Raw genomic sequence first — 133,146 nt, 5'->3', positions numbered from 1 at the left:
ACACTAGAATGAAAATGTTAAAGCCTCCTGTTAGTGCTTCATCTACACGTTATAGCCCTGAATTTTCCAATGCCTATCTCTTTGCAAAAGAGAGATATCGGCAAGGAAAAGCTGTATTGTACCTTTGCATGTTTCTCCCAAACGAAGGACACTAGAATGAAAATTTTAAAGCCTCCTATTAGTGCTTCATCTACACGTTGTAGCCCTGAATATTCCAATGCCTATCTCTTTGCAAAAGAGAGATATCGGCAAGGAAAAGCTGTATTGTACCTTTGCATTTTTCTCCCAAACGAAGGACACTAGAATGAAAATTTTAAAGCCTTCTGTTAGTGCTTCATCTACACGTTATAGCCCTGAATTTTCAAATGCCTATCTCTTTGCAAAAGAGAGATATCGGCAAGGAAAAGCTGTATTGTACCTTTGCATTTTTCTCCCAAACGAAAGACACTAGAATGAAAATTTTAAAGCCTCCTGTTAGTGCTTCATCTACACGTTATAGCCCTGAATTTTCCAATGCCTATCTCTTTGCAAAAGAGAGATATCGGCAAGGAAAAACTGTATTGTACCTTTGCATTTTTCTCCCAAACGAAAGACACTAGAATGAAAATTTTAAAGCCTCCTGTTAGTGCTTCATCTACACGTTATAGCCCTGCATTTTCCAATGCCTATCTCTTTGCAAAAGAGAGATATCGGCAAGGAAAAGCTGCATTGTACTTTTACATTTTTCTCCCAAACGAAAGACACTAGAATGAAAATTTTAAAGCCTCCTTTTAGTGCTTCATCTACACGTAATAGCCCTGAATTTTCCAATGCCTATCTCTTTGCAAAAGAGAGATATCGGCAAGGAAATGCTGTATTGTACCTTTGCATTTTTCTCCCAAACGAAAGACACTAGAATGAAAATTTTAAAGCCTCCTGTTAGTGCTTCATCTACACGTTATAGCCCTGAATTTTCCAATGCCTAGCTCTTTGCAAAAGAGAGATATTGGCAAGGAAAAGCTGTATTGTACCTTTGCATTTTTCTCCCAAACGAAGGACACTAGAATGAAAATTTTAAAGCCTCCTGTTAGTGCTTCATCTACACGTTATAGCCCTGAATTTTCCAATGCCTAGCTCTTTGCAAAAGAGAGATATCGGCAAGGAAAAGCTGTATTGTACCTTTGCATTTTTCTCCCAAACGAAAGACACTAGAATGAAAATGTTAAAGCCTCCTGTTAGTGCTTCATCTACACGTTATAGCCCTGAATTTTCCAATGCCTATCTCTTTGCAAAAGAGAGATATCGGCAAGGAAAAGCTGTATTGTACCTTTGCATGTTTCTCCCAAACGAAGGACACTAGAATGAAAATTTTAAAGCCTCCTATTAGTGCTTCATCTACACGTTATAGCCCTGAATTTTCCAATGCCTATCTCTTTGCAAAAGAGAGATATCGGCAAGGAAAAGCTGTATTGTACCTTTGCATTTTTCTCCCAAACGAAGGACACTAGAATGAAAATTTTAAAGCCTTCTGTTAGTGCTTCATCTACACGTTATAGCCCTGAATTTTCAAATGCCTATCTCTTTGCAAAAGAGAGATATCGGCAAGGAAAAGCTGTATTGTACCTTTGCATTTTTCTCCCAAACGAAAGACACTAGAATGAAAATTTTAAAGCCTCCTGTTAGTGCTTCATCTACACGTTATAGCCCTGAATTTTCCAATGCCTATCTCTTTGCAAAAGAGAGATATCGGCAAGGAAATACTGTATTGTACCTTTGCATTTTTCTCCCAAACGAAAGACACTAGAATGAAAATTTTAAAGCCTCCTGTTAGTGCTTCATCTACACGTTATAGCCCTGAATTTTCCAATGCCTAGCTCTTTGCAAAAGAGAGATATTGGCAAGGAAAAGCTGTATTGTACCTTTGCATTTTTCTCCCAAACGAAGGACACTAGAATGAAAATTTTAAAGCCTCCTGTTAGTGCTTCATCTACACGTTATAGCCCTGAATTTTCCAATGCCTATCTCTTTGCAAAAGAGAGATATCGGCAAGGAAAAGCAGCATTGTACTTTTGCATTTTTCTCCCAAACGAAAGACACTAGAATGAAAATTTTAAAGCCTCCTATTAGTGCTTCATCTACACGTTATAGCCCTGAATTTTCCAATGCCTAGCTCTTTGCAAAAGAGAGATATCGGCAAGGAAAAGCTGTATTGTACCTTTGCATTTTTCTCCCAAACGAAAGACACTAGAATGAAAATGTTAAAGCCTCCTGTTAGTGCTTCATCTACACGTTATAGCCCTGAATTTTCCAATGCCTATCTCTTTGCAAAAGAGAGATATCGGCAAGGAAAAGCTGTATTGTACCTTTGCATGTTTCTCCCAAACGAAGGACACTAGAATGAAAATTTTAAAGCCTCCTATTAGTGCTTCATCTACACGTTGTAGCCCTGAATATTCCAATGCCTATCTCTTTGCAAAAGAGAGATATCGGCAAGGAAAAGCTGTATTGTACCTTTGCATTTTTCTCCCAAACGAAGGACACTAGAATGAAAATTTTAAAGCCTTCTGTTAGTGCTTCATCTACACGTTATAGCCCTGAATTTTCAAATGCCTATCTCTTTGCAAAAGAGAGATATCGGCAAGGAAAAGCTGTATTGTACCTTTGCATTTTTCTCCCAAACGAAAGACACTAGAATGAAAATTTTAAAGCCTCCTGTTAGTGCTTCATCTACACGTTATAGCCCTGAATTTTCCAATGCCTATCTCTTTGCAAAAGAGAGATATCGGCAAGGAAAAACTGTATTGTACCTTTGCATTTTTCTCCCAAACGAAAGACACTAGAATGAAAATTTTAAAGCCTCCTGTTAGTGCTTCATCTACACGTTATAGCCCTGAATTATCCAATGCCTAGCTCTTTGCAAAAGAGAGATATTGGCAAGGAAAAGCTGTATTGTACCTTTGCATTTTTCTCCCAAACGAAAGACACTAGAATGAAAATTTTAAAGTCTACTGTTAGTGCTTCATCTACACGTTATAGCCCTGAATTTTCCAATGCCTAGCTCTTTGCAAAAGAGAGATATCGGCAAGGAAAAGCTGTATTGTACCTTTGCATTTTTCTCCCAAACGAAAGACACTAGAATGAAAATTTTAAAGCCTCCTGTTAGTGCTTCATCTACACGTTATAGCCCTGAATTTTCCAATGCCTATCTCTTTGCAAAAGAGAGATATCGGCAAGGAAAAACTGTATTGTACCTTTGCATTTTTCTCCCAAACGAAGGACACTAGAATGAAAATTTTAAAGCCTCCTGTTAGTGCTTCATCTACACGTTATAGCCCTGAATTTTCCAATGCCTATCTCTTTGCAAAAGAGAGATATCGGCAAGGAAAAGCTGTATTGTACCTTTGCATTTTTCTCCCAAACGAAGGACACTAGAATGAAAATTTTAAAGCCTCGTTTTAGTGCTTCATCTACACGTTATAGCCCTGAATTTTCCAATGCCTATCTCTTAGCAAAAGAGAGATATCGGCAAGGAAAAGCTGTATTGTACCTTTGCATTTTTCTCCCAAACGAAATACACTAGAATGAAAATTTTAAAGCCTCCTGTTAGTGCTTCATATACACGTTATAGCCCTGAATTTTCCAATGCCTATCTCTTTGCAAAAGAGAGATATCGGCAAGGAAAAGCTGCATTGTACTTTTACATTTTTCTCCCAAACGAAAGACACTAGAATGAAAATTTTAAAGCCTCCTGTTAGTGCTTCATCTACACGTTATAGCCCTGAATTTTCCAATGCCTATCTCTTTGCAAAAGAGAGATATCGGCAAGGAAAAGCTGCATTGTACTTTTACATTTTTCTCCCAAACGAAAGACACTAGAATGAAAATTTTAAAGCCTCCTTTTAGTGCTTCATCTACACGTAATAGCCCTGAATTTTCCAATGCCTATCTCTTTGCAAAAGAGAGATATCGGCAAGGAAATGCTGTATTGTACCTTTGCATTTTTCTCCCAAACGAAAGACACTAGAATGAAAATTTTAAAGCCTCCTGTTAGTGCTTCATCTACACGTTATAGCCCTGAATTTTCCAATGCCTAGCTCTTTGCAAAAGAGAGATATTGGCAAGGAAAAGCTGTATTGTACCTTTGCATTTTTCTCCCAAACGAAGGACACTAGAATGAAAATTTTAAAGCCTCCTGTTAGTGCTTCATCTACACGTTATAGCCCTGAATTTTCCAATGCCTATCTCTTTGCAAAAGAGAGATATCGGCAAGGAAAAGCTGTATTGTACCTTTGCATTTTTCTCCCAAACGAAGGACACTAGAATGAAAATTTTAAAGCCTCCTTTTAGTGCTTCATCTACACGTTATAGCCCTGAATTTTCCAATGCCTATCTCTTAGCAAAAGAGAGATATCGGCAAGGAAAAGCTGTATTGTACCTTTGCATTTTTCTCCCAAACGAAAGACACTAGAATGAAAATTTTAAAGTCTACTGTTAGTGCTTCATCTACACGTTATAGCCCTGAATTTTCAAATGCCTAGCTCTTTGCAAAAGAGAGATATCGGCAAGGAAAAGCTGTATTGTACCTTTGCATTTTTCTCCCAAACGAAAGACACTAGAATGAAAATTTTAAAGCCTCCTGTTAGTGCTTCATCTACACGTTATAGCCCTGAATTTTCCAATGCCTATCTCTTTGCAAAAGAGAGATATCGGCAAGGAAAAGCTGTATTGTACCTTTGCATTTTTCTCCCAAACGAAAGACACTAGAATGAAAATTTTAAAGCCTCCTGTTAGTGCTTCATATACACGTTATAGCCCTGAATTTTCCAATGCCTATCTCTTTGCAAAAGAGAGATATCGGCAAGGAAAAGCTGCATTGTACTTTTACATTTTTCTCCCAAACGAAAGACACTAGAATGAAAATTTTAAAGCCTCCTGTTAGTGCTTCATCTACACGTTATAGCCCTGAATTTTCCAATGCCTATCTCTTTGCAAAAGAGAGATATCGGCAAGGAAAAGCTGCATTGTACTTTTACATTTTTCTCCCAAACGAAAGACACTAGAATGAAAATTTTAAAGCCTCCTGTTAGTGCTTCATCTACACGTTATAGCCCTGAATTTTCCAATGCCTATCTCTTTGCAAAAGAGAGATATCGGCAAGGAAAAGCTGTATTGTACCTTTGCATTTTTCTCCCAAACGAAAGACACTAGAATGAAAATTTTAAAGCCTCCTGTTAGTGCTTCATATACACGTTATAGCCCTGAATTTTCCAATGCCTATCTCTTTGCAAAAGAGAGATATCGGCAAGGAAAAGCTGCATTGTACTTTTACATTTTTCTCCCAAACGAAAGACACTAGAATGAAAATTTTAAAGCCTCCTGTTAGTGCTTCATCTACACGTTATAGCCCTGAATTTTCCAATGCCTATCTCTTTGCAAAAGAGAGATATTGGCAAGGAAAAGCTGTATTGTACCTTTGCATTTTTCTCCCAAACGAAAGACACTAGAATGAAAATTTTAAAGTCTACTGTTAGTGCTTCATCTACACGTTATAGCCCTGAATTTTCCAATGCCTAGCTCTTTGCAAAAGAGAGATATCGGCAAGGAAAAGCTGTATTGTACCTTTGCATTTTTCTCCCAAACGAAAGACACTAGAATGAAAATTTTAAAGCCTCCTGTTAGTGCTTCATCTACACGTTATAGCCCTGAATTTTCCAATGCCTATCTCTTTGCAAAAGAGAGATATCGGCAAGGAAAAACTGTATTGTACCTTTGCATTTTTCTCCCAAACGAAGGACACTAGAATGAAAATTTTAAAGCCTCCTGTTAGTGCTTCATCTACACGTTATAGCCCTGAATTTTCCAATGCCTATCTCTTTGCAAAAGAGAGATATCGGCAAGGAAAAGCTGTATTGTACCTTTGCATTTTTCTCCCAAACGAAGGACACTAGAATGAAAATTTTAAAGCCTCGTTTTAGTGCTTCATCTACACGTTATAGCCCTGAATTTTCCAATGCCTATCTCTTAGCAAAAGAGAGATATCGGCAAGGAAAAGCTGTATTGTACCTTTGCATTTTTCTCCCAAACGAAATACACTAGAATGAAAATTTTAAAGCCTCCTGTTAGTGCTTCATATACACGTTATAGCCCTGAATTTTCCAATGCCTATCTCTTTGCAAAAGAGAGATATCGGCAAGGAAAAGCTGCATTGTACTTTTACATTTTTCTCCCAAACGAAAGACACTAGAATGAAAATTTTAAAGCCTCCTGTTAGTGCTTCATCTACACGTTATAGCCCTGAATTTTCCAATGCCTATCTCTTTGCAAAAGAGAGATATCGGCAAGGAAAAGCTGCATTGTACTTTTACATTTTTCTCCCAAACGAAAGACACTAGAATGAAAATTTTAAAGCCTCCTTTTAGTGCTTCATCTACACGTAATAGCCCTGAATTTTCCAATGCCTATCTCTTTGCAAAAGAGAGATATCGGCAAGGAAATGCTGTATTGTACCTTTGCATTTTTCTCCCAAACGAAAGACACTAGAATGAAAATTTTAAAGCCTCCTGTTAGTGCTTCATCTACACGTTATAGCCCTGAATTTTCCAATGCCTAGCTCTTTGCAAAAGAGAGATATTGGCAAGGAAAAGCTGTATTGTACCTTTGCATTTTTCTCCCAAACGAAGGACACTAGAATTAAAATTTTAAAGCCTCCTGTTAGTGCTTCATCTACACGTTATAGCCCTGAATTTTCCAATGCCTATCTCTTTGCAAAAGAGAGATATCGGCAAGGAAAAGCTGTATTGTACCTTTGCATTTTTCTCCCAAACGAAGGACACTAGAATGAAAATTTTAAAGCCTCCTTTTAGTGCTTCATCTACACGTTATAGCCCTGTATTTTCCAATGCCTATCTCTTAGCAAAAGAGAGATATCGGCAAGGAAAAGCTGTATTGTACCTTTGCATTTTTCTCCCAAACGAAAGACACTAGAATGAAAATTTTAAAGTCTACTGTTAGTGCTTCATCTACACGTTATAGCCCTGAATTTTCAAATGCCTAGCTCTTTGCAAAAGAGAGATATCGGCAAGGAAAAGCTGTATTGTACCTTTGCATTTTTCTCCCAAACGAAAGACACTAGAATGAAAATTTTAAAGCCTCCTGTTAGTGCTTCATCTACACGTTATAGCCCTGAATTTTCCAATGCCTATCTCTTTGCAAAAGAGAGATATCGGCAAGGAAAAGCTGTATTGTACCTTTGCATTTTTCTCCCAAACGAAAGACACTAGAATGAAAATTTTAAAGCCTCCTGTTAGTGCTTCATATACACGTTATAGCCCTGAATTTTCCAATGCCTATCTCTTTGCAAAAGAGAGATATCGGCAAGGAAAAGCTGCATTGTACTTTTACATTTTTCTCCCAAACGAAAGACACTAGAATGAAAATTTTAAAGCCTCCTGTTAGTGCTTCATCTACACGTTATAGCCCTGAATTTTCCAATGCCTATCTCTTTGCAAAAGAGAGATATCGGCAAGGAAAAGCTGCATTGTACTTTTACATTTTTCTCCCAAACGAAAGACACTAGAATGAAAATTTTAAAGCCTCCTTTTAGTGCTTCATCTACACGTAATACCCCTGAATTTTCCAATGCCTATCTCTTTGCAAAAGAGAGATATCGGCAAGGAAATGCTGTATTGTACCTTTGCATTTTTCTCCCAAACGAAAGACACTAGAATGAAAATTTTAAAGCCTCCTGTTAGTGCTTCATCTACACGTTATAGCCCTGAATTTTCCAATGCCTATCTCTTTGCAAAAGAGAGATATCGGCAAGGAAAAGCTGTATTGTACCTTTGCATTTATCTCCCAAACGAAGGACACTAGAATGAAAATTTTAAAGCCTCCTTTTAGTGCTTCATCTACACGTTATAGCCCTGAATTTTCCAATGCCTATCTCTTAGCAAAAGAGAGATATCGGCAAGGAAAAGCTGTATTGTACCTTTGCATTTTTCTCCCAAACGAAAGACACTAGAATGAAAATTTTAAAGCCTCCTGTTAGTGCTTCATATACACGTTATAGCCCTGAATTTTCCAATGCCTATCTCTTTGCAAAAGAGAGATATCGGCAAGGAAAAGCTGCATTGTACTTTTACATTTTTCTCCCAAACGAAAGACACTAGAATGAAAATTTTAAAGCCTCCTGTTAGAGCTTCATCTACACGTTATAGCCCTGAATTTTCCAATGCCTATCTCTTTGCAAAAGAGAGATATCGGCAAGGAAAAGCTGCATTGTACTTTTACATTTTTCTCCCAAACGAAAGACACTAGAATGAAATTTTTAAAGCCTCCTGTTAGAGCTTCATCTACACGTTATAGCCCTGAATTTTCCAATGCCTATCTCTTTGCAAAAGAGAGATATCGGCAAGGAAAAGCTGCATTGTACTTTTACATTTTTCTCCCAAACGAAAGACACTAGAATGAAAATTTTAAAGCCTCCTTTTAGTGCTTCATCTACACGTAATAGCCCTGAATTTTCCAATGCCTATCTCTTTGCAAAAGAGAGATATCGGCAAGGAAATGCTGTATTGTACCTTTGCATTTTTCTCCCAAACGAAAGACACTAGAATGAAAATTTTAAAGCCTCCTGTTAGTGCTTCATCTACACGTTATAGCCCTGAATTTTCCAATGCCTAGCTCTTTGCAAAAGAGAGATATTGGCAAGGAAAAGCTGTATTGTACCTTTGCATTTTTCTCCCAAACGAAGGACACTAGAATGAAAATTTTAAAGCCTCCTGTTAGTGCTTCATCTACACGTTATAGCCCTGAATTTTCCAATTCCTATCTCTTTGCAAAAGAGAGATATCGGCAAGGAAAAACTGTATTGTACCTTTGCATTTTTCTCCCAAACGAAAGACACTAGAATGAAAATTTTAAAGCCTCCTGTTAGTGCTTCATCTACACGTTATAGCCCTGAATTTTCCAATGCCTAGCTCTTTGCAAAAGAGAGATATCGGCAAGGAAAAGCTGTATTGTACCTTTGCATTTTTCTCCCAAACGAAAGACACTAGAATGAAAATTTTAAAGCCTCCTGTTAGTGCTTCATCTACACGTTATAGCCCTGAATTTTCCAATGCCTATCTCTTTGCAAAAGAGAGATATCGGCAAGGAAAAGCTGTATTGTACCTTTGCATTTTTCTCCCAAACGAAGGACACTAGAATGAAAATTTTAAAGCCTCCTATTAGTGCTTCATCTACACGTTATAGCCCTGAATTTTCCAATGCCTATCTCTTTGCAAAAGAGAGATATCGGCAAGGAAAAGCTGTATTGTACCTTTGCATTTTTCTCCCAAACGAAGGACACTAGAATGAAAATTTTAAAGCCTCCTGTTAGTGCTTCATCTACACGTTATAGCCCTGAATTTTCCAATGCCTATCTCTTAGCAAAAGAGAGATATCGGCAAGGAAAAGCTGTATTGTACCTTTGCATTTTTCTCCCAAACGAAAGACACTAGAATGAAAATTTTAAAGCCTCCTGTTAGTGCTTCATATACACTTTATAGCCCTGAATTTTCTCATGCCTATCTCTTTGCAAAAGAGAGATATCGGCAAGGAAAAGCTGCATTGTACTTTTACATTTTTCTCCCAAACGAAAGACACTAGAATGAAAATTTTAAAGCCTCCTGTTAGTGCTTCATCTACACGTTATAGCCCTGAATTTTCCAATGCCTATCTCTTTGCAAAAGAGAGATATCGGCAAGGAAAAGCTGCATTGTACTTTTACATTTTTCTCCCAAACGAAAGACACTAGAATGAAAATTTTAAAGCCTCCTTTTAGTGCTTCATCTACACGTAATAGCCGTGAATTTTACAATGCCTATCTCTTTGCAAAAGAGAGATATCGGCAAGGAAATGCTGTATTGTACCTTTGCATTTTCTCCCAAACGAAAGACACTAGAATGAAAATTTTAAAGCCTCCTGTTAGTGCTTCATCTACACGTTATAGCCCTGAATTTTCCAATGCCTAGCTCTTTGCAAAAGAGAGATATTGGCAAGGAAAAGCTGTATTGTACCTTTGCATTTTTCTCCCAAACGAAGGACACTAGAATGAAAATTTTAAAGCCTCCTGTTAGTGCTTCATCTACACGTTATAGCCCTGAATTTTCCAATGCCTATCTCTTTGCAAAAGAGAGATATCGGCAAGGAAAAGCAGCATTGTACTTTTGCATTTTTCTCCCAAACGAAAGACACTAGAATGAAAATTTTAAAGCCTCCTATTAGTGCTTCATCTACACGTTATAGCCCTGAATTTTCCAATGCCTAGCTCTTTGCAAAAGAGAGATATCGGCAAGGAAAAGCTGTATTGTACCTTTGCATTTTTCTCCCAAACAAAAGACACTAGAATGAAAATTTTAAAGCCTCCTGTTAGTGCTTCATCTACACGTTATAGCCCTGAATTTTCCAATGCCTATCTCTTTGCAAAAGAGAGATATCGGCAAGGAAAAGCTGTATTGTACCTTTGCATGTTTCTCCCAAACGAAGGACACTAGAATGAAAATTTTGAAGCCTCCTATTAGTGCTTCATCTACACGTTATAGCCCTGAATTTTCCAATGCCTATCTCTTTGCAAAAGAGAGATATCGGCAAGGAAAAGCTGTATTGTACCTTTGCATTTTTCTCCCAAACGAAGGACACTAGAATGAAAATTTTAAAGCCTCCTGTTAGTGCTTCATCTACACGTTATAGCCCTGAATTTTCAAATGCCTATCTCTTTGCAAAAGAGAGATATCGGCAAGGAAAAGCTGTATTGTACCTTTGCATTTTTCTCCCAAACGAAAGACACTAGAATGAAAATTTTAAAGCCTCCTGTTAGTGCTTCATCTACACGTTATAGCCCTGAATTTTCCAATGCCTATCTCTTTGCAAAAGAGAGATATCGGCAAGGAAAAACTGTATTGTACCTTTGCATTTTTCTCCCAAACGAAAGACACTAGAATGAAAATTTTAAAGCCTCCTGTTAGTGCTTCATCTACACGTTATAGCCCTGAATTTTCCAATGCCTAGCTCTTTGCAAAAGAGAGATATTGGCAAGGAAAAGCTGTATTGTACCTTTGCATTTTTCTCCCAAACGAAGGACACTAGAATGAAAATTTTAAAGCCTCCTTTTAGTGCTTCATCTACACGTTATAGCCCTGAATTTTCCAATGCCTATCTCTTAGCAAAAGAGAGATATCGGCAAGGAAAAGCTGTATTGTACCTTTGCATTTTTCTCCCAAACGAAAGACACTAGAATGAAAATTTTAAAGCCTCCTGTTAGTGCTTCATATACACGTTATAGCCCTGAATTTTCCAATGCCTATCTCTTTGCAAAAGAGAGATATCGGCAAGGAAAAGCTGCATTGTACTTTTACATTTTTCTCCCAAACGAAAGACACTAGAATGAAAATTTTAAAGCCTCCTGTTAGAGCTTCATCTACACGTTATAGCCCTGAATTTTCCAATGCCTATCTCTTTGCAAAAGAGAGATATCGGCAAGGAAAAGCTGCATTGTACTTTTACATTTTTCTCCCAAACGAAAGACACTAGAATGAAAATTTTAAAGACTCCTGTTAGTGCTTCATCTACACGTTATAGCCCTGAATTTTCCAATGCCTATCTCTTTGCAAAAGAGAGATATCGGCAAGGAAAAGCTGTATTGTACCTTTGCATTTTTCTCCCAAACGAAGGACACTAGAATGAAAATTTTAAAGCCTCCTTTTAGTGCTTCATCTACACGTTATAGCCCTGAATTTTCCAATGCCTATCTCTTAGCAAAAGAGAGATATCGGCAAGGAAAAGCTGTATTGTACCTTTGCATTTTTCTCCCAAACGAAAGACACTAGAATGAAAATTTTAAAGCCTCCTGTTAGTGCTTCATATACACGTTATAGCCCTGAATTTTCCAATGCCTATCTCTTTGCAAAAGAGAGATATCGGCAAGGAAAAGCTGCATTGTACTTTTACATTTTTCTCCCAAACGAAAGACACTAGAATGAAAATTTTAAAACCTCCTGTTAGAGCTTCATCTACACGTTATAGCCCTGAATTTTCCAATGCCTATCTCTTTGCAAAAGAGAGATATCGGCAAGGAAAAGCTGCATTGTACTTTTACATTTTTCTCCCAAACGAAAGACACTAGAATGAAAATTTTAAAGCCTCCTTTTAGTGCTTCATCTACACGTAATAGCCCTGAATTTTCCAATGCCTATCTCTTTGCAAAAGAGAGATATCGGCAAGGAAATGCTGTATTGTACCTTTGCATTTTTCTCCCAAACGAAAGACACTAGAATGAAAATTTTAAAGCCTCCTGTTAGTGCTTCATCTACACGTTATAGCCCTGAATTTTCCAATGCCTAGCTCTTTGCAAAAGAGAGATATTGGCAAGGAAAAGCTGTATTGTACCTTTGCATTTTTCTCCCAAACGAAGGACACTAGAATGAAAATTTTAAAGCCTCCTGTTAGTGCTTCATCTACACGTTATAGCCCTGAATTTTCCAATGCCTATCTCTTTGCAAAAGAGAGATATCGGCAAGGAAAAACTGTATTGTACCTTTGCATTTTTCTCCCAAACGAAAGACACTAGAATGAAAATTTTAAAGCCTCCTGTTAGTGCTTCATCTACACGTTATAGCCCTGAATTTTCCAATGCCTAGCTCTTTGCAAAAGAGAGATATCGGCAAGGAAAAGCTGTATTGTACCTTTGCATTTTTCTCCCAAACGAAAGACACTAGAATGAAAATTTTAAAGCCTCCTGTTAGTGCTTCATCTACACGTTATAGCCCTGAATTTTCCAATGCCTATCTCTTTGCAAAAGAGAGATATCGGCAAGGAAAAGCTGTATTGTACCTTTGCATTTTTCTCCCAAACGAAGGACACTAGAATGAAAATTTTAAAGCCTCCTATTAGTGCTTCATCTACACGTTATAGCCCTGAATTTTCCAATGCCTATCTCTTTGCAAAAGAGAGATATCGGCAAGGAAAAGCTGTATTGTACCTTTGCATTTTTCTCCCAAACGAAGGACACTAGAATGAAAATTTTAAAGCCTCCTGTTAGTGCTTCATCTACACGTTATAGCCCTGAATTTTCCAATGCCTATCTCTTAGCAAAAGAGAGATATCGGCAAGGAAAAGCTGTATTGTACCTTTGCATTTTTCTCCCAAACGAAAGACACTAGAATGAAAATTTTAAAGCCTCCTGTTAGTGCTTCATATACACTTTATAGCCCTGAATTTTCTCATGCCTATCTCTTTGCAAAAGAGAGATATCGGCAAGGAAAAGCTGCATTGTACTTTTACATTTTTCTCCCAAACGAAAGACACTAGAATGAAAATTTTAAAGCCTCCTTTTAGTGCTTCATCTACACGTAATAGCCCTGAATTTTCCAATGCCTATCTCTTTGCAAAAGAGAGATATCGGCAAGGAAATGCTGTATTGTACCTTTGCATTTTCTCCCAAACGAAAGACACTAGAATGAAAATTTTAAAGCCTCCTGTTAGTGCTTCATCTACACGTTATAGCCCTGAATTTTCCAATGCCTAGCTCTTTGCAAAAGAGAGATATTGGCAAGGAAAAGCTGTATTGTACCTTTGCATTTTTCTCCCAAACGAAGGACACTAGAATGAAAATTTTAAAGCCTCCTGTTAGTGCTTCATCTACACGTTATAGCCCTGAATTTTCCAATGCCTATCTCTTTGCAAAAGAGAGATATCGGCAAGGAAAAGCAGCATTGTACTTTTGCATTTTTCTCCCAAACGAAAGACACTAGAATGAAAATTTTAAAGCCTCCTATTAGTGCTTCATCTACGTTATAGCCCTGAATTTTCCAATGCCTAGCTCTTTGCAAAAGAGAGATATCGGCAAGGAAAAGCTGTATTGTACCTTTGCATTTTTCTCCCAAACAAAAGACACTAGAATGAAAATTTTAAAGCCTCCTGTTAGTGCTTCATCTACACGTTATAGCCCTGAATTTTCCAATGCCTATCTCTTTGCAAAAGAGAGATATCGGCAAGGAAAAGCTGTATTGTACCTTTGCATGTTTCTCCCAAACGAAGGACACTAGAATGAAAATTTTGAAGCCTCCTATTAGTGCTTCATCTACACGTTATAGCCCTGAATTTTCCAATGCCTATCTCTTTGCAAAAGAGAGATATCGGCAAGGAAAAGCTGTATTGTACCTTTGTATTTTTCTCCCAAACGAAGGACACTAGAATGAAAATTTTAAAGCCTCCTGTTAGTGCTTCATCTACACGTTATAGCCCTGAATTTTCAAATGCCTATCTCTTTGCAAAAGAGAGATATCGGCAAGGAAAAGCTGTATTGTACCTTTGCATTTTTCTCCCAAACGAAAGACACTAGAATGAAAATTTTAAAGCCTCCTGTTAGTGCTTCATCTACACGTTATAGCCCTGAATTTTCCAATGCCTATCTCTTTGCAAAAGAGAGATATCGGCAAGGAAAAACTGTATTGTACCTTTGCATTTTTCTCCCAAACGAAAGACACTAGAATGAAAATTTTAAAGCCTCCTGTTAGTGCTTCATCTACACGTTATAGCCCTGAATTTTCCAATGCCTAGCTCTTTGCAAAAGAGAGATATTGGCAAGGAAAAGCTGTATTGTACCTTTGCATTTTTCTCCCAAACGAAAGACACTAGAATGAAAATTTTAAAGTCTACTGTTAGTGCTTCATCTACACGTTATAGCCCTGAATTTTCCAATGCCTAGCTCTTTGCAAAAGAGAGATATCGGCAAGGAAAAGCTGTATTGTACCTTTGCATTTTTCTCCCAAACGAAAGACACTAGAATGAAAATTTTAAAGCCTCCTGTTAGTGCTTCATCTACACGTTATAGCCCTGAATTTTCCAATGCCTAGCTCTTTGCAAAAGAGAGATATCGGCAAGGAAAAGCTGTATTGTACCTTTGCATTTTTCTCCCAAACGAAGGACACTAGAATGAAAATTTTAAAGCCTCCTATTAGTGCTTCATCTACACGTTATAGCCCTGAATTTTCCAATGCCTATCTCTTTGCAAAAGAGAGATATCGGCAAGGAAAAGCTGTATTGTACCTTTGCATTTTTCTCCCAAACGAAGGACACTAGAATGAAAATTTTAAAGCCTCCTTTTAGTGCTTCATCTACACGTTATAGCCCTGAATTTTCCAATGCCTATCTCTTAGCAAAAGAGAGATATCGGCAAGGAAAAGCTGTATTGTACCTTTGCATTTTTCTCCCAAACGAAAGACACTAGAATGAAAATTTTAAAGCCTCCTGTTAGTGCTTCATCTACACGTTATAGCCCTGCATTTTCCAATGCCTATCTCTTTGCAAAAGAGAGATATCGGCAAGGAAAAGCTGTATTGTACCTTTGCATTTTTCTCCCAAACGAAAGACACTAGAATGAAAATTTTAAAGCCTACTGTTAGTGCTTCATCTACACGTTATAGCCCTGAATTTTCCAATGCCTAGCTCTTTGCAAAAGAGAGATATCGGCAAGGAAATGCTGTATTGTACCTTTGCATTTTTCTCCCAAACGAAAGACACTAGAATGAAAATGTTAAAGCCTACTGTTAGTGCTTCATCTACACGTTATAGCCCTGAATTTTCCAATGCCTAGCTCTTTGCAAAAGAGAGATATCGGCAAGGAAAAGCTGTATTGTACCTTTGCATTTTTCTCCCAAACGAAAGACACTAGAATGAAAATTTTAAAGCCTCCTGTTAGTGCTTCATCTACACGTTATAGCCCTGAATTTTCCAATGCCTATCTCTTTGCAAAAGAGAGATATCAGCAAGGAAAAGCTGTATTGTACCTTTGCATTTTTCTCCCAAACGAAGGACACTAGAATGAAAATTTTAAAGCCTCCTATTAGTGCTTCATCTACACGTTATAGCCCTGAATTTTCCAATGCCTATCTCTTTGCAAAAGAGAGATATCGGCAAGGAAAAACTGTATTGTACCTTTGCATTTTTCTCCCAAACGAAAGACACTAGAATGAAAATTTTAAAGCCTCCTGTTAGTGCTTCATCTACACGTTATAGCCCTGAATTTTCCAATGCCTATCTCTTTGCAAAAGAGAGATATCGGCAAGGAAAAGTTGTATTGTACCTTTGCATTTTTCTCCCAAACGAAAGATACTAGAATGAAAATTTTAAATCCTACTGTTAGTGCTTCATCTGCACGTTATAGCCCTGAATTTTCCAATGCCTAGCTCTTTGCAAAAGAGAGATATCGGCAAGGAAAAGCTGTATTGTACCTTTGCATTTTTCTCCCAAACGAAAGACACTAGAATGAAAATTTTAAAGCCTACTGTTAGTGCTTCATCTACACGTTATAGCCCTGAATTTTCCAATGCCTAGCTCTTTGCAAAAGAGAGATATCGGCAAGGAAAAGCTGTATTGTACCTTTGCATTTTTCTCCCAAACGAAAGACACTAGAATGAAAATTTTAAAGCCTCCTGTTAGTGCTTCATCTACACGTTATAGCCCTGAATTTTCCAATGCCTATCTCTTTTCAAAAGAGAGATATCGGCAAGGAAAAGATGTATTGTACCTTTGCATTTTTCTCACAAACGAAGGATACTAGAATGAAAATTTTAAAGCATCCTATTAGTGCTTCATCTACACGTTATAGCCCTGAATTTTCCAATGCCTATCTCTTTGCAAAAGAGAGATATCGGCAAGGAAAAGTGTATTGTACTTTTGCATTTTTCTCCCAAACGAAAGACACTAGAATGAAAATTTTAAAGCCTCCTGTTAGTGCTTCATCTACACGTTATAGCCCTGCATTTTCCAATGCCTATCTCTTTGCAAAAGAGAGATATCGGCAAGGAAAAGCTGCATTGTACTTTTGCATTTTTCTCCCAAACGAAAGACACTAGAATGAAAATTTTAAAGCCTCCTGTTAGTGCTTCATCTACACGTTATAGCCCTGAATTTTCCAATGCCTATCTCTTTGCAAAAGAGAGATATCGGCAAGGAAAAGCTGTATTGTGCCTTTGCATTTTTCTCCCAAACGAAAGACACTAGAATGAAAATGTTAAAGCCTACTGTTAGTGCTTCATCTACACGTTATAGCCCTGAATTTTCCAATGCCTAGCTCTTTGCAAAAGAGAGATATCGGCAAGGAAAAGCTGTATTGTACCTTTGCATTTTTCTCCCAAACGAAAGACACTAGAATGAAAATTTTAAAGCCTCCTGTTAGTGCTTCATCTACACGTTATAGCCCTGAATTTTCCAATGCCTATCTCTTTGCAAAAGAGAGATATCGGCAAGGAAAAGCTGTATTGTACCTTTGCATTTTTCTCCCAAACGAAGGACACTAGAATGAAAATTTTAAAGCCTCCTATTAGTGCTTCATCTACACGTTATAGCCCTGAATTTTCCAATGCCTATCTCTTTGCAAAAGAGAGATATCGGCAAGGAAAAACTGTATTGTACCTTTGCATTTTTCTCCCAAACGAAAGACACTAGAATGAAAATTTTAAAGCCTCCTGTTAGTGCTTCATCTACACGTTATAGCCCTGAATTTTCCAATGCCTATCTCTTTGCAAAAGAGAGATATCGGCAAGGAAAAGCTGTATTGTACCTTTGCATTTTTCTCCCAAACGAAAGACACTAGAATGAAAATTTTAAATCCTACTGTTAGTGCTTCATCTACACGTTATAGCCCTGAATTTTCCAATGCCTAGCTCTTTGCAAAAGAGAGATATCGACAAGGAAAAGCTGTATTGTACCTTTGCATTTTTCTCCCAAACGAAAGACACTAGAATGAAAATTTTAAAGCCTCCTGTTAGTGCTTCATATACACGTTATAGCCCTGAATTTTCCAATGCCTATCTCTTTGCAAAAGAGAGATATCGGCAAGGAAAAGCTGTATTGTACCTTTGCATTTTTCTCCCAAACGAAGGACACTAGAATGAAAATTTTAAAGCCTCCTGTTAGTGCTTCATCTACACGTAATAGCCCTGAATTTTCCAATGCCTATCTCTTTGCAAAAGAGAGATATCGGCAAGGAAATGCTGTATTGTACCTTTGCATTTTTCTCCCAAACGAAAGACACTAGAATGAAAATTTTAAAGCCTCCTGTTAGTGCTTCATCTACACGTTATAGCCCTGCATTTTCCAATGCCTATCTCTTTGCAAAAGAGAGATATCGGCAAGGAAAAGTTGCATTGTACTTTTGCATTTTTCTCCCAAACGAAAGACACTAGAATGAAAATTGTAAAGCCTCCTGTTAGTGCTTCATCTACACGTTATAGTCCTGCATTTTCCAATGCCTATCTCTTTGCAAAAGAGAGATATCGGCAAGGAAAAGCTGTATTGTACCTTTGCATTTTTCTCCCAAACGAAAGACACTAGAATGAAAATGTTAAAGCGTACTGTTAGTGCTTCATCTACACGTTATAGCCCTGAATTTTCCAATGCCTATCTCTTTGCAAAAGAGAGATATCGGCAAGGAAAAGCTGTATTGTACCTTTGCATTTTTCTCCCAAACGAAAGACACTAGAATGAAAATTTTAAAGCCTCCTGTTAGTGCTTCATCTACACGTTATAGCCCTGAATTTTCCAATGCCTAGCTCTTTGCAAAAGAGAGATATCGGCAAGGAAAAGCTGTATTGTACCTTTGCATTTTTCTCCCAAACGAAAGACACTAGAATGAAAATTTTAAAGCCTCCTGTTAGTGCTTCATCTACACGTTATAGCCCTGAATTTTCCAATGCCTATCTCTTTGCAAAAGAGAGATATCGGCAAGGAAAAGCTGTATTGTACCTTTGCATTTTTCTCCCAAACGAAGGACACTAGAATGAAAATTTTAAAGCCTCCTATTAGTGCTTCATCTACACGTTATAGCCCTGAATTTTCCAATGCCTATCTCTTTGCAAAAGAGAGATATCGGCAAGGAAAAGCTGTATTGTACCTTTGCATTTTTCTCCCAAACGAAGTACACTAGAATGAAAATGTTAAAGCCTCCTGTTAGTGCTTCATCTACACGTTATAGCCCTGAATTTTCCAATGCCTATCTCTTTGCAAAAGAGAGATATCGGCAAGGAAAAGCTGTATTGTACCTTTGCATTTTTTTCCCAAACGAAAGACACTAGAATGAAAATTTTAAAGCCTCCTGTTAGTGCTTCATCTACACGTTATAGCCCTGAATTTTCCAATGCCTATCTCTTTGCAAAAGAGAGATATCGGCAAGGAAATGCTGTATTGTACCTTTGCATTTTTCTCCCAAACGAAAGACACTAGAATGAAAATTTTAAAGCCTCCTGTTAGTGCTTCATCTACACGTTATAGCCCTGCATTTTCCAATGCCTATCTCTTTGCAAAAGAGAGATATCGGCAAGGAAAAGCTGCATTGTACTTTTGCATTTTTCTCCCAAACGAAGGACACTAGAATGAAAATTTTAAAGCCTCCTGTTAGTGCTTCATCTACACGTTATAGCCCTGAATTTTCCAATGCCTATTTCTTTGCAAAAGAGAGATATCGGCAAGGAAAAGCTGTATTGTACCTTTGCATTTTTCTCCCAAACGAAAGACACTAGAATGAAAATTTTAAAGCCTACTGTTAGTGCTTCATCTACACGTTATAGCCCTGAATTTTCCAATGCTTAGCTCTTTGCAAAAGAGAGATATCGGCAAGGAAAAGCTGTATTGTACCTTTGCATTTTTCTCCCAAACGAAAGACACTAGAATGAAAATTTTAAAGCCTCCTGTTAGTGCTTCATCTACACGTTATAGCCCTGAATTTTCCAATGCCTATCTCTTTGCAAAAGAGAGATATCGGCAAGGAAAAGCTGTATTGTACCTTTGCTTTTTTCTCCCAAACGAAAGACACTAGAATGAAAATTTTAAAGCCTCCTATTAGTGCTTCATCTACACGTTATAGCCCTGAATTTTCCAATGCCTATCTCTTTGCAAAAGAGAGATATCGGCAAGGAAAAGCTGCATTGTACTTTTGCATTTTTCTCCCAAACGAAAGACACTAGAATGAAAATTTTAAAGCCTCCTGTTAGTGCTTCATCTACACGTTATAGCCCTGAATTTTCCAATGCCTAGCTCTTTGCAAAAGAGAGATATTGGCAAGGAAAAGCTGTATTGTACCTTTGCATTTTTCTCCCAAACGAAAGACACTAGAATGAAAATTTAAAAGCCTCCTGTTAGTGCTTCATCTACGCGGTATAGCCCTGAATTTTCCAATGCCTAGCTCTTTGCAAAAGAGAGATATCGGCAAGGAAAAGCTGTATTGTACCTTTGCATTTTTCTCCCAAACGAAAGACACTAGAATGAAAATTTTAAAGCCTCCTGTTAGTGCTTCATCTACACGTTATAGCCCTGAATTTTCCAATGCCTATCTCTTTGCAAAAGAGAGATATCGGCAAGGAAATGCTGTATTGTACCTTTGCATTTTTCTCCCAAACGAAAGACACTAGAATGAAAATTTTAAAGCCTCCTGTTAGTGCTTCATCTACACGTTATAGCCCTGCATTTTCCAATGCCTATCTCTTTGCAAAAGAGAGATATCGGCAAGGAAAAGCTGCATTGTACTTTTGCATTTTTCTCCCAAACGAAAGACACTAGAATGAAAATTTTAAAGCCTCCTGTTAGTGCTTCATCTACACGTTATTGCCCTGAATTTTCCAATGCCTAGCTCTTTGCAAAAGAGAGATATTGGCAAGGAAAAGCTGTATTGTACCTTTGCATTTTTCTCCCAAACAAAAGACACTAGAATGAAAATTTTAAAGCCTCCTGTTAGTGCTTCATCTACACGTTATAGCCCTGAATTTTCCAATGCCTATCTCTTTGCAAAAGAGAGATATCGGCAAGGAAAAACTGTATTGTACCTTTGCATTTTTCTCCCAAACGAAAGACACTAGAATGAAAATTTTAAAGCCTCCTGTTAGTGCTTCATCTACACGTTATAGCCCTGAATTTTCCAATGCCTATCTATTTGCAAAAGAGAGATATCGGCAAGGAAAAGCTGTATTGTACCTTTGCATTTTTCTCCCAAACGAAGGACACTAGAATGAAAATTTTAAAGCCTCCTATTAGTGCTTCATCTACACGTTATAGCCCTGAATTTTCCAATGCCTATCTCTTTGCAAAAGAGAGATATCGGCAAGGAAAAGCTGTATTGTACCTTTGCATTTTTCTCCCAAACGAAGTACACTAGAATGAAAATGTTAAAGCCTCCTGTTAGTGCTTCATCTACACGTTATAGCCCTGAATTTTCCAATGCCTATCTCTTTGCAAAAGAGAGATATCGGCAAGGAAAAGCTGTATTGTACCTTTGCATTTTTCTCCCAAACGAAAGACACTAGAATGAAAATTTTAAAGCCTCCTGTTAGTGCTTCATCTACACGTTATAGCCCTGAATTTTCCAATGCCTATCTCTTTGCAAAAGAGAGATATCGGCAAGGAAATGCTGTATTGTACCTTTGCATTTTTCTCCCAAACGAAAGACACTAGAATGAAAATTTTAAAGCCTCCTGTTAGTGCTTCATCTACACGTTATAGCCCTGCATTTTCCAATGCCTATCTCTTTGCAAAAGAGATATATCGGCAAGGAAAAGCTGCATTGTACTTTTGCATTTTTCTCCCAAACGAAAGACACTAGAATGAAAATTTTAAAGCCTCCTGTTAGTGCTTCATCTACACGTTATAGCCCTGAATTTTCCAATGCCTAGCTCCTTGCAAAAGAGAGATATTGGCAAGGAAAAGCTGTATTGTACCTTTGCATTTTTCTCCCAAACGAAAGACACTAGAATGAAAATTTTAAAGCCTCCTGTTAGTGCTTCATCTACACGATATAGCCCTGAATTTTCCAATGCCTATCTCTTTGCAAAAGAGAGATATCGGCAAGGAAAAGCTGTATTGTACCTTTGCATTTTTCTCCCAAACGAAGGACACTAGAATGAAAATTTTAAAGCCTCCTGTTAGTGCTTCATCTACACGTTATAGCCCTGAATTTTCCAATGCCTATTTCTTTGCAAAAGAGAGATATCGGCAAGGAAAAGCTGTATTGTACCTTTGCATTTTTCTCCCAAACGAAAGACACTAGAATGAAAATTTTAAAGCCTACTGTTAGTGCTTCATCTACACGTTATAGCCCTGAATTTTCCAATGCCTAGCTCTTTGCAAAAGAGAGATATCGGCAAGGAAAAGCTGTATTGTACCTTTGCATTTTTCTCCCAAACGAAAGACACTAGAATGAAAATTTTAAAGCCTCCTGTTAGTGCTTCATCTACACGTTATAGCCCTGAATTTTCCAATGCCTATCTCTTTGCAAAAGAGAGATATCGGCAAGGAAAAGCTGTATTGTACCTTTGCTTTTTTCTCCCAAACGAAAGACACTAGAATGAAAATTTTAAAGCCTCCTATTAGTGCTTCATCTACACGTTATAGCCCTGAATTTTCCAATGCCTATCTCTTTGCAAAAGAGAGATATCGGCAAGGAAAAGCTGCATTGTACTTTTGCATTTTTCTCCCAAACGAAAGACACTAGAATGAAAATTTTAAAGCCTCCTGTTAGTGCTTCATCTACACGTCATAGCCCTGAATTTTCCAATGCCTAGCTCTTTGCAAAAGAGAGATATTGGCAAGGAAAAGCTGTATTGTACCTTTGCATTTTTCTCCCAAACGAAAGACACTAGAATGAAAATTTAAAAGCCTCCTGTTAGTGCTTCATCTACACGGTATAGCCCTGAATTTTCCAATGCCTAGCTCTTTGCAAAAGAGAGATATCGGCAAGGAAAAGCTGTATTGTACCTTTGCATTTTTCTCCCAAACGAAAGACACTAGAATGAAAATTTTAAAGCCTCCTGTTAGTGCTTCATCTACACGTTATAGCCCTGAATTTTCCAATGCCTATCTCTTTGCAAAAGAGAGATATCGGCAAGGAAATGCTGTATTGTACCTTTGCATTTTTCTCCCAAACGAAAGACACTAGAATGAAAATTTTAAAGCCTCCTGTTAGTGCTTCATCTACACGTTATAGCCCTGCATTTTCCAATGCCTATCTCTTTGCAAAAGAGAGATATCGGCAAGGAAAAGCTGCATTGTACTTTTGCATTTTTCTCCCAAACGAAAGACACTAGAATGAAAATTTTAAAGCCTCCTGTTAGTGCTTCATCTACACGTTATTGCCCTGAATTTTCCAATGCCTAGCTCTTTGCAAAAGAGAGATATTGGCAAGGAAAAGCTGTATTGTACCTTTGCATTTTTCTCCCAAACGAAAGACACTAGAATGAAAATTTTAAAGCCTCCTGTTAGTGCTTCATCTACACGTTATAGCCCTGAATTTTCCAATGCCTATCTCTTTGCAAAAGAGAGATATCGGCAAGGAAAAACTGTATTGTACCTTTGCATTTTTCTCCCAAACGAAAGACACTAGAATGAAAATTTTAAAGCCTCCTGTTAGTGCTTCATCTACACGTTATAGCCCTGAATTTTCCAATGCCTATCTCTTTGCAAAAGAGAGATATCGGCAAGGAAAAGCTGTATTGTACCTTTGCATTTTTCTCCCAAACGAAGGACACTAGAATGAAAATTTAAAAGCCTCCTGTTAGTGCTTCATCTACACGGTATAGCCCTGAATTTTCCAATGCCTATCTCTTTGCAAAAGAGAGATATCGGCAAGGAAAAGCTGTATTGTACCTTTGCATTTTTCTCCCAAACGAAATACACTAGAATGAAAATTTTAAAGCCTCCTGTTAGTGCTTCATCTACACGTTATAGCCCTAAATTTTCCAATGCCTAGCTCTTTGCAAAAGAGAGATATTGTGCTTCCTAGCTGTTTTTTATAAAATCACTTAATTAAATCTAACTCTGATTACGTCAGAGAAGGCCAGGTACCCTACACCATAAGAGGGGGTTTGAAATTTTGACTTGTCTACTTAAAGATCACCAAAATCTGATGACAAGGTCAATTACATCCCTGGGTGGGATTGAACCTCCAACCTTTTGGTTAATAGCCCATGTAAGTGCAAGAAATCCTGAAGCACTCACTCATCATGGGAAAGTACCAATGTGTATCTTGATTATTGACTTTTTAAAGTTTTTCTAGGAAACGTTCTAGATGAATGATTATTAGCCTTTGTCAGTATTGACTTTTGCAAGGTGTCTCTGTGGCGCAATCAGTTAGTGTGTAAGGCTATTAACCAAAAGGTTGGTGGTTCAATCCCACCCAGGGACTTAATTGACCTTGTTATCAGATTTTGGTGATCTTTAAGTAGACAAGTCAAAATTTCAAACCCACTGTTATGGTGTAGGGTACCTGGCCTTCTCTGATGTTTAGATTTGATTCAGTGATTTTATAAAAACAGCTAGGAAGCACAATTTAGCAGTGGGTTGCAGAGAAAAAGAAATATGCTGGCAGAAAAATCCAATTGAGTGATTAAACAGCTCTTCATTTTCTGGCTTTATTTTTATACTAACAAATTTGTTCTCTGAAAAGTGTCCACAAAGCCAAGTCTCTGATTAACACCTTTGTAGGGATGGTTTTTCACCTATTACTAAATTAAACTTGCTTCATTGGAAAGGCAGCAAGATGCATCCTCATTTCAATGTCTACTGAAATAATACAGGTTGACACCAGGAAACATTAACGCCACTGCATCCTTGCTGCTTTCGCATGTGGAAGTCTGTTTAATGTGAAAACAAGGTGATATCTAATTAGCACACAGGTAAGGAATTAAGAAAATCTTTATTTAAGGGTGAAGATGTTTCTCACAAAATCGTTGCCCCAATGCATCATTGAAATTCAAGCTGGAAAGATGATTTTAATATATCACTTGTACATTTTGCATTGCTCTTCTGGTGACAATGTAGTTTGTTTTTGTCAATTACCATTTTAATAATCGGGTAAAGAAAATTAATTGGATTTTTGAAAGAAAACAATACTGTCAATATACTATTAAAACAAATTAAAATGGTAAAAGTTATTGTACTTTAAGTAAAAATAAAAGAGCAAAAATATCAATCCCAGTTTTTGATTACTTTAATAAACAAAAAAAAATGCACATAGCAATGGATAGTTTCGATCAATCAACCTCTGGGTTATGGGCCCAGCATGCTTCCATTGCACTACTCTGCTGCTCATGGAAGTGTAAGAGATCCTGAAGACTAAATTGATTAAAGGCCTAAAAGTACTGGACTATAAGGAAAGACTTACTAGGCTGAATATTTATACACTAGAAAAGAGGTGCCTAAGAGGAGATATTATTAATATCTTCAAATATGTAAAGATACATAACAAAGAGTTATCAGAGGAATTATTTATTAAACGAACATGTGGTCACTCGCTGCGACTGGAGGAAAGTTCAGAACGCAATGGAGGAAAGGTTTCTTCACTGTTAGGGCAATCAGGATGTGGAATTCCCTGCCAGGGAAGGTGGTAATGGCGGACTCTGTAATTGGATTTAAAAAAGGAATGGATACATTTCTGAATGAAAAAGCTATCCAAGGTTATAATACTTAAAATATCAACATGGTTAATCCGGGGGTAACATGAGTTATAGTAGCTAACTAGTCATAAAACATTATTCAGCAAGTATGTAGAATCATCACAACTTAAAACAGGTTGAACACGATGGGCAATTTGCCTCTATTCAACCTCAAAAACTATGTTACTATATTACTATGTTATTGTAGTATACAGAACACCACAATGCAATGAGCAGTGATAGTGAGCACTGATGAGGATACTAGAACTGACACTGAGCAGCAAGATGCAGCACTGGACTATTAGTAATGTACTGTAGTATGCTGAGCACCACAATGCAGCACAAGACAATGAGCAGTGATACTGAGCACTGATGAGGATACTACTGAGAACTGACACTGAGCAGGAGAGACACACTACTAGTATTACTGAGCAGCAATAAGTAACCACTGATACTGAGCACTGATATTGAGATTTCCACTGAGAGAACATAGCCACGTCCTCTCCGCTCTCTCTTCAATGCACGAGTAAAAATGGCAGCAACGCGCAGCTCTTTATATGGAATCCGAATCTCGCGAGAATCCGACAGCGGGATGATGACATTTTCCCTTGTTCAGGTTTTCCGAGTCAGGCGGGAACAACCGAGCCTGCCTCGGACCAGTGTAAACAACGTGGAGTTCGTGGGGAATTCGGTTCTCGGAGAACCGAACCCGCTCCTCTCTACCTTATACCCATCAATTTTTTTATTTTCAATCTAAGCCCCTGCAGTTTTCTGTAAGCATCTGCTTCGCTATGATGATCAACAAGTCACAAGGGCAAACACTCAGGGTTTGAGGCGTAGATCTTAGGACCAGCTGCTACAAGCATGGCAGAGGTGTCACTATCACTGGTGACACCCAGAGAGGTGGCGAGGGAGATTGTAATGCAGTGCGCGCAGATAAGCAGCGCAATGGTAAAAAGGAGGCATGGTTTCATAGGTAGGGGCGTGGCCTGGTGGCCTGAATCTACATTTTGTTGCTCCGGGTGTCCCGGGGGTTGGGGGCTGCACCCGGGGACTAGTGTGTGAGCGGTGCTGGCTCCTGCACAGTGACAGGGCATGGCCACCCAGCATGACGCCTCCCTTCTTGACCATGCTGTAATTGCAGTCGCACTGCAGTTCAGCGTGATCATAAAAAATGGTGTAGGCTCCTGCTGGTGCAGACTGTATGTGCGCGCAGGAAGCCGCCACCATTTTTGTGATCACAGCGGCTGAATGTGATGTCATACAGCCGCTGTGACCACGCCCCCTGTGTCTCCTCCGTTGCAGACCCCATTTTGAAGCCTTGCCCCCGCACCGCTCCATCCCTGACTTGGAAATGGAGTGTTGCTGACCCACCTCTCCCCCCCTTCCCCGCCCCGATTGACAGGCAGAGGCGATCACATTCTCTGCGGGGTGCCGCAGAAAATGCAGGCACATGCGTATGCTCTTAGCAATTTTTGCAGTTGGATCGCTTATTGTGATTGCAATCCAACCTGAATCAGGCCCTATTACCTATCACAATGCGCTGCGGGCAGTACAAAATTGGGTTAATATAGGAGAAAAACCCCCAGACCTGTGCTCCTTAACTGTACCTGGTGGCTAGTGGAGCGGCTGCCCAGTAATCAGTGTCCACCGCAGTGCGCACACGGCCCACCCCCTACGGCCTCGCTCCCCTTCATCAGCGGCCTCGTGATCCGGAAGGGTGGTGTGTGTGTGACTGACCTTAGGATGAAACCGGAGCCTCCACTGCAGTGACCCAGCAACCAGGGCACGGGAGTATACAGCGCCGCTGGGAGTGATGAAGCTGCAGTAAAGATGTCTATTAGACCTAGCCTGCTGCAGCCCTTGTAGATTCTCATAAAACAAGTTCTTCTTTTCTTGTCAAAATTAATAGCTAAGAATAGGCTGCCTGAGGCAGGCCCCTGTTAATTGGCCTGCTACTGAAGGCACCAACTACAAACTGAGCTCCCTGTTCATGGAAGCGGGGTTATAGAGGAGAATGCACTGAGCTTCTTGGGAACAGTCAAAAGCTTTGAGCCGGTTGGTGCCTCAGATCAAGATCCTACTCTACACCCCAATGTGAATCCTTGTGGAGTCCAGTGTACCCCACAGAAGAAATTAATGTGTCACACCCATTGGCAGCAACCTTAGAATAGCTGCTGACGGGCACAATTGAGAAAGGAAGGGGGGGGGGGGACATTTGAATCCAGCACATAGATGCAATTCAAATATGTAATTTGTACCTTCCTATTTTAAAATATAATGGATGAACCTCACCCTGTGAGAACAATCTTCATGATCAAGAGATCTAATATGTAAAATAAGTATGAGTTGGGATAGGGCTGGGGAGGGTGGCAGCTCGGGCAGCCCCTCCCCCGTCAAGTTAAGGAGATTCAACTGAGGAAGCACAAGGGAACTCTCGTCTGGGGACAACAACTGCAGGGAGACCACATCTTTTCAGATGAACATGGGAGGGCGGAAGGCTGCCTAATACTGAAGCACCATCAAATATCAAACCATATCCAACAACTAGTACAAGCATTCCTGGGGGAAGGTCTGCAGCAGACGGATTTGCATACGGTGATGTCATCCAAGCAGTGGGCCAAAGTTGGCTGGAACCCTCATCTGCATATAAAAAGAGAAAAGGGGCATGCAGGGCATGGCGGCCTTTTGCAGTGCTTGGATGACCCCTAGTTCGCATTAAACACCCCCACCCTCCTTTGGTGTGGGGCTCATGTTGGCCATGCCCCATCCCCTGAAGCATTCATGCTGATTTCTTGCAGCAGCTGGGCACTGTAACAGCTCCAGAGCTGCTCTGTAAGGCAAGTAAAAGGGTGTGGGCCCTGCAGCACCACCTGTAGTTCGCATTGTGCGTTGGAAGGCACAAAGTAAGCAGACGGGAGGAGAAGTCAGGATAGTACACAAGGGCATCCTTTTCTCTTAGTCCGTAGAGGATGCTGGGGTCACATTAAGAACCATGGGGTATAGACGGGATCCGCAAGAGACATGGGCACTTTAAGACTTTCAAAGGGTGTGAACTGGCTCCTCCCTCTATGCCCCTCCTCCAGACTCCAGTTATAGGAACTGTGCCCAGGGAGACGGACATTTCGAGGAAAGGATTTATTGTTAAACTAAGGTGAGCATCTTACCAGCTCACACCTTAAGCATGCCGCAGAACGTGGCATTCAACAGAACACAAGCCAACGGCATGAACAATTGCAGCAAAAAGCTGACCAGAACCGTAACACAACATGTGTATAACCACAAGTAATAACTGCAGACACAGTATGGACTGGGACGGGTGCCCAGCATCCTCTACGTACTAAGAGAAAAGGATTTACCGGTAGGTATTAAAATCCTATTTTCTCATACGACCTAGAGGATGCTGGGGTCACATTAAGAACCATGGGGTTATACCAAAGCTCTTGAACGGGTGGGAGAGTGCGTACGACTCTGCAGCACCGAATGACCCAACTTGAGGTTATCATCAGCCAAGGTATCAAACTTGTAAAACTTAGCAAAAGTGTTTACTAAATAGCTGCTCGGCAAAGTTGCAATGCCGAGACTCCCCGACCAGCTGCCCAGGATGAACCCACCTTTCTAGTAGAATGGGTCTTCACCTAATTCAGTAACGGCAATCCTGCCGTGGAATGAGCATGCTGAATCTTACCACAGATCCAGCGCATAATGGTCTGCATGGAAGCAGGACACCCAATCATGTTGGGAGCATACAGGACAAACAGAGCCTCTGTTTTCCTAATCTGAACCGTTCTGGTGACATAAATTTTCAAAGTTCTGACCACAGCCAGAGACTTTGACTCAACGAAGGTGTCAGTGGCCAAAGGCACCATGTGGAAAGATGAACCACCTTCGGCAGAAATTGTTGACGTGTCCTCAATTCTGCTCTATCTTCATGAAAGATCAAATAAAGGCTCTTGTGATACTGCATGGTTTGTACTGTTTTCCATGTGCTCCCAGATCTTTCAAGCAAGTAGCATGGTCAAGAAAGTTCTGTTTGAAAAGAAACAAACATTTACTGTCATTGTTATGCAAATAAACTTACATTAAAGCTAACAAGAAAGCACACTCGTTCTGTCTTTTAAACTGATAAAAGAAACCCCAATAATATGGGGCATGCAAAAATTGAGATAAAACTCAGTTTTGCTCCTCTCCACGGAAATCTTTAATAAAAGGCGAAATATTTGTTAGTTCTGAAGAGAAACCAGAGCATGACCAAGATTCCACCTGTCGCCTGAGTGCCATGCCAGCAGTTCTCATTCAGCTCAAAGTGAGCACCCAATTTGAATGAAAGAAAGCAGATTTCTCACCAGGCTTCCCCTTGCTATAAACATGGTTTGTACTCTTTTCCATGTGCTCCCAGATCTTTCAAACAATTAGTGTGGTCAAGAAAGTTCTGTTTGAAAAGAAACAAACATTTACTGTCATTTCTATGCAAATGAGCTTACATTAAAGCACACTCGTTCTATCTTTAAACCAATAAAATAAAACCCCAATAAGATGGGGCATGCAAAAATTGAGATAAAACTCAGTTTTGCTCCTCTCCACGGAAATCTTTAGTAAAAGGCGAAAGATTTGTTCGTTCTGAAGAGAAACCACAGCATGACCAAGATTCTACCTGTCGCCTGAGTGCCATGCCAGCAGTCCTCATTCAGCTCAAAGTGAGCACCCAATTTGAAAGAAAGAAAGCAGATTTCTCACCAGGCTTCCCCTTGCTATAAACATGGTTTGTACTCTTTTCCATGTGCTCCCAGATCTTTCAAGCAATTAGTATAGTCAAGAAAGTTCTGTTTGAAAAGAAACAAACATTTACTGTCATTTCTACGCAAATGAGCTTACATTAAAGCACACTCGTTCTATCTTTAAACTGATAAAAGAAACTCCAATAAGACGGGGCATGCAAAAATTGAGATAAAACTCAGTTTTGCTCCTCTCCATGGAAATCTTTAGTAAAAGGCGAAAGATTTGTTCGTTCTGAAGAGAAACCAGAGCATGACCAAGATTCCACCTGTCGCCTGAGTGCCATGCCAGCAGTCCTCATTCAGCTCAAAGTGAGCACCCAATTTGAAAGAAAGAAAGCAGATTTCTCACCAGGCTTCCCCTTGCTATAAGCATGGTTTGTACTCTTTTCCATGTGCTCCCAGATCTTTCAAGCAATTAGTATGGTCAAGAAAGTTCTGCTTGAAAAGAAACAGACATTTATTGTCATTGTTATGCAAATAAACTTACATTAAAGCTAACAAGAAAGCACACTCGTTCTGTCTTTAATCCGATAAAAGAAACCCCAATAATATGGGGCATGCAAAAATTGAGATAAAACTCGGTTTTGCTCCTCTCCACGGAAATCTTTAGTAAAAGGCGAAAGATTTGTTCGTTCTGAAGAGAAACCAGAGCATGACCAAGATTTTTATCTGAAAATATGTGTTCTCCCTGCAGTTGTTGTCCCCAGATGAGAGTTCCCTTGTGCTGCCTCAGTTGAATCTCCTTTACTTGACAGGGGGATGCTCGAGCAGCGACCCTCCCCAGCTCTAGCCCAACTCCTACTTACCTGCCAGGTGAGATACTATGATCATGAAGGTGCTTCTCCCAGGGCAAGGCTCACCCATTGCACTCTGGGTGTGCTGCTTCTGCGATTTCCCCAAATGTGGGAAACTTGACTGCATAATTTGTGTTTCCCCTGGTCGGCTCTCGTATAATTCAGATCTCTTTGTCTCAGGTCTCTCTCCAGCCTAGTTTGCTGTCTGTTTCTACTTCTCTTTTCTTGAGCCGCTCCCTTCTATGCCCTTGCGCACTATCCTGACTTCTCCCGTCTGCTTACTTCGTGCCTTCCAACGCACAATGCAAACTACAGGTAGTGCTGCAGGACCCACACCCTTTTACTTGCCTTACAGAGCGTCTCTGGAGCAGTTACAGTGCCCAGCTGCTGCAAGAAATCAGCTTGAATGCTTCAGGGGCTGGGGAATAGCCAACATGAGCCCCACACCGAAGGAGGGTGGAGGTGTGTAATGCGAACTAGGGGTCATCCAAGCGCCGCAAAAGGCCGCCATGCCCTGCACGCCCCTTGTCTCTTTTCATATGCAGACGAGGGTTGAAGCCAACTTTGACCCACTGTTTGGATGACATCACCATATGCAAATCCATCTGCTGCAGGCCTTCCCCCAGGAATGCTTGCACTAGTTGTTGCATTTGGTTTGTTGTTTGGGGGTGCTTCAGTATTAGGCAGCCTTCTGCCCTCCCATGTTCATCTGAAAATATGTGTTCTCCCTGCAGTTGTTGTCCCCAGATGAGAGTTCCCTTGTGCTGCCTCAGTTGAATCTCCTTTACTTGACAGAGATGTGCCTGAGCAGCGGCCCTCCCCAGCCCTATCCCAAATCATACTTATTTTGCATAGGCGATACCATGGTCATGAAGATTGTTCTCCCAGGGTGAGGTTCATTCATTGCATTCTGGGTATGCTGACCCCTGTGATTTCCCCAAATGTGGGAAACTCGACTGCATTATTTGTGGTAGTGGGGGACTGTGTTTGTGCTTTCCTCTGGTCAGCTCTGGTAAAAATCAGATTTCTTTATCTCAGATCTTCCTCTAGCCTTGTTCTTCTTTCGAGAGTTCCCTTGTGCTGCCTCAGTTGGATCTCTTTCACTTGACAGGGGGGTGCCCGAGCAGCGACCCTCCCCAGCTCTAGCCCAACTCCTACTTACCTGCCAGGTGAGATACTATGATCATGAAGGTGCTTCTCCAAGGGCAAGGCTCACCCATTGCACTCTGGTTGTGCTGCCCCTGTGATTTCCCCAAATGTGGGAAACTTGACTGCATAATTTGTGTTTCCCTTGGTCGGCTCTCGTATAATTCAGATCTCTTTGTCTCAGGTCTCTCTCCAGCCTAGTTTGCTGTCTGTTTCCACTTCTCTTTTCTTGAGCCGCTCCCTTCTATGCCCTTGCGCACTATCCTGACTTCTCCCGTCTGCTTACTTCGTGCCTTCCAACGCACAATGCAAACTACAGGTAGTGCTGCAGGGCCCACACCCTTTTACTTGCCTTACAGAGCAGCTCTGGAGCAGTTACAGTGCCCAGCTGCTGCAAGAAATCAGCTTGAATGCTTCAGGGGCTGGGGCATAGCCAACATGAGCCCCACACCGAAGGAGGGTGGAGGTGTGTAATGCGAACTAGGGGTCATCCAAGCGCCGCAAAAGGCCGCCATGCCCTGCACGCCCCTTTTCTCTTTTCATATGCAGACGAGGGTTGAAGCCAACTTTGACCCACTGCTTGGATGGCATCACCATATGCAAATCCATCTGCTGCAGGCCTTCCCCCAGGAATGCTTGCACTAGTTGTTGCATTTGGTTTGTTGTTTGGGGGTGCTTCAGTATTAGGCAGCCTTCTGCCCTCCCATGTTCATCTGAAAATATGTGTTCTCCCTGCAGTTGTTGTCCCCAGATGAGAGTTCCCTTGTGCTGCCTCAGTTGAATCTCCTTTACTTGACAGAGATGTGCCTGAGCAGCGGCCCTCCCCAGCCCTATCCCAAATCATACTTATTTTGCATAGGAGAGACCATGGTCTTGAAGATTGTTCTCCCAGGGTGAGGTTCATTCATTGCATTCTGGGTATGCTGACCCCTGTGATTTCCCCAAATGTGGGAAACTCAACTGCATTATTTGTGGTAGTGGGGGACTGTGTTTGTGCTTTCCTCTGGTCAGCTCTAGTAAAAGTCAGATTTCTTTGTTTCAGTTCTTCCTCTAGCCTTGTTCTTCTTTCGAGAGTTCCCTTGTGCTGCCTCAGTGTGTATGGTTATTAATCAAAAGGTTGGTGGTTCAATCCCACTAAGGGACGTAATTGACCTTGTTATCAGATTTTGGTGATATTTAAGTAGACAAGTCAAAATTTCAAACCCCCTGTTATGGTGTAGTATACCTGGCCTTCTCTGATGTAATCAGAGTTAGATTTGATTCAGTGATTTTATAAAAACAGCTAGGAAGCACAATTTAGCAGTGGGTTGCAGAGAAAAAGAAATATGCTGGCAAAAAAATCCAATTGAGTGATTAAACAGCTCTTCATTTTCTGGCTTTATTTTTATGCTAACAAATTTGTTCTCTGAAAAGTGTCCACAAAGCCAAGTCTCTGATTAACACCTTTGTAGGGATGGTTTTTCACCTATTACTAAATTAAACTTGCTTCATTGGAAAGGCAGCAAGATGCATCCTCATTTCAATGTCTACTGAAATAATACAGGTTGACACCAGGAAACATTAACGCCACTGCATCCTTGCTGCTTTCGCATGTGGAAGTCTGTTTAATGTGAAAACAAGGTGATATCTAATTAGCACACAGGTAAGGAATTAAGAAAATCTTTATTTAAGGGTGAAGGTGTTTCTCACAAAATCGTTGCCCCAATGCATCATTGAAATTCAAGCTGGAAAGATGATTTTAATATATCACTTGTACATTTTGTATTGCTCTTCTGGTGACAATGTAGTTTGTTTTTGTCAATTACCATTTTAATAATAGGGTAAAGAAAATTAAGTGGATTTTTGAAAGAAAACAATACTGTCAATATACTATTAAAACAAATTAAAATGGTAAAAGTTAGTGTACTTTAAGTAAAAATAAAAGAGCAAAAATATCAATCCCAGTTTTGGATTACTTTAATTAACAAAAAAAATGCATATAGCAGAGGATAGTTTCAATCTGCCTACCTCTGGGTTATGGGCCCAGCATTTTTCCATTGCAGTACTCTGCTGCACATGTAAGTGCAAGAGATCCTGAAGCACTCACTCATCATGGGAAAGTACCAATGTGTTTCTTCGTTGGTTGATGGAAGAAACATCTTACAAAAACTCTCCAGATTATTGACTTTTTAAAGTTTTTCTAGGAAACGTTCTAGATGAATGCTTATTAGCCTTTGTCAGTATGTACGTTTGTAAAGTGTCTCTGTGGCGCAATCTGTTAGTGTGTTTGGTTATTAATCAAAGGGTTGGTGGTTCAATCCCACCCAGGGATGTAATTGACCTTGTTATCAGATTTTGGTGATCTTTAAGTAGACAAGTCAAAATTTCAAACCCCCTTCTTATGGTGTAGGGTACCTGGCCTACTCTGATGTAATCAGAGTTAGATTTGAATCAGTGATTTTATAAAAAAAAACAGCTAGGAAGCACAATTTAGCAGTGGGTTGCAGAGAAAAAGAAATATGCTGGCAGAAAAATCCAATTGAGTGATTAAACAGCTCTTCATTTTCTGGCTTTATTTTTATGCTAACGAATTTGTTCTCTGAAAAGTGTCCACAAAGCCAAGTCTCTGATTAACACCTTTGTAGGGATGGTTTTTCACCTATTACTAAATTAAACTTGCTTCATTGGAAAGGCAGCAAGATGCATCCTCATTTCAATGTCTACTGAAATAATACAGGTTGACACCAGGAAACATTAACGCCACTGCATCCTTGCTGCTTTCTCATGTGGAAGTCTGTTTAATGTGAAAACAAGGTGATATCTAATTAGCACACAGGTAAGGAATTAAGAAAATCTTTATTTAAGGGTGAAGATGTTTCTCACAAAATCGTTGCCCCAATGCATCATTGAAATTCAAGCTGGAAAGATGATTTTAATATATCACTTGTACATTTTGTATTGCTCTTCTGGTGACAATGTAGTTTGTTTTTGTCAATTACCATTTTAATAATCGGGTAAAGAAAATTAATTGGATTTTTGAAAGAAAACAATACTGTCAATATACTATTAAAACAAATTAAAATGGTAAAAGTTATTGTACTTTAAGTAAAAATAAAAGAGCAAAAATATCAATCCCAGTTTTGGATTACTTTAATTAACAAAAAAAAATGCATATAGCAGAGGATAGTTTCAATCTGCCTACCTCTGGGTTATGGACCCAGCATGCTTCCATTACAGTACTCTGTTGCACATGTAAGTGCAAGAGGTCCTGAAGCACTCACTTATCATGGGAAAGTACCAATGTGTTTCTTCATTGGTTGATGGAAGAAACATCTTACAAAAACTCTCCACATTATTGACTTTTTAAAATGTTTCTAGGAAACGTTCTAGATGAATGCTTATTAGCCTTTGTCAGTATGTACTTTTGCAAAGTGTCGCTGTGGCGCAATCAGTTAGTGTGTATGGTTATTAACCAAAAGGTTGGTGGTTCAATCCCACCCAGGGACGTAATTGACCTTGTTATCAGATTTTGGTGATCTTTAAGAAGACAAGTCAAAATTTCAAACCCCCTGTTATGGTGTAGGGTACCTGGCCTTCTCTGATGTAATCAGAGTTAGATTTGATTCAGTGATTTTATAAAAACAGCTAGGAAGCACAATTTAGCAGTGGGTTGCAGAGAAAAAGAAATATGCTGGCAAAAAAATCCAATTGAGTGATTAAACAGCTCTTCATTTTCTGGCTTTATTTTTATGCTAACAAATTTGTTCTCTGAAAAGTGTCCACAAAGCCAAGTCTCTGATTAACACCTTTGTAGGGATGGTTTTTCACCTATTACTAAATTAAACTTGCTTCATTGGAAAGGCAGCAAGATGCATCCTCATTTCAATGTCTACTGAAATAATACAGGTTGACACCAGGAAACATTAACGCCACTGCATCCTTGCTGCTTTCGCATGTGGAAGTCTGTTTAATGTGAAAACAAGGTGATATCTAATTAGCACACAGGTAAGGAATTAAGAAAATCTTTATTTAAGGGTGAAGGTGTTTCTCACAAAATCGTTGCCCCAATGCATCATTGAAATTCAAGCTGGAAAGATGATTTTAATATATCACTTGTACATTTTGTATTGCTCTTATGGTGACAATGTAGTTTGTTTTTGTCAATTACCATTTTAATAATAGGGTAAAGAAAATTAAGTGGATTTTTGAAAGAAAACAATACTGTCAATATACTATTAAAACAAATTAAAATGGTAAAAGTTATTGTACTTTAAGTAAAAATAAAAGCGAAAATATCAATCCCAGTTTTGGATTACTTTAATGAACAAAAAAAAAAATTCATATAGCAAAGGATAGTTTCAATCTGCCTACCTCTGGGTTATGGGCCCAGCATGCTTCCATTGCAGTACTCTGCTGCACATGTAAGTGCAAGAGATCCTGAAGCACTCACTCATCATGGGAAAGTACCAATGTGTTTCTTCGTTGGTTGATGGAAGAAACATCTTACAAAAACTCTCCAGATTATTGACTTTTTAAAGTTTTTCTAGGAAACGTTCTAGATGAATGCTTATTAGCCTTTGTCAGTATGTACGTTTGTAAAGTGTCTCTGTGGCGCAATCTGTTAGTGTGTTTGGTTATTAATCAAAGGGTTGGTGGTTCAATCCCACCCAGGGATGTAATTGACCTTGTTATCAGATTTTGGTGATCTTTAAGTAGACAAGTCAAAATTTCAAACCCCCTTCTTATGGTGTAGGGTACCTGGCCTACTCTGATGTAATCAGAGTTAGATTTGAATCAGTGATTTTATAAAAAAAACAGCTAGGAAGCACAATTTAGCAGTGGGTTGCAGAGAAAAAGAAATATGCTGGCAGAAAAATCCAATTGAGTGATTAAACAGCTCTTCATTTTCTGGCTTTATTTTTATGCTAACGAATTTGTTCTCTGAAAAGTGTCCACAAAGCCAAGTATCTGATTAACATATTTGTAGGGATGGTTTTTCACCTATTACTAAATTAAACTTGCTTCATTGGAAAGGCAGCAAGATGCATCCTCATTTCAATATCTACTGAAATAATACAGGTTGATACCAGGAAACATTAACGCCACTGCATCCTTGCTGCTTTCTCATGTGGAAGTCTGTTTAATGTGAAAACAAGGTGATATCTAATTAGCACACAGGTAAGGAATTAAGAAAATCTTTATTTAAGGGTGAAGATGTTTCTCACAAAATCGTTGCCCCAATGCATCATTGAAATTCAAGCTGGAAAGATGATTTTAATATATCACTTGTACATTTTGTATTGCTCTTCTGGTGACAATGTAGTTTGTTTTTGTCAATTACCATTTTAATAATCGGGTAAAGAAAATTAATTGGATTTTTGAAAGAAAACAATACTGTCAATATACTATTAAAACAAATTAAAATGGTAAAAGTTATTGTACTTTAAGTAAAAATAAAAGCTAAAATATCAATCCCAGTTTTGGATTACTTTAATGAACAAAAAAAAAATGCATATAGCAAAGGATAGTTTCAATCTGCCTACCTCTGGGTTATGGGCCCACCATGCTTCCATTGCAGTACTCTGCTGCACATGTAAGTGCAAGAGATCCTGAAGCACTCACTCATCATGCGAAAGTAACAATGTGTTTCTTCATTTGTTGCTGGAAGAAACATCTTACAAAAACTCTCCAGATTATTGACTTTTTAAAGTTTTTCTAGGAAACGTTCTAGATGAATGCTTATTAGTCTTTGTCAGTGTGTACTTTTCGCAAAGTGTCTCTGTGGCGCAATCGGTTAGTGTGTTCAGCTATTAATCAAAAGGTTGGTGGTTCAATCCCATCCAGGGACGTAATTGACCTTGTGATCAGATTTTGGTAATATTTAAGTAGACAAGTCAAAATTGCAAACCCTCTCTTATGGTGTAGGGTACCTGGCCTTCTCTGATGTAATCAGAGTTAGATTTGATTAAGTGATTTTATAAAAAAAACAGCTAGGAAGCACAATTTAGCAGTGGGTTGCAGAGAAAAAGAAAAATGCTGGCAGAAAAATCCAATTGAGTGATTAAACAGCTCTTCATTTTCTGGCTTTATTTTTATGATAACAAATTTGTTCTCTGAAAAGTGTCCACAAAGCCAAGTCTCTGATTAACACCTTTGTAGGGATGGTTTTTCACCTATTACTAAATTAAACTTGCTTCATTGGAAAGGCAGCAAGATGCATCCTCATTTCAATATCTACGGAAATAATACAGGTTGACACCAGGAAACATTAACGCCACTGCATCTTTGCTGTTTTCTCATGTGGAAGTCTGTTTAATGTGAAAACAAGGTGATATCTAATTAGCACACAGGTAAGGAATTAAGAACATCTTTATTTAAGGGTGAAGATGTTTCTCACAAAATCGTTGCCCCAATGCATCATTGAAATTCAAGCTGGAAAGATGATTTTAATATATCACTTGTACATTTTGTATTGCTCTTCTGGTGACAATGTAGTTTGTTTTTGTCAATTACCATTTTAATAATCGGGTAAAGAAAATTAATTGGATTTTTGAAAGAAAACAATACTGTCAATATACTATTAAAACAAATTAAAATGGTAAAAGTTATTGTACTTTAAGTAAAAATAAAAGAGCAAAAATATCAATCCCAGTTTTGGATTACTTTAATTAACAAAAAAAAATGCATATAGCAGAGGATAGTTTCAATCTGCCTACCTCTGGGTTATGGACCCAGCATGCTTCCATTACAGTACTCTGCTGCACATGTAAGTGCAAGAGATCCTGAAGCACTCACTCATCATGGGAAAGTACCAATGTGTTTCTTCATTGATGGAAGAAACATCTTACAAAAACTCTCCACATTATTGACTTTTTAAAATGTTTCTAGGAATCGTTCTAGATGAATGCTTATTAGCCTTTGTCAGTATGTACTTTTGCTAAGTGTAGCTGTGGCGCAATCAGTTAGTGTGTAAGGCTATTAACCAAAAGGTTGGTTGTTTAATCCCACCCAGGGATTTAATTGACCTTGTTATCAGATTTTGGTGATCTTTAAGTAGACAAGTCAAAATTTCAAACCCCCTGTTATGGTGTAGGGTACCTGGCCTTCTCTGATGTAATCAGAGTTAGATTTGATTCAGTGATTTTATAAAAACAGCTAGGAAGCACAATTTGGCAGTGGGTTGCAGAGAAAAAGAAATATGCTGGCAGAAAAATCCAATTGAGTGATTAAACAGCTCTTCATTTTCTGGCTTTATTTTTATGCTAACTAATTTGTTCTCTGAAAAGTGTCCACAAAGCCAAGTATCTGATTAACATATTTGTAGGGATGGTTTTTCACCTATTACTAAATTAAACTTGCTTCATTGGAAAGGCAGCAAGATGCATCCTCATTTCAATATCTACTGAAATAATACAGGTTGACACCAGGAAACATTAACGCCACTGCATCCTTGCTGCTTTCTCATGTGGAAGTCTGTTTAATGTGAAAACAAGGTGATATCTAATTAGCACACAGGTAAGGAATTAAGAAAATCTTTATTTAAGGGTGAAGATGTTTCTCACAATATCGTTGCCCCAATGCATCATTGAAATTCAAGCTGGAAAGATGATTTTAATATATCACTTGTACATTTTGTATTGCTCTTCTGGTGACAATGTAGTTTGTTTTTGTCAATTACCATTTTAATAATCGGGTAAAGAAAATTAATTGGATTTTTGAAAGAAAACAATACTGTCAATATACTATTAAAACAAATTAAAATGGTAAAAGTTATTGTACTTTAAGTAAAAATAAAAGCTAAAATATCAATCCCAGTTTTGGATTACTTTAATGAACAAAAAAAAATGCATATAGCAAAGGATAGTTTCAATCTGCCTACCTCTGGGTTATGGGCCCAGCATGCTTCCATTGCAGTACTCTGCTGCACATGTAAGTGCAAGAGATCCTGAAGCACTCACTCATCATGCGAAAGTAACAATGTGTTTCTTCATTTGTTGCTGGAAGAAACATCTTACAAAAACTCTCCAGATTATTGACTTTTTAAAGTTTTTCTAGGAAACGTTCTAGATGAATGCTTATTAGTCTTTGTCAGTGTGTACTTTTCGCAACGTGTCTCTGTGGCGCAATCGGTTAGTGTGTTCAGCTATTAATCAAAAGGTTGGTGGTTCAATCCCATCCAGGGACGTAATTGACCTTGTGATCAGATTTTGGTAATATTTAAGTAGACAAGTCAAAATTGCAAACCCTCTCTTATGGTGTAGGGTACCTGGCCTTCTCTGATGTAATCAGAGTTAGATTTGATTAAGTGATTTTATAAAAAAAACAGCTAGGAAGCACAATTTAGCAGTGGGTTGCAGAGAAAAAGAAAAATGCTGGCAGAAAAATCCAATTGAGTGATTAAACAGCTCTTCATTTTCTGGCTTTATTTTTATGATAACAAATTTGTTCTCTGAAAAGTGTCCACAAAGCCAAGTCTCTGATTAACACCTTTGTAGGGATGGTTTTTCACCTATTACTAAATTAAACTTGCTTCATTGGAAAGGCAGCAAGATGCATCCTCATTTCAATATCTACGGAAATAATACAGGTTGACACCAGGAAACATTAACGCCACTGCATCTTTGCTGTTTTCTCATGTGGAAGTCTGTTTAATGTGAAAACAAGGTGATATCTAATTAGTACACAGGTAAGGAATTAAGAACATCTTTATTTAAGGGTGAAGATGTTTCTCACAAAATCGTTGCCCCAATGCATCATTGAAATTCAAGCTGGAAAGATGATTTTAATATATCACTTGTACATTTTGTATTGCTCTTCTGGTGACAATGTAGTTTGTTTTTGTCAATTACCATTTTAATAATCGGGTAAAGAAAATTAATTGGATTTTTGAAAGAAAACAATACTGTCAATATACTATTAAAACAAATTAAAATGGTAAAAGTTATTGTACTTTAAGTAAAAATAAAAGAGCAAAAATATCAATCCCAGTTTTGGATTACTTTAATTAACAAAAAAAAATGCATATAGCAGAGGATAGTTTCAATCTGCCTACCTCTGGGTTATGGACCCAGCATGCTTCCATTACAGTACTCTGCTGCACATGTAAGTGCAAGAGATCCTGAAGCACTCACTCATCATGGGAAAGTACCAATGTGTTTCTTCATTGGTTGATGGAAGAAACATCTTACAAAAACTCTCCACATTATTGACTTTTTAAAATGTTTCTAGGAATCGTTCTAGATGAATGCTTATTAGCCTTTGTCAGTATGTTCTTTTGCAAAGTGTCGTTTTGGCGCAATCAGTTAGTGTGTAAGGCTATTAACCAAAAGGTTGGTGGTTCAATCCCACCCAGGGACTTAATTGACCTTGTTATCAGATTTTGGTGATCTTTAAGTAGACAAGTCAAAATTTCAAACCCCCTGTTATGGTGTAGGGTACCTGGCCTTCTCTAATGTAATCAGAGTTAGATTTGATTCAGTGATTTTATAAAAACAGCTAGGAAGAACAATTTAGCAGTGGGTTGCAGAGAAAAAGAAATATGCTGGCAGAAAAATCCAATTGAGTGATTAAACAGCTCTTCATTTTCTGGCTTTATTTTTATACTAACAAATTTGTTCTCTGAAAAGTGTCCACAAAGCCAAGTCTCTGATTAACACCTTTGTAGGGATGGTTTTTCACCTATTACTAAATTAAACTTGCTTCATTGGAAAGGCAGCAAGATGCATCTTCATTTCAATGTCTACTGAAATAATACAGGTTGACACCAGGAAACATTAACGCCACTGCATCCTTGCTGCTTTCGCATGTGGAAGTCTGTTTAATGTGAAAACAAGGTGATATCTAATTAGCACACAGGTAAGGAATTAAGAAAATCTTTATTTAAGGGTGAAGATGTTTCTCACAAAATCGTTGCCCCAATGCATCGTTGAAATTCAAGCTGGAAAGATGATTTTAATATATCACTTGTACATTTTGTATTGCTCTTCTGGTGACAATGTAGTTTGTTTTTGTCAATTACCATTTTAATAATCGGGTAAAGAAAATTAAGTGGATTTTTGAAAGAAAACAATACTGTCAATATACTATTAAAACAAATTAAAATGGTAAAAGTTATTGTACTTTAAGTAAAAATAAAAGAGCAAAAATATCAATCCCAGTTTTGGATTACTTTAATTAACAAAAAAAAATGCATATAGCAGAGGATAGTTTCAATCTGCCTACCTCTGGGTTATGGACCCAGCATGCTTCCATTACAGTACTCTGCTGCACATGTAAGTGCAAGAGGTCCTGAAGCACTCACTTATCATGGGAAAGTACCAATGTGTTTCTTCATTGGTTGATGGAAGAAACATCTTACAAAAACTCTCCACATTATTGACTTTTTAAAATGTTTCTAGGAATTGTTCTAGATGAATGCTTATTAGCCTTTGTCAGTATGTACTTTTGCTAAGTGTAGCTGTGGCGCAATCAGTTAGTGTGTAAGGCTATTAACCAAAAGGTTGGTTGTTTAATCCCACCCAGGGATTTAATTGACCTTGTTATCAGATTTTGGTGATCTTTAAGTAGACAAGTCAAAATTTCAAACCCCCTGTTATGGTGTAGGGTACCTGGCCTTCTCTGATGTAATCAGAGTTAGATTTGATTCAGTGATTTTATAAAAACAGCTAGGAAGCACAATTTGGCAGTGGGTTGCAGAGAAAAAGAAATATGCTGGCAGAAAAATCCAATTGAGTGATTAAACAGCTCTTCATTTTCTGGCTTTATTTTTATGCTAACTAATTTGTTCTCTGAAAAGTGTCCACAAAGCCAAGTATCTGATTAACATATTTGTAGGGATGGTTTTTCACCTATTACTAAATTAAACTTGCTTCATTGGAAAGGCAGCAAGATGCATCCTCATTTCAATATCTACTGAAATAATACAGGTTGACACCAGGAAACATTAACGCCACTGCATCCTTGCTGCTTTCTCATGTGGAAGTCTGTTTAATGTGAAAACAAGGTGATATCTAATTAGCACACAGGTAAGGAATTAAGAAAATCTTTATTTAAGGGTGAAGATGTTTCTCACAAAATCGTTGCCCCAATGCATCATTGAAATTCAAGCTGGAAAGATGATTTTAATATATCACTTGTACATTTTGTATTGCTCTTATGGTGACAATGTAGTTTGTTTTTGTCAATTACCATTTTAATAATAGGGTAAAGAAAATTAAGTGGATTTTTGAAAGAAAACAATACTGTCAATATACTATTAAAACAAATTAAAATGGTAAAAGTTATTGTACTTTAAGTAAAAATAAAAGCTAAAATATCAATCCCAGTTTTGGATTACTTTAATGAACAAAAAAAAAAATTCATATAGCAAAGGATAGTTTCAATCTGCCTACCTCTGGGTTATGGGCCCAGCATGCTTCCATTGCAGTACTCTGCTGCACATGTAAGTGCAAGAGATCCTGAAGCACTCACTCATCATGCGAAAGTACTAATGTGTTTCTTCATTGGTTGCTGGAAGAAACATCTTACAAAAACTCTCCAGATTATTGACTTTTTAAAGTTTTTCTAGGAAACGTTCTAGATGAATGCTTATTAGTCTTTGTCAGTATGTGCTTTTTGCAAAGTGTCTCTGTGGCGCAATCGGTTAGTGTGTTCAGCTATTTATCAAAAGGTTGGTGGTTCAATCCCACCCAGGGACGTAATTGACCTTGTGATCACATTTTGGTGATATTTAAGTAGACAAGTCAAAATTGCAAACCCCCTCTTATGGTATAGGGTACCTGGCCTTCTCTGATGTAATCAGAGTTAGATTTGATTAAGTGATTTTATAAAAAAACAGCTAGGAAGCACAATTTAGCAGTGGGTTGCAGAGAAAAAGAAAAATGCTGGCAGAAAAATCCAATTGAGTGATTAAACAGCTCTTCATTTTCTGGCTTTATTTTTATGATTACAAATTTGTTCTCTGAAAAGTGTCCACAAAGCCAAGTATCTGATTAACATCTTTGTAGGGATGGTTTTTCACCTATTACTAAATTAAACTTGCTTCATTGGAAAGGCAGCAAGATGCATCCTCATTTCAATATCTACGGAAATAATACAGGTTGACACCAGGAAACATTAACGCCACTGCATCTTTGCTGTTTTCTCATGTGGAAGTCTGTTTAATGTGAAAACAAGGTGATATCTAATTAGCACACAGGTAAGGAATTAAGAAAATCTTTATTTAAGGGTGAAGATGTTTCTCACAAATTCGTTGCCCCAATGCATCATTGAAATTCAAGCTGGAAAGATGATTTTAATATATCACTTGTACATTTTGTATTGCTCTTCTGGTGACAATGTAGTTTGTTTTTGTCAATTACCATTTTAATAATCGGGTAAAGAAAATTAATTGGATTTTTGAAAGAAAACAATACTGTCAATATACTATTAAAACAAATTAAAATGGTAAAAGTTATTGTACTTTAAGTAAAAATAAAAGAGCAAAAATATCAATCCCAGTTTTGGATTACTTTAATTAACAAAAAAAAATGCATATAGCAGAGGATAGTTTCAATATGCCTACCTCTGGGTTATGGACCCAGCATGCTTCCATTACAGTACTCTGCTGCACATGTAAGTGCAAAAGATCCTGAAGCACTCACTCATCATGGGAATGTACCAATGTGTTTCTTCATTGGTTGATGGAAGAAACATCTTACAAAAACTCTCCACATTATTGACTTTTTAAAATGTTTCTAGGAATCGTTCTAGATGAATGCTTATTAGCCTTTGTCAGTATGTACTTTTGCAAAGTGTCGCTGTGGCGCAATCAGTTAGTGTGTAAGGCTATTAACCAAAAGGTTGGTGGTTCAATCCCACCCAGGGACTTAATTGACCTTGTTATCAGATTTTGGTGATCTTTAAGTAGACAAGTCAAAATTTCAAACCCCCTGTTATGGTGTAGGGTACCAGGCCTTCTCTGATGTAATCAGAGTTAGATTTGATTCAGTGATTTTATAAAAACAGCTAGGAAGCACAATTTAGCAGTGGGTTGCAGAGAAAAAGAAATATGCTGGCAGAAAAATCCAATTGAGTGATTAAACAGCTCTTCATTTTCTGGCTTTATTTTTATGCTAACAAATTTGTGCTCTGAAAAGTGTCCACAAAGCCAAGTATCTGATTAACACCTTTGTAGGGATGGTTTTTCACCTATTATTAAATTAAACTTGCTTCATTGGAAAGGCAGCAAGTGATGTCATCCAAGCATTGGGTCAAAGTTGGCTTCAAACCTCGTCTGCTTATGAAAAGAGAAAAGGGGTATGCAGGGCATGGCGGCCTTTTGCGGTGCTTGGATGACCCCTAGTTCGCATTAAATAATGCAGTCGAGTTTCCCACATTTGGGGAAATCACAGAGGTCAGCATACCCAGAATGCAATGAATGAACCGCACCCTGGGAGAACAGTCTTCATGACCATGGTATCTCCTATGCAAAATAAGTATGATTTGGGATAGGGCTGGGGAGGGCCGCTGCTCAGGCACATCTCTGTCAAGTAAAGGAGATTCAACTGAGGCAGCACAAGGGAACTCTCATCTTGGGACAACAACTGCAGGGAGAACATATATTTTCAGATGAACATGGGAGGGCAGAAGGCTGCCTAATACTGAAGCACCCCCAAACAACAAACCAAATGCAACAACTAGTGCAAGCATTCCTGGGGGAAGGCCTGCCGCAGATGGATTTGCATATGGTGATGTCATCCAAGCAGTGGGTCAAAGTTGGCTTCAACCCTCATCTGCATATGAAAAGACAAAAGGGGCGTGCAGGGCATGGTGGCCTTTTGCGGCGCTTGGCTGACCCCTAGTTTGCATTAAACACCTCCACCCTCCTTTGGTGTGGGGCTCATGTTGGCTATGCCCCAGCCCCTGAAGCATTCAAGCTGATTTCTTGCAGCAGCTGGGCACTGTAACAGCTCCAGAGCTGCTCTGTAAGGCAAGTAAAAGGGTCTGGGCCCTGCAGCACTACCTGTAGATCGCATTGTGCGTTGGAAGGCACAAAGTAAGCAGACAGGAGGAGAAGTCAGGATAGTGCGCAAGGGCATAGAAGGGAGCGGCTCAAGAAAAGAGAAGTGGAAACAGACAGCAAACTAGGCTGGAGAGAGACCTGAGACAAAGAGATCTGAATTATACGAGAGCCGACCAGGGGAAACACAAATTATGCAGTCAAGTTTCCCACATTTGGGGAAATCGCAGGGGCAGCACACCCAGAGTGCAATGGGTGAGCCTTGCCCTGGGAGAAGCACCTTCATGATCATAGTATCTCACCTGGCAGGTAAGTAGGAGTTGGGCTAGAGCTGGGGAGGGTCGCTGTTCGGGCACCCCCCTGTCAAGTGAAAGAGATCCAACTGAGGCAGCACAAGGGAACTCTCGAAAGAAGAACAAGGCTAGAGGAATATCTGAGACAAAGAAATCTGACTTTTTCCAGAGCTGACCAGAGGAAAGCACAAACACAGTCCCCCACTACCACAAATAATGCAGTCGAGTTTCCCACATTTGGGGAAATCACAGGGGGTCAGCATACCCAGAATGCAATGAATGAACCTCACCTTGGGAGAACAATCTTCATGACCATGGTATCGCCTATGCAAAATAAGTATAATTTGGGATAGGGCTGGGGAGGGCCGCTGCTCAGGCACATCTCTGTCAAGTAAAGGAGATTCAACTGAGGCAGCACAAGGGAACTCTCATCTGGGGACAACAACTGCAGGGAGAACACATATTTTCAGATGAACATGTGAGGGCAGAAGGCTGCCTAATACTGAAGCACCCCCAAACAACAAACCAAATGCAACAACTAGTGCAAGCATTCCTGGGGGAAGGCCTGCAGCAGATGGATTTGCATATGGTGATGTCATCCAAGCAGTGGGTCAAAGTTGGCTTCAACCCTCGTCTGCATATGAAAAGAGAAAAGGGGCGTGCAGGGCATGGCGGCCTTTTGCAGCGCTTGGATGACCCCTAGTTCGCATTACACACCTCCACCCTCCTTCGGTGTGGGGCTCATGTTGGCTATGCCCCAGCCCCTGAAGCATTCAAGCTGATTTCTTGCAGCAGCTGGGCACTGTAACTGCTCCAGAGCTACTCTGTAAGGCAAGTAAAAGGGTGTGGGCCCTGCAGCACTACCTGTAGTTCGCATTGTGCGTTGGAAGGCACGAAGTAAGCAGACGGGAGAAGTCAGGATAGTGCGCAAGGGCATAGAAGGGAGCGGCTCAAGAAAAGAGAAGTGGAAACAGACAGCAAACTAGGCTGGAGAGAGACCTGAGACAAAGAGATCTGAATTATACGAGAGCCGACGAGGGGAAACACAAATTATGCAGTCAAGTTTCCCACATTTGGGGAAATCGCAGGAGCAGCACACCCAGAGTGCAATGGTTGAGCCTTGCCCTGGGAGAAGCACCTTCATGATCATAGTATCTCACCTGGCAGGTAAGTAGGAGTTGGGCTAGAGCTGGGGAGGGTCGCTGCTCGGGTTCCCCCCTGTGAAGTGAAGGAGATCCAACTGAGGCAGCACCAGGGAACTCTCGAAAGAAGAACAAGGCTAGAGGAAGATCTGAGACAAAGAAATCTGACTTTTACCAGAGCTGACCAGAGGAAAGCACAAACACAGTCTCCCACTACCACAAATAATGCAGTCAAGTTTCCCACATTTGGGGAAATCACAGGGGTCAGCATACCCAAAATGCAATGAATGAACCTCACCCTGGGAGAAAAATCTTCATGACCATGGTATCTCCTATGCAAAATAAGTATGATTTGGAATAGGGCTGGGGAGGGCCGCTGCTCATGCACATCTCTGTCAAGTAAAGGAGATTCAACTGAGGCAGCACAAGGGAACTCTCATCTTGGGACAACAACTGCAGGGAGAACATATATTTTCAGATGAACATGGGAGGGCAGAAAACTGCCTAATACTGAAGCACCCCCAAACAACAAACCAAATGCAACAACTAGTGCAAGCATTCCTGGGGGAAGGCCTGCCGCAGATGGATTTGCATATGGTGATGTCATCCAAGCAGTGGGTCAAAGTTGGCTTCAACCCTCGTCTGCATATGAAAAGAGAAAAGGGGCGTGCAGGGCATGGTGGCCTTTTGCGGCGCTTGGCTGACCCCTAGTTTGCATTAAACACCTCCACCCTCCTTTGGTGTGGGGCTCATGTTGGCTATGCCCCAGCCCCTGAAGCATTCAAGCTGATTTCTTGCAGCAGCTGGGCACTGTAACAGCTCCAGAGCTGCTCTGTAAGGCAAGTAAAAGGGTGTGGGCCCTGCAGCACTACCTGTAGTTCGCATTGTGCGTTGGAAGGCACAAAGTAAGCAGACAGGAGGAGAAGTCAGGATAGTGCGCAAGGGCATAGAAGGGAGCGGCTCAAGAAAAGAGAAGTGGAAACAGACAGCAAACTAGGCTGGAGAGAGACCTGAGACAAAGAGATCTGAATTATACGAGAGCCGACCAGGGGAAACACAAATTATACAGTCAAGTTTCCCACATTTGGGGAAATCGCAGGAGCAGCACACCCAGAGTGCAATGGGTGAGCCTTGCCCTGGGAGAAGCACCTTCATGATCATAGTATCTCACCTGGCAGGTAAGTAGGAGTTGGGCTAGAGCTGGGGAGGGTCGCTGCTCGGGTACCCCCCTGTAAAGTGAAGGAGATCCAACTAAGGCAGCACAAGGGAACTCTCGAAAGAAGAACAAGGCTAGAGGAAAATCTGAGACAAAGAAATCTGACTTTTACCAGAGCTGACCAGAGGAAAGCACAAACACAGTCCCCCACTACCACAAATAATGCAGTTGAGTTTCCCACATTTGGGGAAATCACAGGGGTCAGCATACCCAAAATGCAATGAATGAACCTCACCCTGGGAGAAAAATCTTCATGACCATGGTATCTCCTATGCAAAATAAGTATGATTTGGAATAGGGATGGGGAGGGCCGCTGCTCATGCACATCTCTGTCAAGTAAAGGAGATTTAACTGAGGCAGCACAAGGGAACTCTCATCTGGGGACAACAACTGCAGGGAGAACACATATTTTCAGATGAACATGGGAGGGCAGAAGGCTGCCTAATACTGAAGCACCCCCAAACAACAAACCAAATGCAACAACTAGTGCAAGCATTCCTGGGGGAAGTTCTGCAGAAGACGGATTTGCATACGGTGATGTCATCCAAGCAGTGGGTCAAAGTTGGCTTCAACCCTCATCTGCATATGAAAAGAGAAAAGGGGCGTGCAGGGCATGGCGGCCTTTTGCGGTGCTTGGATGACCCCTAGTTCGCATTAAACACCTCCACCCTCCTTTGGTGTGGGGCTCATGTTGGCCATGCCCCATCCCCTGAAGCATTCAAGCTGATTTCTTGCAGCAGCTGGGCACTGTAACAGCTCCAGAGCTGCTCTGTAAGGCAAGTAAAAGGGTGTGGGCCCTGCAGCACTACCTGTAGTTTGCATTGTGCATTGGAAGGCACAAAGTAAGCAGACGGGAGGAGAAGTCAGGATAGTGCACAAGGGTATAGAAGGGAGCGGTTGAAGAAAAGAGAAGTGGAAACAGACAGCAAACTAGGCTGGAGAGAGACCTGAGACAAAGAGATCTGAATTATACGAGAGCCGACCAAGGGAAACACAAATTATGCAGTCAAGTTTCCCACATTTGGGGAAATCGCAGGGGCAGCACACCCAGAGTGCAATGGGTGAGCCTTGCCCTGGGAGAAGCACCTTCATGATCATAGTATCTCACCTGGCAGGTAAGTAGGAGTTGGGCTAGAGCTGGGGAGGGTCGCTGTTCGGGCACCCCCCTGTCAAGTGAAAGAGATCCAACTGAGGCAGCACAAGGGAACTCTCGAAAGAAGAACAAGGCTAGAGGAAGATCTGAGACAAAGAAATCTGACTTTTTCCAGAGCTGGCCAGAGGAAAGCACAAACACAGTCCCCCACTACCACAAATAATGCAGTCGAGTTTCCCACATTTGGGGAAATCACAGGGGTCAGCATACCCAGAGTGCAATGAATGAACCTCACCCTGGGAGAACAATCTTCATGACCATGGTATCTTCTATGCAAAATAAGTATGATTTGGGATAGGGCTGGGGAGGGCCGCTGCTCAGGCACATCTCTGTCAAGTAAAGGAGATTCAACTGAGGCAGCACAAGGGAACTCTCATCTGGGGACAACAACTGCAGGGAGAACACATATTTTCAGATGAACATGGGAGGGCAGAAGGCTGCCTAATACTGAAGCACCCCCAAACAACAAACCAAATGCAACTACTAGTGCAAGCATTCCTGGGGGAAGGCCTGCAGCAGACGGATTTGCATATGGTGATGTCATCCAAGCAGTGGGTCAAAGTTGGCTTCAACCCTCGTCTGCATATGAAAATAAAAAAGGGGTGTGCAGGGCATGGCGGCCTTTTGCGGCGCTTGGATGACCCCTAGTTCGCATTAAACACCTCCACCCTCCTTCGGTGTGGGGCTCATGTTTGCTATGCCCCAGCCCCTGAAGCATTCAAGCTGATTTCTTGCAGCAGCTGGTCACTGTAACAGCTCCAGAGCTGCTCTGTAAAGCAAGTAAAAGGGTGTGGGCCCTGCAGCACTACCTGTAGTTTGCATTGTGCGTTGGAAGGCACAAAGTAAGCAGACGGGGAAGTCAGGATAGTGCACAAGGGCATAGAAGGGAGCGGCTCAAGAAAAGAGAAGTGGAAACAGACAGCAAACTAGGCTGGAGAGAGACCTGAGACAAAGAGATCTGAATTATACGAGAGCCGACCAGAGGAAACACAAATTATGTAATCAAGTGTCCCACATTTGGGGAAATCGTAGGAGCAGCACACCCAGAGTGCATTGGGTGAGCCTTGCCCTGGGAGAAGCACCTTCCTGATCATAGTATCTCACCTGGCAGGTAAGTAGGAGTTGGGCTAGAGCTGGGGAGGGTCGCTGCTCGGGTTCCCCCCTGTGAAGTGAAGGAGATCCAACTGAGGCAGCACCAGGGAACTCTTGAAAGAAGAACAAGGCTAGAGGAAGATCTGAGACAAAGAAATCTGACTTTTACCAGAGCTGACCAGAGGAAAGCACAAACACAGTCTCCCACTACCACAAATAATGCAGTCAAGTTTCCCACATTTGGGGAAATCACAGGGGTCAGCATACCCAAAATGCAATGAATGAACCTCACCCTGGGAGAAAAATCTTCATGACCATGGTATCTCCTATGCAAAATAAGTATGATTTGGAATAGGGCTGGGGAGGGCCGCTGCTCATGAACATCTCTGTCAAGTAAAGGAGATTCAACTGAGGCAGCACAAGGGAACTCTCATCTTGGGACAACAACTGCAGGGAGAACATATATTTTCAGATGAACATGGGAGGGCAGAAGACTGCCTAATACTGAAGCACCCCCAAACAACAAACCAAATGCAACAACTAGTGCAAGCATTCCTGGGGGAAGGCCTGCCGCAGATGGATTTGTATATGGTGATGTCATCCAAGCAGTGGGTCAAAGTTGGCTTCAACCCTCGTCTGCATATGAAAAGAGAAAAGGGGCGTGCAGGGCATGGTGGCCTTTTGCGGCGCTTGGCTGACCCCTAGTTTGCATTAAACACCTCCACCCTCCTTTGGTGTGGGGCTCATGTTGGCTATGCCCCAGCCCCTGAAGCATTCAAGCTGATTTCTTGCAGCAGCTGGGCACTGTAACAGCTCCAGAGCTGCTCTGTAAGGCAAGTAAAAGGGTGTGGGCCCTGCAGCACTACCTGTAGTTCGCATTGTGCGTTGGAAGGCACAAAGTAAGCAGACAGGAGGAGAAGTCAGGATAGTGCGCAAGGGCATAGAAGGGAGCGGCTCAAGAAAAGAGAAGTGGAAACAGACAGCAAACTAGGCTGGAGAGAGACCTGAGACAAAGAGATCTGAATTATACGAGAGCCGACCAGGGGAAACACAAATTATACAGTCAAGTTTCCCACATTTGGGGAAATCGCAGGAGCAGCACACCCAGAGTGCAATGGATTAGCCTTGCCCTGGGAGAAGCACCTTCATGATCATAGTATCTCACCTGGCAGGTAAGTAGGAGTTGGGCTAGAGCTGGGGAGGGTCGCTGCTCGGGTACCCCCCTGTAAAGTGAAGGAGATCCAACTAAGGCAGCACAAGGGAACTCTCGAAAGAAGAACAAGGCTAGAGGAAAATCTGAGACAAAGAAATCTGACTTTTACCAGAGCTGACCAGAGGAAAGCACAAACACAGTCCCCCACTACCACAAATAATGCAGCTGAGTTTCCCACATTTGGGGAAATCACAGGGGTCAGCATACCCAAAATGCAATGAATGAACCTCACCCTGGGAGAAAAATCTTCATGACCATGGTATCTCCTATGCAAAATAAGTATGATTTGGAATAGGGCTGGGGAGGGCCGCTGCTCATGCACATCTCTGTCAAGTAAAGGAGATTTAACTGAGGCAGCACAAGGGAACTCTCATCTGGGGACAACAACTGCAGGGAGAACACATATTTTCAGATGAACATGGGAGGGCAGAAGGCTGCCTAATACTGAAGCACCCCCAAACAACAAACCAAATGCAACAACTAGTGCAAGCATTCCTGGGGGAAGTTCTGCAGAAGACGGATTTGCATACGGTGATGTCATCCAAGCAGTGGGTCAAAGTTGGCTTCAACCCTCATCTGCATATGAAAAGAGAAAAGGGGCGTGCAGGGCATGGCGGCCTTTTGCGCTGCTTGGATGACCCCTAGTTCGCATTAAACACCTCCACCCTCCTTTGGTGTGGGGCTCATGTTGGCCATGCCCCATCCCCTGAAGCATTCAAGCTGATTTCTTGCAGCAGCTGGGCACTGTAACAGCTCCAGAGCTGCTCTGTAAGGCAAGTAAAAGGGTGTGGGCCCTGCAGCACTACCTGTAGTTTGCATTGTGCATTGGAAGGCACAAAGTAAGCAGACGGGAGGAGAAGTCAGGATAGTGCACAAGGGTATAGAAGGGAGCGGCTGAAGAAAAGAGAAGTGGAAACAGACAGCAAACTAGGCTGGAGAGAGACCTGAGACAAAGAGATCTGAATTATACGAGAGCCGACCAAGGGAAACACAAATTATGCAGTCAAGTTTCCCACATTTGGGGAAATCGCAGGGGCAGCACACCCAGAGTGCAATGGGTGAGCCTTGCCCTGGGAGAAGCACCTTCATGATCATAGTATCTCACCTGGCAGGTAAGTAGGAGTTGGGCTAGAGCTGGAGAGGGTCGCTGTTCGGGCACCCCCCTGTCAAGTGAAAGAGATCCAACTGAGGCAGCACAAGGGAACTCTCGAAAGAAGAACAAGGCTAGAGGAAGATCTGAGACAAAGAAATCTGACTTTTTCCAGAGCTGGCCAGAGGAAAGCACAAACACAGTCCCCCACTACCACAAATAATGCAGTCGAGTTTCCCACATTTGGGGAAAACACAGGGGTCAGCATACCCAGAATGCAATGAATGAACCTCACCCTGGGAGAACAATCTTCATGACCATGGTATCGCCTATGCAAAATAAGTATGATTTGGGATAGGGCTGGGGAGGGCCGCTGCTCAGGCACATCTCTGTCAAGTAAAGGAGATTCAACTGAGGCAGCACAAGGGAACTCTCATCTGGGGACAACAACTGCAGGGAGAACACATATTTTCAGATGAACATGTGAGGGCAGAAGGCTGCCTAATACTGAAGCACCCCCAAACAACAAACCAAATGCAACAACTAGTGCAAGCATTCCTGGGGGAAGGCCTGCAGCAGATGGATTTGCATATGGTGATGTCATCCAAGCAGTGGGTCAAAGTTGGCTTCAACCCTCGTCTGCATATGAAAAGAGAAAAGGGGCGTGCAGGGCATGGCGGCCTTTTGCAGCGCTTGGATGACCCCTAGTTTGCATTACACGCCTCCTCCCTCCTTCGGTGTGGGGCTCATGTTGGCTATGCCCCAGCCCCTGAAGCATTCAAGCTGATTTCTTGCAGCAGCTGGGCACTGTAACTGCTCCAGAGCTACTCTGTAAGGCAAGTAAAAGGGTGTGGGCCCTGCAGCACTACCTGTAGTTCGCATTGTGCGTTGGAAGGCACGAAGTAAGCAGACGGGAGAAGTCAGGATAGTGCGCAAGGGCATAGAAGGGAGCGGCTCAAGAAAAGAGAAGTGGAAACAGACAGCAAACTAGGCTGGAGAGAGACCTGAGACAAAGAGATCTGAATTATACGAGAGCCGACGAGGGGAAACACAAATTATGCAGTCAAGTTTCCCACATTTGGGGAAATCGCAGGAGCAGCACACCCAGAGTGCAATGGTTGAGCCTTGCCCTGGGAGAAGCACCTTCATGATCATAGTATCTCACCTGGCAGGTAAGTAGGAGTTGGGCTAGAGCTGGGGAGGGTCGCTGCTCGGGTTCCCCCCTGTGAAGTGAAGGAGATCCAACTGAAGCAGCACCAGGGAACTCTCGAAAGAAGAACAAGGCTAGAGGAAGATCTGAGACAAAGAAATCTGACTTTTACCAGAGCTGACCAGAGGAAAGCACAAACACAGTCCCCCACTACCACAAATAATGCAGTCGAGTTTCCCACATTTGGGAAAATCACAGGGGTCAGCATACCCAGAATGCAATGAATGAACCTCACCCTGGGAGAACAATCTTCATGACCATGGTATCTCCTATGCAAAATAAGTATGATTTGGGATAGGGCTGGTGAGGGCCGCTGCTCAGGCACATCTCTGTCAAGTAAAGGAGATTCAACTGAGGCAGCACAAGGGAACTCTCATCTGGGGACAACAACTGCAGGGAGACCACATCTTTTCAGATGAACATGGGAGGGCGGAAGGCAGCCTAATACTGAAGCACCATCAAATATCAAACCATGGCCCTCATTCCGAGTTGATCGCTCGCAAGGCGATTTTAGCAGAGTTACACACGCTAAGCCGCCGCCTACTGGGAGTGAATCTTAGCTTCTTAAAATTGCGACCGATGTATTCGCAATATTGCGATTACAAACTACTTAGCAGTTTCAGAGTAGCTTCAGACTTACTCGGCATCTGCGATCAGTTCAGTGCTTGTCGTTCCTGGTTTGACGTCACAAACACTCCCAGAGTTCGCCCAGACACTCCCCCGTTTCTCCGGCCACTCCTGCGTTTTTTCCGGAAACTGTAGCGTTTTTTCCCACACGCCCATAAAACGGCCTGTTTCCGCCCAGTAACACCCATTTCCTGTCAATCACATTACGATCGCCGGAGCGAAGAAAAAGCCGTGAGTAAAAATACTTTCTTCATTGTAAAATTACTTGGCGCAGTCGCAGTGCGAATATTGCGCATGCGTACTAAGCAGAATTTCACTGCGATGCGATGAAATTTACAGAGCGAACGACTCGGAATGAGGGCCCATATGCAACAACTAGTACAAGCACTCCTGGGGGAAGGTCTGCAGCAGACGGATTTGCATACGGTGATGTAAATCCAAGCAGTGGGCCAAAGTTGACTGGAACCCTCATCTGCATATGAAAAGAGAAAAGGGGCATGCAGGGCATGGCGGCCTTTTGCAGTGCTTGGATGACCCCTAGTTTGCATTAAACACCTCCACCCTCCTTTGGTGTGGGGCTCATGTTGGCCATGCCCCATCCCCTGATGCATTCAAGCTGATTTCTTGCAGCAGCTGGGCACTGTAACAGCTCCAGAGCTGTTCTGTAAGGCAAGTAAAAGGGTGTGGGCCCTGCAGCACCACCTGTTGTTCGCATTGTGCGTTGGAAGGCACAAATTAAGCAGACGGGAGGAGAAGTCAGGATAGTGCGCAAGGGCATTCTTTTCTCTTAGTCCGGGGGCAAGGCTTCAAAATGGGGTCTGCAACGGAGGAGACACAGGGGGCGTGGTCACAGCAGCTTTTCTCTACAGTCTGCACCAGCAGGAGCCTACACCATTTTTTATGATCACGCTGAACTGCAGTGCGACTGCAATTACAGCATGGTCAAGAAGGGAGGCGTCATGCTGGGTGGCCATGCCCTGTCACTGTGCAGGAGCCAGCACCGCTCACACACTAGTCCCCGGGTGCAGCCCCCAACCCCCGGGACACCCGGAGCAACAAAATGTAGATTCAGGCCACCAGGCCACGCCCCTACCTATGAAACCATGCCTCCTTTTTACCATTGCGCTGTTTATCTGCGCGCACTGCATTACAATCTCCCTCGCCACCTCTCTGGGTGTCACCAGTGATAGTGACACCTCTGCCATGCTTGTAGCAGCTGGTCCTAAGATCTACGCCTCAAGCCCTGAGTGTTTGCCCTTGTGACTTGTTGATCATCATAGCGAAGCAGATGCTTACAGAAAACTGCAGGGGCTTAGATTGAAAATAAAAACAATTGATGGGTATAAGGTAGAGAGGAGCGGGTTCGGTTCTCCGAGAACCGAATTCCCGACGAACTCCACGTGGTTTACACTGGTCCGAGGCAGGCTCGGTTGTTCCCGCCTGACTCGGAAAACCTGAACAAGGGAAAATGTCATCATCCCGCTGTCGGATTCTCGCGAGATTCGGATTCCATATAAAGAGCTGCGCGTTGCCGCCATTTTTACTCGTGCATTGAAGAGAGAGCGGAGAGGACGTGGCTATGTTCTCTCAGTGGAAATCTCAATATCAGTGCTCAGTATCAGTGGTTACTTATTGCTGCTCAGTAATACTAGTAGTGTGTCTCTCCTGCTCAGTGTCAGTTCTCAGTAGTATCCTCATCAGTGCTCAGTATCACTGCTCATTGTCTTGTGCTGCATTGTGGTGCTCAGCATACTACAGTACATTACTAATAGTCCAGTGCTGCATCTTGCTGCTCAGTGTCAGTTCTAGTATCCTCATCAGTGCTCACTATCACTGCTCATTACATTGTGGTGTTCTGTATACTACAGTAACATAGTAATATAGTAACATATGGTAACATAGTTTTTGAGGTTGAATAGAGGCAAATTGCCCAACGTGTTCAACCTGTTTTAAGTTGTGATGATTCTACATACTTGCTGAATAATGTTTTATGACTAGTTAGCTACTATAACTCATGTTACCCCCGGATTAACCATGTTGATATTTTAAGTATTATAACCTTGGATAGCTTTTTCATTCAGAAATGTATCCATTCCTTTTTTAAATCCAATTACAGAGTCCGCCATTACCACCTTCCCTGGCAGGGAATTCCACATCCTGATTGCCCTAACAGTGAAGATCATAGTATCTCACCTGGCAGGTAAGTAGGAGTTGGGCTAGAGCTGTGGAGGATTGCTGCTCGGGCACCCCCTGTCAAGTGAAGGAGATCCAACTGAGGCAGCACAAGGGAACTCTCGAAAGAAGAACAAGGCTAGAGGAAGATCTGAGACAAAGAAATCTGACTTTTACCAGAGCTGACCAGAGGAAAGCACAAACACAGTCCCCCACTACCACAAATAATGCAGTCGAGTTTCCCACATTTGGGGAAATCACAGGGGTCAGCATACCCAGAGTGCAATGAATGAACCTCACCCTGGGAGAACAATCTTCATGACCATGGTATCTCCTATGCAAAATAAGTATGATTTGGGATAGGGCTGGGGAGGGCCGCTGCTCAGGCACATCTCTGTCAAGTAAAGGAGATTCAACTGAGGCAGCACAAGGGAACTCTCATCTGGGGACAACAACTGCAGGGAGAACACATATTTTCAGATGAACATGGGAGGGCAGAAGGCTGCCTAATACTGAAGCACCCCCAAACAACAAACCAAATGCAACTACTAGTGCAAGCATTCCTGGGGGAAGGCCTGCAGCAGACGGATTTGCATATGGTGATGTCATCCAAGCAGTGGGTCAAAGTTGGATTCAACCCTCGTCTGCATATGAAAATAAAAAAGGGGTGTGCAGGGCATGGCTGCCTTTTGCGGCGCTTGGATGACCCCTAGTTCGCATTAAACACCTCCACCCTCCTTCGGTGTGGGGCTCATGTTGGCTATGCCCCAGCCCCTGAAGCATTCAAGCTGATTTCTTGCAGCAGCTGGGCACTGTAACAGCTCCAGAGCTGCTCTGTAAAGCAAGTAAAAGGGTGTGGGCCCTGCAGCACTACCTGTAGTTTGCATTGTGCGTTGGAAGGCACAAAGTAAGCAGACGGGGAAGTCAGGATAATGCACAAGGGCATAGAAGGGAGCGGCTCAAGAAAAGAGAAGTGGAAACAGACAGCAAACTAGGCTGGAGAGAGACCTGAGACAAAGAGATCTGAATTATACGAGAACCGACCAGAGGAAACACAAATTATGTAATCAAGTGTCCCACATTTGGGGAAATCGCAGGAGCAGCACACCCAGAGTGCATTGGGTGAGCCTTGCCCTGGGAGAAGCACCTTCCTGATCATAGTATCTCACCTGGCAGGTAAGTAGGAGTTGGGCTAGAGCTGGGGAGGGTTGCTGCTCGGGTACCCCCCTGTCAAGTGAAGGAGATCCAACTGAGGCAGCACAAGGAAACTCTCGAAAAAAGAACAAGGCTAGATGAAGATCTGAGACATAGAAATCTGACTTTTACCAGAGCTGACCAGAGGAAAGCACAAACACAGTCCCCCACTACAACAAATAATGCAGTCGAGTTTCCCACATTTGGGGAAATCACAGGGGTCAGCATACCCAGAATGCAATGAATGAACCTCACCCTGGGAGAACAATCTTCATGATAATGGTATCTCCTATGCAAAATAAGTATGATTTGGGATAGGGCTGGGGAGGGCCGCTGCTCAGGCACATCTCTGTCAAGTAAAGGAGATTCAACTGAGGCAGCACAAGGGAACTCTCATCTGGGGACAACAACTGCAGGGAGAACACATATTTTCAGATGAAAATGGGAGAGCAGAAAGCTGCCTAATACTGAAGCACCCCCAAACAACAAACCAAATGCAACAACTAGTACAAGCATTCCTGGGAAAAGGTCTGCAGAAGACGGATTTGCATACGGTGATGTCATCCAAGCAGTGGGCCAAAGTTGGCTGGAACCCTCATCTGCATATGAAAAGAGAAAAGGGGTATGCAGGGCATGGCAGCCTTTTGCAGTGCTTGGATGACCCTTAGTTTGCATTAAACACCTCCACCCTCCGTCGGTGTGGGGCTCATGTTGGCTATGCCCCAGCCCCTGAAGCATTCAAGCTGATTTCTTGCAGCAGCTGGGCACTGTAACAGCTCCAGAGCTGCTCTGTAAGGCAAGTAAAAGGGTGTGGGCCCTGCAGCACTACCTGTAGTTTGCATTGTGCATTGGAAGGCACAAAGTAAGCAGACAGGAGGAGATGTCAGGATAGTCCACAAGGGTATAGAAGGGAGGGGCTTAAGAAAAAAGAAGTGGAAACAGACAGCAAACTAGGCTGGAGAGAGACCTGAGACAAAGAGATCTGAATTATATGAGTGCCGACCAGGGAAAACACAAATTATGCAGTCAAGTTTCCCACATTTGGGGAAATCGCAGGGGCAGCACACCCAGAGTGCATTGGGTGAGCCTTGCCCTGGGAGAAGCACCTACATGATCATAGTATCTCACCTGGCAGGTAAGTAGGAGTTGGGCTAGAGCTGGGGAGGGTCGCTGCTCGGGCACCCCCCTGTCAAGTGAAGGAGATCCAACTGAGGCAGCACAAGGGAACTCTCGAAAGAAGAACAAGGCTAGAGGAAGATCTGAGACAAAGAAATCTGACTTTTACCAGAGCTGACCAGAGGAAAGCACAAACACAGTCCCCCACTACCACAAATAATGCAGTTGAGTTTCCCACATTTGGGGAAATCACAGGGGTCAGCATACCCAGAATGCAATGAATGAACCTAACCCTGGGAGAACAATCTTCATGACCATGGTATCTCCTATGCAAAATAAGTATGATTTGGGATAGGGCTGGGGAGGGCCGCTGCTCAGGCACATCTCTGTCAAGTAAAGGAGATTCAACTGAGGCAGCACAAGGGAACTCTCATCTGGGGACAACAACTGCAGGGAGAACACATATTTTCAGATGAACATGGGCTGCCTAATACTGAAGCACCCCCAAACAACAAACCAAAAGCAACAACTAGTAAAAGCATTCCTGGGAGAAGGTCTGCAGAAGACGGATTTGCATACGGTGATGTCATCCAAGCAGTGGGCCAAAGTTGGCTGGAACCCTCATCTGCATATGAAAAGAGAATAAGGGTTATGCAGGGAATGGCGGCCTTTTGCGGCGCTTGGATGACCCCTAGTTCGCATTAAACACCTCCATTCTCCTTCGGTGTGGGGCTCATGTTGGCTATGCCCCAGCCCCTGAAGTATTCAAGCTGATTTCTTGCAGCAGCTGGGCACTGTAACAGCTCCAGAGCTGCTCTGTAAGGCAAGTAAAAGGGTGTGGGCCCTGCAGCACTACCTGTAGTTCGCATTGTGCGTTGGAAGGCACAAAGTAAGCAGACGGGAGAAGTCAGGACAGTGCGCAAGGGCATAGAAGGGAGCGGCTCAAGAAAAGAGAAGTGGAAACAGGCAGCAAACTAGGCTGGAGAGAGACCTGAGACAAAGAGATCTAAATTATACGAGAGCCGACCAGGGGAAACACAAATTATGCAGTCAAGTGTCCCACATTTGGGGAAATCGCAGGAGCAGCACACCCAGAGTGCAATGGGTGAGCCTTGCCCTGGGAGAAGCACCTTCATGATCATAGTATCTCACCTGGCAGGTAAGTAGGAGTTGGGCTAGAGCTGGGGAGGGTTGCTGCTCGGGTACCCCCCTGTCAAGTGAAGGAGATCCAACTGAGGCAGCACAAGGGAACTCTCGAAAGAAGAACAAGGCTAGAGGAAAATCTGAGACAAAGAAATCTGACTTTTACCAGAGCTGACCAGAGGAAAGCACAAACACAGTCCCCCACTACCACAAATAATGCAGTCGAGTTTCCCACATTTGGGGAAATCACAGGGGTCAGCATACCCAAAATGCAATGAATGAACCTCACCCTCGGAGAACAATCTTCATGACCATGGTATCTCCTATGCAAAATAAGTATGATTTGGGATAGGGCTGGGGAGGGCCGCTGCTCAGGCACATCTCTGTCAAGTAAAGGAGATTCAACTGAGGCAGCACAAGGGAACTCCCATCTTGGGACAACAACTGCAGGGAGAACACATATTTTCAGATGAACATGGGAGGGCAGAAGGCTGCCTAATACTGAAGCACCCCCAAACAACAAACCAAATGCAACAACTAGTACAAGCATTCCTGGGGGACGTTCTGCAGAAGACGGATTTGCATACGGTGATGTCATCCAAGCAGTGGGCCAAAGTTGGCTGGAACCCTCATCTGCATATGAAAAGAGAAAAGGGGTATGCAGGGCATGGCGGCCTTTTGCGGCGCTTGGATGACCCTTAGTTCGCATTAAACACCCCCACCCTCCTTCGGTGTGGGGCTCATGTTGGCTATGCCCCAGCCCCTGAAGCATTCAAGCTGATTTCTTGCAGCAGCTGGGCACTGTAACAGCTCCAGAGCTGCTCTGTACGGCAAGTAAAAGGGTGTGGGCCCTGCAGCACTACCTGTAGTTTGCATTGTGCATTGGAAGGCACTTAAGAATAGAGAAGTGGAAACAGACAGCAAACTAGGCTGGAGAGAGACCTGAGACAAAGAGATCTGAATTATACGAGAGCCGACCAGGGGAAACACAAATTATGCAGTCAAGTTTCCCACATTTGGGGAAATCGCAGGAGCAGCACACCCAGAGTGCAATGGGTGAGCCTTGCCCTGGGAGAAGCACCTACGTGATCATAGTATCTCACCTGGCAGGTAAGTAGGAGTTGGGCTAGAGCTGGGGAGGGTCGCTGCTCGGGTACCCCCCTGTCAAGTGAAGGAGATCCAACTGAGGCAGCACAAGGGAATTCTCGAAAGAAGAACAAGGCTAGAGGAAGATCTGAGACAAAGAAATCTGACTTTTACCTGAGCTGACCAGAGGAAAACACAAACACAGTCCCCCACTACCACAAATAATGCTGTCGAGTTTCACACATTTGGGGAAATCACAGGGGTCAGCATACCCAGAATGCAATGAATGAACCTCACACTGGGAGAATAATCTTCATGACCATGGTATCTCCTATGCAAAATAAGTATGATTTGGGATAGGGCTGGGGAGGGCCGCTGCTCAGGCACATCTCTGTCAAGTAAAGGAGATTCAACTGAGGCAGCATAAGGGAACTCTCATCTGGGGACAACAACTGCAGGGAGAACACATATTTTCAGATGAACATGGGAGGGCAGAAGGCTGCCTAATACTGAAGCACCCCCAAACAACAGACCAAATGCAACAACTAGTGCAAGCATTCCTGGGGGAAGGCCTGCAGCAGATGGATTTGCATATGGTGATGTCATCCAAGCAGTGGGTCAAAGTTGGCTTCAACCCTCGTCTGCATATGAAAAGAGAAAAGGGGCGTGCAGGGCATGGCGGCCTTTTGCGGCGCTTGGATGACCCCTAGTTCGCATTAAACACCTCCACCCTCCTTTGGTGTGGGGCTCATGTTGGCTATGCCCCAGCCCCTGAAGCATTCAAGCTGATTTCTTGCAGTAGCTGGGCACTGTAACAGCTCCAGAGCTGCTCTGTACGGCAAGTAAAAGGGTGTGGGCCCTGCAGCACTACCTGTAGTTTGCATTGTGCATTGGAAGGCACAAAGTAAGCAGACGGGAGAAGTAAGGATAGTGCGCAAGGCCATAGAATGGAGCGGCTTAAGAAAAGAGAAGTGGAAACAGACAGCAAACTAGGCTGGAGAGAGACCTGAGACAAAGAGATCTGAATTATACGAGAGCCGCCAGGGGAAACACAAATTATGCAGTCAAGTTTCCCACATTTGGGGAAATCGCAGGGGCAGCAAATCCAGAGTGCAATGGGTGAGCCTTGCCCTGGGAGAAGCACCTTCATGATTATAGTATCTCACCTGGCAGGTAAGTAGAAGTTGGGCTAGAGCTGGGGAGGGTCGCTGCTCGGGCACCCCCCTGTCAAGTGAAGGAGATCCAACTGAGGCAGCACAAGGGAACTCTCGAAAGAAGAACAAGGCTAGAGGAAGAACTGAAACAAAGAAATCTGACTTTTACCAGAGCTGACCAGAGGAAAGCACAAACACAGTCCCCCACTACCACAAATAATGCAGTTGAGTTTCCCACATTTGGGGAAATCACAGGGGTCAGCATACCCAGAATGCAATGAATGAACCTCACCCTGGGAGAACAATCTTCAAGACCATGGTCTCTCCTATGCAAAATAAGTATGATTTGGGATAGGGCTGGGGAGGGCCGCTGCTCAGGCACATCTCTGTCAAGTAAAGGAGATTCAACTGAGGCAGCACAAGGGAACTCTCATCTGGGGACAACAACTGCAGGGAGAACACATATTTTCAGATGAACATGGGAGGGCAGAAGGCTGCCTAATACTGAAGCACCCCCAAACAACAAACCAAATGCTACAACTAGTGCAAGCATTCCTGGGGGAAGGCCTGCAGCAGATGGATTTGCATATGGTGATGCCATCCAAGCAGTGGGTCAAAGTTGGCTTCAACCCTCGTCTGCATATGAAAAGAGAAAAGGGGCGTGCAGGGCATGGCGGCCTTTTGCGGCGCTTGGATGACCCCTAGTTAGCATTACACACCTCCACCCTCCTTCGGTGTGGGGCTCATGTTGGCTATGCCCCAGCCCCTGAAGCATTCAAGCTGATTTCTTGCAGCAGCTGGGCACTGTAACTGCTCCAGAGCTGCTCTGTAAGGCAAGTAAAAGGGTGTGGGCCCTGCAGCACTACCTGTAGTTTGCATTGTGCGTTGGAAGGCACGAAGTAAGCAGACGGGAGAAGTCAGGATAGTGCGCAAGGGCATAGAAGGGAGCGGCTCAAGAAAAGAGAAGTGGAAACAGACAGCAAACTAGGCTGGAGATAGACCTGAGACAAAGAGATCTGAATTATACGAGAGCCGACCAAGGGAAACACAAATTATGCAGTCAAGTTTCCCACATTTGGGGAAATCACAGGGGCAGCACAACCAGAGTGCAATGGGTGAGCCTTGCCCTGGGAGAAGCACCTTCATGATCATAGTATCTCACCTGGCAGGTAAGTAGGAGTTGGGCTAGAGCTGGGGAGGGTCGCTGCTCGGGCACCCCCCTGTCAAGTGAAAGAGATCCAACTGAGGCAGCACAAGGGAACTCTCGAAAGAAGAACAAGGCTAGAGGAAGATCTGAGATAAAGAAATCTGATTTTTACCAGAGCTGACCAGAGGAAAGCACAAACACAGTCCCCCACTACCACAAATAATGCAGTCGAGTTTCCCACATTTGGGGAAATCACAGGGGTCAGCATACCCAGAATGCAATGAATGAACCTCACCCTGGGAGAACAATCTTCATGACCATGGTATCGCCTATGCAAAATAAGTATGATTTGGGATAGGGCTGGGGAGGGCCGCTGCTCAGGCACATCTCTGTCAAGTAAAGGAGATTCAACTGAGGCAGCACAAGGGAACTCTCATCTGGGGACAACAACTGCAGGGAGAACATATATTTTCAGATGAACATGGGAGGGCAGAAGGCTGCCTAATACTGAAGCACCCCCAAACAACAAACCAAATGCAACAACTAGTGCAAGCATTCCTGGGGGAAGGCCTGCAGCAGATGGATTTGCATATGGTGATGTCATCCAAACAGTGGGTCAAAGTTGGCTTCAACCCTCGTCTGCATATGAAAAGAGAAAAGGGGCGTGCAGGGCATGGCGGCCTTTTGCGGCGCTTGGATGACCCCTAGTTCGCATTACACACCTCCACCCTCCTTCGGTGTGGGGCTCATGTTGGCTATTCCCCAGCCCCTGAAGCATTCAAGCTGATTTCTTGCAGCAGCTGGGCACTGTAACTGCTCCAGAGACGCTCTGTAAGGCAAGTAAAAGGGTGTGGGTCCTGCAGCACTACCTGTAGTTTGCATTGTGCGTTGGAAGGCACAAAGTAAGCAGACGGGAGAAGTCAGGATAGTGCGCAAGGGCATAGAAGGGAGCGGCTCAAGAAAAGAGAAGTAGAAACAGACAGCAAACTAGGCTGGAGAGAGACCTGAGACAAAGAGATCTGAATTATACGAGAGCCGACCAGGGGAAACACAAATTATGCAGTCAAGTTTCCCACATTTGGGGAAATCGCAGAAGCAGCACACCCAGAGTGCAATGGGTGAGCCTTGCCCTGGGAGAAGCACCTTCATGATCATAGTATCTCACCTGGCAGGTAAGTAGGAGTTGGGCTAGAGCTGGGGAGGGTCGCTGCTCGAGCATCACCCTGTCAAGTAAAGGAGATTCAACTGAGGCAGCACAAGGGAACTCTCATCTGGGGACAACAACTGCAGGGAGAACACATATTTTCAGATAAAAATATTGGTCATGCTCTGGTTTCTCTTCAGAACGAACAAATCTTTCGCCTTTTACTAAAGATTTCCGTGGAGAGGAGCAAAACCGAGTTTTATCTCAATTTTTGCATGCCCCATCTTTTTGGGGTTTCTTTTATCGGTTTAAAGATAGAATGAGTGTGCTTTAATGTAAGCTCATTTGCATAGAAATGACAGTAAATGTTTGTTTCTTTTCAAACAGAACTTTCTTGACCATGCTACTTGCTTGAAAGATCTGGGAGCACATGGAATACAGTACAAACCATGCTTATAGCAAGGAGAAGACAGGTGAGAAATCTGCTTTCTTTCAAATTGGGCGCTCACTTTGATCTGAATGAGGACTGCTGGCACGGCACTCAGGCGACAGGTGGAATCTTGGTCATGCTCTGGTTTCTCTTCAGAACGAACAAATCTTTCGCCTTTTACTAAAGATTTCCGTGGAGAGGAGCAAAACTGAGTTTTATCTCAATTTTTGCATGTCCCATATTATTGGGGTTTCTTTTATCGGATTAAAGACAGAACGAGTGTGCTTTCTTGTTAGCTTTAATGTAAGTATATTTGCATAACAATGACAATAAATGTCTGTTTCTTTTCAAGCAGAACTTTCTTGACCATACTAATTGCTTGAAAGATCTGGGAGCACATGGAAAAGAGTACAAACCATGCTTATAGCAAGGGGAAGCCTGGTGAGAAATCTGCTTTCTTTCTTTCAAATTGGGTGCTCACTTTGAGCTGAATGAGGACTGCTGGCATGGCACTCAGGCGACAGGTGGAATCTTGGTCATGCTCTGGTTTCTCTTCAGAACGAACAAATCTTTCGCCTTTTACTAAAGATTTCCGTGGAGAGGAGCAAAACTGAGTTTTATCTCAATTTTTGCATGCCCCGTCTTATTGGGGTTTCTTTTATCAGTTTAAAGATAGAACGAGTGTGCTTTAATGTAAGCTCATTTGCGTAGAAATGACAGTAAATGTTTGTTTCTTTTCAAACAGAACTTTCTTGACTATACTAATTGCTTGAAAGATCTGGGAGCACATGGAAAAGAGTACAAACCATGTTTATAGCAAGGGGAAGCCTGGTGAGAAATCTGCTTTCTTTCTTTCAAATTGGGTGCTCACTTTGAGCTGAATGAGGACTGCTGGCATGGCACTCAGGCGACAGGTAGAATCTTGGTCATGCTGTGGTTTCTCTTCAGAACGAACAAATCTTTCGCCTTTTACTAAAGATTTCCGTGGAGAGGAGCAAAACTGAGTTTTATCTCAATTTTTGCATGCCCCATCTTATTGGGGTTTTATTTTATTGGTTTAAAGATAGAACGAGTGTGCTTTAATGTAAGCTCATTTGCATAGAAATTACAGTAAATGTTTGTTTCTTTTCAAACAGAACTTTCTTGACCACACTAATTGTTTGAAAGATCTGGGAGCACATGGAAAAGAGTACAAACCATGTTTATAGCAAGGGGAAGCCTGGTGAGAAATCTGCTTTCTTTCATTCAAATTGGGTGCTCACTTTGAGCTGAATGAGAACTGCTGGCATGGCACTCAGGCGACAGGTGGAATCTTGGTCATGCTCTGGTTTCTCTTCAGAACTAACAAATATTTCGCCTTTTATTAAAGATTTCCGTGGAGAGGAGCAAAACTGAGTTTTATCTCAATTTTTGCATGCCCCATATTATTGGGGTATCTTTTATCAGTTTAAAGACAGAACGAGTGTGCTTTCTTGTTAGCTTTAATGTAAGTTTATTTGCATAACAATGACAGTAAATGTTTGTTTCTTTTCAAACAGAACTTTCTTGACCATGCTACTTGCTTGAAAGATCTGGGAGCACATGGAAAACAGTACAAACCATGCAGTATCACAAGAGCCTTTATTTGATCTTTCATGAAGATAGAGCAGAATTGAGGACACGTCAACAATTTCTGCCGAAGGTGGTTCATCTTTCCACATGGTGCCTTTGGCCACTGACACCTTCGTTGAGTCAAAGTCTCTGGCTGTGGTCAGAACTTTGAAAATTTATGTCACCAGAACGGTTCAGATTAGGAAAACAGAGGCTCTGTTTGTCCTGTATGCTCCCAACATGATTGGGTGTCCTGCTTCCATGCAGACCATTATGCGCTGGATCTGTGGTAAGATTCAGCATGCTCATTCGTGGAATTGCCGTTACTGAATTAGGTGAAGACCCATTCTACTAGAAAGGTGGGTTCATCCTGGGCAGCTGGTCGGGGAGTCTCGGCATTGCAACTTTGCCGAGCAGCTATTTAGTAAACACTTTTGCTAAGTTTTACAAGTTTGATACCTTGGCTGATGATAACCTCAAGTTGGGTCATTCGGTGCTGCAGAGTCGTACGCACTCTCCCACCCGTTCAAGAGCTTTGGTATAACCCCATGGTTCTTAATGTGACCCCAGCATCCTCTAGGTCGTATGAGAAAATAGGATTTTAATACCTACCGGTAAATCCTTTTCTCTTAGTACGTAGAGGATGCTGGGCACCCGTCCCAGTCCATACTGTGTCTGCAGTTATTACTTGTGGTTATACACATGTTGTGTTACGGTTCTGGTCAGCTTTTTGCTGCAATTGTTCATGCCGTTGGCTTGTGTTCTGTTGAATGCCACGTTCTGCGGCATGCTTAAGGTGTGAGCTGGTAAGATGCTCACCTTAGTTTAACTATAAATCCTTTCCTCGAAATGTCCGTCTCCCTGGGCACAGTTCCTATAACTGGAGTCTGGAGGAGGGGCATAGAGGGAGGAGCCAGTTCACACCCTTTGAAAGTCTTAAAGTGCCCATGTCTCTTGCGGATCCCGTCTATACCCCATGGTTCTTAATGTGACCCCAGCATCCTCTACGGACTAAGAGAAAAGGATGCCCTTGTGTACTATCCTGACTTCTCCTCCCGTCTGCTTACTTTGTGCCTTCCAACGCACAATGCGAACTACAGGTGGTGCTGCAGGGCCCACACCCTTTTACTTGCCTTACAGAGCAGCTCTGGAGCTGTTACAGTGCCCAGCTGCTGCAAGAAATCAGCTTGAATGCTTCAGGGGATGGGGCATGGCCAACATGAGCCCCACACCAAAGGAGGGTGGGGGTGTTTAATGCGAACAAGGGGTCATCCAAGCACTGCAAAAGGCCGCCATGCCCTGCATGCCCCTTTTCTCTATGGAATCCGAATCTCGCAAGAATCCGACAGCGGGATGATGACATTTTCCCTTGTTCAGGTTTTCCGAGTCAGGCGGGAACAACCGAGCCTGCCTCGGACCAGTGTAAACCACGTGGAGTTCGTGGGGAATTCGGTTCTCGGAGAACCGAACCCGCTCCTCTCTACCTTATACCCATCAATTTTTTTATTTTCAATCTAAGCCCCTGCAGTTTTCTGTAAGCATCTGCTTCGCTATGATGATCAACAAGTCACAAGGGCAAACACTCAGGGTGTGAGGCGTAGATCTTAGGACCAGCTGCTACAAGCATGGCAGAGGTGTCACTATCACTGGTGACACCCAGAGAGGTGGCGAGGGAGATTGTAATGCAGTGCGCGCAGATAAGCAGCGCAATGGTAAAAAGGAGGCATGGTTTCATAGGTAGGGGCGTGGCCTGGTGGCCTGAATCTACATTTTGTTGCTCCGGGTGTCCCGGGGGTTGGGGGCTGCACCCGGGGACTAGTGTGTGAGCGGTGCTGGCTCCTGCACAGTGACAGGGCATGGCCACCCAGCATGACGCCTCCCTTCTTGACCATGCTGTAATTGCAGTCGCACTGCAGTTCAGCGTGATCATAAAAAATGGTGTAGGCTCCTGCTGGTGCAGACTGTATGTGCGCGCAGGAAGCCGCCACCATTTTTGTGATCACAGCGGCTGAATGTGATGTCATACAGCCGCTGTGACCACGCCCCCTGTGTCTCCTCCGTTGCAGACCCCATTTTGAAGCCTTGCCCCCGCACCGCTCCATCCCTGACTTGGAAATGGAGTGTTGCTGACCCACCTCTCCCCCCCTTCCCCGCCCCGATTGACAGGCAGAGGCGATCACATTCTCTGCGGGGTGCCGCAGAAAATGCAGGCACATGCGTATGCTCTTAGCAATTTTTGCAGTTGGATCGCTTATTGTGATTGCAATCCAACCTGAATCAGGCCCTATTACCTATCACAATGCGCTGCGGGCAGTGCAAAATTGGGTTAATATAGGAGAAAAACCCCCAGACCTGTGCTCCTTAACTGTACCTGGTGGCTAGTGGAGCGGCTGCCCAGTAATCAGTGTCCACCGCAGTGCGCACACGGCCCACCCCCTACGGCCTCGCTCCCCTTCATCAGCGGCCTCGTGATCCGGAAGGGTGGTGTGTGTGTGACTGACCTTAGGATGAAACCGGAGCCTCCGCTGCAGTGACCCAGCAACCAGGGCACGGGAGTATACAGCGCCGCTGGGAGTGATGAAGCTGCAGTAAAGATGTCTATTAGACCTAGCCTGCTGCAGCCCTTGTAGATTCTCATAAAACAAGTTCTTCTTTTCTTGTCAAAATTAATAGCTAAGAATAGGCTGCCTGAGGCAGGCCCCTGTTAATTGGCCTGCTACTGAAGGCACCAACTACAAACTGAGCTCCCTGTTCATGGAAGCGGGGTTATAGAGGAGAATGCACTGAGCTTCTTGGGAACAGTCAAAAGCTTTGAGCCGGTTGGTGCCTCAGATCAAGATCCTACTCTACACCCCAATGTGAATCCTTGTGGAGTCCAGTGTACCCCACAGAAGAAATGAATGTGTCACACCCATTGGCAGCAACCTTAGAATAGCTGCTGACGGGCACAATTGAGAAAGGAAGGGGGGGGGGGACATTTGAATCCAGCACATAGATGCAATTCAAATATGTAATTTGTACCTTCCTATTTTAAAATATAATGGATGAACCTCACCCTGTGAGAACAATCTTCATGATCAAGAGATCTAATATGTAAAATAAGTACGAGTTGGGATAGGGCTGGGGAGGGTGGCAGCTCGGGCAGCCCCTCCCCCGTCAAGTTAAGGAGATTCAACTGAGGAAGCACAAGGGAACTCTCGTCTGGGGACAACAACTGCAGGGAGACCACATCTTTTCAGATGAACATGGGAGGGCGGAAGGCTGCCTAATACTGAAGCACCATCAAATATCAAACCATATCCAACAACTAGTACAAGCATTCCTGGGGGAAGGTCTGCAGCAGAAGGATTTGCATACGGTGATGTCATCCAAGCAGTGGGCCAAAGTTGGCTGGAACCCTCATCTGCATATAAAAAGAGAAAAGGGGCATGCAGGGCATGGCGGCCTTTTGCAGTGCTTGGATGACCCCTAGTTCGCATTAAACACCCCCACCCTCCTTTGGTGTGGGGCTCATGTTGGCCATGCCCCATCCCCTGAAGCATTCATGCTGATTCGGATTCCATAGAGAAAAGGGGCATGCAGGGCATGGCGGCCTTTTGCAGTGCTTGGATGACCCCTAGTTTGCATTAAACACCCCCACCCTCCTTTGGTGTGGGGCTCATGTTGGCCATGCCCCATCCCCTGAAGCATTCAAGCTGATTTCTTGCAGCAGCTGGGCACTGTAACATATAAAGAGCTGCGCGTTGCTGCCATTTTTACTCGTGCATTGAAGAGAGAGCGGAGAGGACGTGGCTATGTTCTCTCAGTGGAAATCTCAATATCAGTGCTCAGTATCAGTGGTTACTTATTGCTGCTCAGTAATACTAGTAGTGTGTCTCTCCTGCTCAGTGTCAGTTCTCAGTAGTATCCTCATCAGTGCTCAGTATCACTGCTCATTGTCTTGTGCTGCATTGTGGTGCTCAGCATACTACAGTACATTACTAATAGTCCAGTACCCGAGCAGCGACCCTCCCCAGCTCTAGCCCAACTCCTACTTACCTGCCAGTTGAGATACTATGATCATGAAGGTGCTTCTCCCAGGGCAAGGCTCACCCATTGCACTCTGGGTGTGCTGCTCCTGCGATTTCCCCAAATGTGGGAAACTTGACTGTATAATTTGTGTTTCCCCTGGTCGGCTCTCGTATAATTCAGATCTCTTTGTCTCAGGTCTCTCTCCAGCCTAGTTTGCTGTCTGTTTCCACTTCTCTTTTCTTGAGCCGCTCCCTTCTATGCCCTTGCGCACTATCCTGACTTCTCCTCCTGTCTGCTTACTTTGTGCCTTCCAACGCACAATGCGAACTACAGGTAGTGCTGCAGGGCCCACACCCTTTTACTTGCCTTACAGAGCAGCTCTGGAGCTGTTACAGTGCCCAGCTGCTGCAAGAAATCAGCTTGAATGCTTCAGGGGCTGGGGCATAGCCAACATGAGCCCCACACCAAAGGAGGGTGGAGGTGTTTAATGCAAACTAGGGGTCAGCCAAGCGCCGCAAAAGGCCACCATGCCCTGCACGCCCCTTTTCTCTTTTCATATGCAGACGAGGGTTGAAGCCAACTTTGACCCACTGCTTGGATGACATCACCATATGCAAATCCATCTGCGGCAGGCCTTCCCCCAGGAATGCTTGCACTAGTTGTTGCATTTGGTTTGTTGTTTGGGGGTGCTTCAGTATTAGGCAGTTTTCTGCCCTCCCATGTTCATCTGAAAATATATGTTCTCCCTGCAGTTGTTGTCCCAAGATGAGAGTTCCCTTGTGCTGCCTCAGTTGAATCTCCTTTACTTGACAGAGATGTGCATGAGCAGCGGCCCTCCCCAGCCCTATTCCAAATCATACTTATTTTGCATAGGAGATACCATGGTCATGAAGATTTTTCTCCCAGGGTGAGGTTCATTCATTGCATTTTGGGTATGCTGACCCCTGTGATTTCCCCAAATGTGGGAAACTTGACTGCATTATTTGTGGTAGTGGGAGACTGTGTTTGTGCTTTCCTCTGGTCAGCTCTGGTAAAAGTCAGATTTCTTTGTCTCAGATCTTCCTCTAGCCTTGTTCTTCTTTCGAGAGTTCCCTGGTGCTGCCTCAGTTGGATCTCCTTCACTTCACAGGGGGGAACCCGAGCAGCGACCCTCCCCAGCTCTAGCCCAACTCCTACTTACCTGCCAGGTGAGATACTATGATCATGAAGGTGCTTCTCCCAGGGCAAGGCTCAACCATTGCACTCTGGGTGTGCTGCTCCTGCGATTTCCCCAAATGTGGGAAACTTGACTGCATAATTTGTGTTTCCCCTCGTCGGCTCTCGTATAATTCAGATCTCTTTGTCTCAGGTATCTCTCCAGCCTAGTTTGCTGTCTGTTTCCACTTCTCTTTTCTTGAGCCGCTCCCTTCTATGCCCTTGCGCACTATCCTGACTTCTCCCGTCTGCTTACTTCGTGCCTTCCAACGCACAATGCGAACTACAGGTAGTGCTGCAGGGCCCACACCCTTTTACTTGCCTTACAGAGTAGCTCTGGAGCAGTTACAGTGCCCAGCTGCTGCAAGAAATCAGCTTGAATGCTTCAGGGGCTGGGGCATAGCCAACATGAGCCCCACACCGAAGGAGGGTGGAGGTGTGTAATGCGAACTAGGGGTCATCCAAGCGCTGCAAAAGGCCGCTATGCCCTGCACGCTCCTTTTCTCTTTTCATATGCAGACGAGGGTTGAAGCCAACTTTGACCCACTGCTTGGATGACATCACCATATGCAAATCCATCTGCTGCAGGCCTTCCCCCAGGAATGCTTGCACTAGTTGTTGCATTTGGTTTGTTGTTTGGGGGTGCTTCAGTATTAGGCAGCCTTCTGCCCTCACATGTTCATCTGAAAATATGTGTTCTCCCTGCAGTTGTTGTCCCCAGATGAGAGTTCCCTTGTGCTGCCTCAGTTGAATCTCCTTTACTTGACAGAGATGTGCCTGAGCAGCGGCCCTCCCCAGCCCTATCCCAAATTATACTTATTTTGCATAGGCGATACCATGGTCATGAAGATTGTTCTCCCAAGGTGAGGTTCATTCATTGCATTCTGGGTATGCTGACCCCTGTGATTTCCCCAAATGTGGGAAACTCGACTGCATTATTTGTGGTAGTGGGGGACTGTGTTTGTGCTTTCCTCTGGTCAGCTCTGGAAAAAGTCAGATTTCTTTGTCTCAGATCTTCCTCTAGCCTTGTTCTTCTTTCGAGAGTTCCCTTGTGCTGCCTCAGTTGGATCTCTTTCACTTGACAGGGGGGTGCCCGAACAGCGACCCTCCCCAGCTCTAGCCCAACTCCTACTTACCTGCCAGGTGAGATACTATGATCATGAAGGTGCTTCTCCCAGGGCAAGGCTCACCCATTGCACTCTGGGTGTGCTGCCCCTGCGATTTCCCCAAATGTGGGAAACTTGACTGCATAATTTGTGTTTCCCCTGGTCGGCTCTCGTATAATTCAGATCTCTTTGTCTCAGGTCTCTCTCCAGCCTAGTTTGCTGTCTGTTTCCACTTCTCTTTTCTTCAGCCGCTCCCTTCTATACCCTTGTGCACTATCCTGATTTCTCCTCCCGTCTGCTTACTTTATGCCTTCCAATGCACAATGCAAACTACAGGTAGTGCTGCAGGGCCCACACCCTTTTACTTGCCTTACAGAGCAGCTCTGGAGCTGTTACAGTGCCCAGCTGCTGCAAGAAATCAGCTTGAATGCTTCAGGGGATGGGGCATGGCCAACATGAGCCCCACACCAAAGGAGGGTGGAGGTGTTTAATGCGAACTAGGGGTCATCCAAGCACCGCAAAAGGCCGCCATGCCCTGCACGCCCCTTTTCTCTTTTCATATGCAGATGAGGGTTGAAGCCAACTTTGACCCACTGCTTGGATGACATCACCGTATGCAAATCCGTCTTCTGCAGAACTTCCCCCAGGAATGCTTGCACTAGTTGTTGCATTTGGTTTGTTGTTTGGGGGTGCTTCAGTATTAGGCAGCCTTCTGCCCTCCCATGTTCATCTGAAAATGTGTGTTCTCCCTGCAGTTGTTGTCCCCAGATGAGAGTTTTCTTGTGCTGCCTCAGTTAAATCTCCTTTACTTGACAGAGATGTGCATGAGCAGCGGCCCTCCCCATCCCTATTCCAAATCATACTTATTTTGCATAGGAGATACCATGGTCATGAAGATTTTTCTCCCAGGGTGAGGTTCATTCATTGCATTTTGGGTATGCTGACCCCTGTGATTTCCCCAAATGTGGGAAATTCAACTGCATTATTTGTGGTCGTGGGGGACTGTGTTTGTGCTTTCCTCTGGTCAGCTCTGGTAAAAGTCAGATTTCTTTGTCTCAGATTTTCCTCTAGCCTTGTTCTTCTTTCGAGAGTTCCCTTGTGCTGCCTTAGTTGGATCTCCTTCACTTTACAGGGGGGTACCCGAGCAGCGACCCTCCCCAGCTCTAGCCCAACTCCTACTTACCTGCCAGGTGAGATACTATGATCATGAAGGTGCTTCTCCCAGGGCAAGGCTCACCCATTGCACTCTGGGTGTGCTGCTCCTGCGATTTCCCCAAATGTGGGAAACTTGACTGTATAATTTGTGTTTCCCCTGGTCGGCTCTCGTATAATTCAGATCTCTTTGTCTCAGGTCTCTCTCCAGCCTAGTTTGCTGTCTGTTTCCACTTCTCTTTTCTTGAGCCGCTCCCTTCTATGCCCTTGCGCACTATCCTGACTTCTCCTCCTGTCTGCTTACTTTGTGCCTTCCAACGCACAATGCGATCTACAGGTAGTGCTGCAGGGCCCAGACCCTTTTACTTGCCTTACAGAGCAGCTCTGGAGCTGTTACAGTGCCCAGCTGCTGCAAGAAATCAGCTTGAATGCTTCAGGGGCTGGGGCATAGCCAACATGAGCCCCACACCAAAGGAGGGTGGAGGTGTTTAATGCAAACTAGGGGTCAGCCAAGCGCCGCAAAAGGCCACCATGCCCTGCACGCCCCTTTTCTCTTTTCATATGCAGACGAGGGTTGAAGCCAACTTTGACCCACTGCTTGGATGACATCACCATATGCAAATCCATCTGCGGCAGTCCTTCCCCCAGGAATGCTTGCACTAGTTGTTGCATTTGGTTTGTTGTTTGGGGGTGCTTCAGTATTAGGCAGCCTTCTGCCCTCCCATGTTCATCTGAAAATATATGTTCTCCCTGCAGTTGTTGTCCCAAGATGAGAGTTCCCTTGTGCTGCCTCAGTTGAATCTCCTTTACTTGACAGAGATGTGCATGAGCAGCGGCCCTCCCCAGCCCTATTCCAAATCATACTTATTTTGCATAGGAGATACCATGGTCATGAAGATTTTTCTCCCAGGGTGAGGTTCATTCATTGCATTTTGGGTATGCTGACCCCTGTGATTTCCCCAAATGTGGGAAACTTGACTGCATTATTTGTGGTAGTGGGAGACTGTGTTTGTGCTTTCCTCTGGTCAGCTCTGGTAAAAGTCAGATTTCTTTGTCTCAGATTTTCCTTTAGCCTTGTTCTTCTTTCGAGAGTTCCCTTGTGCTGCCTCAGTTGGATCTCCTTCACTTTACAGGGGGGTACCCGAGCAGCGACCCTCCCCAGCTCTAGCCCAACTCCTACTTACCTGCCAGGTGAGATACTATGATCATGAAGGTGCTTCTCCCAGGGCAAGGCTCACCCATTGTACTCTGGGTGTGCTGCTCCTGCGATTTCCCCAAATGTGGGAAACTTGACTGCATAATTTGTGTTTCCCCTGGTCGGCTCTCGTATAATTCAGATCTCTTTGTCTCAGGTCTCTCTCCAGCCTAGTTTGCTGTCTGTTTCCACTTCTCTTTTCTTCAGCCGCTCCCTTCTATACCCTTGTGCACTATCCAGACTTCTCCTCCCGTCTCCTTACTTTGTGCCTTCCAATGCACAATGCAAACTACAGGTAGTGCTGCAGGGCCCACACCCTTTTACTTGCCTTACAGAGCAGCTCTGGAGCTGTTACAGTGCCAAGCTGCTGCAAGAAATCAGCTTGAATGCTTCAGGGGCTGGGGCATAGCCAACATGAGCCCCACACCGAAGGAGGGTGGAGGTGTTTAATGCAAACTAGGGGTCAGACAAGCGCCGCAAAAGGCCACCATGCCCTGCACGCCCCTTTTCTGTTTTCATATGCAGACGAGGGTTGAAGCCAACTTTGACCCACTGCTTGGATGACATCACCATATGCAAATCCATCTGCGGCAGGCCTTCCCCCAGGAATGTTTGCACTAGTTGTTGCATTTGGTTTGTTGTTTGGGGGTGCTTCAGTATTAGGCAGCCTTCTGCCCTCCCATGTTCATCTGAAAATATGTGTTCTCCCTGCAGTTGTTGTCCCCAGATGAGAGTTCCCTTGTGCTGCCTCAGTTGAATCTCCTTAACTTGACAGAGATGTGCCTGAGCAGCGGCCCTCCCCAGCTCTATACCAAATCATACTTATTTTGCATAGGAGATACCATGGTCATGAAGATTATTCTCCCAGGGTGAGGTTCATTCATTGCATTCTGGGTATGCTGACCCCTGTGATTTCCCCAAATGTGGGAAACTCGACTGCTTTATTTGTGGTAGTGGGGGACTGTGTTTGTGTTTTCCTCTGGTCAGCTCTGGTAAAAGTCAGATTTCTTTGTTTCAGAGCCTTGTTCTTCTTTTGAGAGTTCCCTTGTGCTGCATCAGTTGGATCTCCTTCACTTGACAGGGGGGTGCCCGAGCAGAGACCCTCCCCAGCTCTAGCCCAACTCCTACTTACCTGCCAGGTGAGATACTATGATCTTGAAGGTGCTTCTCCCAGGGCAAGGCTCACCCATTGCACTCTGGGTGTGCTGCCCCTGCGATTTCCCCAAATGTGGGAAACTTGACTGCATAATTTGTGTTTCCCCTGGTCGGCTCTCGTATAATTCAGATCTCTTTGTCTCAGGTCTCTCTCCAGCCTAGTTTGCTGTCTGTTTCCACTTCTCTTTTCTTCAGCTGCTCCCTTCTATACCCTTGTGCACTATCCTGACTTCTCCTCCCGTCTGCTTACTTTGTGCCTTCCAATGCACAATGCAAACTACAGGTAGTGCTGCAGGGCCCACACCCTTTTACTTGCCTTACAGAGCAGCTCTGGAGCTGTTACAGTGCCCAGCTGCTGCAAGAAATCTGCTTGAATGCTTCAGGGGATGGGGCATGGCCAACATGAGCCCCACACCAAAGGAGGGTGGAGGTGTTTAATGCGAACTAGGGGTCATCCAAGCACCGCAAAAGGCCGCCATGCCCTGCACGCCCCTTTTCTCTTTTCATATGCAGATGAGGGTTGAAGCCAACTTTGACCCACTGCTTGGATGACATCACCGTATGCAAATCCGTCTTCTGCAGAACTTCCCCCAGGAATGCTTGCACTAGTTGTTGCATTTGGTTTGTTGTTTGGGGGTGCTTCAGTATTAGGCAGCCTTCTGCCCTCCCATGTTCATCTGAAAATATGTGTTCTCCCTGCAGTTGTTGTCCCCAGATGAGAGTTCCCTTGTGCTGCCTCAGTTGAATCTCCTTTACTTGACAGAGATGTGCATGAGCAGCGGCCCTCCCCAGCCCTATTCCAAATCATACTTATTTTGCATAGAAGATACCATGGTCATGAAGATTGTTCTCCCAGGGTGAGGTTCATTCATTGCATTTTGGGTATGCTGACCCCTGTGATTTCCCCAAATGTGGGAAACTCAACTGCATTATTTGTGGTAGTGGGGGACTGTGTTTGTGCTTTCCTCTGGTCAGCTCTGGTAAAAGTCAGATTTCTTTGTCTCAGATTTTCCTCTTGCCTTGTTCTTCTTTCGAGAGTTCCCTTGTGCTGCCTCAGTTGGATCTCCTTCACTTTACAGGGGGGTACCCGAGCAGCGACCCTCCCCAGCTCTAGCCCAACTCCTACTTACCTGCCAGGTGAGATACTATGATCATGAAGGTGCTTCTCCCAGGGCAAGGCTCACCCATTGCACTCTGGGTGTGCTGCTCCTGCGATTTCCCCAAATGTGGGAAACTTGACTGCATAATTTGTGTTTCCCCTGGTCGGCTCTCGTATAATTCAGATCTCTTTGTCTCAGGTGTCTCTCCAGCCTAGTTTGCTGTCTGTTTCCACTTCTCTTTTCTTCAGCCGCTCCCTTCTATACCCTTGTGCACTATCCTGACTTCTCCTCCCGTCTGCTTACTTTGTGCCTTCCAATGCACAATGCAAACTACAGGTAGTGCTGCAGGGCCCACACCCTTTTACTTGCCTTACAGAGCAGCTCTGGAGCTGTTACAGTGCCCAGCTGCTGCAAGAAATCAGCTTGAATGCTTCAGGGGCTGGGGCATAGCCAACATGAGCCCCACACCGAAGGAGGGTGGAGGTGTTTAATGCAAACTAGGGGTCGGTCAAGCGCCGCAAAAGGCCACCATGCCCTGCACGCCCCTTTTCTGTTTTCATATGCAGACGAGGGTTGAAGCCAACTTTGACCCACTGCTTGGATGACATCACCATATGCAAATCCATCTGCAACAGGCCTTCCCCCAGGAATGCTTGCACTAGTTGTTGCATTTGGTTTGTTGTTTGTGGGTGCTTCAGTATTAGTCAGCCTTCTGCTCCACCCTCCTTTGGTGTGGGGCTCATGTTGGCCATGTCCCATCCCCTGAAGCATTCAAGCAGATTTCTTGCAGCAGCTGGGCACTGTAACAGCTCCAGAGCTGCTCTGTAAGGCAAGTAAAAGGGTGTGGGCCCTGCAGCACTACCTGTAGTTTGCATTGTGCATTGGAAGGCACAAAGTAAGCAGACGGGAGGAGAAGTCAGGATAGTGCACAAGGGTATAGAAGGGAGCGGCTGAAGAAAAGAGAAGTGGAAACAGACAGCAAACTAGGCTGGAGAGAGATCTGAGACAAAGAGATCTGAATTATACGAGAGCCGACCAGGGGAAACACAAATTATGCAGTCAAGTTTCCCACATTTGGGGAAATCGCAGGGGCAGCACACCCAGAGTGCAATGGGTGAGCCTTGCCCTGGGAGAAGCACCTTCATGATCATAGTATCTCACCTGGCAGGTAAGTAGGAGTTGGGCTAGAGCTGGGGAGGGTCTCTGCTTGGGCACCCCCCTGTCAAGTGAAGGAGATCCAACTGAGGCAGCACAAGGGAACTCTCGAAAGAAGAACAAGGCTAGAGGAAGATCTGAAACAAAGAAATCTGACTTTTACCAGAGCTGACCAGAGGAAAACACAAACACAGTCCCCCACTACCACAAATAAAGCAGTCGAGTTTCCCACATTTGGGGAAATCACAGGGGTCAGCATACCCAGAATGCAATGAATGAACCTCACCCTGGGAGAATAATCTTCATGACCATGGTATCTCCTATGCAAAATAAGTATGATTTGGGATAGAGCTGGGGAGGGCCGCTGCTCAGGCACATCTCTGTCAAGTTAAGGAGATTCAACTGAGGCAGCACAAGGGAACTCTCATCTGGGGACAACAACTGCAGGGAGAACACATATTTTCAGATGAACATGGGAGGGCAGAAGGCTGCCTAATACTGAAGCACCCCCAAACAACAAACCAAATGCAACAACTAGTGCAAGCATTCCTGGGGGAAGTTCTGCAGAAGACGGATTTGCATATGGTGATGTCATCCAAGCAGGGGGTCAAAGTTGGCTTCAACCCTCGTCTGCATATGAAAACAGAAAAGGGGCGTGCAGGGCATGGTGGCCTTTTGCGGCGCTTGTCTGACCCCTAGTTTGCATTAAACACCTCCACCCTCCTTCGGTGTGGGGCTCATGTTGGCTATGCCCCAGCCCCTGAAGCATTCAAGCTGATTTCTTGCAGCAGCTGGGCACTGTAACAGCTCCAGGGCTGCTCTGTAAGGCAAGTAAAAGGGTGTGGGCCCTGCAGCACTACCTGTAGTTTGCATTGTGCATTGGAAGGCACAAAGTAAGCAGACGGGAGGAGAAGTCAGGATAGTGCACAAGGGTATAGAAGGGAGCGGCTGAAGAAAAGAGAAGTGGAAACAGACAGCAAACTAGGCTGGAGAGAGACCTGAGACAAAGAGATCTGAATTATACGAGAGCCGACCAGGGGAAACACAAATTATGCAGTCAAGTTTCCCACATTTGGGGAAATCGCAGGAGCAGCACACCCAGAGTACAATGGGTGAGCCTTGCCCTGGGAGAAGCACCTTCATGATCATAGTATCTCACCTGGCAGGTAAGTAGGAGTTGGGCTAGAGCTGGGGAGGGTCGCTGCTCGGGTACCCCCCTGTCAAGTGAAGGAGATCCAACTGAGGCAGCACAAGGGAACTCTCGAAAGAAGAACAAGGCTAAAGGAAAATCTGAGACAAAGAAATCTGACTTTTACCAGAGCTGACCAGAGGAAAGCACAAACACAGTCTCCCACTACCACAAATAATGCAGTCAAGTTTCCCACATTTGGGGAAATCACAGGGGTCAGCATACCCAAAATGCAATGAATGAACCTCACCCTGGGAGAAAAATCTTCATGACCATGGTATCTCCTATGCAAAATAAGTATGATTTGGAATAGGGCTGGGGAGGGCCGCTGCTCATGCACATCTCTGTCAAGTAAAGGAGATTCAACTGAGGCAGCACAAGGGAACTCTCATCTTGGGACAACAACTGCAGGGAGAACATATATTTTCAGATGAACATGGGAGGGCAGAAGGCTGCCTAATACTGAAGCACCCCCAAACAACAAACCAAATGCAACAACTAGTGCAAGCATTCCTGGGGGAAGGCCTGCCGCAGATGGATTTGCATATGGTGATGTCATCCAAGCAGTGGGTCAAAGTTGGCTTCAACCCTCGTCTGCATATGAAAAGAGAAAAGGGGCGTGCAGGGCATGGTGGCCTTTTGCGGCGCTTGGCTGACCCCTAGTTTGCATTAAACACCTCAACACTCCTTTGGTGTGGGGCTCATGTTGGCTATGCCCCAGCCCCTGAAGCATTCAAGCTGATTTCTTGCAGCAGCTGGGCACTGTAACAGCTCCAGAGCTGCTCTGTAAGGCAAGTAAAAGGGTGTGGGCCCTGCAGCACTACCTGTAGTGTGCATTGTGCATTGGAAGGCACAAAGTAAGCAGAGGGGAGGAGAAGTCAGGATAGTGCACAAGGGTATAGAAGGGAGCGGCTGAAGAAAAGAGAAGTGGAAACAGACAGCAAACTAGGCTGGAGAGAGACCTGAGACAAAGAGATCTGAATTATACGAGAGCCGACGAGGGGAAACACAAATTATGCAGTCAAGTTTCCCACATTTGGGGAAATCGCAGGAGCAGCACACCCAGAGTGCAATGGTTGAGCCTTGCCCTGGGAGAAGCACCTTCATGATCATAGTATCTCACCTGGCAGGTAAGTAGGAGTTGGGCTAGAGCTGGGGAGGGTCGCTGCTCGGGTTCCCCCCTGTGAAGTGAAGGAGATCCAACTGAGGCAGCACCAGGGAACTCTCGAAAGAAGAACAAGGCTAGAGGAAGATCTGAGACAAAGAAATCTGACTTTTACCAGAGCTGACCAGAGGAAAGCACAAACACAGTCCCCCACTACCACAAATAATGCAGTCGAGTTTCCCACATTTGGGAAAATCACAGGGGTCAGCATACCCAGAATGCAATGAATGAACCTCACCCTGGGAGAACAATCTTCATGACCATGGTATCTCCTATGCAAAATAAGTATGATTTGGGATAGGGCTGGTGAGGGCAGCTGCTCAGGCACATCTCTGTCAAGTAAAGGAGATTCAACTGAGGCAGCACAAGTGAACTCTCATCTGGGGACAACAACTGCAGGGAGACCACATCTTTTCAGATGAACATGGGAGGGCGGAAGGCTGCCTAATACTGAAGCACCATCAAATATCAAACCATATGCAACAACTAGTACAAGCACTCCTGGGGGAAGGTCTGCAGCAGACGGATTTGCATACGGTGATGTTATCCAAGCAGTGGGCCAAAGTTGACTGGAACCCTCATCTGCATATGAAAAGAGAAAAGGGGCATGCAGGGCATGGCGGCCTTTTGCAGTGCTTGGATGACCCCTAGTTCGCATTAAACACCTCCCCCCTCCTTTGGTGTGGGGCTCATGTTGGCCATGCCCCATCCCCTGAAGCATTCAAGCTGATTTCTTGCAGCAGCTGGGCACTGTAACAGCTCCAGAGCTGCTCTGTAAGGCAAGTAAAAGGGTGTGGGCCCTGCAGCACTACCTGTAGTTTGCATTGTGCATTGGAAGGCACAAAGTAAGCAGACGGGAGGAGAAGTCAGGATAGTGCACAAGGGTATAGAAGGGAGCGGCTGAAGAAAAGAGAAGTGGAAACAGACAGCAAACTAGGCTGGAGAGAGACCTGAGACAAATAGATCTGAATTATACGAGAGCCGACCAGGGGAAACACAAATTATGCAGTCAAGTTTCCCACATTTGGGGAAATCGCAGGGGCAGCACACCCAGAGTGCAATGGGTGAGCCTTGCCCTGGGAGAAGCACCTTCATGATCATAGTATCTCACCTGGCAGGTAAGTAGGAGTTGGGCTAGAGCTGGGGAGGGTCACTGCTCGGGTACCACCCTGTCAAGTGAAGGAGATCCAACTGAGGCAGCACAATGGAACTCTCGAAAGAAGAACAAGGCTAGAGGAAAATCTGAGACAAAGAAATCTGACTTTTACCAGAGCTGACCAGAGGAAAGCACAAACACAGTCCCCCACTACCACAAATAATGCAGTCAAGTTTCCCACATTTGGGGAAATCACAGGGGTCAGCATACCCAAAATGCAATGAATGAACCTCACCCTGGGAGAACAATCTTCATGACCATGGTATCTCCTATGCAAAATAAGTATGATTTGGAATAGGGCTGGGGAGGGCCGCTGCTCATGCACATCTCTGTCAAGTAAAGGAGATTCAACTGAGGCAGCACAAGGGAACTCTCATCTGGGGACAACAACTGCAGGGAGAACACATATTTTCAGATGAACATGGGAGGGCAGAAGGCTGCCTAATACTGAAGCACCCCCAAACAACAAACCAAATGCAACAACTAGTGCAAGCATTCCTGGGGGAAGTTCTGCAGAAGACGGATTTGCATACGGTGATGTCATCCAAGCAGTGGGTCAAAGTTGGCTTCAACCCTCATCTGCATATGAAAAGAGAAAAGGGGCGTGCAGGGCATGGCGGCCTTTTGCGGTGCTTGGATGACCCCTAGTTCGCATTAAACACCTCCACCCTCCTTTGGTGTGGGGCTCATGTTGGCCATGCCCCATCCCCTGAAGCATTCAAGCTGATTTCTTGCAGCAGCTGGGCACTGTAACAGCTCCAGAGCTGCTCTGTAAGGCAAGTAAAAGGGTGTGGGCCCTGCAGCACTACCTGTAGTTTGCATTGTGCATTGGAAGGCACAAAGGAAGCAGACGGGAGGAGAAGTCAGGATAGTGCACAAGGGTATAGAAGGGAGCGGCTGAAGAAAAGAGAAGTGGAAACAGACAGCAAACTAGGCTGGAGAGAGACCTGAGACAAAGAGATCTGAATTATACGAGAGCCGACCAGGGGAAACACAAATTATGCAGTCAAGTTTCCCACATTTGGGGAAATCGCAGGGGCAGCACACCCAGAGTGCAATGGGTGAGCCTTGCCCTGGGAGAAGCACCTTCATGATCATAGTATCTCACCTGGCAGGTAAGTAGGAGATGGGCTAGAGCTGGGGAGGGTCGCTGTTCGGGCACCCCCCTGTCAAGTGAAAGAGATCCAACTGAGGCAGCACAAGGGAACTCTCGAAAGAAGAACAAGGCTAGAGGAAGATCTGAGACAAAGAAATCTGACTTTTTCCAGAGCTGACCAGAGGAAAGCACAAACACAGTCCCCCACTACCACAAATAATGCAGTCGAGTTTCCCACATTTGGGGAAATCACAGGGGTCAGCATACCCAGAATGCAATGCATGAACCTCACCCTGGGAGAAAAATCTTCATGACCATGGTATCGCCTATGCAAAATAAGTATGATATGGGATAGGGCTGGGGAGGGCCGCTGCTCAGGCACATCTCTGTCAAGTAAAGGAGATTCAACTGAGGCAGCACAAGGGAACTCTCATCTGGGGACAACAACTGCAGGGAGAACACATATTTTCAGATGAACATGTGAGGGCAGAAGGCTGCCTAATGCTGAAGCACCCCCAAACAACAAACCAAATGCAACAACTAGTGCAAGCATTCCTGGGGGAAGTTCTGCAGAAGACGGATTTGCATACGGTGATGTCATCCAAGCAGTGGGTCAAAGTTGGCTTCAACCCTCGTCTGCATATGAAAAGAGAAAAGGGGCGTGCAGGGCATGGCGGCCTTTTGCGGTGCTTGGATGACCCCTAGTTCGCATTAAACACCTCCACCCTCCTTTGGTGTGGGGCTCATGTTGGCCATGCCCCATCCCCTGAAGCATTCAAGCTGATTTCTTGCAGCAGCTGGGCACTGTAACAGCTCCAGAGCTGCTCTGTAAGGCAAGTAAAAGGGTGTGGGCCCTGCAGCACTACCTGTAGTTCGCATTGTGCGTTGGAAGGCACGAAGTAAGCAGACGGGAGAAGTCAGGATAGTGCGCAAGGGCATAGAAGGGAGCGGCTCAAGAAAAGAGAAGTGGAAACAGACAGCAAACTAGGCTGGAGAGAGACCTGAGACAAAGAGATCTGAATTATACGAGAGCCGACGAGGGGAAACACAAATTATGCAGTCAAGTTTCCCACATTTGGGGAAATCGCATGAGCAGCACACCCAGAGTGCAATGGTTGAGCCTTGCCCTGGGAGAAGCACCTTCATGATCATAGTATCTCACCTGGCAGGTAAGTAGGAGTTGGGCTAGAGCTGGGGAGGGTCGCTGCTCGGGTTCCCCCCTGTGAAGTGAAGGAGATCCAACTGAGGCAGCACCAGGGAACTCTCGAAAGAAGAACAAGGCTAGAGGAAGATCTGAGACAAAGAAATCTGACTTTTACCAGAGCTGACCAGAGGAAAGCACAAACACAGTCCCCCACTACCACAAATAATGCAGTCGAGTTTCCCACATTTGGGAAAATCACAGGGGTCAGCATACCCAGAATGCAATGAATGAACCTCACCCTGGGAGAACAATCTTCATGACCATGGTATCTCCTATGCAAAATAAGTATGATTTGGGATAGGGCTGGTGAGGGCCGCTGCTCAGGCACATCTCTGTCAAGTAAAGGAGATTCAACTGAGGCAGCACAAGGGAACTCTCATCTGGGGACAACAACTGCAGGGAGACCACATCTTTTCAGATGAACATGGGAGGGCGGAAGGCTGCCTAATACTGAAGCACCATCAAATATCAAACCATATGCAACAACTAGTACAAGCACTCCTGGGGGAAGGTCTGCAGCAGACGGATTTGCATACGGTGATGTTATCCAAGCAGTGGGCCAAAGTTGACTGGAACCCTCATCTGCATATGAAAAGAGAAAAGGGGCATGCAGGGCATGGCGGCCTTTTGCAGTGCTTGGATGACCCCTAGTTCGCATTAAACACCCCCACCCTCCTTTGGTGTGGGGCTCATGTTGGCCATGCCCCATCCCCTGAAGCATTCAAGCTGATTTCTTGCAGCAGCTGGGCACTGTAACAGCTCCAGAGCCGTTCTGTAAGGCAAGTAAAAGGGTGTGGGCCCTGCAGCACCACCTGTTGTTCGCATTGTGCGTTGGAAGGCACAAATTAAGCAGACGGGAGGAGAAGTCAGGATAGTGCGCAAGGGCATACTTTTCTCTTAGTCCGGGGGCAAGGCTTCAAAATATGGTCTGCAACGGAGGAGACACAGGGGGCGTGGTCACAGCAGCTTTTCTCTACAGCCTGCACCAGCAGGAGCCTACACCATTTTTTATGATCACGCTGAACTGCAGTGCGACTGCAATTACAGCATGGTCAAGAAGGGAGGCGTCATGCTGGGTGGCCATGCCCTGTCACTGTGCAGGAGCCAGCACAGCTCACACACTAGTACCCGGGTGCAGCCCCCAACCCCCGGGACACCCGGAGCAACAAAATGTAGATTCAGGCCACCAGGCCACGCCCCTACCTATGAAACCATGCCTCCTTTTTACCATTGCGCTGTTTATCTGCGCGCACTGCATTACAATCTCCCTCGCCACCTTTCTGGGTGTCACCAGTGATAGTGACACCTCTGCCATGCTTGTAGCAGCTGGTCCTAAGATCTACGCCTCAAGCCCTGAGTGTTTGCCCTTGTGACTTGTTGATCATCATAGCGAAGCAGATGCTTACAGAAAACTGCAGGGGCTTAGATTGAAAATAAAAAAATTGATGGGTATAAGGTAGAGAGGAGCGGGTTCGGTTCTCCGAGAACCGAATTCCCCACGAACTCCACATGGTTTACACTGGTCCGAGGCAGGCTCGGTTGTTCCCGCCTGACTCGGAAAACCTGAACAAGGGAAAATGTCATCATCCCGCTGTCGGATTCTTGCGAGATTCGGATTCCATATAAAGAGCTGCGCGTTGCTGCCATTTTTACTCGTGCATTGAAGAGAGAGCGGAGAGGACGTGGCTATGTTCTCTCAGTGGAAATCTCAATATCAGTGCTCAGTATCAGTGGTTACTTATTGCTGCTCAGTAATACTAGTAGTGTGTCTCTCCTGCTCAGTGTCAGTTCTCAGTAGTATCCTCATCAGTGCTCAGTATCACTGCTCATTGTCTTGTGCTGCATTGTGGTGCTCAGCATACTACAGTACATTACTAATAGTCCAGTGCTGCATCTTGCTGCTCAGTGTCAGTTCTAGTATCCTCATCAGTGCTCACTATCACTGCTCATTGCATTGTGGTGTTCTGTATACTACAGTAACATAGTAATATAGTACATATAGAGGAGCGGGTTCGGTTCTCCGAGAACCGAATTCCCGACGAACTCCACGTGGTTTACACTGGTCCGTGGCAGGCTCGGTTGTTCCCGCCTGACTCGGAAAACCTGAACAAGGGAAAATGTCATCATCCCGCTGTCGGATTCTCGCGAGATTCGGATTCCATATAAAGAGCTGCGCGTTGCCGCCATTTTTACTCGTGCATTGAAGAGAGAGCGGAGAGGACGTGGCTATGTTCTCTCAGTGGAAATCTCAATATCAGTGCCCAGTATCAGTGGTTACTTATTGCTGCTCAGTAATACTAGTAGTGTGTCTCTCCTGCTCAGTGTCAGTTCTCAGTAGTATCCTCATCAGTGCTCAGTATCACTGCTCATTGTCTTGTGCTGCATTGTGGTGCTCAGCATACAACAGTACATTACTAATAGTCCAGTGCTGCATCTTGCTGCTCATGTTGGCTATGCCCCAGCCCCTGAAGCATTCAAGCTGATTTCTTGCAGCAGCTGGGCACTGTAACAGCTCCAGAGCTGCTCTGTAAGGCAAGTAAAAGGGTGTTGGCCCTGCAGCACTACCTGTAGTTTGCATTGTGCGTTGGAAGGCACAAAGTAAGCAGACAGGAGAAGTCAGGAGAGTGCCCAAGGGCATAGAAGGCAGGGGCTCAAGAAAAGAGAAGTGGAAACAGACAGCAAACTAGGCTGGAGAGAGACCTGAGACAAAGAGATCTGAATTATACGAGTAGCCGACCAGAGGAAACACAAATTATGCAGTCAAGTGTCCCACATTTGGGGAAATCGTAGGAGCAGCACACCCAGAGTGCAATGGGTGAGCCTTGCCCTGGTAGAAGCACCTTCCTGATCATAGTATCTCACTTGGCAGGTAAGTAGGAGTTGGGCTTGAGCTGGGGAGGGTCGCTGCTCGGGCACCCCCCTGTCAAGTGAAGGAGATCCACAAACACAGTCCCCCACTACCACAATTAATGCAGTCGAGTTTCCCACATTTGGGGAAATCACAGGGGTCAGCATACCCAGAATGCAATGAATGAACCTCACCCTGGGAGAACAATCTTCATGACCATGGAAACTCCTATGCAAAATAAGTATGATTTGGGATAGGGCTGGGGAGGGCCGCTGCTCAGGCACATCTCTGTCAAGTAAAGGAGATTCAACTGAGGCAGCACAAGGGAACTCTCATCTGGGGACAACAACTGCAGGGAGAACACATATTTTCAGATGAACATGGGAGGGCAGAAGGCTGCCTAATACTGAAGCACCCCCAAACAACAAACCAAATGTAACAACTAGTAAAAGCATTCCTGGGAGAAGGTCTGCAGAAGACGGATTTGCATACGGTGATGTCATCCAAGCAGTGGGCCAAAGTTGGCTGGAACCCTCATCTGCATATGAAAAGAGAAAAGGGTTATGCAGGGCATGGCGGCCTTTTGCGGTGCTTGGATGACCCCTAGTTCGCATTAAATACCTCCACCCTCCTTCGGTGTGGGGCTCATGTTGGCTATGCCCCAGCCCCTGAAGCATTCAAGCTGATTTCTTGCAGCAGCTGGGCACTGTAACAGCTCCAGAGCTGCTCTGTACGGCAAGTAAAAGGGTGTGGGCCCTGCAGCACTACCTGTAGTACGCATTGTGCGTTGGAAGGCACAAAGTAAGCAGACGGGAGAAGTCAGGATAGTGCGCAAGGGCATAGAAGGGAGCGGCTCAAGAAAACAGAAGTGGAAACAGACAGCAAACTAGGCTGGAGAGAGACCTGAGACAAAGAGATCTGAATTATACGAGAGCCGACCAGGGGAAACACAAATTATGCAGTCAAGTTTCCCACATTTGGGGAAATCGCAGGAGCAGCACACCCAGAGTGCAATGGGTGAGCCTTGCCCTGGGAGAAGCACCTTCATGATCATAGTATCTCACCTGGCAGGTATGTAGGAGTTGGGCTAGAGCTGGGGAGGGTCGCTGCTCGGGTACCCCCCTGTCAAGTGAAGGAGATCAAACTGAGGCAGCACAATGGAACTCTCGAAAGAAGAACAAGGCTAGAGGAAGATCTGAGACAAAGAAATCTGACTTTTACCAGAGCTGACCAGAGGAAAACACAAACACAGTCCCCCACTACCACAAATAATGCAGTTGAGTTTCCCACATTTGGGGAAATCACAGGGGTCAGCATACCCAGAATGCAATGAATGAACCTCACCCTGGGAGAACAATCTTTATGACCATGGTATCTCCTATGCAAAATAAGTATGATTTGAGATAGGGCTGGGGAGGGCCGCTGCTCAGGCACATCTCTGTCAAGTAAAGGAGATTCAACTGAGGCAGCACAAGGGAACTCTCATCTGGGGACAACAACTGCCGGGAGAACACATATTTTCAGATGAACATGGGAGGGCAGAAGGCTGCCTAATACTGAAGCACGCCCAAACAACAAACCAAATGCAACAACTAGTACAAGCATTCCTGGGAGAAGGTCTGCAGAAGACGGATTTGCATACGGTGATGTCATCCAAGCAGTGGGCCAAAGTTGGCTGGAACCCTCATCTGCATATGTTGAAGATACAATTTGTGAATTGCATTTAACACTATCTCCCTTTCCTGGGGAGAAGATGGTAGGGCCGATTTGAAAAACCGGCGAGGAGGCACCTCTTCGAATTTCAGCTTGTAACCCTGAGAAACAATTTCTATTGCCTAGGGATCCACCTGCGAATGAACCCAGATGTGGCTGAAAACTCGAAGACGTGCCCCCAACTGGGCGGACTCCTTTAGCGGAGCCCCAGCGTCATGCGGTGGATTTTGTAGAGGCCGGAGAGGACTTCTGTTCCTGGGAACTAGCTGTGTTGTGCAGCTTCTTCCCTCTGCCCTTACCTCTGGCAAGAAAGGACGCACCTCGTACTTTCTTGTTTCTCTGTGATCGAAAGGACTGCATTTGATAATGTGGTGCTTTCTTAGGCTGTGAGGGAATATAAGGCAAAAAATTTGATTTACCAGCTGTAGCTGTGGAGACTAGGTCCGAGAGACCTTCCCCAAACAATTCCTCACCCCTGTAAGGTAAAACCTCCATATGCCTTTTTGAGTCGGCATCACCTGTCCATTGCCGGGTCCATAGGACTCGTCTAGCAGAAATCGACATAGCGTTTATTCTAGAACCCAGTAGACTAATGTCACTTTGAGCATCTCTCATATATAGGACAGCATCTTTTATATGCCCAATGGTCAATAACATAGCATCCTTATCTAGGGTCTCAATCTCTGCTGATAAGGTATCTGTCCATGCTGCCACCGCGCTACAACCCCGGCCGACGCAATTGCCGGTCTGAGTAAGGTACCAGAATGTGTGTAAATGGACTTTAGGGTAACCTCCTGCTTGCGGTCAGCAGGGTCCCTGATGGTAGCCGTATCCTGGGATGGCAGCGCTACCTTTTTGGATAAGCGTGTCAATGCTTTATCCACCCTAGGGGAGGATTCCCACCGTATCCTGTCCATTGGCGGGAAAGGATACGCCATAAGAATCCTTTTGGGAATCTGCAGCTTTTTGTCTGGAGATTCCCAAGCTTTTTCACATAATTCGTTCAACTCATGTGAGGGGGGAAAGGTTATCTCAGGTTTCTTTCCCTTATACATGTGTACCCTCGTGTCAGGGACAGGGGACTCTGTGATGTGCAAAACATCTTTTATTGCAATAATCATATATCGAATACATTTAGCCAATTTTGGCTGTAACTTTGCATCATCGTAGTCGACACTGGAGTCAGAATCTGTGTCGGTATCTGTGTCAACTATTTGGGATAGTGGGCGCTTTTGAGACCCCGAAGGTCCCTGCGACATAGGGACAGGCATGGGTTGACTCCCTGACTGTTCCCTAGCTTTAGCTTTGTCTAATCTCTTGTGTAATAAGTTTACATTAGCACTTAAAACATTCCACATATCCATCCAGTCAGGTGTCGGCGTTGTCGATGGAGACACCACATTAATTTGCTCCTGCTCCTCTCTAGGAGAGCCTTCTACCTCAGACATGTCGACACACGTGTACCGACACACCATACACTCAGGGAATCCTCTTATCTGAGGACAGTTCCCCAACAAGGCCCTTTGGAGAGACAGAGAGAGAGAGTATGCCAGCACACACCCCAGCGCTATATGACCCAGGAAAAAAACACAATAATTTTATGTTTACCCAGTAGCGCTGTATTTCCATATATGCATAATTTGTGTTTCCCCTGGTCGGCTCTCATATAAAGTGTTGTTGACCCCCCTCTCCCCCCCCCCGCCCCAATTGACAGGCAGAGGCGATCGCATTCTCTGCGGGGTGCCGCAGAAAATGCAGGCACATGCGTATGCTCTTAGCAATTTTTGCAGTTGGATCGCTTATTGTGATTGCAATCCAACCTGAATCAGGCCCTATTACCTATCACAATGCGCTGCGGGCAGTACAAAATTGGGATAATATAGGAGTAAAACTCCCAGACCTGTGCTCCTTAACTGTACCTGGTGGCTAGTGGAGCGGCTGCCCAGTAATCAGTGTCCACGCCAGTGCGCACACGGTCCACCCCCTACGGCCACGCTCCCCTTCATCAGCGGCCTCGTGATCCGGAAGGGCGGTGTGTGTGTGACTGACCTTAGGAAGAAACTGGAGCCTCCGCTGCAGTGACCCAGCAACCAGGGCACGGGAGTATACAGCGCCGCTGGGAGTGATGAAGCTGCAGTAAAGATGTCTATTAGACCTAGCCTGCTGCAGCCCTTGTAGATTCTCATAAAACAAGTTCTTCTTTTCTTGTCAAAATTAATAGCTAAGATTAGGCTGCCTGAGGCAGGCCCCTGTTAAGTGGCCTGCTACTGAAGGCACCAACTACAAACTGAGCTCCCTGTTCATGGAAGCGGGGTTATAGAGGAGGATGCGCTGAGCATCTTGGGAACAGTCAAAAGCTTTGAGCCGGTTGGTGCCTCAGATCAAGATCCTACTCTACACCCCAATGTGAATCCTTGTGGAGTCCAGTGTACCCCACAGAAGAAATTAATGTGTCACACCCATTGGCAGCAACCTTAGAATAGCTGCTGACGGGCACAATTGAGAAAGGAAGGGGGGGGGGGGGACATTTGAATCCAGCACATAGATGCAATTCAAATATGTAATTTGTACCTTCCTATTTTAAAATATAATGGATGAACCTCACCCTGTGAGAACAATCTTCATGATCAAGAGATCTCATATGCAAAATAAGTATGAGTTGGGATAGGGCTGGGGAGGGTGGCTGCTCGGGCAGCCCCTCCCCCGTCAAGTTAAGGAGATTCAACTGAGGACGCACAAGGGAACTCTCGTCTGGGGACAACAACTGCAGGGAGACCACATCTGTTCAGATGAACATGGGAGGGTGGAAGGCTGCCTAATATTGAAGCACCATCAAATATCAAACCATATGCAACAACTAGTACAAGCATTCCAGGGGGAAGGTCTGCAGAAGACGGATTTGCATACGGTGATGTCATCCAAGCAGTGGGCCAAAGTTGGCTGGAACCCTCATCTGCATATGAAAAGAGAAAAGGGGCATGCAGGGCATGGCGGCCTTTTGCGGTGCTTGGATGACCCCTAGTTCGCATTAAACACCCCCACCCTCCTTTGGTGTGGGGCTCATGTTGGCCATGCCCCATCCCCTGAAGCATTCAAGCTGATTTCTTGCAGCAGCTGGGCACTGTAACAGCTCCAGAGCTGTTCTGTAAGGCAAGTAAAAGGGTGTGGGCCCTGCAGCACCACCTGTAGTTCGCATTGTGCGTTGGAAGGCACAAAGTAAGCAGACGGGAGGAGAAGTCAGGATAGTGCGCAAGGGCATCCTTTTCTCTTAGTCCGTAGAGGATGCTGGGGTCACATTAAGAACCATGGGGTATAGACAGGATCCGCAAGAGACATGGGCACTTTAAGACTTTCAAAGGGTGTGAACTGGCTCCTCCCTCTATGCCCCTCCTCCAGACTCCAGTTATAGGAACTGTGCCCAGGGAGACGGACATTTCGAGGAAAGGATTTATTGTTAAACTAAGGTGAGCATCTTACCAGCTCACACCTTAAGCATGCCGCAGAACGTGGCATTCAACAGAACACAAGCCAACGGCATGAACAATTGCAGCAAAAAGCTGACCAGAACCATAACACAACATGTGTATAACCACAAGTAATAACTGCAGACACAGTATGGACTGGGACGGGTGCCCAGCATCCTCTACGGACTAAGAGAAAAGGATTTACCGGTAGGTATTAAAATCCTATTTTCTCATACGACCTAGAGGATGCTGGGGTCACATTAAGAACCATGGGGTTATACCAAAGCTCTTGAACGGGTGGGAGAGTGCGTACGACTCTGCAGCACCGAATGACCCAACTTGAGGTTATCATCAGCCAAGGTATCAAACTTGTAAAACTTAGCAAAAGTGTTTACTAAATAGCTGCTCGGCAAAGTTGCAATGCCGAGACTCCCCGACCAGCTGCCCAGGATGAACCCACCTTTCTAGTAGAATGGGTCTTCACCTAATTCAGTAACGGCAATCCTGCCGTGGAATGAGCATGCTGAATCTTACCACAGATCCAGCGCATAATGGTCTACATGGAAGCAGGACACCCAATCCTGTTGGGAGCATACAGGACAAACAGAGCCTCTGTTTTCCTAATCTGAACCGTTCTGGTGACATAAATTTTCAAAGTTCTGACCACAGCCAGAGACTTTGACTCAACGAAGGTGTCAGTGGCCAAAGGCACCATGTGGAAAGATGAACCACCTTCGGCAGAAATTGTTGACGTGTCCTCAATTCTGCTCTATCTTCATGAAAGATCAAAGATCAAAAGCTCTTGTGATACTGCATGGTTTGTACTGTTTTCCATGTGCTCCCAGATCTTTCAAGCAAGTAGCATGGTCAAGAAAGTTCTGTTTGAAAAGTAACAACATTTACTGTCATTGTTATAGAATTTGGGAGAAAAAACAAGAAGAAATCTGCACTGTTGACGCACTGGACAGAATGAATGAATCATAAAATATAACCTTTATTAAGTATGTATTAAAATTGGATAAATATTAATATTATTATCCCAAACTGCAGTGAAACATAAAGGTTAAAATCACAGAACTAACATACATGTGCATAAGAAGAATAAAGAGATGTGAAAAAAAGGTTTAAAAAGCGTGTCCGTGTGTGATTATTTTTGAAGGCACAACCCTGGCGGGGTTGTTTATATAGATATATATGTTGCTAATAATCACTTTCTAGCGTAATGTTATTAAATAGCTGTTAGTATCTATGTCGTCAGGTACCACTGGGTCATATCCTATATACTCCCTTCACTCAATAGGGGTTACCTCCCGGGAAGCCATCCCCATTGGCGAATTTGTGGGGGTGATTGAGTATAACCGGTAAGCTAACCTCCAATTTGTGGGGTGCTTAGGTAGATGGGGATCACTTATTTCTCTGTGTCCCCTAAGACTATATTCCTAAATTCAATACCATAGGGGGATAGCTTTCTATATCGGATAAGGAATCACTTGATAGGGAAATCTCTATGCATCATGGAAAGATCATATTTATTAATATCCAAACTAAAAAAATGATGAATAGCTTTAATTTAGCTGTTTAGATATAGTTAATTGGCGAGATATACCAACAGGTGCGGTTGCCTTAAGGAATATGGCAATTCCAATATAAATAGCAGCCCTCCTTCATATAATCAGCCAGATCTTATTAAATCTGGTCCAGATATAGCCGTTCAGATATACTTAATTGACAACATATATCTATCGGTGGGGTTGCCTTAAGGAATATAGCAATTCCAATTCTCATATAAATAGCAACCTTCCTTCATATATTCAGCCAGATCTTATTTAATCTGATCTAGGCGTAGGCAATAATGCTTTCCTTAGAGGTATAGCCACCTCAATTCTTATTAGGAAGCAAAGTGTCTGTCATAATGGTTTATCCAATTCATCTAAGAAATAATATATTCCATGTGTCAGAGATTCATTACTCTCTATTTACACTGTTAAAGAGTTAATTCTTATTATGTTACAGTGTAATGAAATTATCATATAGGGAGATGTGGCAATTCCATGTGCTATATATATAATAACCCTTAGTGGTCCAGATTCCACAATGAGGAATTTTCTTATAAACCGCTGAAACACACAGCTGTTTGACTGACTTCCAAATATATCTATCTCACTTTGTAACAGTCTTATGATAGAGAAACTGTTACATATTCGGTCACTTAGTTATCTAAAGGTAAACAGACTCAGTGTGAGGGTAATATAATATATCAAATGCGCTGTCAATAATCGTGGTAACTGGTGTAATAATGTGGTATATTGAGTATGCTAGTAAGGCATATAACTGCTCTCCAGCCTTTAAGTGTTACCAATCAATTTGTTACACTGTAAAGGATTTATGGTGTCCTGTTAGGACATGCAGCTGCTAGGCTGACTCAAAGATTTATCCATTTGTAACAATTATGTAACAGTTATATACATGTTACTGGTATTACATAGAAATAGTATGACACAGGCCAGCAGTCCCATGTGTCTAGATTCCACAATAGGAGATTTTCTTTGTCTTATAAACTGCTGGAACACACAGCTGCTAGACTGACTTCAAATATATATATTACTTTGTAACAGTCTTATAGTAAAGAGACTGTTACACACTGTCATTTAGTTATCTCAAGGTTAGCAGATTCTGTGTGAGGATAGTGTTCTGTTAGAACATGCAGCTGCTAGGCTGACTCATAGAAAATGTATCCATTTGTAACAAATGACACATACAGCATTAAATTAATATCTATAGCAGCCCATGTGACATCTCTACTCTTATCATAATTGTCTGGTTATTGCCAATCTGGACAGCAGGAGTGATATATATTCACTAGTCCCAATATCCCATCATATAAATATACCCACACTGATATACTTTCTTATCAAGAGTTATTAGTAGCTATCTGTATGCACTTTAGACATTGTAATTGCTAAGTGACATCATATCTAGTGTATTCCTTTCTTATAGCTCAGCTTCTATTCCCTATTAGTGGAGACTAACAGCTAACATCATAATCATATATTTTTGTTTTATAACATTTCACATGAGTCAAATACACGCGGACACGCCGTGCCCTACACGCGTGTTTCACTGCATCTATGGCAACTTACATTAAAGCTAACAAGAAAGCACACTCGTTCTGTCTTTAAACTGATAAAAGAAACCCCAATAATATGGGGCATGCAAAAATTGAGACAAAACTCAGTTTTGCTCCTCTCCACGGAAATCTTTAGTAAAAGGCGAAAGATTTGTTCGTTCTGAAGAGAAACCAGAGCATGACCAAGATTCCACCTGTCGCCTGAGTGCCATGCCAGCAGTCCTCATTCAGCTCAAAGTGAGCACCCAATATGAAAGAAAGAAAGCAGATTTCTCACCAGGCTTCCCCTTGCTATAAGCATGGTTTGTACTCTTTTCCATGTGCTCCCAGATCTTTCAAGCAATTAGTATGGTAAAGAAAGTTCTGCTTGAAAAGAAACAGACATTTACTGTCATTGTTATACAAATAAACTTACATTAAAGCCAACAAGAAAGCACACTCGTTCTGTCTTTAAACTGATAAAAGAAACCCCAATAATATGGGGCATGCAAAAATTGAGATAAAACTCAGTTTTGCTCCTCTCCACGGAAATCTTTAATAAAAGGCGAAAGATTTGTTCATTCTGAAGAGAAACCAGAGCATGACCAAGATTCCACCTGTCGCCTGAGTGCCATGCCAGCAGTCCTCATTCAGATCAAAGTGAGCGCCCAATTTGAAAGAAAGCAGATTTCTCACCTGGCTTCTCCTTGCTATAAGCATGGTTTGTACTGTATTCCATGTGCTCCCAGATCTTTCAAGCAAGTAGCATGGTCAAGAAAGTTCTGTTTGAAAAGAAACAAACATTTACTGTAATTTCTATGCAAATGAGCTTTCATTAAAGCACACTCATTCTATCTTTAAACCGATAAAAGAAACCCCAAAAAGATGGGGCATGCAAAAATTGAGGTAAAACTCAGTTTTGCTCCTCTCCACGGAAATCTTTAGTAAAAGGCGAAAGATTTGTTCGTTCTGAAGAGAAACCAGAGCACGACCAAGATTTTCATCTGAAAATATGTGTTCTCCCTGCAGTTGTTGTCCCCAGATGAGAGTTCCCTTGTGCTGCCTCAGTTGAATCTCCTTTACTTGACAGAGATGTGCCTGAGCAGCGGCCCTCCCCAGCCCTATCCCAAATCATACTTATTTTGCATAGGAGATACCATGGTCATGAAGATTATTCTCCCAGGGTGAGGTTCATTCATTGCATTCTGGGTATGCTGACCCCTGTGATTTCCCCAAATGTGGGAAACTCGACTGCTTTATTTGTGGTAGTGGGGGACTGTGTTTGTGTTTTCCTCTGGTCAGCTCTGGTAAAAGTCAGATTTCTTTGTTTCAGATCTTCCTCTAGCCTTGTTCTTCTTTCGAGAGTTCCCTTGTGCTGCCTCAGTTGGATCTCCTTCACTTGACAGGGGGGTGCCCAAGCAGAGACCCTCCCCAGCTCTAGCCCAACTCCTACTTACCTGCCAGGTGAGATACTATGATCATGAAGGTGCTTCTCCCAGGGCAAGACTAAGAGAAAAGGATTTACCGGTAGGTATTAAAATCCTATTTTCTCATACGACCTAGAGGATGCTGGGGTCACATTAAGAACCATGGGGTTATACCAAAGCTCTTGAACGGGTGGAAGAGTGCGTACGACTCTGCAGCACCGAATGATCCAACTTGAGGTTATCATCGGCCAAGGTATCAAACTTGTAAAACTTAGCAAAAGTGTTTACTAAATAGCTGCTCGGCAAAGTTGCAATGCCGAGACTCCCCGACCAGCTGCCCAGGATGAACCCACCTTTCTAGTAGAATGGGTCTTCACCTAAATCAGTAACGGCAATCCTGCCGTGGAATGAGCATGCTGAATCTTACCACAGATCCAGCGCATAATGGTCTGCATGGAAGCAGGACACCCAATCCTGTTGGGAGCATACAGGACAAACAGAGCCTCTGTTTTCCTAATCTGAACCGTTCTGGTGACATAAATTTTCAAAGTTCTGACCACAGCCAGAGACTTTGACTCAACGAAGGTGTCAGTGGCCAAAGGCACCATGTGGAAAGATGAACCACCTTCGGCAGAAATTGTTGACGTGTCCTCAATTCTGCTCTATCTTCATGAAAGATCAAATAAAGGCTCTTGTGATACTGCATGGTTTGTACTGTTTTCCATGTGCTCCCAGATCTTTCAAGCAAGTAGCATGGTCAAGAAAGTTCTGTTTGAAAAGAAACAAACATTTACTGTCATTTCTATGCAAATGAGCTTACATTAAAGCACACTCATTCTATCTTTAAACCGATAAAAGAAACCCCAAAAAGATGGGGCATGCAAAAATTGAGGTAAAACTCAGTTTTGCTCCTCTCCACGGAAATCTTTAGTAAAAGGCGAAAGATTTGTTCGTTCTGAAGAGAAACCAGAGCACGACCAAGATTTTCATCTGAAAATATGTGTTCTCCCTGCAGTTGTTGTCCCCAAATGAGAGTTCCCTTGTGCTGCCTCAGTTGAATCTCCTTTACTTGACAGAGATGTGCCTGAGCAGCGGCCCTCCCCAGCCCTATCCCAAATCATTCTTATTTTGCATAGGAGATACCATGGTCATGAAGATTGTTTTCCCAGGGTGAGGTTCATTCATTGCATTCTGGGTATGCTGACCCCTGTGATTTCCCCAAATGTGGGAAACTCGACTGCATTATTTGTGGTAGTGGGGGACTGTGTTTGTGCTTTCCTCTGGTCAGCTCTGGTAAAAGTCAGATTTCTTTGTCTCAGATCTTCCTAGAGGCCTTGTTCTTCTTTCGAGAGTTCCCTTGTGCTGCCTCAGTTGGATCTCCTTCACTTGACAGGGGGTGCCCGAGCAGCAATCCTCCACAGCTCTAGCCCAACTTCTACTTACCTGCCAGGTGAGATACTATGATCTTCACTGTTAGGGCAATCAGGATGTGGAATTCCCTGCCAGGGAAGGTGGTAATGGCGGACTCTGTAATTGGATTTAAAAAAGGAATGGATACATTTCTGAATGAAAAAGCTATCCAAGGTTATAATACTTAAAATATCAACATGGTTAATCCGGGGGTAACATGAGTTATAGTAGCTAACTAGTCATAAAACATTATTCAGCAAGTATGTAGAATCATCACAACTTAAAACAGGTTGAACACTATGGGCAATTTGCCTCTATTCAACCTCAAAAACTATGTTACTATATGTTACTATATTACTATGTTACTGTAGTATACAGAAAACCAAAATGCAATGAACAGTGATAGTGAGCACTGATGAGGATACTAGAACTGACACTGAGCAGCAAGATGCAGCACTGGACTATTAGTAATGTACTGTAGTATGCTGAGCACCACAATGCAGCACAAGACAATGAGCAGTGATACTGAGCACTGATGAGGATACTACTGAGAACTGACACTGAGCAGGAGAGACACACTACTAGTATTACTGAGCAGCAATAAGTAACCACTGATACTGAGCACTGATATTGAGATTTCCACTGAGAGAACATAGCCACGTCCATTCCGCTCTCTCTTCAATGCACGAGTAAAAATGGCGGCAACGCGCAGCTCTTTATATGGAATCCGAATCTCGCGAGAATCCGACAGCGGGATGATGACATTTTCCCTTGTTCAGGTTTTCCGAGTCAGGCGGGAACAACCGAGCCTGCCTCGGACCAGTGTAAACCACGTGGAGTTCGTGGGGAATTCGGTTCTCGGAGAACCGAACCCGCTCCTCTCTACCTTATACCCATCAATTTTTTTATTTTCAATCTAAGCCCCTGCAGTTTTCTGTAAGCATCTGCTTCGCTATGATGATCAACAAGTCACAAGGGCAAACACTCAGGGCTTGAGGCGTAGATCTTAGGACCAGCTGCTACAAGCATGGCAGAGGTGTCACTATTACTTGTGACACCCAGAGAGGTGGCGAGGGAGATTGTAATGCAGTGCGCGCAGATAAGCAGCGCAATGGTAAAAAGGAGGCATGGTTTCATAGGTAGGGGCGTGGCCTGGTGGCCTGAATCTACATTTTGTTGCTCCGGGTGTCCCGGGGGTTGGGGGCTGCACCCGGGGACTAGTGTGTGAGCGGTGCTGGCTCCTGCACAGTGAAAAGGCATGGCCACCCAGCATGACGCCTCCCTTCTTGACCATGCCGTAATTGCATTAGCACTGCAGTTCAGCGTGATCATAAAAAATGGTGTAGCCTCCTGCTGGTGCAGACTGTATGTGCGCGCAGGAAGCCGCCACCATTTTTGTGATCACAGCGGCTGAATGTGATGTCATACAGCCGCTGTGACCACGCCCCCTGTGTCTCCTCCGTTGCAGACCCCATTTTGAAGCCTTGCCCCCGCACCGCTCCATCCCTGACTTGGAAATGGAGTGTTGCTGACCCACCTATCCCCCCCCCCCGCCCCGATTGACAGAAAATGCAGGCACATGCGTATGCTCTTAGCAATTTTTGCAGTTGGATCGCTTATTGTGATTGCAATCCAACCTGAATCAGGCCCTATTACCTATCACAATGCGCTGCGGGCAGTACAAAATTGGGTTAATATAGGAGAAAAACCCCCAGACCTGTGCTCCTTAACTGTACCTGGTGGCTAGTGGAGCGGCTGCCCAGTAATCAGTGTCCACGCCAGTGCGCACACGGTCCACCCCCTACGGCCACGCTCCCCTTCATCAGCGGCCTCGTGATCCGGAAGGGTGGTGTGTGTGTGACTGACCTTAGGATGAAACCGGAGCCTCCGCTGCAGTGACCCAGCAACCGGGGCACGGGAGTATACAGCGCCGCTGGGAGTGATGAAGCTGCAGTAAAGATGTCTATTAGACCTAGCCTGCTGCAGCCCTTGTAGATTCTCATAAAACAAGTTCTTCTTTTCTTGTCAAAATTTATTGCTAAGAATAGGCTGCCTGAGGAAGGCCCCTGTTAAGTGGCCTGCTACTGAAGGCACCAACTACAAACTGAGCTCCCTGTTCATGGAAGCGGGGTTATAGAGGAGAATGCACTGAGCATCTTGGGAACAGTCAAAAGCTTTGAGCCGGTTGGTGCCTCAGATCAAGATCCTACTCTACACCCCAATGTGAATCCTTGTGGAGTCCAGTGTACCCCACAGAAGAAATAAATGTGTCACACCCATTGGCAGCAACCTTAGAATAGCTGCTGACGGGCACAATTGAGAATGGAAGGGGGGGGGGGGACATTTGAATCCAGCACATAAATGCAATTCAAATATGTAATTTGTACCTTCCTATTTTAAAATATAATGGATGAACCTCACCCTGTGAGAACAATCTTCATGATCAAGAAATCTCATATGCAAAATAAGTATGAGTTGGGATAGGGCTGGGGAGGGTGTCTGCTCTGGCAGCCCCTCCCCTGTCAAGTTAAGGAGATTCAACTGAGGAAGCACAAGGGAACTCTCGTCTGGGGACAACAACTGCAGGGAGACCACATCTTTTCAGATGAACATGGGAGGGCGGAAGGCTGCCTAATACTGAAGCACCATCAAATATCAAACCATATGCAACATCTAGTACAAGCATTCCTGGGGGAAGGTCTGCAGCAGACGGATTTGCATACAGTGATGTTATCCAAGCAGTGGGCCAAAGTTGGCTGGAACCCTCATCTGCATATGAAAAGAGAAAAGGGGCGTGCAGGGCATGGCGGCCTTTTGCAGTGCTTGGATGACCCCTAGTTCTCATTAAACACCCCCACCCTCCTTTGGTGTGGGGCTCATGTTGGCCATGCCCCATCCCCTGAAGCATTCAAGCTGATTTCTTGCAGCAGCTGGGCACTGTAACAGCTCCAGAGCTGTTCTGTAAGGCAAGTAAAAGGGTGTGGGCCCTACAGCACCACCTGTAGTTCGCATTGTGCGTTGGAAGGCACAAAGTAAGCAGACGGGAGGAGAAGTCAGGATAGTGCGCAAGGGCATCCTTTTCTCTTAGTCCGTAGAGGATGCTGGGGTCACATTAAGAACCATGGGGTATAGACGGGATCCGCAAGAGACATGGGCACTTTAAGACTATCAAAGGGTGTGAACTGGCTCCTCCCTCTATGCCCCTCCTCCAGACTCCAGTTATAGGAACTGTGCCCAGGGAGACGGACATTTCGAGGAAAGGATTTATTGTTAAACTAAGGTGAGCATCTTACCAGCTCACACCTTAAGCATGCCGCAGAACGTGGCATTCAACAGAACACAAGCCAACGGCATGAACAATTGCAGCAAAAAGCTGACCAGAACCATAACACAACATGTGTATAACCACAAGTAATAACTGCAGACACAGTATGGACTGGGACGGGTGCCCAGCATCCTCTACAGACTAAGAGAAAAGGATTTACCGGTAGGTATTAAAATCCTATTTTCTCATACGACCTAGAGGATGCTGGGGTCACATTAAGAACCATGGGGTTATACCAAAGCTCTTGAACGGGTGGAAGAGTGCGTACGACTCTGCAGCACCGAATGACCCAACTTGAGGTTATCATCGGCCAAGGTATCAAACTTGTAAAACTTAGCAAAAGTGTTTACTAAATAGCTGATCGGCAAAGTTGCAATGCCGAGACTCCCCGACCAGCTGCCCAGGATGAACCCACCTTTCTAGTAGAATGGGTCTTCACCTAATTCAGTAACGGCAATCCTGCCGTGGAATGAGCATGCTGAATCTTACCACAGATCCAGCGCATAATGGTCTGCATGGAAGCAGGACACCCAATCCTGTTGGGAGCATACAGGACAAACAGAGCCTCTGTTTTCCTAATCTGAACCGTTCTGGTGACATAAATTTTCAAAGTTCTGACCACAGCCAGAGACTTTGACTCAACGAAGGTGTCAGTGGCCAAAGGCACCATGTGGAAAGATGAACCACCTTCGGCAGAAATTGTTGACGTGTCCTCAATTCTGCTCTATCTTCATGAAAGATCAAATAAAGGCTCTTGTGATACTGCATGGTTTGTACTGTTTTCCATGTGCTCCCAGATCTTTCAAGCAAGTAGCATGGTCAAGAAAGTTCTGTTTGAAAAGAAACAAACATTTACTGTCATTGTTATGCAAATAAACTTACATTAAAGCTAACAAGAAAGCACACTCGTTCTGTCTTTAAACTGATAAAAGAAACCCCAATAATATGGGCATACCTCCCAACTTTGTCGGCTCGCATAGAGGGACACACGCGTGGCGAAGTCGTGCGCGCTCCCAAAAAGGGCGTGGCCTAAGTAAAAGGGGTGTGGCTTCGCGGGAGGACCCGCGATCACGAGTCACGCCCCCGTTTTCAGCACTGAGGGGGCATGCCCAGCGCTCTGTGAGCCACTGGCATGCCACCTCTCCCTCTGACTTCAGTGAATAGACGCTGTGCGCATGCGCACAGCGTCTATTCACCGCTGCTCTGCTAAGCAGGGCAGCGACAGACAGAGCCTCCCAATTGTCCTCCCCACTGCGGGACACTGCGGCCCGCAGGTGGGACAGCGGGACAGTCCCCAAAAAACGGGACTGTCCCGCAAAAATCGGGACAGTTGGGAGGTATGATATGGGGCATGCAAAAATTGAGATAAAACTCAGTTTTGCTCCTCTCCACGGAAATCTTTAATAAAAGGCGAAATATTTGTTAGTTCTGAAGAGAAACCAGAGCATGACCAAGATTCCACCTGTCGCCTGAGTGCCATGCCAGCAGTTCTCATTCAGCCAGGGCCGGCGCTACCACTAGGCAGCTTTAGGCAGCTGCCTATGGGCGGCGACCACTGGTTAGTGAACGAAAGTGAAAGAGAACACTTTTTTATCATGTTCCTCAGCAGAAACAGAGGAGCTGCTCGTGTGCGCCCACCACGTCTGTCTGACTCTGCCTTCAAAAGTGAGTTGACTGACTGTGTGCCTACTTCTGCAACCCTGCCGTGCCGCCGCCCCCCCACCTCTGCGATCATAACACATTCCACTATGTTATGTGGGCTATGTGCAGCCTGCTGCCGCCTGTGCTCCTGAGTCCGGGGTCCCGGGTCCCACAGTATCAGCCTATCACTGACTACCCGCCGCTCCCCCACGCGATGGTCTCCCGCGTCCCCCCCCATCACCCCTGCATTTGGGCACAGGGCACATGAAGGAGAGTCACCCGCTGGCCTGGTCCGCTCCGCATCACTGACTACCCGCCGCTCCCCCACGCGATGGTCTCCCGCGCCGCGTCCCCCCCCCCCATCACCCCTGCATTTGGGCACAGGGCACATGAAGGAGAGTCACCCGCTGGCCTGGTCCGCACTGCTGCCGCATCGGGCGCCGCCTCTCCCTACAATCCAGTGCAAATTGTTATCCGCGCTACCCCCCCAATCCCGCGACCGGCTCCCGCATCAGTACCTGCTGCTGCCTCTTTTTGTGACAAGCGCCCCCACAGCTATTAGGCTCCCGCTGCACCCCCCCCCCCCTCCCCTCCTGTTAGCTTTAATGTAAGTTTATTTGCATAACAATGACAGTAAATGTTTGTTTCTTTTCAAACAGAACTTTCTTGACCATGCTACTTGCTTTAAAGATCTGGGAGCACATGGAATACAGTACAAACCATGCTTATAGCAAGGAGAAGCCAGGTGAGAAATCTGCTTTCTTTCAAATTGGGCGCTCACTTTGATCTGAATGAGGACTGCTGGCACAGCACTCAGGCGACAGGTGGAATCTTGGTCATGCTCTGGTTTCTCTTCAAAACGAACAAATCTTTCGCCTTTTATTAAAGATTATCCGTGGAGAGGAGCAAAACTGAGTTTTATCTCAATTTTTGCATGCTCCATATTATTGGGGTTTCTTTTATCAGTTTAAAGACAGAACGAGTGTGCTTTAATGTAAGCTCATTTGCATAGAAATTACAGTAAATGTTTGTTTCTTTTCAAACAGAACTTTCTTGACCACACTAATTGCTTGAAAGATCTGGGAGCACAAGGAAAAGAGTACAAACCATGTTTATAGCAAGGGGAAGCCTGGTGAGAAATCTGCTTTCTTTCATTCAAATTGGGTGCTCACTTTCAGCTGAATGAGAACTGCTGGCATGGCACTCAGGCGACAGGTGGAATCTTGGTCATGCTCTGGTTTCTCTTCAGAACTAACAAATATTTCGCCTTTTATTAAAGATTTCCGTGGAGAGGAGCAAAACTGAGTTTTATCTCAATTTTTGCATGCCCCATATCATACCTCCCAACTGTCCCGATTTTCGCGGGACAGTCCCGTTTTTTGGGGACTGTCCCGCTGTCCCACCTGCGGGCCGCAGTGTCCCGCAGTGGGGAGGACAATTGGGAGGCTCTGTCTGTCGCTGCCCTGCTTAGCAGAGCAGCGGTGAATAGACGCTGTGCGCATGCGCACAGCGTCTATTCACTGAAGTCAGAGGGAGAGGTGGCATGCCAGCGGCTCACAGAGCGCTGGGCATGCCCCCTCAGTGCCGAAAACGGGGGCGTGACTCGCGATCGCGGGTCCTCCCGCGAAGCCACGCCCCCTTTTACTTAGGCCACGCCCTTTTTGGGAGCGCTCGCGACTTCGCCGCGCGTGTGTCCCTCTTTGCGAGCCGACAAAGTTGGGAGGTATGCCCATATTATTGGGGTTTCTTTTATCAGTTTAAAGACAGAACGAGTGTGCTTTCTTGTTAGCTTTAATGTAAGTTTATTTGCATAACAATGACAGTAAATGTTTGTTTCTTTTCAAACAGAACTTTCTTGACCATGCTACTTGCTTGAAAGATCTGGGAGCACATGGAAAACAGTACAAACCATGCAGTATCACAAGAGCCTTTATTTGATCTTTCATGAAGATAGAGCAGAATTGAGGACACGTCAACAATTTCTGCCGAAGGTGGTTCATCTTTCCACATGGTGCCTTTGGCCACTGACACCTTCGTTGAGTCAAAGTCTCTGGCTGTGGTCAGAACTTTGAAAATTTATGTCACCAGAACGGTTCAGATTAGGAAAACAGAGGCTCTGTTTGTCCTGTATGCTCCCAACAGGATTGGGTGTCCTGCTTCCATGCAGACCATTATGCGCTGGATCTGTGGTAAGATTCAGCATGCTCATTCCACGGCAGGATTGCCGTTACTGATTTAGGTGAAGACCCATTCTACTAGAAAGGTGGGTTCATCCTGGGCAGCTGGTCGGGGAGTCTCGGCATTGCAACTTTGCCGAGCAGCTATTTAGTAAACACTTTTGCTAAGTTTTACAAGTTTGATACCTTGGCCGATGATAACCTCAAGTTGGGTCATTCGGTGCTGCAGAGTCGTACGCACTCTTCCACCCGTTCAAGAGCTTTGGTATAACCCCATGGTTCTTAATGTGACCCCAGCATCCTCTAGGTCGTATGAGAAAATAGGATTTTAATACCTACCGGTAAATCCTTTTCTCTTAGTCTGTAGAGGATGCTGGGCACCCGTCCCAGTCCATACTGTGTCTGCAGTTATTACTTGTGGTTATACACATGTTGTGTTATGGTTCTGGTCAGCTTTTTGCTGCAATTGTTCATGCCGTTGGCTTGTGTTCTGTTGAATGCCACGTTCTGCGGCATGCTTAAGGTGTGAGCTGGTAAGATGCTCACCTTAGTTTAACAATAAATCCTTTCCTGGAAAATGTCCGTCTCCCTGGGCACAGTTCCTATAACTGGAGTCTGGAGGAGGGGCATAGAGGGAGGAGCCAGTTCACACCCTTTGATAGTCTTAAAGTGCCCATGTCTCTTGCGGATCCTGTCTATACCCCATGGTTCTTAATGTGACCCCAGCATCCTCTACGGACTAAGAGAAAAGGATGCCCTTGCGCACTATCCTGACTTCTCCTCCCGTCTGCTTACTTTGTGCCTTCCAACGCACAATGCAAACTACAGGTGGTGCTGCAGGGCCCACACCCTTTTACTTGCCTTACAGAACAGCTCTGGAGCTGTTACAGTGCCCAGCTGCTGCCAGAAATCAGCTTGAATGCTTCAGGGGATGGGGCATGGCCAACATGAGCCCCACACCAAAGGAGGGTGGGGGTGTTTAATGAGAACTAGGGGTCATCCAAGCACTGCAAAAGGCCGCCATGCCCTGCACGCCCCTTTTCTCTTTTCATATGCAGATGAGGGTTCCAGCCAACTTTGGCCCACTGCTTGGATAACATCACTGTATGCAAATCCGTCTGCTGCAGACCTTCCCCCAGGAATGCTTGTACTAGATGTTGCATATGGTTTGATATTTGATGGTGCTTCAGTATTAGGCAGCCTTCCGCCCTCCCATGTTCATCTGAAAAGATGTGGTCTCCCTGCAGTTGTTGTCCCCAGACGAGAGTTCCCTTGTGCTTCCTCAGTTGAATCTCCTTAACTTGACGGGGGAGGGGCTGCCCGAGCAGCCACCCTCCCCAGCCCTATCCCAACTCATACTTATTTTGCATATGAGATCTCTTGATCATGAAGATTGTTCTCACAGGGTGAGGTTCATCCATTATATTTTAAAATAGGAAGGTACAAATTACATATTTGAATTGCATTTATGTGCTGGATTCAAATGTCCCCCCCCCCCCCCCTTCCATTCTCAATTGTGCCCGTCAGCAGCTATTCTAAGGTTGCTGCCAATGGGTGTGACACATTAATTTCTTCTGTGGGGTACACTGGACTCCACAAGGATTCACATTGGGGTGTAGAGTAGGATCTTGATCTGAGGCACCAACCGGCTCAAAGCTTTTGACTGTTCCCAAGATGCTCAGTGCATTCTCCTCTATAACCCCGCTTCCATGAACAGGGAGCTCAGTTTGTAGTTGGTGCCTTCAGTAGCAGGCCACTTAACAGGGGCCTGCCTCAGGCAGCCTATTCTTAGCTATAAATTTTGACAAGAAAAGAAGAACTTGTTTTATGAGAATCTACAAGGGCTGCAGCAGGCTAGGTCTAATAGACATCTTTACTGCAGCTTCATCACTCCCAGCGGCGCTGTATACTCCCATGCCCTGGTTGCTGGGTCACTGCAGCGGAGGCTCCGGTTTCATCCTAAGGTCAGTCACACACACACCACCCTTCCGGATCACGAGGCCGCTGATGAAGGGGAGCGTGGCCGTAGGGGGTGGACCGTGTGCGCACTGGCGTGGACACTGATTACTGGGCAGCCGCTCCACTAGCCACCAGGTACAGTTAAGGAGCACAGGTCTGGGGGGTTTTCTCCTATATTAACCCAATTTTGTACTGCCCGCAGCGCATTGTGATAGGTATTAGGGCCTGATTCAGGTTGGATTGCAATCACAATAAGCGATCCAACTGCAAAAATTGCTAAGAGCATACGCATGTGCCTGCATTTTCTGCGGCACCCCGTAGAGAATGCGATCGCCTCTGCCTGTCAATCGGGGCGGGGGGGGGATAGGTGGGTCAGCAACACTCCATTTCCAAGTCAGGGATGGAGCGGTGCGGGGGCAAGGCTTCAAAATGGGGTCTGCAACGGAGGAGACACAGGGGGCGTGGTCACAGCGGCTGTATGACATCACATTCAGCCGCTGTGATCACAAAAATGGTGGCGGCTTCCTGCGCGCACATACAGTCTGCACCAGCAGGAGGCTACACCATTTTTTATGATCACGCTGAACTGCAGTGCGACTGCAATTACAGCATGGTCAAGAAGGGAGGCGTCATGCTGGGTGGCCATGCCCTTTCACTGTGCAGGAGCCAGCACCGCTCACACACTAGTCCCCGGGTGCAGCCCCCAACCCCCGGGACACCCGGAGCAACAAAATGTAGATTCAGGCCGCCAGGCCACGCCCCTACCTATGAAACCATGCCTCCTTTTTACCATTGCGCTGCTTATCTGCGCGCACTGCATTACAATCTCCCTCGCCACCTCTCTGGGTGTCACCAGTGATAGTGACACCTCTGCCATGCTTGTAGCAGCTGGTCCTAAGATCTACGCCTCAAGCCCTGAGTGTTTGCCCTTGTGACTTGTTGATCATCATAGCGAAGCAGATGCTTACAGAAAACTGCAGGGGCTTAGATTGAAAATAAAAAAATTGATAGGTATAAGGTAGAGAGGAGCGGGTTCGGTTCTCCGAGAACCGAATTCCCCACGAACTCCACGTTGTTTACACTGGTCCGAGGCAGGCTCGGTTGTTCCCGCCTGACTCGGAAAACCTGAACAAGGGAAAATGTCATCATCCCGCTGTCGGATTCTCGCGAGATTCGGATTCCATATAAAGAGCTGCGCGTTGCCGCCATTTTTACTCGTGCATTGAAGATAGAGCGGAATGGACGTGGCTATGTTCTCTCAGTGGAATTCTCAATATCAGTGCTCAGTATCAGTGGTTACTTATTGCTGCTCAGTAATACTAGTAGTGTGTCTCTCCTGCTCAGTGTCAGTTCTCAGTAGTATCCTCATCAGTGCTCAGTATCACTGCTCATTGTCTTGTGCTGCATTGTGGTGCTCAGCATACTACAGTACATTACTAATAGTCCAGTGCTGCATCTTGCTGCTCAGTGTCAGTTCTAGTATCCTCATCAGTGCTCACTATCACTGTTCATTGCATTTTGGTTTTCTGTATACTACAGTAACATAGTAATATAGTAACATATAGTTACATAGTTTTTGAGGTTGAATAGAGGCAAATTGCCCATCGTGTTCAACCTGTTTTAAGTTGTGATGATTCTACATACTTGCTGAATAATGTTTTATGACTAGTTAGCTACTATAACTCATGTTACCCCCGGATTAACCATGTTGATATTTTAAGTATTATAACCTTGGATAGCTTTTTCATTCAGAAATGTATCCATTCCTTTTTTAAATCCAATTACAGAGTCCACCATTACCACCTTCCCTGGCAGGGAATTCCACATCCTGATTGCCCTAACAGTGAAGATAATAGTATCTCACCTGGCAGGTAAGTAGGAGTTGGGCTAGAGCTGTGGAGGATTGCTGCTCGGGCACCCCCTGTCAAGTGAAGGAGATCCAACTGAGGCAGCACAAGGGAACTCTCGAAAGAAGAACAAGGCTAGAGGAAGATCTGAGACAAAGAAATCTGACTTTTACCAGAGCTGACCAGAGGAAAGCACAAACACAGTCCCCCACTACCACAAATAATGCAGTCGAGTTTCCCACATTTGGGGAAATCACAGGGGTCAGCATACCCAGAATGCAATGAATGAACCTCACCCTGGGAGAACAATCTTCATGACCATGGTATCTCCTATGCAAAATAAGTATGATTTGGGATAGGGCTGGGGAGGGCCGCTGCTCAGGCACATCTCTGTCAAGTAAAGGAGATTCAACTGAGGCAGCACAAGGGAACTCTCATCTGGGGACAACAACTGCAGGGAGAACACATATTTTCAGATGAAAATCTTGTTCATGCTCTGGTTTCTCTTCAGAACGAACAAATCTTTCGCCTTTTACTAAAGATTTCCGTGGAGAGGAGCAAAACTGAGTTTTACCTCAATTTTTGCATGCCCCATCTTTTTGGGGTTTCTTTTATCGGTTTAAAGATATAATGAGTGTGCTTTAATGAAAGCTCATTTGCATAGAAATTACAGTAAATGTTTGTTTCTTTTCAAACAGAACTTTCTTGACCATGCTACTTGCTTGAAATATCTGGGAGCACATGGAATACAGTACAAACCATGCTTATAGCAAGGAGAAGCCAGGTGAGAAATCTGCTTTCTTTCAAATTGGGCGCTCACTTTGATCTGAATGAGGACTGCTGGCATGGCACTCAGGCGACAGGTGGAATCTTGGTCATGCTCTGGTTTCTCTTCAGAATGAGCAAATCTTTCGCCTTTTATTAAAGATTTCCGTGGAGAGGAGCAAAACTGAGTTTTATCTCAATTTTTGCATGCCCCATATTATTGGGGTTTCTTTTATCAGTTTAAAGACAGAACGAGTGTGCTTTCTTGTTAGCTTTAATGTAAGTTTATTTGTATAACAATGACAGTAAATGTCTGTTTCTTTTCAAGCAGAACTTTCTTGACCATACTAATTGCTTGAAAGATCTGGGAGCACATGGAAAAGAGTACAAACCATGCTTATAGCAAGGGGAAGCCTGGTGAGAAATCTGCTTTCTTTCTTTCAAATTGGGTGCTCACTTTGAGCTGAATGAGGACTGCTGGCATGGCACTCAGGCGACAGGTGGAATCTTGGTCATGCTCTGGTTTCTCTTCAGAACGAACAAATCTTTCGCCTTTTACTAAAGATTTCCGTGGAGAGGAGCAAAACTGAGTTTTATCTCAAATTTTGCATGCCCCATCTTATTGGGGTTTTATTTTATCGGTTTAAAGATAGAACGAGTGTGCTTTAATGTAAGCTCATTTGCATAGAAATGACAGTAAATGTTTGTTTCTTTTCAAACAGAACTTTCTTGACTATACTAATTGCTTGAAAGATCTGGGAACACATGGAAAAGAGTACAAACCATGTTTATAGCTAGGGGAAGCCTGGTGAGAAATCTGCTTTCTTTCTTTCAAATTGGGTGCTCACTTTGAGCTGAATGAGAACTGCTGGCATGGCACTCAGGCGACAGGTGGAATCTTGGTCATGCTCTGGTTTCTCTTCAGAACGAACAAATCTTTCGCCTTTTACTAAAGATTTCCGTGGAGAGGAGCAAAACTGAGTTTTATCTCATTTTTTCCTTGCCCCATCTTATTGGGGTTTTATTTTATCTGTTTAAAGATAGAACGAGTGTGCTTTAATGTAAGCTCATTTGCATAGAAATTACAGTAAATGTTTGTTTCTTTTCAAACAGAACTTTCTTGACCACACTAATTGCTTGAAAGATCTGGGAGCACATGGAAAAGAGTACAAACAATGTTTATAGCAAGGGGAAGCCTGGTGAGAAATCTGCTTTCTTTCATTCAAATTGGGTGCTCACTTTCAGCTGAATGCAGGGCCGGTGCAAGGTTCCTCGGCACCCTAGGCAAATCTTCATCGCCCCCCCCCCCCAATGCCCGGCCTCTCAGGTGAAACAGTGCGTAGGTAGCGTCTTCTAAGCTCCTTTTAAGCTTTATAAATATATACAATATACTCCTGTACTTGTGCGCAGCACTTGCGCAGAAATAGCTTAACAACGTTTCGGATGCTTTGATATTGAATCTTTAATATTGGATGTTTTGTCAAAAGATGCAACATTAAAGCATCTGAAAAGTTGATAAGCTACAGTTGTATTTCCGCATATGTGCATACTGTACTTCTTTGAAACATGTGGAGTGCCACCCATAAATACAGGAGTGCCACCCATAAATACATATATATATAGTATATACATACATAATAATTTTGACACATCCTCCAACACCGCTACACCAGTTCCCCAGTCCCCCCCAAGCCCTAGATGCTTGTACAAAGTTAAAAAAAAAAAAAAAACCTCTGCAGGGTGGTGTGTTTATTAAATGTGACGTTTCAGGGACCGTATCCCCTATCTTGAAGAAGGGGAACGGTCCCCAAATGTCACATTTAATAAACAACACACCCTGCACAGGTTTTTTTCCCACTTTGTACAAGCCTCTGAGTGCCGCCAGCTATTTGGATACCATATACATGTGAGCATGTACCCTTATGGAGTGACAGAGGAAACAGGTTACTATATATATATATATATATATATATATATATATATATATATATAGTGGAAAGGAAATCAGCGGCACTCAGCAGACTGTTGTAAAGTAAAAAAGTCTTTAATCCGGTCCATATATATATATCTAAAAAGATCTATCAAGATAGATGTACTGTGTTTATACATAGATGGATATACTGTGTTGTGTGTATATGTGTGTATATATGTGTATATATATATATATATATATATATATACACACACACGTGTATATTACTGTGGCCGTTTATTGTGGCCACCTACAGACAGCTGCCACCTCTCAGGCACTAGAGAGGCGCAGCTGCTGCAGAACCTATTGCCTTTCACATAAATTAAATAAGAAGAGGCAGAGGGGGGGGAAGAAGTGAACCTAGCTACAAGATGCAGGAGGGGGGGGGAGCAGCGGGAGCCTAATAGCTGTGGGGGAGCTGGTAATAAGAAGAGGCAGAGGGGGGGGGGAAGAAGTGAACCTAGCTACAAGATGCAGGAGGGGGGGGGGAGCAACGGGAGCCTAATAGCTGTGGGGGAGCTGGTAATTAGAAGAGGCAGAGGGGGGGGGGAGAAGTGAACATAGCTACAAGATGCAGAAGGGGGGGGAGAAGTGAACAAAGCTACAAGATGCAGAAGGGGGGGGAGAAGTGAACAAAGCTACAAGATGCAGGAGGGGAGGGGGGGGGGGGTGCAGCGGGAGCCTAATAGCTGTGGGGGCGCTTGTCACAAAAAGAGGCAGCAGCAGGTACTGATGCGGGAGCCGGTCGCGGGATTGGGGGGGTAGCGCGGATAACAATTTGCACTGGATTGTAGGGAGAGGCGGCGCCCGATGCGGCAGCAGTGCGGACCAGGCCAGCGGGTGACTCTCCTTCATGTGCCCTGTGCCCAAATGCAGGGGTGATGGGGGGGGGGACGCGGCGCGGGAGACCATCGCGTGGGGGAGCGGCGGGTAGTCAGTGATGCGGAGCGGACCAGGCCAGCGGGTGACTCTCCTTCATGTGCCCTGTGCCCAAATGCAGGGGTGATGGGGGGGGACGCGGGAGACCATCGCGTGGGGGAGCGGCGGGTAGTCAGTGATAGGCTGATACTGTGGGACCCGGGACCCCGGACTCAGGAGCACAGGCGGCAGCAGGCTGCACATAGCCCACATAACATAGTGGAATGTGTTATGATCGCAGAGGTGGGGGGGCGGCGGCACGGCAGGGTTGCAGAAGTAGGCACACAGTCAGTCAACTCACTTTTGAAGGCAGAGTCAGACAGACGTGGTGGGCGCACACGAGCAGCTCCTCTGTTTCTGCTGAGGCACATGATAAAAAAGTGTTCTCTTTCACTTTCGTTCACTAAGCAGTGCCGCCCTCCAGTGGTCGCCGCCCATAGGCAGCTGCCTAAAGCTGCCTAGTGGTAGCGCCGGCCCTGGCTGAATGAGAACTGCTGGCATGGCACTCAGGCGATAGGTGGAATCTTGGTCATGCTCTGGTTTCTCTTCAGAACTAACAAATATTTCGCCTTTTATTAAAGATTTCCGTGGAGAGGAGCAAAACTGAGTTTTATCTCAATTTTTGCATGCCCCATATCATACCTCCCAACTGTCCCGATTTTCGCGGGACAGTCCCGTTTTTTGGGGACTGTCCCGCTGTCCCACCTGCGGGCCGCAGTGTCCCGCGGTGGGGAGGACAGTTGGGAGGCTCTGTCTGTCGCTGCCCTGCTTAGCAGAGCAGCGGTGAATAGACGCTGTGCGCATGCGCACAGCGTCTATTCACTGAAGTCAGAGGGAGAGGTGGCATGCCAGCGGCTCACAGAGCGCTGGGCATGCCCCCTCAGTGCCGAAAACGGGGGCGTGACTCGCGATCGCGGGTCCTCCTGCGAAGCCACACCCCTTTTACTTAGGCCACGCCCTTTTTGGGAGCGCGCGCGACTTCGCCGCGCGTGTGTCCCTCTATGCGAGCCGACAAAGTTGGGAGGTATGCCCATATTATTGGGGTTTCTTTTATCAGTTTAAAGACAGAACGAGTGTGCTTTCTTGTTAGCTTTAATGTAAGTTTATTTGCATAACAATGACAGTAAATGTTTGTTTCTTTTCAAACAGAACTTTCTTGACCATGCTACTTGCTTGAAAGATCTGGGAGCACATGGAAAACAGTACAAACCATGCAGTATCACAAGAGCCTTTATTTGATCTTTCATGAAGATAGAGCAGAATTGAGGACACGTCAACAATTTCTGCCGAAGGTGGTTCATCTTTCCACATGGTGCCTTTGGCCACTGACACCTTTGTTGAGTCAAAGTCTCTGGCTGTGGTCAGAACTTTGAAAATTTATGTCACCAGAACGGTTCAGATTAGGAAAACAGAGGCTCTGTTTGTCCTGCATGCTCCCAACAGGATTGGGTGTCCTGCTTCCATGCAGACCATTATGCGCTGGATCTGTGGTAAGATTCAGCATGCTCATTCCACGGCAGGATTGCCGTTACTGAATTAGGTGAAGACCCATTCTACTAGAAAGGTGGGTTCATCCTGGGCAGCTGGTCGGGGAGTCTCGGCATTGCAACTTTGCCGAGCAGCTATTTAGTAAACACTTTTGCTAAGTTTTACAAGTTTGATACCTTGGCCGATGATAACCTCAAGTTGGGTCATTCGGTGCTGCAGAGTCGTACGCACTCTTCCACCCGTTCAAGAGCTTTGGTATAACCCCATGGTTCTTAATGTGACCCCAGCATCCTCTAGGTCGTATGAGAAAATAGGATTTTAATACCTACCGGTAAATCCTTTTCTCTTAGTCTGTAGAGGATGCTGGGCACCCGTCCCAGTCCATACTGTGTCTGCAGTTATTACTTGTGGTTATACACATGTTGTGTTATGGTTCTGGTCAGCTTTTTGCTGCAATTGTTCATGCCGTTGGCTTGTGTTCTGTTGAATGCCACGTTCTGCGGCATGCTTAAGGTGTGAGCTGGTAAGATGCTCACCTTAGTTTAACAATAAATCCTTTCCTCGAAATGTCCGTCTCCCTGGGCACAGTTCCTATAACTGGAGTCTGGAGGAGGGACATAGAGGAAGGAGCCAGTTCACACCCTTTGATAGTCTTAAAGTGCCCATGTCTCTTGCGGATCCCGTCTATACCCCATGGTTCTTAATGTGACCCCAGCATCCTCTACGGACTAAGAGAAAAGGATGCCCTTGCGCACTATCCTGACTTCTCCTCCCGTCTGCTTACTTTGTGCCTTCCAACGCACAATGCGAACTACAGGTGGTGCTGTAGGGCCCACACCCTTTTACTTGCCTTACAGAACAGCTCTGGAGCTGTTACAGTGCCCAGCTGCTGCAAGAAATCAGCTTGAATGCTTCAGGGGATGGGGCATGGCCAACATGAGCCCCACACCAAAGGAGGGTGGGGGTGTTTAATGAGAACTAGGGGTCATCCAAGCACTGCAAAAGGCCGCCATGCCCTGCACGCCCCTTTTCTCTTTTCATATGCAGATGAGGGTTCCAGCCAACTTTGGCCCACTGCTTGGATAACATCACTGTATGCAAATCCGTCTGCTGCAGACCTTCCCCCAGGAATGCTTGTACTAGATGTTGCATATGGTTTGATATTTGATGGTGCTTCAGTATTAGGCAGCCTTCCGCCCTCCCATGTTCATCTGAAAAGATGTGGTCTCCCTGCAGTTGTTGTCCCCAGACGAGAGTTCCCTTGTGCTTCCTCAGTTGAATCTCCTTAACTTGACGGGGGAGGGGCTGCCAGAGCAGACACCCTCCCCAGCCCTATCCCAACTCATACTTATTTTGCATATGAGATTTCTTGATCATGAAGATTGTTCTCACAGGGTGAGGTTCATCCATTATATTTTAAAATAGGAAGGTACAAATTACATATTTGAATTGCATTTATGTGCTGGATTCAAATGTCCCCCCCCCCCCTTCCATTCTCAATTGTGCCCGTCAGCAGCTATTCTAAGGTTGCTGCCAATGGGTGTGACACATTAATTTCTTCTGTGGGGTACACTGGACTCCACAAGGATTCACATTGGGGTGTAGAGTAGGATCTTGATCTGAGGCACCAACCGGCTCAAAGCTTTTGACTGTTCCCAAGATGCTCAGTGCATTCTCCTCTATAACCCCGCTTCCATGAACAGGGAGCTCAGTTTGTAGTTGGTGCCTTCAGTAGCAGGCCACTTAACAGGGGCCTGCCTCAGGCAGCCTATTCTTAGCTATAAATTTTGACAAGAAAAGAAGAACTTGTTTTATGAGAATCTACAAGGGCTGCAGCAGGCTAGGTCTAATAGACATCTTTACTGCAGCTTCATCACTCCCAGCGGCGCTGTATACTCCCGTGCCCCGGTTGCTGGGTCACTGCAGCGGAGGCTCCGGTTTCATCCTAAGGTCAGTCACACACACACCACCCTTCCGGATCACGAGGCCGCTGATGAAGGGGAGCGTGGCCGTAGGGGGTGGACCGTGTGCGCACTGGCGTGGACACTGATTACTGGGCAGCCGCTCCACTAGCCACCAGGTACAGTTAAGGAGCACAGGTCTGGGGGGTTTTCTCCTATATTAACCCAATTTTGTACTGCCCGCAGCGCATTGTGATAGGTAATAGGGCCTGATTCAGGTTGGATTGCAATCACAATAAGCGATCCAACTGCAAAAATTGCTAAGAGCATACGCATGTGCCTGCATTTTCTGCGGCACCCCGCAGAGAATGCGATCGCCTCTGCCTGTCAATCGGGGCGGGGGGGGGGGGATAGGTGGGTCAGCAACACTCCATTTCCAAGTCAGGGATGGAGCGGTGCGGGTGCAAGGCTTCAAAATGGGGTCTGCAACGGAGGAGACACAGGGGGCGTGGTCACAGCGGCTGTATGACATCACATTCAGCCGCTGTGATCACAAAAATGGTGGCGGCTTCCTGCGCGCACATACAGTCTGCACCAGCAGGAGGCTACACCATTTTTTATGATCACGCTGAACTGCAGTGCGACTGCAATTACAGCATGGTCAAGAAGGGAGGCGTCATGCTGGGTGGCCATACCTTTTCACTGTGCAGGAGCCAGCACCGCTCACACACTAGTCCCCGGGTGCAGCCCCCAACCCCCGGGACACCCGGAGCAACATAATGTAGATTCAGGCCACCAGGCCACGCCCCTACCTATGAAACCATGCCTCCTTTTTACCATTGCGCTGCTTATCTGCGCGCACTGCATTACAATCTCCCTCGCCACCTCTCTGGGTGTCACCAGTAATAGTGACACCTCTGCCATGCTTGTAGCAGCTGGTCCTAAGATCTACGCCTCAAGCCCTGAGTGTTTGCCCTTGTGACTTGTTGATCATCATAGCGAAGCAGATGCTTACAGAAAACTGCAGGGGCTTAGATTGAAAATAAAAAAATTGATGGGTATAAGGTAGAGAGGAGCGGGTTCGGTTCTCCGAGAACCGAATTCCCCACGAACTCCACGTGGTTTACACTGGTCCGAGGCAGGCTCGGTTGTTCCCGCCTGACTCGGAAAACCTGAACAAGGGAAAATGTCATCATCCCGCTGTCGGATTCTCGCGAGATTCGGATTCCATATAAAGAGCTGCGCGTTGCCGCCATTTTTACTCGTGCATTGAAGAGAGAGCGGAATGGACGTGGCTATGTTCTCTCAGTGGAAATCTCAATATCAGTGCTCAGTATCAGTGGTTACTTATTGCTGCTCAGTAATACTAGTAGTGTGTCTCTCCTGCTCAGTGTCAGTTCTCAGTAGTATCCTCATCAGTGCTCAGTATCACTGCTCATTGTCTTGTGCTGCATTGTGGTGCTCAGCATACTACAGTACATTACTAATAGTCCAGTGCTGCATCTTGCTGCTCAGTGTCAGTTCTAGTATCCTCATCAGTGCTCACTATCACTGTTCATTGCATTTTGGTTTTCTGTATACTACAGTAACATAGTAATATAGTAACATATAGTAACATAGTTTTTGAGGTTGAATAGAGGCAAATTGCCCATCGTGTTCAACCTGTTTTAAGTTGTGATGATTCTACATACTTGCTGAATAATGTTTTATGACTAGTTAGCTACTATAACTCATGTTACCCCCGGATTAACCATGTTGATATTTTAAGTATTATAACCTTGGATAGCTTTTTCATTCAGAAATGTAATTATTCCTTTTTTAAATCCAATTACAGAGTCCGCCATTACCACCTTCCCTGGCAGGGAATTCCACATCCTGATTGCCCTAACAGTGAAGATCATAGTATCTCACCTGGCAGGTAAGTAGGAGTTGGGCTAGAGCTGTGGAGGATTGCTGCTCGGGCACCCCCTGTCAAGTGAAGGAGATCCAACTGAGGCAGCACAAGGGAACTCTCGAAAGAAGAACAAGGCTAGAGGAAGATCTGAGACAAAGAAATCTGACTTTTACCAGAGCTGACCAGAGGAAAGCACAAACACAGTCCCCCACTACCACAAATAATGCAGTCGAGTTTCCCACATTTGGGGAAATCACAGGGGTCAGCATACCCAGAATGCAATGAATGAACCTCAGCCTGGGAAAACAATCTTCATGACCATGGTATCTCCTATGCAAAATAAGTATGATTTGGGATAGGGCTGGGGAGGGCCGCTGCTCAGGCACATCTCTGTCAAGTAAAGGAGATTCAACTGAGGCAGCACAAGGGAACTCTCATCTGGGGACAACAACTGCAGGGAGAACACATATTTTCAGATGAAAATCTTGGTCATGCTCTGGTTTCTCTTCAGAACGAACAAATCTTTCGCCTTTTACTAAAGATTTCCTTGGAGAGGAGCAAAACTGAGTTTTACCTCAATTTTTGCATGCCCCATCTTTTTGGGGTTTCTTTTATCGGTTTAAAGATAGAATGAGTGTGCTTTAATGAAAGCTCATTTGCATAGAAATTACAGTAAATGTTTGTTTCTTTTCAAACAGAACTTTCTTGACCATGCTACTTGCTTGAAAGATCTGGGAGCACATGGAATACAGTACAAACCATGCTTATAGCAAGGAGAAGCCAGGTGAGAAATCTGCTTTCTTTGAAATTGGGCGCTCACTTTGATCTGAATGAGGACTGCTGGCATGGCACTCAGGCGACAGGTGGAATCTTGGTCATGCTCTGGTTTCTCTTCAGAATGAACAAATCTTTCGCCTTTTATTAAAGATTTCCGTGGAGAGGAGCAAAACTGAGTTTTATCTCAATTTTTGCATGCCCCATATTATTGGGGTTTCTTTTATCAGTTTAAAGACAGAACGAGTGTGCTTTCTTGTTAGCTTTAATATAAGTTGCCATAGATGCAGTGAAACACGCGTGTAGGGCACGGCGTGTCCGCGTGTATTTGACTCATGTGAAATGTTATAAAACAAAAATATATGATTATGATGTTAGCTGTTAGTCTCCACTAATAGGGAATAGAAGCTGAGCTATAAGAAAGGAATACACTAGATATGATGTCACTTAGCAATTACAATGTCTAAAGTGCATACAGATAGCTACTAATAACTCTTGATAAGAAAGTATATCAGTGTGGGTATATTTATATGATGGGATATTGGGACTAGTGAATATATATCACTCCTGCTGTCCAGATTGGCAATAACCAGACAATTATGATAAGAGTAGAGATGTCACATGGGCTGCTATAGATATTAATTTAATGCTGTATGTGTCATTTGTTACAAATGGATACATTTTCTATGAGTCAGCCTAGCAGCTGCATGTTCTAACACAGAGGTGGCCAACCCGCGGCTCTCGAGCCGCATGCGGCTCTCTCCTTGTTGTGATGCGGCTCCCGCTCTCTCTCATTCAAGTGACGCGGCTCTTGACTAGCACCGGCACTTGTCTCAGCCTTCCAACAGCCTGCCTCCGTCACAGGAGGCTTGGGAGGCGCCGGCACTGCTCCGCTCTATGCGGGATGTGAAGTTAGGACTAGAGATGAGCGCCTGAAATTTTTCGGGTTTTGTGTTTTGGTTTTGGGTTCGGTTCCGCGGCCGTGTTTTGGGTTCGAACGCGTTTTGGCAAAACCTCACCGAATTTTTTTTGTCGGATTCGGGTGTGTTTTGGATTCGGGTGTTTTTTTCAAAAAACACTAAAAAACAGCTTAAATCATAGAATTTGGGGGTCATTTTGATCCCAAAGTATTATTAACCTCAAAAACCATAATTTACACTCATTTTCAGTCTATTCTGAATACCTCACACCTCACAATATTATTTTTAGTCCTAAAATTTGCACCGAGGTCGCTGTGTGAGTAAGATAAGCGACCCTAGTGGCCGACACAAACACCGGGCCCATCTAGGAGTGGCACTGCAGTGTCACGCAGGATGTCCCTTCCAAAAAACCCTCCCCAAACAGCACATGACGCAAAGAAAAAAAGAGGCGCAATGAGGTAGCTGTGTGAGTAAGATTAGCGACCCTAGTGGCCGACACAAACACCGGGCCCATCTAGGAGTGGCACTGCAGTGTCACGCAGGATGTCCCTTCCAAAAAACCCTCCCCAAACAGCACATGACGCAAAGAAAAAAAGAGGCGCAATGAGGTAGCTGTGTGAGTAAGATTAGCGACCCTAGTGGCCGACACAAACACCGGGCCCATCTAGGAGTGGCACTGCAGTGTCACGCAGGATGTCCCTTCCAAAAAACCCTCCCCAAACAGCACATGACGCAAAGAAAAAAAGAGGCGCAATGAGGTAGCTGTGTGAGTAAGATTAGCGACCCTAGTGGCCGACACAAACACCGGGCCCATCTAGGAGTGGCACTGCAGTGTCACGCAGGATGTCCCTTCCAAAAAACCCTCCCCAAACAGCACATGACGCAAAGAAAAAAAGAGGCGCAATGAGGTAGCTGTGTGAGTAAGATTAGCGACCCTAGTGGCCGACACAAACACCGGGCCCATCTAGGAGTGGCACTGCAGTGTCACGCAGGATGTCCCTTCCAAAAAACCCTCCCCAAACAGCACATGACGCAAAGAAAAAAAGAGGCGCAATGAGGTAGCTGTGTGAGTAAGATTAGCGACCCTAGTGGCCGACACAAACACCGGGCCCATCTAGGAGTGGCACTGCAGTGTCACGCAGGATGTCCCTTCCAAAAAACCCTCCCCAAACAGCACATGACGCAAAGAAAAAAAGAGGCGCAATGAGGTAGCTGACTGTGTGAGTAAGATTAGCGACCCTAGTGGCCGACACAAACACCGGGCCCATCTAGGAGTGGCACTGCAGTGTCACGCAGGATGTCCCTTCCAAAAAACCCTCCCCAATCAGCACATGATGCAAAGAAAAAGAAAAGAAAAAAGAGGTGCAAGATGGAATTGTCCTTGGGCCCTCCCACCCACCCTTATGTTGTATAAACAAAACAGGACATGCACACTTTAACCAACCCATCATTTCAGTGACAGGGTCTGCCACACGACTGTGACTGATATGACGGGTTGGTTTGGACCCCCCCCCAAAAAAGAAGCAATTAATCTCTCCTTGCACAAACTGGCTCTACAGAGGCAAGATGTCCACCTCATCTTCACCCTCCGATATATCACCGTGTACATCCCCCTCCTCACAGATTATCAATTCGTCCCCACTGGAATCCACCATCTCAGCTCCCTGTGTACTTTGTGGAGGCAATTGCTGCTGGTCAATGTCTCCGCGGAGGAATTGATTATAATTCATTTTAATGAACATCATCTTCTCCACATTTTCTGGATGTAACCTCGTACGCCGATTGCTGACAAGGTGAGCGGCGGCACTAAACACTCTTTCGGAGTACACACTTGTGGGAGGGCAACTTAGGTAGAATAAAGCCAGTTTGTGCAAGGGCCTCCAATTTGCCTCTTTTTCCTGCCAGTATAAGTACGGACTGTGTGACGTGCCTACTTGGATGCGGTCACTCATATAATCCTCCACCATTCTATCAATGTTGAGAGAATCATATGCAGTGACAGTAGACGACATGTCCGTAATCGTTGTCAGGTCCTTCAGTCCGGACCAGATGTCAGCATCAGCAGTCGCTCCAGACTGCCCTGCATCACCGCCAGCGGGTGGGCTCGGAATTCTGAGCCTTTTCCTCGCACCCCCAGTTGCGGGAGAATGTGAAGGAGGAGATGTTGACAGGTCGCGTTCCGCTTGACTTGACAATTTTGTCACCAGCAGGTCTTTCAACCCCAGCAGACCTGTGTCTGCCGGAAAGAGAGATCCAAGGTAGGCTTTAAATCTAGGATCGAGCACGGTGGCCAAAATGTAGTGCTCTGATTTCAACAGATTGACCACCCGTGAATCCTTGTTAAGCGAATTAAGGGCTGCATCCACAAGTCCCACATGCCTAGCGGAATCGCTCCCTTTTAGCTCCTTCTTCAATGCCTCCAGCTTCTTCTGCAAAAGCCTGATGAGGGGAATGACCTGACTCAGGCTGGCAGTGTCTGAACTGACTTCACGTGTGGCAAGTTCAAAGGGCATCAGAACCTTGCACAACGTTGAAATCATTCTCCACTGCACTTGAGACAGGTGCATTCCACCTACTATATCGTGCTCAATTGTATAGGCTTGAATGGCCTTTTGCTGCTCCTCCAACCTCTGAAGCATATAGAGGGTTGAATTCCACCTCGTTACCACTTCTTGCTTCAGATGATGGCAGGGCAGGTTCAGTAGTTTTTGGTGGTGCTCCAGTCTTCTGTACGTGGTGCCTGTACGCCGAAAGTGTCCCGCAATTTTTCTGGCCACCGACAGCATCTCTTGCACGCCCCTGTCGTTTTTTAAAAAATTCTGCACCACCAAATTCAAGGTATGTGCAAAACATGGGACGTGCTGGAATTTGCCCATATTTAATGCACACACAATATTGCTGGCGTTGTCCGATGCCACAAATCCACAGGAGAGTCCAATTGGGGTAAGCCATTCCGCGATGATCTTCCTCAGTTGCCGTAAGAGGTTTTCAGCTGTGTGCGTATTCTGGAAAGCGGTGATACAAAGCGTAGCCTGCCTAGGAAAGAGTTGGCGTTTGCGAGATGCTGCTACTGGTGCCGCCGCTGCTGTTCTTGCGGCGGGAGTCCATACATCTACCCAGTGGGCTGTCACAGTCATATAGTCCTGACCCTGCCCTGCTCCACTTGTCCACATGTCCGTGGTTAAGTGGACATTGGGTACAACTGCATTTTTTAGGACACTGGTGAGTCTTTTTCTGACGTCCGTGTACATTCTCGGTATCGCCTGCCTAGAGAAGTGGAACCTAGATGGTATTTGGTAACGGGGGCACACTGCCTCAATAAATTGTCTAGTTCCCTGTGAACTAACGGCGGATACCGGACGCACGTCTAACACCAACATAGTTGTCAAGGACTCAGTTATCCGCTTTGCAGTAGGATGACTGCTGTGATATTTCATCTTCCTCGCAAAGGACTGTTGAACAGTCAATTGCTTACTGGAAGTAGTATAAGTGGGCTTACGACTTCCCCTCTGGGATGACCATCGACTCCCAGCGGCAACAACAGCAGCGCCAGCAGCAGTAGGCGTTACACGCAAGGATGCATCGGAGGAATCCCAGGCAGGAGAGGACTCGTCAGAATTGCCAGTGACATGGCCTGCAGGACTATTGGCATTCCTGGGGAAGGAGGAAATTGACACTGAGGGAGTTGGTGGGGTGGTTTGCGTGAGCTTGGTTACAAGAGGAAGGGATTTACTGGTCAGTGGACTGCTTCCGCTGTCACCCAAAGTTTTTGAACTTGTCACTAACTTATTATGAATGCGCTGCAGGTGACGTATAAGGGAGGATGTTCCGAGGTGGTTAACGTCCTTACCCCTACTTATTACAGCTTGACAAAGGGAACACACGGCTTGACACCTGTTGTCCGCATTTCTGGTGAAATACCTCCACACCGAAGAGCTGATTTTTTTGGTATTTTCACCTGGCATGTCAACGGCCATATTCCTCCCACGGACAACAGGTGTCTCCCCGGGTGCCGACTTAAACAAACCACCTCACCATCAGAATCCTCCTTGTCAATTTCCTCCCCAGCGCCAGCAACACCCATATCCTCCTCATCCTGGTGTACTTCAACACTGACATCTTCAATCTGACTATCAGGAACTGGACTGCGGGTGCTCCTTCCAGCACTTGCAGGGGGCGTGCAAATGGTGGAAGGCGCATGCTCTTCACGTCCAGTGTTGGGAAGGTCAGGCATCGCAACCGACACAATTGGACTCTCCTTGTGGATTTGGGATTTCAAAGAACGCACAGTTCTTTGCGGTGCTTTTGCCAGCTTCAGTCTTTTCAGTTTTCTAGCGAGAGGCTGAGTGCTTCCATCCTCATGTGAAGCTGAACCACTAGCCATGAACATAGGCCAGGGCCTCAGCCGTTCCTTGCCACTCCGTGTGGTAAATGGCATATTGGCAAGTTTACGCTTCTCCTCCGACAATTTTATTTTAGGTTTTGGAGTCCTTTTTTTACTGATATTTGGTGTTTTGGTTTTGACATGCTCTGTACTATGCCATTGGGCATCGGCCTTGGCAGACGACGTTGCTGGCATTTCATCGTCTCGGCCATGACTAGTGGCAGCAGCTTCAGCACGAGGTGGAAGTGGATCTTGATCTTTCCCTAATTTTGGAACCTCAACATTTTTGTTCTCCATATTTTAATAGGCACAACTAAAAGGCACCTCAGGTAAACAATGGAGATGGATGGATTGGATACTAGTATACAATTATGGACGGGCTGCCGAGTGCCGACACAGAGGTAGCCACAGCCGTGAACTACCGCACTGTACTGTGTCTGCTGCTAATATATAGACTGGTTGATAAAGAGATAGTATACTCGTAACTAGTATGTATGTATAAAGAAAGAAAAAAAAACCACGGTTAGGTGGTATATACAATTATGGACGGGCTGCCGAGTGCCGACACAGAGGTAGCCACAGCCGTGAACTACCGCACTGTACTGTGTCTGCTGCTAATATAGACTGGTTGATAAAGAGATAGTATACTCGTAACTAGTATGTATGTATAAAGAAAGAAAAAAAAAACACGGTTAGGTGGTATATACAATTATGGACGGGCTGCCGAGTGCCGACACACAGGTAGCCACAGCCGTGAACTACCGCACTGTACTGTGTCTGCTGCTAATATATAGACTGGTTGATAAAGAGATAGTATACTCGTAACTAGTATGTATGTATAAAGAAAAAAAAAAAAAACACGGTTAGGTGGTATATACAATTATGGACGGGCTGCCGAGTGCCGACACAGAGGTAGCCACAGCCGTGAACTACCGCACTGTACTGTGTCTGCTGCTAATATATAGACTGGTTGATAAAGAGATAGTATACTCGTAACTAGTATGTATGTATAAAGAAAGAAAAAAAAACCACGGTTAGGTGGTATATACAATTATGGACGGGCTGCCGAGTGCCGACACAGAGGTAGCCACAGCCGTGAACTACCGCACTGTACTGTGTCTGCTGCTAATATATAGACTGGTTGATAAAGAGATAGTATACTCGTAACTAGTATGTATGTATAAAGAAAGAAAAAAAAACCACGGTTAGGTGGTATATACAATTATGGACGGGCTGCCGAGTGCCGACACAGAGGTAGCCACAGCCATGAACTACCGCACTGTACTGTGTCTGCTGCTAATATATAGACTGGTTGATAAAGAGATAGTATACTCGTAACTAGTATGTATGTATAAAGAAAGAAAAAAAAACCACGGTTAGGTGGTATATACAATTATGGACGGGCTGCCGAGTGCCGACACAGAGGTAGCCACAGCCGTGAACTACCGCACTGTACTGTGTCTGCTGCTAATATATAGACTGGTTGATAAAGAGATAGTATACTCGTTACTAGTATGTATGTATAAAGAAAGAAAAAAAAAACATGGTTAGGTGGTATATACAATTATGGACGGGCTGCCGAGTGCCGACACAGAGGTAGCCACAGCCGTGAACTACCGCACTGTACTGTGTCTGCTGCTAATATATAGACTGGTTGATAAAGAGATAGTATACTCGTAACTAGTATGTATGTATAAAGAAAGAAAAAAAAACCACGGTTAGGTGGTATATACAATTATGGACGGGCTGCCGAGTGCCGACACAGAGGTAGCCACAGCCGTGAACTACCGCACTGTACTGTGTCTGCTGCTAATATATAGACTGGTTGATAAAGAGATAGTATACTCGTAACTAGTATGTATGTATAAAGAAAGAAAAAAAAACCACGGTTAGGTGGTATATACAATTATGGACGGGCTGCCGAGTGCCGACACAGAGGTAGCCACAGCCGTGAACTACCGCACTGTACTGTGTCTGCTGCTAATATATAGACTGGTTGATAAAGAGATAGTATACTCGTAACTAGTATGTATGTATAAAGAAAGAAAAAAAAACCACGGTTAGGTGGTATATACAATTATGGACGGGCTGCCGAGTGCCGACACAGAGGTAGCCACTGCCGTGAACTACCGCACTGTACTGTGTCTGCTGCTAATATATAGACTGGTTGATAAAGAGATAGTATACTCGTAACTAGTATGTATGTATAAAGAAAGAAAAAAAAACCACGGTTAGGTGGTATATACAATTATGGACGGGCTGCCGAGTGCCGACACAGAGGTAGCCACAGCCGTGAACTACCGCACTGTACTGTGTCTGCTGCTAATATATAGACTGGTTGATAAAGAGATAGTATACTCGTAACTAGTATGTATGTATAAAGAAAGAAAAAAAAACCACGGTTAGGTGGTATATACAATTATGGACGGGCTGCCGAGTGCCGACACAGAGGTAGCCACAGCCGTGAACTACCGCACTGTACTGTGTCTGCTGCTAATATAGACTGGTTGATAAAGAGATAGTATACTCGTAACTAGTATGTATGTATAAAGAAAGAAAAAAAAACCACGGTTAGGTGGTATATACAATTATGGACGGGCTGCCGAGTGCCGACACAGAGGTAGCCACAGCCGTGAACTACCGCACTGTACTGTGTCTGCTGCTAATATAGACTGGTTGATAAAGAGATAGTATACTACTAATATTATATATACTGGTGGTCAGGTCACTGGTCACTAGTCACACTGGCAGTGGCACTCCTGCAGCAAAAGTGTGCACTGTTTTAATATAATATTATGTACTCCTGGCTCCTGTTATAACCTATAACTGGCACTGCAGTAGTGCTCCCCAGTCTCCCCCACAATTATAAGCTGTGTGAGCTGAGCAGTCAGACAGATATATAATATATATAGATGATGCAGCACACTGGCCTGAGCCTGAGCAGTGCACACAGATATGGTATGTGACTGACTGAGTCACTGTGTGTATCGCTTTTTTCAGGCAGAGAACGGATATATTAAATAAACTGCACTGTGTGTCTGGTGGTCACTCACTATATAATATATTATGTACTCCTGGCTCCTGCTATAACCTATAACTGGCACTGCAGTAGTGCTCCCCAGTCTCCCCCACAATTATAAGCTGTGTGAGCTGAGCAGTCAGACAGATAATCAGATATATATAATATTATATATAGATAATAGATGATGCAGCACACTGGCCTGAGCCTGAGCAGTGCACACAGATATGGTATGTGACTGAGTCACTGTGTGCTGTGTATCGCTTTTTTCAGGCAGAGAACGGATTATAAATAAAACTGGTGGTCACTATCAGCAAAACTCTGCACTGTACTGAGTACTCCTAATGCTCCCCAAAATTAGTAAATCAAGTGTCTCTCTAATCTATTCTAAACGGAGAGGACGCCAGCCACGTCCTCTCCCTATCAATCTCAATGCACGTGTGAAAATGGCGGCGACGCGCGGCTCCTTATATAGAATCCGAGTCTCGCGATAGAATCCGAGCCTCGCGAGAATCCGACAGCGTCATGATGACGTTCGGGCGCGCTCGGGTTAACCGAGCAAGGCGGGAAGATCCGAGTCGCTCGGACCCGTGAAAAAAACCATGAAGTTCGTGCGGGTTCGGATTCAGAGAAACCGAACCCGCTCATCTCTAGTTAGGACGTCACATCGCTTAATGAGAGGTTAATGAGAGGCGGAGCCGCTGCCACAGGAGAGGATGCAGCTGCGGGACTCGTGGACGCCATTGTAAGTATGCAGTCTAGGCTGCGGCTGGTGTCTAAATGCCACAGCGGAGGAGGGGGTGGTGGTGGAGCCTGGAGCCTGCCATGAGAGCCTGTCTGCATGATGAGGGGGACCCAGGTGCCGCTGTCATCTGTGCGGTGAGGGGGACCCAGGCGCCGCAGTCATCTGTGCGGTGAGGGGGACCCAGGCGCCGCTGTCATCTGTGCGGTGAGGGCGGCCCAGCCAGCACCACGCGCCGTGCGGTGAGAAGATCAGATGCTAAATACCTGCGGGGAGTGAGAGGGGAGGAGGAGGGAATACTCGGGTCTTGGATGTTATGCTGTGTGTGGAGCTGGGGGGAATGCTGACTACTGTGTTTGGATCTGGGGGGGGATGCTGGGAACTGTGTTTGGATCTGGGGGGGATGCTGGCTACTGTGTGTGGAGCTGGGGGGATGCTGGCTACAGTGTTTGGAGCTGGGGGGAATGCTGACTACTGTGTTTGGATCTGGGGGGGATGCTGGGAACTGTGTTTGGATCTGGGGGGGATGCTGGCTACTGTGTGTGGAGCTGGGGGGATGCTGGCTACAGTGTTTGGAGCTGGGGGGGATGCTGGCTACTGTGTGTGGAGCTGGGGGGGATGCTGGCTACTGGGTTTGGAGCTGGGGGGGATGCTTGATACTGTATGTGGAGCTGGGGGGATGCTGGATAGTGGATACTGTGTCCCCTGTCACCCCACCTATAATCTGTCCCTGGGCTGGAATGACATGGGAGGGGCTAAAGTGACACATGGAGACGTGTACTATGTGAATCTGACTTTTTCAATTAATTTATGTGGTTTTGAATTTCAAAATTTATTTTATGTTTGTGGGTTTTAAAAAAAACATTTTATGTGGAAGTGTATTTTTCCAGTGTATTTTCTTGTGGAGTGTATTTTATGTGAAACTGGCTTTTTTCGGTGTATTTTCTTTTGATCTGGCTTGTTTCAGTGTATTTTATGTGAATATGGCTTTCTCTATGTTTGCAAAGTAAAAAGGTAAACAAAGTTTTATACTGGGAAGATTGTGTGCAGATGATGTGTTATTTTCTATGTGCTGGGCTCACCACCTGCGTGATTAAAAATGGGGGAGAATGATACACACGGTCATGCTCCTACGAACATCATACTGAAGGCATACACACAAAAATGGGGCGTAGCCTTGTGCCAGCTAGGCCACGCCCCATTTTTTGGGCGCGCCTTCGGCGCGCACATGGCAGTGGCTCTTTCGCTTGACTACAGATATTTTTTGGCTCTTTGCCTCTAACTGGTTGGCCACCCCTGTTCTAACAGAACACTATCCTCACACAGAATCTGCTAACCTTGAGATAACTAAATGACAGTGTGTAACAGTCTCTTTACTATAAGACTGTTACAAAGTAATATATATATATTTGAAGTCAGTCTAGCAGCTGTGTGTTCCAGCAGTTTATAAGACAAAGAAAATCTCCTATTGTGGAATCTAGACACATGGGACTGCTGGCCTGTGTCATACTATTTCTATGTAATACCAGTAACATGTATATAACTGTTACATAATTGTTACAAATGGATAAATCTTTGAGTCAGCCTAGCAGCTGCATGTCCTAACAGGACACCATAAATCCTTTACAGTGTAACAAATTGATTGGTAACACTTAAAGGCTGGAGAGCAGTTATATGCCTTACTAGCATACTCAATATACCACATTATTACACCAGTTACCACGATTATTGACAGCGCATTTGATATATTATATTACCCTCACACTGAGTCTGTTTACCTTTAGATAACTAAGTGACCGAATATGTAACAGTTTCTCTATCATAAGACTGTTACAAAGTGAGATAGATATATTTGGAAGTCAGTCAAACAGCTGTGTGTTTCAGCGGTTTATAAGAAAATTCCTCATTGTGGAATCTGGACCACTAAGGGTTATTATATATATAGCACATGGAATTGCCACATCTCCCTATATGATAATTTCATTACACTGTAACATAATAAGAATTAACTCTTTAACAGTGTAAATAGAGAGTAATGAATCTCTGACACATGGAATATATTATTTCTTAGATGAATTGGATAAACCATTATGACAGACACTTTGCTTCCTAATAAGAATTGAGGTGGCTATACCTCTAAGGAAAGCATTATTGCCTACGCCTAGATCAGATTAAATAAGATCTGGCTGAATATATGAAGGAAGGTTGCTATTTATATGAGAATTGGAATTGCTATATTCCTTAAGGCAACCCCACCGATTGATATATGTTGTCAATTAAGTATATCTGAACGGCTATATCTGGACCAGATTTAATAAGATCTGGCTGATTATATGAAGGAGGGCTGCTATTTATATTGGAATTGCCATATTCCTTAAGGCAACCGCACCTGTTGGTATATCTCGCCAATTAACTATATCTAAACAGCTAAATTAAAGCTATTCATCATTTTTTTAGTTTGGATATTAATAAATATGATCTTTCCATGATGCATAGAGATTTCCCTATCAAGTGATTCCTTATCCGATATAGAAAGCTATCCCCCTATGGTATTGAATTTAGGAATATAGTCTTAGGGGACACAGAGAAATAAGTGATCCCCATCTACCTAAGCACCCCACAAATTGGAGGTTAGCTTACCGGTTATACTCAATCACCCCCACAAATTCGCCAATGGGGATGGCTTCCCGGGAGGTAACCCCTATTGAGTGAAGGGAGTATATAGGATATGACCCAGTGGTACCTGACGACATAGATACTAACAGCTATTTAATAACATTACGCTAGAAAGTGATTATTAGCAACATATATATCTATATAAACAACCCCGCCAGGGTTGTGCCTTCAAAAATAATCACACACGGACACGCTTTTTAAACCTTTTTTTCACATCTCTTTATTCTTCTTATGCACATGTATGTTAGTTCTGTGATTTTAACCTTTATGTTTCACTGCAGTTTGGGATAATAATATTAATATTTATCCAATTTTAATACATACTTAATAAAGGTTATATTTTATGATTCATTCATTCTGTCCAGTGCGTCAACAGTGCAGATTTCTTCTTGTTTTTTCTCCCAAATTCTATAACAATGACAGTAAATGTTGTTACTTTTCAAACAGAACTTTCTTGACCATGCTACTTGCTTGAAAGATCTGGGAGCACATGGAAAACAGTACAAACCATGCAGTATCACAAGAGCTTTTGATCTTTGATCTTTCATGAAGATAGAGCAGAATTGAGGACACGTCAACAATTTCTGCCGAAGGTGGTTCATCTTTCCACATGGTGCCTTTAGCCACTGACACCTTCGTTGAGTCAAAGTCTCTGGCTGTGGTCAGAACTTTGAAAATTTATGTCACCAGAACGGTTCAGATTAGGAAAACAGAGGCTCTGTTTGTCCTGTATGCTCCCAACAGGATTGGGTGTCCTGCTTCCATGTAGACCATTATGCGCTGGATCTGTGGTAAGATTCAGCATGCTCATTCCACGGCAGGATTGCCGTTACTGAATTAGGTGAAGACCCATTCTACTAGAAAGGTGGGTTCATCCTGGGCAGCTGGTCGGGGAGTCTCGGCATTGCAACTTTGCCGAGCAGCTATTTAGTAAACACTTTTGCTAAGTTTTACAAGTTTGATACCTTGGCTGATGATAACCTCAAGTTGGGTCATTCGGTGCTGCAGAGTCGTACGCACTCTCCCACCCGTTCAAGAGCTTTGGTATAACCCCATGGTTCTTAATGTGACCCCAGCATCCTCTAGGTCGTATGAGAAAATAGGATTTTAATACCTACCGGTAAATCCTTTTCTCTTAGTCCGTAGAGGATGCTGGGCACCCGTCCCAGTCCATACTGTGTCTGCAGTTATTACTTGTGGTTATACACATGTTGTGTTATGGTTCTGCAAAAGAAAGGGGGTGGTGAGACTGCGCTAGATTTGATGAATACAACACTATTGGTATAATCAATAAAACAAGTTTATTCCTAAAATAGTACAATAGGTATATAAGGATTATATTAAAAATATGCACATGTGTAAAGTATTAAATAATACAATTTCTAAAATGTAAATAAATATCCCAAGGGACTAACCAATCCGCCAGATATGGAATTAGACTTTGTGGAGATATATGCAGTGACCGTTCCTGATGTATTTCCCCTATATCATTATAGTCCAGCTTATACAGTAGTCTCAGAATTTAGGCAAGGTCCAATGTATGGACAAGTTACC

General features: G+C 44.8%; 84 non-coding genes and 7 pseudogenes across 84 annotated transcripts; 33 read left to right on the top strand and 58 right to left on the bottom strand.

Moving 5' to 3' along the window:
* Positions 1-29,569: 29,569 nt before the first annotated feature.
* LOC135031217 (U5 spliceosomal RNA) lies at positions 29,570-29,685 on the bottom strand. The gene has a single exon (XR_010227054.1). It is a non-coding gene; the product is annotated as a U5 spliceosomal RNA (small nuclear RNA).
* A 275-nt stretch (positions 29,686-29,960) lies between these two features.
* Positions 29,961-30,076, bottom strand: LOC135031202 (U5 spliceosomal RNA). The gene has a single exon (XR_010227039.1). It is a non-coding gene; the product is annotated as a U5 spliceosomal RNA (small nuclear RNA).
* A 274-nt stretch (positions 30,077-30,350) lies between these two features.
* LOC135031214 (U5 spliceosomal RNA) lies at positions 30,351-30,466 on the bottom strand. Its single transcript, XR_010227051.1, has one exon. It is a non-coding gene; the product is annotated as a U5 spliceosomal RNA (small nuclear RNA).
* Positions 30,467-30,752: 286 nt separating this feature from the next.
* Positions 30,753-30,868, bottom strand: LOC135031189 (U5 spliceosomal RNA). Its single transcript, XR_010227026.1, has one exon. It is a non-coding gene; the product is annotated as a U5 spliceosomal RNA (small nuclear RNA).
* Positions 30,869-31,012: 144 nt separating this feature from the next.
* Positions 31,013-31,175, top strand: LOC135031115 (U1 spliceosomal RNA). The gene has a single exon (XR_010226977.1). It is a non-coding gene; the product is annotated as a U1 spliceosomal RNA (small nuclear RNA).
* A 671-nt stretch (positions 31,176-31,846) lies between these two features.
* LOC135031260 (U1 spliceosomal RNA) lies at positions 31,847-32,010 on the top strand. The gene has a single exon (XR_010227094.1). It is a non-coding gene; the product is annotated as a U1 spliceosomal RNA (small nuclear RNA).
* A 152-nt stretch (positions 32,011-32,162) lies between these two features.
* LOC135031161 (U1 spliceosomal RNA) lies at positions 32,163-32,325 on the top strand. Its single transcript, XR_010227006.1, has one exon. It is a non-coding gene; the product is annotated as a U1 spliceosomal RNA (small nuclear RNA).
* A 671-nt stretch (positions 32,326-32,996) lies between these two features.
* On the top strand, positions 32,997-33,160 carry LOC135031239 (U1 spliceosomal RNA). The gene has a single exon (XR_010227074.1). It is a non-coding gene; the product is annotated as a U1 spliceosomal RNA (small nuclear RNA).
* A 12,273-nt stretch (positions 33,161-45,433) lies between these two features.
* LOC135031176 (U1 spliceosomal RNA) lies at positions 45,434-45,612 on the bottom strand (annotated as a pseudogene).
* A 674-nt stretch (positions 45,613-46,286) lies between these two features.
* Positions 46,287-46,449, bottom strand: LOC135031079 (U1 spliceosomal RNA). The gene has a single exon (XR_010226948.1). It is a non-coding gene; the product is annotated as a U1 spliceosomal RNA (small nuclear RNA).
* Positions 46,450-46,601: 152 nt separating this feature from the next.
* On the bottom strand, positions 46,602-46,766 carry LOC135031066 (U1 spliceosomal RNA). The gene has a single exon (XR_010226936.1). It is a non-coding gene; the product is annotated as a U1 spliceosomal RNA (small nuclear RNA).
* A 698-nt stretch (positions 46,767-47,464) lies between these two features.
* Positions 47,465-47,600, bottom strand: LOC135031146 (U1 spliceosomal RNA; annotated as a pseudogene).
* Positions 47,601-47,752: 152 nt separating this feature from the next.
* On the bottom strand, positions 47,753-47,916 carry LOC135031059 (U1 spliceosomal RNA). The gene has a single exon (XR_010226929.1). It is a non-coding gene; the product is annotated as a U1 spliceosomal RNA (small nuclear RNA).
* A 674-nt stretch (positions 47,917-48,590) lies between these two features.
* On the bottom strand, positions 48,591-48,753 carry LOC135031086 (U1 spliceosomal RNA). The gene has a single exon (XR_010226955.1). It is a non-coding gene; the product is annotated as a U1 spliceosomal RNA (small nuclear RNA).
* A 152-nt stretch (positions 48,754-48,905) lies between these two features.
* LOC135031124 (U1 spliceosomal RNA) lies at positions 48,906-49,069 on the bottom strand. The gene has a single exon (XR_010226984.1). It is a non-coding gene; the product is annotated as a U1 spliceosomal RNA (small nuclear RNA).
* A 674-nt stretch (positions 49,070-49,743) lies between these two features.
* LOC135031096 (U1 spliceosomal RNA) lies at positions 49,744-49,906 on the bottom strand. Its single transcript, XR_010226964.1, has one exon. It is a non-coding gene; the product is annotated as a U1 spliceosomal RNA (small nuclear RNA).
* Positions 49,907-50,058: 152 nt separating this feature from the next.
* Positions 50,059-50,222, bottom strand: LOC135031249 (U1 spliceosomal RNA). Its single transcript, XR_010227084.1, has one exon. It is a non-coding gene; the product is annotated as a U1 spliceosomal RNA (small nuclear RNA).
* Positions 50,223-50,892: 670 nt separating this feature from the next.
* Positions 50,893-51,055, bottom strand: LOC135031169 (U1 spliceosomal RNA). Its single transcript, XR_010227011.1, has one exon. It is a non-coding gene; the product is annotated as a U1 spliceosomal RNA (small nuclear RNA).
* Positions 51,056-51,207: 152 nt separating this feature from the next.
* LOC135031058 (U1 spliceosomal RNA) lies at positions 51,208-51,371 on the bottom strand. Its single transcript, XR_010226928.1, has one exon. It is a non-coding gene; the product is annotated as a U1 spliceosomal RNA (small nuclear RNA).
* A 674-nt stretch (positions 51,372-52,045) lies between these two features.
* LOC135031150 (U1 spliceosomal RNA) lies at positions 52,046-52,208 on the bottom strand. Its single transcript, XR_010226997.1, has one exon. It is a non-coding gene; the product is annotated as a U1 spliceosomal RNA (small nuclear RNA).
* A 152-nt stretch (positions 52,209-52,360) lies between these two features.
* LOC135031243 (U1 spliceosomal RNA) lies at positions 52,361-52,524 on the bottom strand. Its single transcript, XR_010227078.1, has one exon. It is a non-coding gene; the product is annotated as a U1 spliceosomal RNA (small nuclear RNA).
* Positions 52,525-53,198: 674 nt separating this feature from the next.
* LOC135031095 (U1 spliceosomal RNA) lies at positions 53,199-53,361 on the bottom strand. The gene has a single exon (XR_010226963.1). It is a non-coding gene; the product is annotated as a U1 spliceosomal RNA (small nuclear RNA).
* Positions 53,362-53,513: 152 nt separating this feature from the next.
* LOC135031041 (U1 spliceosomal RNA) lies at positions 53,514-53,677 on the bottom strand. The gene has a single exon (XR_010226911.1). It is a non-coding gene; the product is annotated as a U1 spliceosomal RNA (small nuclear RNA).
* A 698-nt stretch (positions 53,678-54,375) lies between these two features.
* LOC135031145 (U1 spliceosomal RNA) lies at positions 54,376-54,511 on the bottom strand (annotated as a pseudogene).
* Positions 54,512-54,663: 152 nt separating this feature from the next.
* Positions 54,664-54,827, bottom strand: LOC135031077 (U1 spliceosomal RNA). The gene has a single exon (XR_010226946.1). It is a non-coding gene; the product is annotated as a U1 spliceosomal RNA (small nuclear RNA).
* Positions 54,828-57,527: 2,700 nt separating this feature from the next.
* Positions 57,528-57,691, bottom strand: LOC135031141 (U1 spliceosomal RNA). The gene has a single exon (XR_010226994.1). It is a non-coding gene; the product is annotated as a U1 spliceosomal RNA (small nuclear RNA).
* A 670-nt stretch (positions 57,692-58,361) lies between these two features.
* Positions 58,362-58,524, bottom strand: LOC135031160 (U1 spliceosomal RNA). Its single transcript, XR_010227005.1, has one exon. It is a non-coding gene; the product is annotated as a U1 spliceosomal RNA (small nuclear RNA).
* A 152-nt stretch (positions 58,525-58,676) lies between these two features.
* Positions 58,677-58,840, bottom strand: LOC135031254 (U1 spliceosomal RNA). The gene has a single exon (XR_010227088.1). It is a non-coding gene; the product is annotated as a U1 spliceosomal RNA (small nuclear RNA).
* Positions 58,841-59,514: 674 nt separating this feature from the next.
* On the bottom strand, positions 59,515-59,677 carry LOC135031140 (U1 spliceosomal RNA). Its single transcript, XR_010226993.1, has one exon. It is a non-coding gene; the product is annotated as a U1 spliceosomal RNA (small nuclear RNA).
* Positions 59,678-59,829: 152 nt separating this feature from the next.
* Positions 59,830-59,993, bottom strand: LOC135031158 (U1 spliceosomal RNA). The gene has a single exon (XR_010227004.1). It is a non-coding gene; the product is annotated as a U1 spliceosomal RNA (small nuclear RNA).
* Positions 59,994-60,675: 682 nt separating this feature from the next.
* Positions 60,676-60,817, bottom strand: LOC135031130 (U1 spliceosomal RNA; annotated as a pseudogene).
* A 152-nt stretch (positions 60,818-60,969) lies between these two features.
* LOC135031236 (U1 spliceosomal RNA) lies at positions 60,970-61,133 on the bottom strand. The gene has a single exon (XR_010227071.1). It is a non-coding gene; the product is annotated as a U1 spliceosomal RNA (small nuclear RNA).
* Positions 61,134-61,748: 615 nt separating this feature from the next.
* LOC135031125 (U1 spliceosomal RNA) lies at positions 61,749-61,911 on the bottom strand. The gene has a single exon (XR_010226985.1). It is a non-coding gene; the product is annotated as a U1 spliceosomal RNA (small nuclear RNA).
* Positions 61,912-62,063: 152 nt separating this feature from the next.
* LOC135031070 (U1 spliceosomal RNA) lies at positions 62,064-62,227 on the bottom strand. Its single transcript, XR_010226940.1, has one exon. It is a non-coding gene; the product is annotated as a U1 spliceosomal RNA (small nuclear RNA).
* A 671-nt stretch (positions 62,228-62,898) lies between these two features.
* LOC135031164 (U1 spliceosomal RNA) lies at positions 62,899-63,060 on the bottom strand. The gene has a single exon (XR_010227008.1). It is a non-coding gene; the product is annotated as a U1 spliceosomal RNA (small nuclear RNA).
* A 152-nt stretch (positions 63,061-63,212) lies between these two features.
* On the bottom strand, positions 63,213-63,376 carry LOC135031238 (U1 spliceosomal RNA). The gene has a single exon (XR_010227073.1). It is a non-coding gene; the product is annotated as a U1 spliceosomal RNA (small nuclear RNA).
* Positions 63,377-64,047: 671 nt separating this feature from the next.
* On the bottom strand, positions 64,048-64,210 carry LOC135031154 (U1 spliceosomal RNA). The gene has a single exon (XR_010227001.1). It is a non-coding gene; the product is annotated as a U1 spliceosomal RNA (small nuclear RNA).
* Positions 64,211-64,362: 152 nt separating this feature from the next.
* Positions 64,363-64,526, bottom strand: LOC135031259 (U1 spliceosomal RNA). Its single transcript, XR_010227093.1, has one exon. It is a non-coding gene; the product is annotated as a U1 spliceosomal RNA (small nuclear RNA).
* Positions 64,527-65,197: 671 nt separating this feature from the next.
* Positions 65,198-65,360, bottom strand: LOC135031114 (U1 spliceosomal RNA). The gene has a single exon (XR_010226976.1). It is a non-coding gene; the product is annotated as a U1 spliceosomal RNA (small nuclear RNA).
* A 144-nt stretch (positions 65,361-65,504) lies between these two features.
* On the top strand, positions 65,505-65,620 carry LOC135031185 (U5 spliceosomal RNA). The gene has a single exon (XR_010227022.1). It is a non-coding gene; the product is annotated as a U5 spliceosomal RNA (small nuclear RNA).
* A 270-nt stretch (positions 65,621-65,890) lies between these two features.
* On the top strand, positions 65,891-66,006 carry LOC135031194 (U5 spliceosomal RNA). The gene has a single exon (XR_010227031.1). It is a non-coding gene; the product is annotated as a U5 spliceosomal RNA (small nuclear RNA).
* A 286-nt stretch (positions 66,007-66,292) lies between these two features.
* On the top strand, positions 66,293-66,408 carry LOC135031190 (U5 spliceosomal RNA). Its single transcript, XR_010227027.1, has one exon. It is a non-coding gene; the product is annotated as a U5 spliceosomal RNA (small nuclear RNA).
* A 274-nt stretch (positions 66,409-66,682) lies between these two features.
* LOC135031201 (U5 spliceosomal RNA) lies at positions 66,683-66,798 on the top strand. Its single transcript, XR_010227038.1, has one exon. It is a non-coding gene; the product is annotated as a U5 spliceosomal RNA (small nuclear RNA).
* A 275-nt stretch (positions 66,799-67,073) lies between these two features.
* Positions 67,074-67,189, top strand: LOC135031224 (U5 spliceosomal RNA). Its single transcript, XR_010227060.1, has one exon. It is a non-coding gene; the product is annotated as a U5 spliceosomal RNA (small nuclear RNA).
* Positions 67,190-71,374: 4,185 nt separating this feature from the next.
* LOC135031123 (U1 spliceosomal RNA) lies at positions 71,375-71,537 on the top strand. Its single transcript, XR_010226983.1, has one exon. It is a non-coding gene; the product is annotated as a U1 spliceosomal RNA (small nuclear RNA).
* A 674-nt stretch (positions 71,538-72,211) lies between these two features.
* On the top strand, positions 72,212-72,375 carry LOC135031057 (U1 spliceosomal RNA). Its single transcript, XR_010226927.1, has one exon. It is a non-coding gene; the product is annotated as a U1 spliceosomal RNA (small nuclear RNA).
* Positions 72,376-72,527: 152 nt separating this feature from the next.
* On the top strand, positions 72,528-72,663 carry LOC135031144 (U1 spliceosomal RNA; annotated as a pseudogene).
* Positions 72,664-73,361: 698 nt separating this feature from the next.
* On the top strand, positions 73,362-73,525 carry LOC135031047 (U1 spliceosomal RNA). The gene has a single exon (XR_010226917.1). It is a non-coding gene; the product is annotated as a U1 spliceosomal RNA (small nuclear RNA).
* A 152-nt stretch (positions 73,526-73,677) lies between these two features.
* On the top strand, positions 73,678-73,840 carry LOC135031078 (U1 spliceosomal RNA). Its single transcript, XR_010226947.1, has one exon. It is a non-coding gene; the product is annotated as a U1 spliceosomal RNA (small nuclear RNA).
* A 674-nt stretch (positions 73,841-74,514) lies between these two features.
* LOC135031258 (U1 spliceosomal RNA) lies at positions 74,515-74,678 on the top strand. Its single transcript, XR_010227092.1, has one exon. It is a non-coding gene; the product is annotated as a U1 spliceosomal RNA (small nuclear RNA).
* Positions 74,679-74,830: 152 nt separating this feature from the next.
* On the top strand, positions 74,831-74,993 carry LOC135031085 (U1 spliceosomal RNA). The gene has a single exon (XR_010226954.1). It is a non-coding gene; the product is annotated as a U1 spliceosomal RNA (small nuclear RNA).
* A 674-nt stretch (positions 74,994-75,667) lies between these two features.
* On the top strand, positions 75,668-75,831 carry LOC135031056 (U1 spliceosomal RNA). The gene has a single exon (XR_010226926.1). It is a non-coding gene; the product is annotated as a U1 spliceosomal RNA (small nuclear RNA).
* A 152-nt stretch (positions 75,832-75,983) lies between these two features.
* On the top strand, positions 75,984-76,146 carry LOC135031110 (U1 spliceosomal RNA). The gene has a single exon (XR_010226972.1). It is a non-coding gene; the product is annotated as a U1 spliceosomal RNA (small nuclear RNA).
* Positions 76,147-76,820: 674 nt separating this feature from the next.
* On the top strand, positions 76,821-76,984 carry LOC135031045 (U1 spliceosomal RNA). The gene has a single exon (XR_010226915.1). It is a non-coding gene; the product is annotated as a U1 spliceosomal RNA (small nuclear RNA).
* Positions 76,985-77,126: 142 nt separating this feature from the next.
* Positions 77,127-77,289, top strand: LOC135031113 (U1 spliceosomal RNA). Its single transcript, XR_010226975.1, has one exon. It is a non-coding gene; the product is annotated as a U1 spliceosomal RNA (small nuclear RNA).
* Positions 77,290-77,963: 674 nt separating this feature from the next.
* Positions 77,964-78,127, top strand: LOC135031251 (U1 spliceosomal RNA). The gene has a single exon (XR_010227085.1). It is a non-coding gene; the product is annotated as a U1 spliceosomal RNA (small nuclear RNA).
* Positions 78,128-78,279: 152 nt separating this feature from the next.
* Positions 78,280-78,442, top strand: LOC135031091 (U1 spliceosomal RNA). The gene has a single exon (XR_010226959.1). It is a non-coding gene; the product is annotated as a U1 spliceosomal RNA (small nuclear RNA).
* An 828-nt stretch (positions 78,443-79,270) lies between these two features.
* LOC135031076 (U1 spliceosomal RNA) lies at positions 79,271-79,433 on the bottom strand. The gene has a single exon (XR_010226945.1). It is a non-coding gene; the product is annotated as a U1 spliceosomal RNA (small nuclear RNA).
* Positions 79,434-79,585: 152 nt separating this feature from the next.
* Positions 79,586-79,749, bottom strand: LOC135031044 (U1 spliceosomal RNA). The gene has a single exon (XR_010226914.1). It is a non-coding gene; the product is annotated as a U1 spliceosomal RNA (small nuclear RNA).
* Positions 79,750-80,423: 674 nt separating this feature from the next.
* Positions 80,424-80,586, bottom strand: LOC135031109 (U1 spliceosomal RNA). The gene has a single exon (XR_010226971.1). It is a non-coding gene; the product is annotated as a U1 spliceosomal RNA (small nuclear RNA).
* Positions 80,587-80,738: 152 nt separating this feature from the next.
* On the bottom strand, positions 80,739-80,902 carry LOC135031055 (U1 spliceosomal RNA). Its single transcript, XR_010226925.1, has one exon. It is a non-coding gene; the product is annotated as a U1 spliceosomal RNA (small nuclear RNA).
* Positions 80,903-81,603: 701 nt separating this feature from the next.
* On the bottom strand, positions 81,604-81,739 carry LOC135031143 (U1 spliceosomal RNA; annotated as a pseudogene).
* Positions 81,740-81,891: 152 nt separating this feature from the next.
* On the bottom strand, positions 81,892-82,055 carry LOC135031065 (U1 spliceosomal RNA). Its single transcript, XR_010226935.1, has one exon. It is a non-coding gene; the product is annotated as a U1 spliceosomal RNA (small nuclear RNA).
* A 674-nt stretch (positions 82,056-82,729) lies between these two features.
* On the bottom strand, positions 82,730-82,892 carry LOC135031084 (U1 spliceosomal RNA). Its single transcript, XR_010226953.1, has one exon. It is a non-coding gene; the product is annotated as a U1 spliceosomal RNA (small nuclear RNA).
* Positions 82,893-83,044: 152 nt separating this feature from the next.
* Positions 83,045-83,208, bottom strand: LOC135031245 (U1 spliceosomal RNA). Its single transcript, XR_010227080.1, has one exon. It is a non-coding gene; the product is annotated as a U1 spliceosomal RNA (small nuclear RNA).
* Positions 83,209-83,882: 674 nt separating this feature from the next.
* Positions 83,883-84,045, bottom strand: LOC135031075 (U1 spliceosomal RNA). Its single transcript, XR_010226944.1, has one exon. It is a non-coding gene; the product is annotated as a U1 spliceosomal RNA (small nuclear RNA).
* A 152-nt stretch (positions 84,046-84,197) lies between these two features.
* LOC135031052 (U1 spliceosomal RNA) lies at positions 84,198-84,361 on the bottom strand. Its single transcript, XR_010226922.1, has one exon. It is a non-coding gene; the product is annotated as a U1 spliceosomal RNA (small nuclear RNA).
* A 698-nt stretch (positions 84,362-85,059) lies between these two features.
* LOC135031162 (U1 spliceosomal RNA) lies at positions 85,060-85,195 on the bottom strand (annotated as a pseudogene).
* Positions 85,196-85,347: 152 nt separating this feature from the next.
* LOC135031054 (U1 spliceosomal RNA) lies at positions 85,348-85,511 on the bottom strand. Its single transcript, XR_010226924.1, has one exon. It is a non-coding gene; the product is annotated as a U1 spliceosomal RNA (small nuclear RNA).
* A 2,424-nt stretch (positions 85,512-87,935) lies between these two features.
* Positions 87,936-88,099, bottom strand: LOC135031166 (U1 spliceosomal RNA). The gene has a single exon (XR_010227009.1). It is a non-coding gene; the product is annotated as a U1 spliceosomal RNA (small nuclear RNA).
* A 53-nt stretch (positions 88,100-88,152) lies between these two features.
* On the bottom strand, positions 88,153-88,315 carry LOC135031068 (U1 spliceosomal RNA). Its single transcript, XR_010226938.1, has one exon. It is a non-coding gene; the product is annotated as a U1 spliceosomal RNA (small nuclear RNA).
* Positions 88,316-88,986: 671 nt separating this feature from the next.
* Positions 88,987-89,149, bottom strand: LOC135031122 (U1 spliceosomal RNA). The gene has a single exon (XR_010226982.1). It is a non-coding gene; the product is annotated as a U1 spliceosomal RNA (small nuclear RNA).
* A 152-nt stretch (positions 89,150-89,301) lies between these two features.
* On the bottom strand, positions 89,302-89,465 carry LOC135031247 (U1 spliceosomal RNA). Its single transcript, XR_010227082.1, has one exon. It is a non-coding gene; the product is annotated as a U1 spliceosomal RNA (small nuclear RNA).
* A 6,973-nt stretch (positions 89,466-96,438) lies between these two features.
* On the bottom strand, positions 96,439-96,554 carry LOC135031196 (U5 spliceosomal RNA). The gene has a single exon (XR_010227033.1). It is a non-coding gene; the product is annotated as a U5 spliceosomal RNA (small nuclear RNA).
* Positions 96,555-96,840: 286 nt separating this feature from the next.
* On the bottom strand, positions 96,841-96,956 carry LOC135031212 (U5 spliceosomal RNA). The gene has a single exon (XR_010227049.1). It is a non-coding gene; the product is annotated as a U5 spliceosomal RNA (small nuclear RNA).
* A 270-nt stretch (positions 96,957-97,226) lies between these two features.
* Positions 97,227-97,342, bottom strand: LOC135031188 (U5 spliceosomal RNA). The gene has a single exon (XR_010227025.1). It is a non-coding gene; the product is annotated as a U5 spliceosomal RNA (small nuclear RNA).
* Positions 97,343-97,486: 144 nt separating this feature from the next.
* LOC135031042 (U1 spliceosomal RNA) lies at positions 97,487-97,650 on the top strand. The gene has a single exon (XR_010226912.1). It is a non-coding gene; the product is annotated as a U1 spliceosomal RNA (small nuclear RNA).
* A 989-nt stretch (positions 97,651-98,639) lies between these two features.
* LOC135031187 (U5 spliceosomal RNA) lies at positions 98,640-98,755 on the bottom strand. The gene has a single exon (XR_010227024.1). It is a non-coding gene; the product is annotated as a U5 spliceosomal RNA (small nuclear RNA).
* Positions 98,756-98,899: 144 nt separating this feature from the next.
* Positions 98,900-99,063, top strand: LOC135031034 (U1 spliceosomal RNA). Its single transcript, XR_010226904.1, has one exon. It is a non-coding gene; the product is annotated as a U1 spliceosomal RNA (small nuclear RNA).
* Positions 99,064-103,850: 4,787 nt separating this feature from the next.
* Positions 103,851-103,963, bottom strand: LOC135031227 (U5 spliceosomal RNA). Its single transcript, XR_010227063.1, has one exon. It is a non-coding gene; the product is annotated as a U5 spliceosomal RNA (small nuclear RNA).
* Positions 103,964-104,994: 1,031 nt separating this feature from the next.
* On the top strand, positions 104,995-105,111 carry LOC135031223 (U5 spliceosomal RNA). Its single transcript, XR_010227059.1, has one exon. It is a non-coding gene; the product is annotated as a U5 spliceosomal RNA (small nuclear RNA).
* Positions 105,112-105,385: 274 nt separating this feature from the next.
* Positions 105,386-105,498, top strand: LOC135031226 (U5 spliceosomal RNA). Its single transcript, XR_010227062.1, has one exon. It is a non-coding gene; the product is annotated as a U5 spliceosomal RNA (small nuclear RNA).
* Positions 105,499-110,322: 4,824 nt separating this feature from the next.
* LOC135031043 (U1 spliceosomal RNA) lies at positions 110,323-110,486 on the bottom strand. Its single transcript, XR_010226913.1, has one exon. It is a non-coding gene; the product is annotated as a U1 spliceosomal RNA (small nuclear RNA).
* Positions 110,487-110,630: 144 nt separating this feature from the next.
* LOC135031179 (U5 spliceosomal RNA) lies at positions 110,631-110,746 on the top strand. Its single transcript, XR_010227017.1, has one exon. It is a non-coding gene; the product is annotated as a U5 spliceosomal RNA (small nuclear RNA).
* Positions 110,747-111,016: 270 nt separating this feature from the next.
* On the top strand, positions 111,017-111,132 carry LOC135031215 (U5 spliceosomal RNA). The gene has a single exon (XR_010227052.1). It is a non-coding gene; the product is annotated as a U5 spliceosomal RNA (small nuclear RNA).
* A 286-nt stretch (positions 111,133-111,418) lies between these two features.
* On the top strand, positions 111,419-111,534 carry LOC135031198 (U5 spliceosomal RNA). The gene has a single exon (XR_010227035.1). It is a non-coding gene; the product is annotated as a U5 spliceosomal RNA (small nuclear RNA).
* Positions 111,535-111,809: 275 nt separating this feature from the next.
* On the top strand, positions 111,810-111,925 carry LOC135031210 (U5 spliceosomal RNA). Its single transcript, XR_010227046.1, has one exon. It is a non-coding gene; the product is annotated as a U5 spliceosomal RNA (small nuclear RNA).
* Positions 111,926-114,325: 2,400 nt separating this feature from the next.
* Positions 114,326-114,438, top strand: LOC135031225 (U5 spliceosomal RNA). Its single transcript, XR_010227061.1, has one exon. It is a non-coding gene; the product is annotated as a U5 spliceosomal RNA (small nuclear RNA).
* A 4,822-nt stretch (positions 114,439-119,260) lies between these two features.
* LOC135031039 (U1 spliceosomal RNA) lies at positions 119,261-119,424 on the bottom strand. Its single transcript, XR_010226909.1, has one exon. It is a non-coding gene; the product is annotated as a U1 spliceosomal RNA (small nuclear RNA).
* A 144-nt stretch (positions 119,425-119,568) lies between these two features.
* LOC135031200 (U5 spliceosomal RNA) lies at positions 119,569-119,684 on the top strand. Its single transcript, XR_010227037.1, has one exon. It is a non-coding gene; the product is annotated as a U5 spliceosomal RNA (small nuclear RNA).
* Positions 119,685-119,954: 270 nt separating this feature from the next.
* Positions 119,955-120,070, top strand: LOC135031211 (U5 spliceosomal RNA). Its single transcript, XR_010227047.1, has one exon. It is a non-coding gene; the product is annotated as a U5 spliceosomal RNA (small nuclear RNA).
* Positions 120,071-133,146: the final 13,076 nt, after the last annotated feature.

Source organism: Pseudophryne corroboree, unplaced genomic scaffold (genome assembly GCF_028390025.1).
Source record: "Pseudophryne corroboree isolate aPseCor3 unplaced genomic scaffold, aPseCor3.hap2 scaffold_512, whole genome shotgun sequence".
Lineage (NCBI taxonomy): Eukaryota > Metazoa > Chordata > Amphibia > Anura > Myobatrachidae > Pseudophryne > Pseudophryne corroboree.
Note: the sequence above shows the minus strand (reverse complement) of the source record. Positions and strands in the feature narration are given on the sequence as shown.